Raw genomic sequence first — 127,752 nt, 5'->3', positions numbered from 1 at the left:
AATAACCAGCCATTACAAGTGGGTATTAGCGCTCAGAAAATAAACTAGAGATCAGATTTCTGGTTAAATTTCTAAAAGTACCCCAAATGCCCCCCAAAATAAAGGGTCGTTTAGTTTTTTTTATTTTAAAAAATTAAACTACTGCACGGAGCAGTTTTTATGGGTTAAAAGTGGAGGTGTGGTTGTTAGAAAAAAAACAAATGGCACTGAAAAGTGCCTTTACATAGTGGTCTAAGGGGACTGTGTGTTTTCTGTAAATATATATGTATATGCTTATATACATATATATGTATGTGTTAATATGTGTATGTACACATATTAAAACATAAATATATATTTATATATTCATATACATATATGAAGATACAGAAAAGAGCACTAAGCGCTGCCTTCTTCAGTGAATAGGTGGTTGGAGGAAGATTGACCAATATCACTTATATTCCACTATATGGAGAGATAAATAAATATATATATATATATATATATATATCAGTAGACTAATCACATGTGATAATCAGTATGGTGTTCACAAGTATACCTCAGTACAATACATCAGTATTATAACGTCTACAAACTCAAATAAAATCCATTTGAAAGGGTCCTTAAAGGCTGCCACGCATGACCCCTGCCTTCTCTCAGGTCTTGAGGCTTGTGCTGCCCCTCACAATGAATGTTCTATAGAGCATTCGGAAAAGGCACTAAAATATTAAAATACAAGAAGAGTGCAAATATGCTGCTACTTACAGAAATAAAAAACTTTACAACACATATATATAGTGTAGACAGTCAGTGGCTGTTTGCCTCGTTACCCGTGAGGATTCACCTCCGACCTCCGTGGGAATGTCAGTCCGGATATTCAACTTCGTGGGAGTTTCCTTTCTCCTGTGCTGAATTCCGCCGTGAATTAAAACCAGTGAGGCTTCCGTACCTGATGTGACTACAGATACGATTCTTTTTATACTGCACTTAGATATTTTTCTGTGCTCTTCTTGTATTTTAATATCATATACATGAGCTGGTACACCCCAACAGATTTGCAAGATTAATTGAAGATGTTGGGGGTATCAGTTCAGGGGTGGCAGTGTCAGAGAGGGCTGTGTTGCCTAATATAGTGAACAGTCCTTTAGTCGTGGAAGAGGAGCATACTATGGTGGGCAGTACCTTCAGACATGGTAGAGGGGCATACTATAGTTAACAGTTCTTCAGTCATGGAAGAGGCGCATACAAGTCAGGGCCTGAGGCAGATGTTGGTGGTAGGAGACTCTATTATTAGGAAGGTTGATAGGGTAATTTGTCGTCCAGACCCTTTAAATAGAACAGTTTGCTTTCTTCCAGGGGCTTGTGTTAGGCATATTGTGGAGCGTATTGATAGATTGTTAGAGGGATCAGTCATGGTACATATTGGTACTAAAGAAGGAATCAGCGGGAGATGGAGAGTCCTAAAAAATGACTTCAGGGAGTTAGGTAGCAAGCTTAAAGCAAGGACCTCCAAAGTAATATTTTCAGAGATATTACCAGTGCCGTGTGTTAACTCAGTAAGGCTGAAGGAGCAATGGTCTGTTAATTCATGGTTAAAAATATGGTGTAAAAATGAGGGGTTGGACTTTTTAGAGCACTGGGCTGACTTTTCACTTGACTACAATTTGTACAGTAAGGATGGATTGCACCTGAATGACATGGGTGCAGGTGTGTGTTGGGGAAAAGGATGGTAGCAAGTTTAGAGAACCTTTTAAACTAGGTAAAGGGGGGAAGGGTCAGTTAGAACACAATAGAACAGAGAGATCAGTCTGTGAATATGTCACTCCCTTTATATCTCAAGGAAGGGATGACTTAAGAAATGTCACATTAGAAAGTATGGAGGAAAGCACACCAAGTAGCAGCAGAAAGCACATGAAAATGTGTGACAACAAATGCAAGAAGCATGACGGGTAAAATGGGGGAGCTGGAGCTCTTAGTTGCAGAAGAAGACTATGATGTTATCAGTATAACTGAAACTTGGTGGGATGATTCACATGACTGGGCAGTTAACTTAGAGGGGTATACTTTATTTAGGAGGGACAGGAATAATACAAGGGGTGGAGGAATCTGCATGTATATTAAACCTAACCTTAAACCTACAATAAGGGAAGATATTTCTGATACAGGCGACAATGTAGAGACCCTGTGGGTGGAAATAAAGAGTGGGGGGGGGGGATCCTAAAAAAATATTACTAGGAACTCAACTACTAATGCAAATAGGTAAGGCTGCTAATTATAGTGCTGTAATTTTGGGAGATTTTATCTACCCTGATATAAACTGGGCCAATGAAACTAGTAATTCAGCTATGGGGGATAGATTTTAAAATGTTCTCAGGGATAACTTCTTGTCACAATTAATAGAGGAGCCAACTAGGAGTAAAGCTATATTGGATTAGTGCTAGCAAACTATACAGATATAATATCAAACATAGAAGTCAAAGAACATTTGGGTAACCGTGATCATAACATGGTCACATTTGAAATCTCTTTTCATATGCAGTGTCTTAAAGGTTTAACCAAGACTTATAATTTTAAGAAAGCAAAATACAACGATTTAAGGAAATCATTAAATAACATAAATTGGGACAAAGTATTCTCTAATAAAAATACAGAGGATAAATGGATAACATTTAAAACTTTGTTAAATAAATATACATATCAACAAATAGCATATGGTTATAAAAATACAAAATCCAAGCCAATGTGGCTCAATAATAATGTGTTAGGAAAAAACGTAGGGCATTTAAATTATTCAAAGAAAATAGTACAGACTAAACATTCCATATTTATAAGGAATGTAACAAGGCATGCAAAAAGCAATTAAATTAGCCAAAATTGAAAATGAAAAATTAATTGCAAAGGATTCTAACTCGAACCCTAAAAGGTTCTTTAAGTACATAAATAGCAAAACATCTAAGAAAGACAATATAGGTACATTAAAATGCGTGGAGGGTAGCATGATTAACAGTGACAGGGAGAAGGCTGAGATACTAAACCATTTTTTTTCTTCAGTATACACAAGAGAGGAACCATTGGATGATACTTTGGAACAAAATAGAACATGCCAGCCCATAACATTAACTGGGTTATGTATAGAGGATATCAGGAAAAATTTGGATAATATTAAGGTAAATAAAACTCCAGGCCCAGATGGAATACACCCAAGGGTGTTAAGGGAATTTAGCACTGTTATAGACAAACCTCTACTCTTAATTTTTCAAGACTCATTATCCTCAGGCATGGTACCCCAGGATTGGCGTAAAGCTGATGTGGTGCCACTCTTCAAAAAGGGAAGCAGGGATGATCCAGGAAGCTATAAACCAGTTAGTCTGACATCAATAGTGGGGAAAATATTTGAAGGGATTATATTGATGAGCATATTCGTGTAAACAAGATTATGAGTTCTAATCAGCATGGTTTTATGAGAAATAGATCATGTCAAACTAATCTAAATAGATTCTATGAGGAAGTAAGAAAAAAATATAGATAAAGGGCAAGCAGTTGATGTTATATACTTAGATTTTGCAAAGGCCTTTGATACAGTGCCACATGAGAGATTAATGCACAAAATTAAGGGACTGGGAATAGCTGAAAATGTTAGCTCATGGATAAATAACTGGATAAAAGAGAGGGAGCAACGAGTAGTAGTAAATGGATCATACTCAGATTGGACAAAGGTAATCAGTGGAGTCCCCAGGGATCAGTACTGGGCCCTGTTCTTTTTAATATTTTTATAAATGACTTGGAGCAAGGATTAAATAGCGACATCTCTATTTTTGCAGAGGATACTAAGTTAAGTAAGGTCATTAGGTCAGAGCAGGATGAACTTTCGTTGCAAAAATTAGAAGTATGGGCAGGTAAATGTAAAATGAGATTTAATACGGGAAAATGCAAGGTTCTACATTTTGGAAGTAAAAATAAGCAGGCAACGTATTATTTAAATGGGACAAGACTTAGCCGAACAGAGGAGGAAAGGGATTTAGGAGTAGTAATAGATAACAAGCTAAAGATGGGTGCACAATGCAGGGCAGCGGCTTCAAAGGCTAATAAGATACTATGTATTAAAAGAGGCATTGATTCAAGGTAGGTGTGATATCCCTTTAAGGTATATCCTCCCATTATCTTCTCCACCCTATTTAACCTCGCTTTCAACACACAATCATTGCCTGAGAATTGTTGTTTTCTGTCATAGAGGTATATCAACCTGTGTTACCTTAGACAAATCCTGTTACCTTTCAGGTCAATCTCTGATACGGTGTTTCACTAAAGTTTTTCCAACCTCGTTTGCTTTTTGCACCTTCATTGTGCACCTGTCATCTGTTACTGAGCTTACCGGATCATTCTCACTCTCAGCGTACCAGCGCTCATCCACGCCAAGCCGTATCCGAAAGTGAGTCACACTCGCACACCTCACTGCTGCTACCGCACCAAACAGCTACATCGGACCGCTCCATAGTAAGGCCTAGATTTAGAGTTCGGCGGCAGCCGTCAAAACCAGCGTTAGAGGCTCCTAACGCTGGTTTTGGCCGCCCGCTGGTATTTGGAGTCAGTGATTAAAGGGTCTAACGCTCACTTTACAGCCGCGACTTTTCCATACCGCAGATCCCCCTACGCCATTTGCGTAGCCTATCTTTTCAATGGGATCTTTCTAACGCTGGTATTTAGAGTCGTTTCTGCAGTGAGCGTTAGAGCTCTAACGACAAGATTCCAGCCGCCTGAAAAAAGCAGGAGTTAAGAGCTTTCTGGCTAACGCCGGTTCATAAAGCTCTTAACTACTGTACCCTAAAGTACACTAACACCCATAAACTACCTATGTACCCCTAAACCGAGGTCCCCCCACATCGCCGCCACTCGATTAAAATTTTTAACCCCTAATCTGCCGACCGCCACCTACGTTATACTTATGTACCCCTAATCTGCTGCCCCTAACCCCGCCGACCCCTATATTATATTTATTAACCCCTAACTTGCCCCACACAACGTCGCCGCAAGCTACTTAAAATAATTAACCCCTAATCTTCCGACCGCAAATCGCCGCCACCTACGTTATCCCTATGTACCCCTAATCTTCTGCCCCTAACATCGCCGACCCCTATGTTATATTTATTAACCCCTAATCTGCCCCCCACAACGTCGCCGACACCTACCTACACTTATTAACCCCTAATCTGCCGAGCGGACCTGAGCGCTACTATAATAAAGTTATTAACCCCTAATCCGCCTCACTAACCCTATCATAAATAGTATTAACCCCTAATCTGCCCTCCCTAACATCGCCGACACCTACTTTCAATTATTAACCCCTAATCTGCCGACCGGAGCTCACCGCTATTCTAATAAATGTATTAACCCCTAAAGCTAAGTCTAACCCTAACACTAACACCCCCCTAAGTTAAATATAATTTTTATCTAACGAAATAAATTAACTCTTATTAAATAAATGATTCCTATTTAAAGCTAAATACTTACCTGTAAAATAAATCCTAATATAGCTACAATATAAATTACATTTATATTATAGCTATTTTAGGATTAATATTTATTTTACAGGTAACTTTGTATTTATTTTAACCAGGTACAATAGCTATTAAATAGTTAAGAACTATTTAATAGTTACCTAGTTAAAATAATTACAAATTTACCTGTAAAATAAATCCTAACCTAAGTTATAATTAAACCTAACACTACCCTATCAATAAAATAATTAAATAAACTACCTACAATTACCTACAATTAACCTAACACTACACTATCAATAAATTAATTAAACACAATTGCTACAAATAAATACAATTAAATAAACTATCTAAAGTACAAAAAATAAAAAAGAACTAAGTTACAGAAAATAAAAAAATATTTACAAACATAAGAAAAATATTACAACAATTTTAAACTAATTACACCTACTCTAAGCCCCCTAATAAAATAACAAAGACCCCCAAAATAAAAAATTCCCTACCCTATTCTAAATTTAAAAAGTTAAAAGCTCTTTTACCTTACCAGCCCTGAACAGGGCCCTTTGCGGGGCATGCCCCAAGAAGTTCAGCTCTTTTGCCTGTAAAAGAAAACATACAATACCCCCCCCCCAACATTACAACCCACCACCCACATACCCCTAATCTAACCCAAACCCCCCTTAAATAAACCTAACACTAAGCCCCTGATGATCTTCCTACCTTGTCTTCACCATGCCAGGTTCACCGATCCGTCCTGGCTCCAAGATCTTCATCCAACCCAAGCGGGGGTTGGCGATCCATAATCCGGTGCTCCAAAGTCTTCCTCCTATCCGGCAAGAAGAGGACATCCGGACCGGCAAACATCTTCTCCAAGCGGCATCTTCTATGTTCTTCCATCCGATGACGACCGGCTCCATCTTGAAGACCTCCAGCGCGGATCCATCCTCTTCTTCCGACTACTAGACGACGAATGACGGTTCCTTTAAGGGACGTCATCCAAGATGGCGTCCCTCGAATTCCGATTGGCTGATAGGATTCTATCAGCCAATCGGAATTAAGGTAGGAATTTTCTGATTGGCTGATGGAATCAGCCAATCAGAATCAAGTTCAATCCGATTGGCTGATCCAATCAGCCAATCAGATTGAGCTCGCATTCTATTGGCTGTTCCGATCAGCCAATAGAATGCGAGCTCAATCTGATTGGCTGATTGGATCAGCCAATCGGATTGAACTTGATTCTGATTGGCTGATTCCATCAGCCAATCAGAAAATTCCTACCTTAATTCCGATTGGCTGATAGAATCCTATCAGCCAATCGGAATTCGAGGGACGCCATCTTGGATGACGTCCCTTAAAGGAACCGTCATTCGTCGTCTAGTCGTCGGAAGAAGAGGATGGATCCGCGCTGGAGGTCTTCAAGATGGAGCCGGTCGTCATCGGATGGAAGAACATAGAAGATGCCGCTTGGAGAAGATGTTTGCCGGTCCGGATGTCCTCTTCTTGCCGGATAGGAGGAAGACTTTGGAGCACCGGATTATGGATCGCCAACCCCCGCTTGGGTTGGATGAAGATCTTGGAGCCAGGACGGATCGGTGAACCTGGCATGGTGAAGACAAGGTAGGAAGATCATCAGGGGCTTAGTGTTAGGTTTATTTAAGGGGGGTTTGGGTTAGATTAGGGGTATGTGGGTGGTGGGTTGTAATGTTGGGGGGGGGGTATTGTATGTTTTCTTTTACAGGCAAAAGAGCTGAACTTCTTGGGGCATGCCCCGCAAAGGGCCCTGTTCAGGGCTGGTAAGGTAAAAGAGCTTGTAACTTTTTAAATTTAGAATAGGGTAGGGAATTTTTTATTTTGGGGGTCTTTGTTATTTTATTAGGGGGCTTAGAGTAGGTGTAATTAGTTTAAAATTGTTGTAATATTTTTCTTATGTTTGTAAATATTTTTTTATTTTCTGTAACTTAGTTCTTTTTTATTTTTTGTACTTTAGATAGTTTATTTAATTGTATTTATTTGTAGCAATTGTGTTTAATTAATTTATTGATAGTGTAGTGTTAGGTTAATTGTAGGTAATTGTAGGTAGTTTATTTAATTATTTTATTGATAGGGTAGTGTTAGGTTTAATTATAACTTAGGTTAGGATTTATTTTACAGGTAAATTTGTAATTATTTTAACTAGGTAACTATTAAATAGTTCTTAACTATTTAATAGCTATTGTACCTGGTTAAAATAAATACAAAGTTACCTGTAAAATAAATATTAATCCTAAAATAGCTATAATATAAATGTAATTTATATTGTAGCTATATTAGGATTTATTTTACAGGTAAGTATTTAGCTTTAAATAGGAATCATTTATTTAATAAGAGTTAATTTATTTCGTTAGATAAAAATTATATTTAACTTAGGGGGGTGTTAGTGTTAGGGTTAGACTTAGCTTTAGGGGTTAATACATTTATTAGAATAGCGGTGAGCTCCGGTCGGCAGATTAGGGGTTAATAATTGAAGGTAGGTGTCGGCGATGTTAGGGAGGGCAGATTAGGGGTTAATACTATTTATGATAGGGTTAGTGAGGCGGATTAGGGGTTAATAACTTTATTATAGTAGCGCTCAGGTCCGCTCGGCAGATTAGGGGTTAATAAGTGTAGGTAGGTGTCGGCGACGTTGTGGGGGGCAGATTAGGGGTTAATAAATATAACATAGGGGTCGGCGATGTTAGGGCAGCAGATTAGGGGTACATAGGGATAACGTAGGTGGCGGCGGTTTACGGAGCGGCAGATTAGGGGTTAAAAGTGTAATGCAGGGGTCAGCGATAGCGGGGGCGGCAGATTAGGGGTTAATAAGTGTAAGGCTAGGGGTGTTTAGACTCGGGGTACATGTTAGAGTGTTAGGTGCAGACGTAGGAAGTGTTTCCCCATAGGAAACAATGGGGCTGCGTTAGGAGCTGAACGCTGCTTTTTTGCAGGTGTTAGGTTTTTTTTCAGCTCAAACAGCCCCATTGTTTCCTATGGGAGAATCGTGCACGAGCACGTTTTTGAGGCCGGCCGCGTCCGTAAGCAACTCTGGTATCGAGAGTTGTATTTGCGGTAAAAATGCTCTACGCTCCTTTTTTGGAGCCTAACGCAGCATTTGTTTGAACTCTCGATACCAGAGTTAAATTTATGGTGCGGCCAGAAAAAAACCCGCGGAGCGTTAACAGCCCTTTTACCGCCAAACTCCAAATCTAGCCGTTAGTTACTTAACAGCTAACTTTGCCTGTCTGCGGTAAGAGACTTTCATCTTGTATCATTTCATATCCATTGCATCTATTCCATGTTTACCTGTACTGGATATTTCTATGTATCTGCGACATTGTTGCCATCGATCAGTGAATCTGTTGTGTGAGTGTGTGAAGACGGATGTTTGTTTTGGAACCAGTTTGAACATATATTTTTCTGCCAATAATATTCTCTGAAGCCTAAATCTTGACTTTATTATTGCTTGAGTTTCTGAACTTATATTATACTCAGCGAGTCATTTAAAGGTACAGCTTAGTTACTGCACTTTCACATTTTCCTACCATCTATAATAATTTGCTCACTGATATATTCCTCTATATCAAGTTATATATATTAGAGGGATATTATCAAAAGAGCAACAAATACTATTCACCTCCAACCAAGAAACTTGTTTCAGGTGTAACAGTATTCTCAGGCCTCAAATTGGGCCCTGCTGGAAATCTCCTATTAACATGGATTCAGCTGAGATCCAGAAAGCATTTAATAATGTACATCAAAAACTGGATTATTTAGCCCGTGGCCTAACGGAGGTACAAGCAGAGACCACCACTTTAAAAGCATTAATGAAAGAATGCTTAACTCCAAAAGCAGCTGAGATACCAGAACCACAGGTTCAAACTCCAATGTTATTTTCTGGCAAGAGATCCACCTTTAGAGATTTCAAAAATGCCTGTAATTTGTTGTATACTCTGAAACCCCGCACTTATCATAGTGAAAGAATCAAAGTGTGTACAACCATTTCATATCTCACAGGTGAGCCCCGTACTTGGGCAAATAGATTTTTTGAATCTAACAACCCAATCCTAGACTCTTTACAGGAGTTCTTCTCAGCTATGTCCGAACTATATGAGGATACTCATACTCAAATAATAGCTGAAACCAAACTCCGTTCTTTAAAACAGGGAAAACGCACTGTGGAGGAATACACTACTGACTTCCAGCTCTCGGCAACCGACTCCCAGTGGAATGAGGTAAGCCTCCGAAATCAGTTCCGGTTGGGACTATCAGAATTATTAAAGGATGAATTATCCAGACTGGACATGCCAGAAACATTACCAGGTCTAATAAAGCTCAGTACTACTCTGGATAGAAGAATCAGAGAACGAAAAGCTGAAAAAGGGAATTATGAAAACCTTCCAAGACCTCACTATTCATCAACTCCCCATCAGGAGAAAAATATCTCAAGTACTACTCCAATGGAAATAGGAGCCATAAAAGGACCTTTAACCCTTCTAGAAAAGACAAGAAGGAGACTTTCAAATTTGTGTATGTACTGCGCAAATGAGGATCATTCAGTATCAGTCTGTCCCTTACTGGAAAAACAAAAGAGGGGTAAGAAAATTAATTTAAGACATCTTCATATTGACAATAAAACAAATCAATTAACTACCTCTCTCTCTTTACAGTGGGATCAAAACAACCTTCAGACTAAGGCACTTATCGACTCAGGGGCTTCTGGGGTTTATATAAACACTGATTATGTTATAGCAAATAAAATACCCACGGTGTGCAAACAAAACCCTGTGTTTGTCAAATTAATAGATGGATCTTCTGTACAGAGAGGGCCCATAACACATCACACTATACCTCTTCTGATAACCACTTCTACAGCACATACTGAATATATTTCATTTGATATTATTCCTATTGCTTTTCACACAATAATTTTAGGTTACACTTGGTTAAAAACTCATACTATTATAGGTAACCTACAAACTATTCCAGAGGTTTATCAGGATTTGGAGGATGTCTTTGACTTAAAAGAGGCTGAAAATTTACCCCCTCATAGGTCATTTGACTGCCCAATTGAAATAATTCCAGGTTCTCAGATTCCTCACGGAAGAATTTATCCCATGTCTCAACAAGAACTTAAACAATTACGAACATATTTAGATGACAATTTACACAAGGGGTTCATCACACATTCCACCTCACCTGCAGCTGCGGGTTTATTCTTTGTAAAAAACAAAGATGGCTCATTAAGACCTATCATTGATTACAGAGCTTTGAATAGTATTACAGTGAAAAATTGTTACCCTTTACCTTTAATTCCCGAATTGTTAGAAAGACTTACAGACGCCACAATATTCACAAAACTTGATCTCAAAGGCGCATATAACCTAATTCGTATAAAAGAAGGAGATGAGTGGAAAACAGCTTTTCGCACCAGATATGGGTTATATCAATACAATGTCATGCCTTTCGGGTTATGTAATGCCCCGGCAACTTTCCAACATTTTATCAATGAAATTTTTCATGATTTGATAGACTCATGTGTTATCATTTACTTAGACGACATTTTGATTTACTCCAAAACCCTGTCTGAACATGAGAAACATGTGAGATGGGTACTTACAAGACTCAGACAACACAAATTGTACGCAAAACAGGAAAAATGCATATTCCATTCCAACCACATTAAATTCCTAGGGTACATTATCACACCGAATCAGATTCAAATGGATCCAGAAAAGATTACCACCATCTTAGACTGGCCAGTACCAACTACACGGAGGGCATTACAAAGATTCCTTGGGTTCGCAAACTTTTATAGGAAGTTTATTGATAATTTCTCCTCCATTGTAAAACCACTCACACAATTAACAAGTAGTAAGACTAAGTATGTTTGGTCAGATAAGACTCAAAAGTCTTTTGAGTCTTTAAAGAAATCTTTCACTACTGCACCAGTTTTAACTTTACCAGACTATCAATTACCTTTCATTCTAGAAGTTGATGCATCCAATTCTGGTATAGGAGCAGTATTATCCCAACAGAACAAGATCACTAAACTCCAACATCCCATAGCTTTTTTTTCTAAAACCTACTTACCAGCAGAGAGAAATTACAGCATTGGGGATAAAGAGTTGTTAGCGATTAAAATGTCGTTGGAACATTGGAGACACCTTTTAGAGGGAACTACACAACCTTTTACAATCTATACTGATCACAAAAATTTAGAGTATTTGAAGAAAAACAAAACATTGTCTGCCCGTCAGGTTCGTTGGTCTTTATTTCTAGACCGTTTTAATTTTCAGTTAACTTACAAACCAGGTTCTTCAAACGTTAAAGCAGACGCTCTATCCCGACAGTACGATCACCAACCTAATATGATCGTACCCACACCTATAATACCAGATTACAAATTTATAGGAGCACTCACTACATTTGAGTTAGAAGTACTAAACGCTCTTGCTACTGACAGTAACATACCTCCCTCTTGCACTAAAGATCCTTCAACTGGATTGTTTTATCACAGAGATAAATTATATGTACCTGAATCTATCAGAAGAACTGTCTTATCATATACACATGACAATGTAATGGCTGGACATATGGGAATACAAAAAACACTTGAATTAACAAAAAGGTATTTTTGGTGGCCACAAATGATACTATTTATTAATAACTATGTATCATCCTGCGATGTCTGTGCCCGTAACAAAGTTGAACATAAAAAACCTATTGGTTTGTTAACATCTATACCAATACCTGATAAATAATAAATAATTGTAAATAGACTTACAAGTAAGAATAGGTAACTTAAATCTGTGAGAAATGAAATTTCACCAACTGAGCCCTATCAATGTCAAAGATAGATTTGGAGAGAAATTATGTCTTATCCATACATACACTAAAGTTTATTGAGTAAATATATTTAACCACACATACATTTAGCAAGAGCTAAAAATTAAAAACACTACACCCAGGTTGAGCTGTGATTTTAAATTAATCTGAAATCAGCATTTACAGGCCCATTTATCAAGCTCCGTACGGAGCTTGAAGGGCCGTGTTTCTGGCGAGTCTTCAGACTCGCCAGAAACACAAGTTATGAAGCAGCGGTCTATAGACCGCTGCTTCATAACCCTGTCCGCCTGCTCTGAGCAGGCGGACAGGAATCACCGGAAATCAACCCGATCGAATACGATCGGGTTGATTGACAGCTCCCTGCTGGCGGCCGATTGGCCGCGAGTCAGCAGGGGGCGGCGTTGCACCAGCAGCTCTTGTGAGCTGCTGGTGCAATGTTAAATGTGGAGAGCGTATTGCTCTCCGCATTTAGCGAGGTCTTGCGGACCTGATCCGCAGTGTCGGATCAGGTCCGCAAGCCCTTTGATAAATGGGCCCCATAGAGTATCTTGCAGCATGAATATAAATATAGGCTAAGCCCTTACAATCCGAGGGCTAAATTAAGTTTAATTTTACCAATGATATTTTTAAACTGCAATTACCAGACCAACTAGGGGGAGCAAGTTAAAAAAGGGAAAGACAAAGCTTATCCCAGAGGACCCCTGAGGAAGCGTTTTTTGTGAAACGTACGTTTTTTTTTCCGCCACTTATGGATATCATCCTACTTCCATAACCTTATCACATACAACAGTTAATTCACCTAGTGCCACTGATTACACATCTTCTTTACAGGAGATAATGGACATTCTAAAAAAAATCTCATTGAAGCTAAAGACAGAAATACTACTACGATCAAAAACACAGGGAGTCAGCAAAGTACAAGATTGGAGATCTTGTCTTACTTTCTACTAAACATCTTAACATGCAACTGCCAAGTAAGAAACTGGGTAATCAGTTTATTGGTCCTTATCCCATTGAAAAAAATCATAAATGAAAATGCACTTAAACTCACTCTACCTAATGACTTTAAAATACATAATGTTTTCCATGTTTCGTTACTAAAGCCTTATAGATTGGATCCCTTAAGGCAGGTTGGAATCCCTCCACCTCCTATTCTCCTGGACGATCACGAAGAGTTCGAGGTAGATAGGATTCTTGATTCGCGAATTCGTAGACATCGATTGGAGTATTTAATTAAATGGAAAGGATATGGTCCTGAAGACAATTCTTGGCGACCGCATTCGGAGATCCATGCACCTGTGTTGCTTAGACGTTTTCATCGCAAGTATCCTTTCAAACCTCATCTGGGGTCTCTCGGGGTGGTCCCTTGAGGAAGGGGAAATGTGATATCCCTTTAAGGTATATCCTCCCATTATCCTCTCCACCCTATTTAACCTCGCTTTCAACACACAATCATTGCCTGAGAATTGTTGTTTTCTGTCATAGAGGTATATCAACCTGTGTTACCTTAGACAAATCCTGTTACCTTTCAGGTCAATCTCTGATACGGTGTTTCACTAAAGTTTTTCCAACCTCGTTTGCTTTTTGCACCTTCATTGTGCACCTGTCATCTGTTACTGAGCTTACCGGATCATTCTCACTCTCAGCGTACCAGCGCTCATCCACGCCAAGCCGTATCCGGAAGTGAGTCACACTCGCACACCTCACTGCTGCTACCGCACCAAACAGCTACATCGGACCGCTCTGTAGTAAGTTACTTAACAGCTAACTTTGCCTGTCTGCGGTAAGAGACTTTCATCTTGTATCATTTCATATCCATTGCATCTATTCCACGTTTTCCTGTACCGGATATTTCTATGTATCTGCAACATTGTTGCCATTGATCAGTGAATCTGTTGTGTGAGTGTGTGAAGACGGATGTTTGTTTTGGAACCAGTTTGAACATATATTTTTCTGCCAATAATATTCTCTGAAGCCTAAATCTTGACTTTATTATTGCTTGAGTTTCTGAACTTATATTATACTCAGCGAGTCATTTAAAGGTACAGCTTAGTTACTGCACTTTCACATTTTCCTACCATCTCTAATAATTTGCTCACTGACATATTCCTCTATATCAAGTTATATATATTAGAGGGATATTATCAAAAGAGCAACAAATACTATTCACCTCCAACCAAGAAACTTGTTTCAGGTGTAACAGTAGGAAAGCATAATTCTGTTACTATATAAAGCCCTGGTAAGACCTCATCTTGAGTATGGAGTGCAGTTCTGGGGACCAATCGCAAAAAAAGATATTGCAGAACTAGAAAAAGTTCAGAGAAGGGCCACAAAGCTAATAAGGGGATTGGAGAATTTAAGCTATGAGGAGAGGCTAGCCCAACTGGGTCTGTTTTCTTTAGAAAAGAGGTGCTTGAGAGGTGACATGATTACTTTATATAAATATATTTAAGGCCTATATACAGAGATGGCAGAAGCTCTGTTTATTTCAAGAAAATTGTTTGTGACAAGGGGTCACAATTTAAGGTTGGAGGAAAGGAGATTTAATCTCCTGCAACGGAAACGTTTTTTCACTGTAAGAGCAATAAAATTGTTGAACTCATTACCAAAGGAGATGGTGAATGCCAATACCCTAGATACATTTAAAAATTGTTTGGATACATTTCTGTCTATAAACAAAATTCATAGATATGATTGCTAGTATTAAATGGGTCACCTTTTAGTGGGATTATTTAAGCTTAACTGGAGCTTGTAAGTATTTTAGATTTGTATAGGTTGAACTTGATGGACTTCGGTCTTTTTTCAACCTCATCTACTATGTTACTATGTAACATATATATTTATATTTGATGCCATCACTGTGCGACTTACCCCCTTTTCGTTGTGCTAGGTTCTCTCCCGTGTCTGACGGCATGAGAACGAGGCTCCCATTGGAATGCTTCCATGCAATGCGAAAACGTGAGGTTGCGTTCACATTGCACCGAACTTGTAATACCAGTGCACATTTGCGTGCGCTGGTATTACTAAGTTGAGCGCAAATATCACTTTTGTGGAAGCAAAATTTTGCGCTTAACTTGTAATCTAGCCCACAATGAGGGAACTAAAATTCATGTTTCCATGTTTCTGCATCTAACATGATCACATTCACAGCTCACCTTATTTTATTGTGGCATACTTGGGTATAGAACACTTTACATGTCACACTTCATGGCGTTATGTTTTTCAATGTTTCACTGGGCCTTTATATATGTATCACATAGCTCTATAACATTTTTTCACAATGCTATACTCTTTGCCTAGTTCTTTTTTTGTGACACACTTTATTTCAGATTTTCCTCTTATCACTAACCAACCAGATTCTAAAGATTGCCCTACCTGAGTACATGTGAGCCAATCACAGTGAGTGAGCATCTGATCAAACCAGGCAGGGAATAAGAATCTGGCCTGTTAGGGTTGCTTGAGGTAGAACTGAGAAACACAGATTTCTGTGATATAATAAGGGCTAGATTATGAGTGGAGCATGCGCTCACGAGAGCATGTTTCCATAGGCTCCAACGGGAGCCTAGTTCTGATGCCGTCAGGCACGGCTAAGAACCTAGTGCAGCGAAGGGGGTACGTCGTGCAGCGCTGGGCAGCAAATTTTAAATATATAGGTATATGAATATATACCAATATATTTATGTGTTTATATGCGTATAGGAGGCCGAAACGATCGTCTGGGGTTGTCATGTTCCTTGTTCAGAGGAGAATTGCCTGGTATTTCGGGGCTGGACTGACCTTAATTGGCAGGATCAGACTGATATACTTCAGGAAAGTTTTCTTCTGTGAAAAGCACACTGGTCTAAAAGAGGCTGCTTCCGGGTGGTAAATCGCCATAGAACAAGCCACTGAGCTGTTGTTCGTTCCTGGTAGAGCGCTTCTCTCTTTGTATGCAAATTATTATGACCCTGGGGAAGTCTCCCTATGGGTGATGGGGGAAACCAGACGTGGAATCCTTGCCCAGTGTGCTTAGAGGAATGTGGCTGCACCTCACTGACGAGGCCCATAGGAGGCCGAAACGATCGTCTGGGGTTGTCATGTTCCTTGTTCAGAGGAGAATTGCCTGGTATTTCGGGGCTGGACTGACCTTAATTGGCAGGATCAGACTGATATACTTCAGGAAAGTTTTCTTCTGTGAAAAGCACACTGGTCTAAAAGAGGCTGCTTCTGGTTGGTAAATCGCCATAGAACAAGCCACTGAGCTGTTGTTCGTTCCTGGTAGAGCGCTTCTCTCTTTGTATGCAAATTATTATGACCCTGGGGAAGTCTCCCTATGGGTGATGGGGGAAACCAGACGTGGACTCCTTGCCCAGTGTGCTTAGAGGAATGTGGCTGCACCTCACTGACGAGGCCCATAGGAGGCCGAAACGATCGTCTGGGGTTGTCATGTTCCTTGTTCAGAGGAGAATTGCCTGGTATTTCGGGGCTGGACTGACCTTAATTGGCAGGATCAGACTGATATACTTCAGGAAAGTTTTCTTCTGTGAAAAGCACACTGGTCTAAAAGAGGCTGCTTCCGGGTGGTAAATCGCCATAGAACAAGCCACTGAGCTGTTGTTCGTTCCTGGTAGAGCGCTTCTATCGTTGTATGTAAATTTATATGCATATATACACATATTAACACATAAATATATATATATATATGTATGTATATAAGCATATATATTAACAGTTTAAAACACAGTCCCCAAGAGAGATGCTATCCTAACCATATGATAAACAGAGCACAAAGACAGGTTGAGCAACTTGACCGAGGTACCCTCTTAAAGGGGTCCACTCGGCATAGGAATCATTTGGCAATTTGTGCCGATAAAAAAGGTCACGTTTGTAACGGACTACAGCACAGAATACAAGGAAATTTGCAATATTGTAAATAAACATTTCCGGTTACTGTCAGCTGATGACCAACTTGTAAACTGTATAGAGGGAGGACTACGTTGTTCCTATAGGAAAAGTAGGACACTTGGAAACATCTTGGCTCCGTCCGAGATACCTATTAGGAGCCTGAGAGAATGAAGTTCCTGGCTACGTCATAGGGGGATGTACAGGTGTGGTAGGACAAGATGTAGGCCCTGTGAATCCATCATTGTATCGGATGAATTTAGATCTGAGGTCACTGGAGAGACCTTTAAGATATCTTCCTGCCTCAACTGCACATCCTCTTATGTGATTTACCTCCTTACTTGCATAGAGTGCCACCTTCAATACGTGGGACTCACTACAACTGAGGTCAATACCAGGATTAGAAATAATTTGCCCACCATTAAATTGGGTGAAGCAAGTACACCATTTGTAAAACTTTTTAAAAATATACATAATAAGAGTAATGCTTCATTCAGGTGGCAAGCCATCGAATGGGTAAAACCACCATCAAGAGGATGAGATAGGGACCAGTTACTGGGCAAACGTGAGATGTTTTGGATTTTTAAACTCCAGACTAGAGTACCAGGGGGACTCAATTCGGAATATGATTTGATCAATTACTAGAAATGATCTGTCCCCCATGGTATTATCTAGTCTTGCCCAGTTCTGGTTCCCTCTTCTTCCCCTTCTACTTCTTATTTTTTGCCTTTTACCTTACCCACCTTTGTGCCTAGCTTTCTCTGTATATATATATATATATATATATATATATATATATATATACACAGACTGATATATATATATTCCTATCCTACATATAGGCAACATTTAAACATACCCCCCACCCTATCTCATAAATAATGATATGTATTTAATGGAAACGAATATTATATTCTTTCGCTAATGTGATTTGCACTCACTAGATGTTTAATATAGTCATAGACTAGAGCTTTTACTTAATTATATTGTTTAATGGGTAATGAAATAGCTCTTTGCATTATGTCCCTTTAATAGATGGCACACATTTTAAGCGTCATGCCCCTTTAATAAACGGCATACATTCTATTTATGATAGTATAGGTTTTTTTTTAATAATAAATGTTTGGGAGGTTTTATGTAATGTTGTTCTTTATTGACTTACATTTAAATTGATATTTCGTTTATCCCCTATGTAGAGTATAACATATGGGTTTTCTACTAATTTCTGGTATATGGCAGGGAATATAGCTTACTGTTTTATTGATTGAACATTGTAACTGTATTGATTGGTCTTAATGTTATCCAATGAAAATTGTTCTTGGTTTTTAAATAGCCAGCACATTTGTACTCATTCAGCTATGATTACGGTCTTTACCGAAACATGTTAGCTTGAGTATCAGTTCACTTTGTTAGTGCCGGACCCCCATGTGTTTTCTCTGTTTTATCCCATGTGGAACTGTATTAAAGGACTGTTTTTATATTCTGGCCTGGATACTATTTTCTTTTTTGGATATATATATATATATATATATATATATATATATATATATATATATATATAAAAGCATATATATTAACAGTTTAAAACACAGTCCCCAAGAGAGATGCTATCCTAACCATATGATAAACACGTCACTTAAACCCCTTAAAACTGCTTTGTGCAGTTATTTGAAAAAAGAAAACAAAAAAAAGGTGCAAATAGTTTAGTTTTTTAATAAAAGAACTATTCACTTTATTTTGTCATTATTTCTGCAGTGTTGGAACTCATCCCCTCCGGAGATAATTTCTAAAGTGTAGGTACCTGCCTCACCTTCCCCCCCCCCACCTCCTTCCTTCACTCCCACTGGCTCCACCACAACATTGATACAGACTGCAACACTGTCTGTATTAGTTGGTGATCTGGCTTCATATGGTCAGCACTGATTACCTAAAAAGCAAGTCTGTAAATAGCACTGAGATAAGGGGCAGGCTGCAGAGACTTAGATATAAGGTAATCACAGAGGTAAAAAGTGTATTAATATAACTGTGTTGGTTATGCAAAACCAGGGAATGGGTAATAAAGGGATTATCTATCTTTTTAAACAATAACAATTTTGGAGTAGACAGTCCCTTTTAAAGAGGTAATATGGCATCACTACATGAAGGCAGATGCCTTCTGCCACCAGCTGCAGCCCCCGTTTTCAAAGCTTACAACTAGGACCACAACATGCGCTACAATGTTGAACATAGGTATTATGTCAACACAGTTCACTGGGCAAAGTACCTATATCCAATAGGTGCAAGGGGTTAAAATTATAATCTTCCCGAGATTACTATATTTATTGCAAAACATTCCACTGATGATCAAGAAAAATGATGTGGAATTGCTTCACCACTGCTTTTCAAAATTCTTATGGAGTGATATAAAACCTATATTAAGTATTAAAAAACAGTTTTATTTAAAGAACAAGGTGGCTTCAGGGATGCTGAGCCCATTTTTTTTCTTTCATGATTCAGATAGAGCATGAAATTTGAATCAACTTCCTAATTTACTCCTATTATCAATTTTCTTTGTTCTCTTGCTATCTTTATTTTAAAAACAGGAATGTAAATCTTAGCAGGCATCCTATTTTAGGTTCACCACCATGGAGAGCTCTTACTTATTGGAGGCTTACATTTACCCACCAATAAGCAAGCATAAAAATGGGTCGGCTCCTATGCATCACATTCCTGCTTTTTAACTAAAGATAGCAAGAGAACGAAGAAAAAATGATAATAGGAGAAAATTAGAAAGTTGCTTAAAATTGCATGCTCTATCTGAATCATGAAAGAAAAAAAAAATTTGGGTTTAGTGTCCCTTTAATGTTAACAGATATTGATAAATATTTGATATGTCTCAGTAAAGTAGTCATAGTTTGTTATGTAAACACAGGGTGCTATTCTTTACTAGACATAGAAGAGGATATATTTAGCCCATATTGGATATGCTAAGAGCAATTCTGCATTTACCTGTTGATATACTACCAGTTTATATTAGTCATCTGAATATATACAAAGATGCTATACAAATATAGCATAAATTAGGTAAATTATAGAATATTAATATCAAAGTCGCTAAAAATGTACCAATTATTAGTAACCCAGATTTTTTGGAAGGGATATGATCATGGCCATTTAGAGAATGGAATGAACAAGGACTATCTTATTTTTATAGATTTAAAAAACAACCAGAGAAAATCTTTTTTAAGATTTGAAGCAAGAATTTGGAGTTGTAAATAGACATTTTTTCACTTACTTTCAAACACTGCAATATTGCAATGATCTGTTCAACATATGAAAGAGATAAAGAGATATAAAATAGTCTGTTTCATTGCTGTAAGGGGGTTATAGTTTATAGAAATAATTACAATATGTATTATTCATCATTTTAACAGGATTTTACCTTTTATTTCTTCTTTTTAACTTACTTTCTGTCACAGCTTCACAAGAGGGTTTGCCAGCCCCCCCCATATCATGTGACAGCCATCAGCCAATCACAGACTAGTATACTTATACCCTATGAACTTGTGCATATGCTCAGTAGAAGCTGGTCCCTTAAAAGTGTGTATATAAAAAGTGTGCAAAATTTGTTAATAGAAGTACATTCTCTTAAAACTGCATGCTATATCTGAATCATAAAAGTTTGATTTTGACTTTAGTGTCCCTTTAAAGGACCAATAAATACTGTATATTTGCATAATTAACAAATGCATGATAAGAAGACAATGCAATAGCACTTAGTCTGAACTTCAAATGAGTAGTAGGTTTTTGTTAAATACATTGCAAAGTTATGTTTATTTCAACTCCCCCTGAATCATGTGACAACCATCAGCCAATCACAAATGCATATGCTGTGAATTCTTGCACATGCTCAGTAGGAGCTGTTGACTCAAAAGGTTTAAATATAAAAAGATTGTGCACATTTTGTTAATGGAAGTAAATTAGAAAGTTGTTAAAAATTGCATGCTCTATCTGTATCATGCAAGTTCAATTTTGACTTTAGTGTCCCTTTAAGTTTTATGCTGGTAGCTCCCTTACTCACTTAGGGCCATATTACAAGTGGAGCGCTATTTAACGCTCACGCTTGAGCATTAACTGCGCTAGAAATAGACTTTTTGCGGTTGTCGGGATGTGCCAATAAGCGCAAAAATCCAAACTTATCCTAATATCATGAGCACATTCACATATTTCCCCGTAGAAGTCTATGAAGCAAAAAAAAAGTGGGGAGAAATGTAACACCCTACTCGCGCAAACGCAATCGCATATTGTGTCGCCAATGATCCACTTTAAACACTGTGAACAGACAGCGCCTTTACATTTATTTTGTAATTTCAAACAGCTGCTTTTCGTTTTTTTAAACCGCTACTTAAATTTAAAATTTTAATAATAAATAAACCTCCTAGTGGTGATGGGAGAGAGCTCATATATGCTGGTTTCATAGAGACACTTTTTTTTTTACGCTATTTTGCTTGCATTGGAAGTGCTGTATTATTTTACATATGGCTGCCTGAGGTGTGAATAATTGCAACAATTAACACATGTGGTGTAGTGTTGTGCGTGCTATTTCTGGCATAAACTATGATCATATGATTGTAAATAGTGTTTGCCTGAATTTCATGAATTTTCTTTATAATTATTTGACTATGATTTTCAATAGCACTGTCCCACACAACATCTAATTCATAATCTACTTTCTCTTTAATTAGAATCAAGAATGGTTAAATGGATATTAAACAGCAAAAAAATACCAAATATGTAGTGCATTTAAAGGGGTGGCAGTTACTAGTGGTGTACTTTAAGGATTAAGGGCGCGATCAAATATACGGCGCAGGTTTCGGCGCAAGCGTGGGAATCTGCGCTGCCCGTAATTTTACCTTGCACATCGGGGTATTACATAAACCCTGCCGGCAGTTCATAAAGTGCCGTAAGTCGGATAAACTAGCGATGTCCAGAAATGAGCGTAAATACAAATTTCTGGAGTCGCCAGTGACTTACGGCACTTTAGAAACTGCCGGCGCCTAAGAAAAGAAAATAACAAATCTCCCGTAAAAGTCTAACACGCCTCCCAAAAATAAGCCTGACATGTAAAACCCCTATATCCGCAATCCCCCCCTCTCATCACTAATATTAAATGTATTAACCCCTAGACCGACAACCCCCCACAACGCAATATGCCTATTTAACCCCTATATCCACCATCAAACCCACACCGCAAGTAATAACTCAATTATTAACCCCTAAACAGCCATAGCCCACAACGCAATAAACCTATTCAAGTATTAACCCCTAAACTGCCATAGCCCACATAGCCTATTAAATGTATTAACCCCTAATCTGCCGACGCCACCGTTGCCGCCACTATAATAAAGTTATTAACCCCTAAACCTAAGTCTAACCCTAACACCCCCTAACTTAAATATTATTTAAATAAATCTAAATAAATTTACTATTATTAACTCAATTATTCCTATTTAAAAATAAATACTTACCTATAAAATAAACCCTAAGATAGCTACAATATAATTAATAATTACATTGTAGCTATTTTAGGATTTATTTTTATTTTACAGGCAACTTTGTAGCTATTTTAACTAGGTAGAATAGTTATTAAATAGTTATTAACTATTTAATAGCTACCTAGTTAAAATAAAAACAAATTTACCTGTAAAATAAATCCTAACCTAAGTTACAATTACACCTAACACTACACTATCGTTAAATAAATTAAATTAATTAACTACAATTAGCTAAAATTAAATACAATGAAATAAAATAAACTAAAGTACAAAAAAAACACTAAATTACAGAAAATAAAAAAAATTACAAGAAGTTTAAAGTAATTATACCTAATCTAAGCCCCCTAATGAAATAAAAAAAGCCCACCAAAATAATAAAATTCCCTACCCTATACTAAATTACAAATATACCTTAAAAGGGCTTTTTGCGGGGCATTGCCCCAAAGTAATCAGCTCTTTTACCTGTAAAAAAAATACAATACCCCCCAACATTAAAACTCACCACCCACACACCCAACCCTACTCTAAAACCCACTCAATCCCCCCTTAAAAAAACCTAACACTAACCCCTTGAAGATCACCCTACCTTGAGTCGTCTTCACCCAGCCGGGTAGAAGTCTTCATCCGATCCGGGCAGAAGTCTTCATCGAATCCGGGCAGAAGAGGTCCTCCAGCCGGGCAGAATTCTTCATCCAAGCGGCATCTTCTATCTTCTTCCATCCGACGAGGAGCGGCTCCATCTTGAAGACATCCGACGCGGAGCATCCTCTTCGTTCGACGTCCAACTGAAGAATGAAGGTTCCTTTAAATGACGTCATCCAAGATGGTGTCCCTTCAATTCCGATTGGCTGATAGAATTCTATCAGCCAATTGGAATTAAGGTAGGAAAAATCCTATTGGCTGATGCAATTAGCCAATCGGATTGAGCTCGCATTCTATTGGATGATTGGAACAGCCAATAGAATGCGAGGTCAATCCTATTGGCTGATTGGATTAGCCAATCGGATTGAACTTTAATCCAATTGGCTGATTGCATCAGCCAATAGGATTTTTCCTACCTTAATTCCAATTGGCTGATAGAATTCTATCAGCCAATCAGAATTGAAGGGACACCATCTTGGATGACGTCATTTAAAGGAACCTTCATTCTTCAGTTGGACGTTGAATGAAGAGGATGCTCCGCGTCGGATGACTTCAAGATAGAGCCGATCCTCGTTGGATGGAAGAAGATAGAAGATGCCACTTGGATGAAGACTTCTGCCCGGCTGGAGGACCTCTTATGCCCGGATTCGATGAAGACTTCTGTCCAGATCAGATGAAGACTTCTGCCCAGCTGGGTGAAGACGGCTCAAGGTAGGGTGATCTTCAAGGGGTTAGTGTTAGGTTTTTTTACGGGGGGATTGGGTGGGTTTTAGAGTAGGGTTGGGTGTGTGGGTGGTGAGTTTTAATGTTGGGAGGTATTGTATTTTTTTACAGGTAAAAGAGCTGATTACTTTGGGGCAATGCCTCGCAAAAAGCCCTTTTAAGGGCTATTTGTAATTTAGTATAGGGTACAGAATTTTATTATTTTGGGGGGCTTTTTATTTTATTAGGGGGCTTAGATTAGGTGTAATTAGTTTAAACTTCTTGTAATTTTTTTTATTTTCTGTAATTTAGTGTGTTTTTTTACTTTAGTTTTTTTTATTGTATTTAATTTTAGCTAATTGTAGTTAATTAATTTAATTAATTTAATGATAGTGTAGTGTTAGGTGTAATTGTAACTTAGGTTAGGATTTATTTTACAGGTAAATTTGTTTTTATTTTAACTAGGTAGCTATTAAATAGTTAATAACTATTTAATAACTATTCTACCTAGTTAAAATAAATACAAAGTTGCCTGTAAAATAAAAATAAATCCTAAAATAGCTACAATGTAATTATTAATTATATTGTAGCTATCTTAGGGTTTATTTTATAGGTAAGTATTTATTTTAAATAGGAATAATTGAGTTAATAATAGTAAATTTATTTAGATTTATTTAAATAATATTTAAGTAGGGGGGTGTTAGGGTTAGACTTAGGTTTAGGGGTTAATAACTTTATTATAGTGGCGGCGATGTTGGCGGCGGCAGATTAGGGGTTAATACATTTAATAGGCTATGTGGGCTATGTCGGTTTAGGGGTTAATACTTTAATAGGTTTATTGCGTTGTGGGCTATGGCGGATTAAGGGTTAATAGTTTTAAGAGATAGTTTGCGATGTTGGGGTTGGCGGATTTAAAGGGTTAATAATTTAGTTATTACTTGTGGTGTGGGTTTGATGGTGGATATAGGGGTTAATACACTTTATTAGTTATTGCAGTGGGGGATTGCGGTTGACAGGTAGATAGACATTGCGCATGCTTAAGTGTTAGTTGATTTTTGCATGCATGTTTCGGGAGTTATGGTGCTCCCATACTCAGCGCAAGGCTTGCTACGGCTGCCTTTTATGGCGAGGTAAAAATGGAGTAAGATTTCTCCATTTACGCCACGTAAGTCCTTGCGCTGGATATTGGATACCGATTTGCAACGCGGTTCTATGTTAGCTTATTGGAGTAATAATTGCGGGCGACGGGTGACATATACGTGCGTAACTTGTATGCTACGCCATATATGTAATACCAAAATCGAGTAAAATCTGGCGGCGGGGGATTTTGCGGGTGACGCTGCATATGTAATGGAGGCCCAAATCTTGTTCACCATAATCCTTTTAGTCTCACATAATCATTATTGCTGGATCTGGTATTACAACTCATTGGTAGCCACCAATCAGCAAGCGCTACCCAGGGTGCTGAACAAAAAATGGGCAAGCTCCTAAGCTTACATTCTTGGTTTTTCAAATAAAGATACCAAGAGAGCAAAGAGAAATTGATAATAGGAGTAAATTAGAAAGTTGCTTAAAATTGTCTGCTCTATCTGAATCATGAAAAAAAATTGAGTTTCATATCCCTTTATACTCTAAACTGCCACCCCCCCAACACAATTAACTTCCTAACCACCAATATCTCCCATTGCAATTAACCTCTAAACTGCAAGACCCCGATTTGACCGCTAAACTACCATAATCAGCCATCACGATAACCCCCCACACAGACACTGCTATATTTTTCGATGCGATCAATGCAACTTAGTAAAATATACAGTGATGTGTCACTTAAATGTCTCTTTAAAGGAATACTTCAGAAAATTCCTGTCATCTATTTGAAAGATCATCATATTTTTTTTTTGTATGAAAAAACGTTCCGTAAAAACAGTTCCAATAGAAATAATTTAGAGCATGTGGAAGAGCTGTTTCTGCCACATTCAATCTGATATGTCATTTTTTTTTTTTTTTTTTTTATGGAAATGTAGATTTTTAGTCAGGACTTTAATTACCATAAATTTAGGGGTGTCCTATCTTGATTTTTGTTCTTATTCATTTAGTTATTTATTTTTAACTAGTCCTAAAGCCCGTTCACACGGGCCATTTTTTGCAGTACAGTGGTCCCACCCCTGGCGTTCTCTCCCTCCCACTCTCTTTTGCTTTCTCTCTCTCCCCCCTCTCTTTTGCGCTCTCTCCCCCTCTCTCTCTCCATCTCCCCCTCTCTCTCTCTCTCTCGCTCCCCTCTCTCTCTCCCCCCTCTCTCTCTTTCTCTCTCTCCCCCCTTTCTCTCTCTCTCCCCTCTCTCTCTCTCGCCTCTCTCTATCTCACCCCTCTCTCTCTCTCTCTCTCTCTCCCCTCTCTCTATCTCCCCTCTATCTCTCTCTCTCCCCCCTCTCTCTCTCTCGCCTCTCTCTTTCTCTCTCCCCTCTATCTCTCTCTCTCTCCCCCTCTCTCTCCTCTCTCTCTCTCTCCCCCCTCTCTCTCTCTCCCCCCTCTCTCTCTCTCCCCTCTCTCTCTCACCTCTCTCTCTCTCTCTCTCTCTCTCTCTCTCTCTCTCTCTCCCCTCTCTCTCTCTCCCCCTCTCTCCCTCCCCTCTCTCCCTCTCTCTCTCCCCCTCTCTCTCCCCCCTCTCTCTCTCCCCTCTCTCTCTCTCTCCCCCCTCTCTCTCTCCCCCCTCTCTCTCTCTCTCTCTCTCCCCCCCTCTCTCTCCCCCCTCTCTCTCTCTCTTCTCTCTCTCTTTCTCCCCCCTCTCTCTCTCCCTCCTCTGTCTCTCCTCTCTCTCTCCCCCCCCTCTCTCTCTCTCCCCTCTCTCTCTCTCCCCCCTCTCTCTCTCTCCCCTCTCTCTGTGTCTCTCCTCTCTCTCTCCCCTCTCTCTCTCTCCCTCTCTCCCCCATCTCTCTCTCTCCCCCTCTCTTTCTCATTCTCTCTCTCCTCTCTCTCTCTCTCCCTCTCCCCCCTCTCTCTTTCCCCTCTCTCTCCCCCCTCTCTCTCTCCCCACATCTCCCCCCCTCTCTCCACATCTCCCCCCTCTCCCCACATCTCCCCCCCCTCCCCACATCTCCCCCCTCACTCCACATCTCCCCCCTCTCTCCACATCTCCCCCTCCCTCACTCCACATCTCCCCCCTCTCCCCACATCTCCCCCCTCTCTCCACATCTCCCCCACATCTCCCCCCTCACTCCACATCTCCCCCCTCACTCCACATCTCCCACATCTCCCCACATCCCTCCACCCTCTCTTGAGCTGTTTGAGCTCTCTTCACGGGCCTTCACGCTAGGCTCCGCCCCCTTCGCGGGCCTTCGCGTTAGGCCCCGCCCCCTTCACGATCGACCACGCCCACTTTTGCTCGGCGCAGTCGGCAGAACAGGTAGGGACTTAGGCCAGTGTGTTTGTCCGCGTGCTGTCTCTACTGCGCATGACAGCTTCGGACAAACACACTTGGCCTTTTATAGTATAGGATTCCTCTTCATCCTCTCTCCTTGCTCAATCACGTGGTGGAGCCAGGAAGAATACCGCATTCCCTCTCAGTCCAGGCCAGGCTGCGCAAGTGAGCTCCGCCTCCACTGTCACCACGTCATGCGCACCCACCTACAATCCCATAGGATAGCAATAGCCGGGCCAGCCATTTAAGTAATTAGTAATTGGTTGATTTAGCCACCCAGCCCTGAGTTCAGTAGAGTGGCCCTAGGGGCTCAAAATTCTGCTGCCCCTTAAAAATCTGCTGCCCTAGGCCCCGGCCTTGTTGGCCTATGCCTTAATACGCCCCTGCCCCTCTCAGTTATATATTGGGCACCTTGAAACCCTAAATAAGATAGAGACTAATCATTAAAGGAGCTTCCCACTAAAGTCACATTAAAAAAAAAAGTAGCTTTAATGCAGAACCACATACAACAAACCTATTTTCCAGTGATCTTACGCTTGTTGAATGCATAAATATTTTATAATACGAAGTTTAATTACGTGCAGTAAATAAGGTAGTATTTGTGTTTTATTTTATTAGAATCAGTGGAGGCTTTTTGGTTACTGATGCACGCTTTGAGGGTTCTGTAACGTCCCAGCAACTAAAGGCATTCCTTAAAGAAACCCTTTTCCAGATTTGGGCCACATTGGATCATGATACTTTGAGTTTCAGGGAGATTGCATTCCATTTGCTGGCATCAGGGAGCCGCTATTACAATCAGGGAGACTCCCTGAACTTCAGGGAGAGTTGGGATGTCTGTTATTATAATAAGAGGAGAGTGACATCCAGTGGCTATCAGTGGTATCACACATCATAACTAAACAACATAAGCCAAGCCAAAAATGTACTTTCAAAGATCTAATAGAGCATGCAATTTAAACTGGCTTTCCATTTTACTTCTATTATCAAATTTACTTTGTTTTTTTAGTATCCTTTAGGAGCCTAGGTAGGCTCCTGAACAGCTATTCACTACTGGGATCTAGCAGGTGACTATTGACTACACACATATGCCTCTTGTCATGGGCTCATCAGACATGTCCCGCCAGGTCCCAGTAGTACATTGCTGCTCTTGAGGTGACTTAAACTATGTGTTTAAATTGCAAAACTATGTTTTATTCAGAAATGTTATATGTATGGGACAGCTACCTTTTGTATTGAAATTGCATTGGTCAGCTAATGATAACAATTAATGTTTCCAAATCTGTTATTATTGATTTTTTATTTCTCTTTTCTTTACTATATTATTGTTAAAGGGACAGTCAACACCAAAAATGTTATTGTTTAAAAATGACCAACACTGTTATATTAATATACTTTTCACATCTATGACTACCTTGTATCTAAGCTTCTGCAGGCGGCCTCCTTATCTCAGATCCTTTGACAGACTTGCATATTAGTGCTGACTCTTAAATAACTCCCTGGGAGTGAGCACAATGTTATCTATATGGCACACACGAACAAACAGTACATGTTATTAGCTATTCACAGCCAGACAGTGAGATAAGAGGTGGACTGCAGAGTCTTAGAAATCAGCCTATGAGCCTACCTAGGTTTAGCCTTTAACAATAAATACCAAGAAAAAAAGCTAATTCAGTGATAAAAGTAAATTGGAAAGTTGTTTAAAAATTACATGTACTATCTGAATCATGAAAGTTTAATTTAGACTTTACTGCCCCTTTAAACATCACCTTTGAAAATCGCATTGGCTTCTAATTGGCTTCTAATGTTTGATAAAGGAGCTGGGACTCACATTGTAATTTGCTTAAATTATATTAAATAAAGCTGATTTAAAAAAATTGAACACAAAGTTATTTGAAAACGATTGTAAAGTGCTCTAACATTTTTAGAGCATTTTCTTGTTGCACCATTACATGCCTTTTTTTTTTTTTTTTTTACAGAAAATGATCTTAACGCAGATCTGTTTACAAAGTATATACTGTTAAATTGTGTGTGTGTTTATATATATATATATATATACTGTATATCTATATATATGTATATATATACATACAGAGAGAAATGCACTCACAGGAACGAACATCCAGCTCAATACCATTGTTAGCCTGTTCTATGGCGATTTACCACCTGGTTTACCAACTTCTTTTAGCCCAGCAATGCTTTTCACAGAGTAAAACTTTCCTGTAGTATATCAGTCTGATCCCGCCTATTACGGTCAGTCCAGCACCGAAATATCAGGCAATTCTTCTCTGAACAAGGAACACAGCAACCCCAGACGATCGTTTCGGCCTTCATTGGGCCTCTTCAGTGAGGTGTAGCCACATTCCTCTAAGCACACTGAGCAAGGAGTCCACGTCTGGTTGCCCCTGGAGTCCACGTCTGGTTGCACCTGCACCCAGGTGGTAAATCACCATAGAACAGGCTAACAATGGTATTGAGCCAGTTGTTCGTTCCTGTGAGTGCACTTCTCTCTGTATGTATGTATGTATGTATATATATATATATATATATATAGATATAGATATAGATATATACATATATATATATATATATATATATATGCACATATATACAGTCAAAATGACAGAAAAGGCACTCTCACTTGCAGTAGTAAAGACCAGGGTGTCCAACCTAATGTAAAATATATCCAAGACCTCACAATAGCAAGTAAGTGGGAGGCTGCACTGACCGCATTTAACAAAAGATATTTATTAACGTTATTAAATATCTTTTGTTAAATCCAACGAGTGCCGCCTCCTACTTACTTGCAATTGTGAGGTCTTGGATATATTTATATGTGTATAGATATACACACACACATACATAGTTATGTAGTAGCAAAGTATGACATGCAACATATATATTAACAATCCCAGCCATTTTTACAAATTGAGAAGTATTATTGAGAAGTAGAGAAGATATACAAGTGAATATATCAGTGTACCCTATCCTTGGCTACAAACCTCAACAGGCTGAGCAGCACAATTGCCTGAGGACAGATTGGAGATTTATACATATCAGTGAATGCCAAACAGCTGGGATGATTCAAGCAGTGTGACTATGTGCCACCCATACTCAAAACATCTAATAATATTTGTACATGAGATTTTAAAGTGTGAATTTTCTTCCTATATTTTGTATGTCAATGCAGGTTTCTTACTGTTAAAGGGACTGTAAGCACTTTGAGATTATCAGTTACAATATTTTGTTAGGTATGAAACAACTTTGCAATATATTTTTATTATTTATTTGCCCCATTTTATGTAATTTAGGGTGGTGGAGGTTGAAGGATTGCTATTGTGTTGAGGATATGTGGTTGAGAGATTCCCAATAAAACATGACCTCATGGAAGAAGGCCACATTTCCTGTCCTAAAGTATGAGAAGTCCTCTTTAGCAAGAAGCTCAGCGGTGTGTGAGCTTCCACTCTTGTAACGTATGTATAGCGGGAGATCTCCACTTTCTTGCACTATTAAGGCCCATTTGTAGTAATTTCCACCTGGTGTTAGTGTAAAGGTATTTCTGGTGACTTAAATTTTTATAGGAACTCCCACACCCATAGCTAATAATTAGGACATGGCCCCTTTAAATCTAGGCAGCGTGTGGCCACGCACCTAGAGAGGAGCAGCAGCTGTTGGAACTGAATCTCAGCGTTCCTCCATGTGGAACGCAAAGACCGTTAGCAATAGGGTTGCCCCCTCAGCCATGTTTTCCTGGACACTTATGAGTTACACATGCTGCAGGGTGTGCAGGGAGGAACATATTGTGTTTCTGGACAGCACTATTCATATTCCTCCCTGCACACCCTGCAGCATGTGTAACTTATAAGAGTTCTGTATTTTAAGGGATGGGTGGCAACCCTAGTTAGCGGTGTTCCATAAAGTAAGCGCCTGACACTCCAGGCCACCACCTGCAGTATCTGCCTTTTCCCAGCAGCTTGGACATCACTCTCCCCAACATCTCTAGCATCAACAAAGGCCACAACTCCCCGCTTCTAGAGTGTGGTGGGTACTCCAACCCTAGACATCACCTGGCCCTTTGAACCTGTTTCATGGATTTAGGAGGAGCCAAATCTTAAAAACCACATGCTTACAAAGACTAGGTCAAGTAACCCTGTGGTAATAAAAATATAATAGCAACCCCATGGAAGCTGTAAATACACCGCCATCCTTAACATTTTCGAGGGAGGAAGGGAAGGAGGGTAACTTGCAGATCTTACAGAGTAGAAGAAGATCAGGCCTGGAAGTACGGTTCCTGCTTGTGAAAGGTAAGTCTTTCTATATCCCCTGAACTGCAAAATATTTGCAAACACACACTCCTCCTCCTCTTTCCTTTTTCTACAGGCCATAACCACCAAGCCTATCTGGATCTACATTTACATTTTCTTACTGCAATTTTATGACATTTTACTTATACATATATACAGAATTTATTAGTTAGTTTTATAGATATACAGATTTTATGATTTACTTTTATAGCTATACAGATTTTATGATTTACTTTTATAGATATACAGATTTTATGAGCGTTTGTGAAAGCTATCTTACCACTGCATTTAATTATAGGCTCTGATTCAGACAAATTTGTGTAGCCATCTAAAAATACTGGTGGGCAGATAATTGTGAACAATAAAACTGAAGCTATTGTTTGCCAATATTGGGCTATTTAGCGCTCCCGCTCGAGTGTTAATTGCGCTAGAAGAAAGCTTTTTGCGCTCATCGAATATCAAGCGTGCAAAAACGTATTCCCCCATAGAAGTCAATGGAGCAAAATAAGTGGAAAAAACCTACTTGCGTACAAACCCGATCGCATACTCTCAAGTGCGCTAACCTGACATGAAAATATGAATATTTCACATTCCAATGTTCTAGTTATTCATATATACATATTTCTTTGAATTTCTGATGGCATTTTGGTACAATATATATATCTATACCTACAGAGATATATAATTAATTTTGATTTAACCCTGAAATTTGCTTTACCAATGCAACAATCAGAAATTTATCTCCTACTGACGAGTTCTAAAAAGAACAAAACAAGCTGTCTAGTGAGTGATTTTTGTGTTGTTGCAATAATCCTGTTAAGGGATCGCTGTGTTAAAACATATATATATATATATACAGGTGGCCCTCGTTTTACAACGGTTCAATTTGTACCGTTTCAGAATAACAACCTTTTTTCCAGTCATGTGACTGCTATTGAAAAGCATTGAGAAGCAGTGCATTTATTAAAATAGCCAGTAGGTGGAGCTGTCCGCTTGTGTTGCAGCAAAGCCAAGCAAGCTGAAATTAATCAGTTTAACCAGACCTGAGCTATCGAGCAGATTTCAAAGGAACAAGATCTTCCTTTCTATAAATCAGTCCAGATTGGAATGCATAGAAATAACTGTTTTCAGAAAAATGCAAGTGAAGATCATTTTATTAGGTTTATAATGCTGTTTAGCATTTAAAGTCTTCAATTGAAAGCTTTAAAAATAATGTATTGGGTGTTACTTATGACAATTTTGAGAGGGGCCTGGAACCTATCTTCCTCACTTCCCATTGACTTACATTATAAACTGGGTTTCAATTTACAACGGTTTCGATTTACAACCATTCCTTCTGGAACCTAACCCCAGCGTAAACTGTGGGCTACCTGTATATATATATATATATATATATATATATATATATACATACATATACATATCCAAACATGTATATGCATGTATCTCAATGTTAAAGCCCTTTGCCTCCTTTTTTTCTAACACCTGAGACCTCATATCTTTAAATCTTTATAATTTTTTTGTGCAATATTTTTTTGAATAATTTTATTAGATGGTGTTGTTATAAGTCACTTTGTAATGTATTTTTGATGTGTTTTGTGACACTTTATTGCTCTGAGGTCGTGCTAACCTGACGCACGTTAACTTCAATCGCGTTTATTTTCAACTTGTGATATGAGCGGAATACTCGATGCGTGCAAAGAAACGCGATAAATCCTTTATTGCTCGTACGTAACTGTTAACGCGCCACTCATAATCTGGACCATTATTGTGATATGGTGAGATTTCAGTCTCACTAACGGGGCATTGCTCATATTCTGCTATGATTTGGGTTGGGTTTTGTTGTATGTTTTAAAAAAAGAGGTGGAGATTGAATTGCTTCAATTGTCACAATAATATTTTTAATTTACAATAAAATGATGATTAAGCAAATTTCCAATTTACTCCCATGATCAAATTTCCTTAATTCTCTTGGTATTCTTTCTTGTTTAATTTGCAGTAGTGCCCTACTGGGAGCTAGCTGAAAACAATGAGATAGTCAATAACAAGAAGCATATATGTGGAGCCACCAATCAGCAGTTGCTGAGTCTACCCAGGCATGGTTTTCAGCAAAGGATACCAAGGAAATAAAGCAAACTAGATAACAGAAGTAAATTGGAAAGCTGTTTCAAATTGCATGCTCTATCTGAATTGTGAAAGAAAAATGTTGGATTTCATGTTCCTTTAAGTCCCTGCAACATACCCCCCAACTGTCCCGATTTTCGCGGGACAGTCCCGATTTTAGGGGTCTGTCCCTCTGTCCCGAGTTGCTAGCCATCTGTCCCGATTTGCCCCAGGCATTTAAAAAAAAAAAAAAATGTTTTTTTTTTTTTTTAATTCTATTGGGCCCATACTCAGAAGCAGCTGGCTTTGCTCTCACAGGGTTAGATACCTGTTATATTCCCTGTGGAAAAGGAATGGTGTGTGGGTTAAGCAGGAGTAAGAAGGCTGTATACACTCTGACCACGGGTAATGGTGACCTCTCTAACCTACCTCTGGTAATGATGATATCTAACCCCTGGTGATAATACTAGCATGCCTTCAGTTTTATACAATGAGCAGTGGCAGCCGCAGACTGCCAGCTAATGTGCTTGCCAATCCCGGGACCCCATACAATGAATTACAGATACCCATATATGATGTAGTGTGTGTGTCTATCCGTATCCATAACTGTGTGTGTGTATCTGTATGTATAAGTTTATGCTATGTAGTGTGTGTCTGCATGTATAAATGTAAGCTATGTAGTGTGTGTATGTGTGTCTGCATGTATAAGTGTGTATCTGCATGTATAAGTGTATGCTATGTAGTAAGTATGTATCTGCATGTATAAGTGTATGCTATGTAGTGTGTGTGTATCTGCATGTATAAGTGTATGCTATGTAGTGTGTGTGTGTCTGCATGTATAAGTGTATACTATGTAGTGTCTGTGTATCTGCATGTATAAGTGTATGCTGCATGTATAAGTGTATGCTATGTAATGTGTGTGTGTGTGTGTGTGTGTGTCTGCCTGTATAAGTGTATGCTATGTAGTGTGTGTCTTCATGTGTAAGTGTATGCTATGTAGTGTGTGTGTATCTGCATGTATAAGTGTATGCTATGTAGTGTGTGTGTATCTGCATGTGTAAGTGTATGCTATGTAGTGTGTGTGTATCTGCATGTGTAAGTGTATGCTATGTAGTGTGTGTGTAGCTGCATGTATAAGTGTATGCTATGTAGTGTGTGTGTATCTGCATGTATAAGTGTAAGCTATGTAGTGTGTGTGTATCTGCATGTGTAAGTGTATGCTATGTAGTGTGTGTGTGTATCTGCATGTGCAAGTGTATGCTATGTAGTGTGTATGTATCTGCATGTATAAGTGTATGCTATGTAGTGTGTGTGTATCTGCCTGTATAAGTGTATGCTATGTAGTGTGTGTGTATCTGCATGTGTAAGTGTATGCTATGTAGTGTGTGTGTGTATCTGCATGTGTAAGTGTATGCTATGTAGTGTGTATGTATCTGCATGTATAAGTGTATGCTATGTAGTGTGTGTGTATCTGCCTGTATAAGTGTATGCTATGTAGTGTGTGTGTATCTGCATGTGTAAGTGTATGCTATGTAGTGTGTGTGTGTATCTGCATGTGTAAGTGTATGCTATGTAGTGTGTGTGTATCTGCATGTATAAGTGTATGCTATGTAGTGTGTGTGTATCTGCATGTGTAAGTGTATGCTATGTAGTGTGTGTGTATCTGCATGTGTAAGTGTATGCTATGTAATGTGTGTGTGTATCTGCATGTGTAAGTGTATGCTATGTAGTGTGTGTGCATCTGCATGTGTAAGTGTATGCTATGTAGCGTACTACTGTGCATTTTTGCTGACTTTAAAGGCCAGAATCTAGAATATTAATGGGGAATGCAGAGAGTAGTTTTAAAGAATTTAATTATAAATGTGCAATTAAGATAAAAATATTTAGCACTGTCTTTGCAAAGGCTAATTAAATACAGCGCTCACATAGCCATACCAGTGGTTTGAGCTTGTGTTTGATTTGCTGCCTAAGTGTATTAAAATATATGACTTTATTTAGAATTTTATTTTTATTACTTTGGTCTTATGATTTTTTAAGCCCCGCCCACCACATCTCAATTTTTTGCGGGGGGTGGGGGGTGTCCCTCTTTTTAATTTTGAAATGTTGGGAGGTATGCTGCAACTGTTTTGTCAGCAACAAATCTACATCACACAGAGCCCTGGCCCTGCAGCCCCTGTATGAGGTACCCCTGTCAATTCACTTGGCTTTTTTTTTTTTTTTTTAAATAAATAAATGATTAAATCAGGTATCAGAACTGTAAAGGTTAAACATTTTGTCTTTTTTTTCAGCCTCATCTATTATGTTACTATGTTACATAACCATGTCAACCAAGGGCCTATAGCACATTGTCAGACATATTTGCACACATCAAGCTTCAGTTAATAAGACTTTAGGTTCCTGCAGCTTTTCTGTCAGCCACATACACACATCAGACCAGAGCCTGGCCTGCAAGCCCCTATAAGTAATTTACCCCCAAAAAAAACTTCAGGTCAGAACCCAAGCCTCTAAAAGCCACATATCAGATAAGACTCCAAAGCCCAGTAGCCCTCTGACGTCCGCATATCCATATTATATCAAACCCCTGTCTCAGTCTGAAGTCCAACTGTCAGCCACATAAGCACGCTGGATCACCCACAAACCAATCTCAGATCAGATCGCTGGTCTAACAACCTAGCTAAAAGCAGCATGCTCACATCAAATTAAAAAACCCTGGCCCTGCAGTCCCCCTGTCAGCAACATGCTCAGTCACACCAGACCTCTGATTAGACCTTGACCCTGCAGCAGTACTGTCAGTCACAGCCACATCAGACCTTGACCCTGCAGCAGTACTGTCAGCCACATACCCACATCAGACCTTGACCCTGCAGCAGTACTGTAAGCCACATACCCACATCAGACCTCAGATCATACCTTTAACCTGCAGCAGTACTGTCAGCCACATACCCACATCAGACCTCAGATCAGACCTTGAACCTGCAGCAGTAGAGTCAGCCACATACCCACATCAGACCTCAGATTAGACCTTGAACCTGCAGCAGTACTGTCAGCCACATACCCACATCAGACCTCAGATCAGACCTTGAACCTTCAGCAGTAGAGTCAGCCACATACCCACATCAGACCTTAAATCAGACCTTGACCCTGCAGCAGTACTGTCAGCCACACACATACCCACATCAGACCTCAGATCAGACCTTGAACCTGCAGCAGTAGTGTCAGCCATACACATACCCACATCAGACCTCAGATCAGACCTTGAACCTGCAGCAGTACTGTCAGCCAAACACATACTCACATCAGACCTCAGATCAGGATATGGATTGTATGTTTTCTATGTAATTAATGTGCGGGTTTTTCTTTTTTGCCTACATATAAACCCCACAGAGCATTGTTTTGGCTAAATGTATGTATTTCCTATGCTTATTATCCTGACAACCAAAATAAAGATATAAAAAAAAGACCTCAGATCAGACCTTGAACCTGCAGCAGTACTGTCAGCCATTCATATACCCACATCAGACCTCAGATCAGACCTTGACCCTGCAGCAGTAGAGTCAGCCACACACCCACATCAGACCTCAGATCAGACCTTGACCCTGCAGCAGTACTGTCAGCCACATACCCACATCAGACCTCAGATCAGACCTTGACCCTGCAGCAGTACTGTCAGCCACATACCCACATCAGACCTCAGATCAGACCTTGACCCTGCAGCAGTAGAGTCAGCCACACACATACTCACATCAGACCTCAGATCAGACCTTGACCCTGCAGCAGTACCTTCAGCCATATACCCACATCAGACCTCAGATCAGACCTTGACCCTGCAGCAGTACCTTCAGCCACATACCCACTTCAGACCTCAGATCAGACCTTGACCCTGCAGCAGTACTGTCAGCCACATACCCACATCAGACCTCAGATCAGACCTTTAACCTGCAGCTGTACTGTCAGTCACATACTCACATCAGACCTCAGATCATACACTAGTCGGAGCTGCTGCTAATTGATGCCTGCACACATTTATCTCTTGTGATTGGCTAAATATATATTTTCAGCTTCCTGTCAGTAGTGCAATGCTGTCCGGTTCAGCAATGGATAACAAGAGAATAAAGAAAATTTGATAGTATAATTAAATGGGGAAAGTTGTTTAAAATTGTATGTTCTATCTGAATCATAAAAGAAAATGTTGGGGTTTACTATCCCTTTAATCATTTGTAAAGAGTCTTCTATCAGCTTATCATAAAGGCATAAATTACTCAAGCTTAAAGGGACACTAAATCCAATTTTTTTCTTTTGTGATTCAGATAGAGCAGGCAATTTTAAGCAACTTTCTAATTTACTCCTATTATCAATTTTCCTTCGTTCTCTTGCTATCTTTATTTGAAAAGAAGGCATCTAAGCTTTTTTATTAGTTCAGAACTCTGGACAGCACTTTTTTATTGGTGGATAAATTTATTCACCAATCAGCAAGAACAACCCAGGTTGTTCACCAAAAATGGGCCGGCATCTAAACTTACATTCTTGCATTTCAAATAAAGATACCAAGAGAATGAAGAAAATTTGATAATAGGAGTAAATTAGAAAATTGCTGAAAATGTCATGCTGTATCTGAATCACGAAAGAAAAAATTTGGGTTCAGTGTGCCTTTAATTTATGGTGCAAAAAAGCTGCAACACAACATTTACTTAAATGGACAGCCTACTCCAAAAATGTTTTGTTTAAAAAGATAGACAACGCCTTTATTACCCATTCCCCAGTTTTGCACAGAAAACACGGTTATCTATATATATAAAAGAAGAAGTCCTGACTGACAACGCCCAGCTCAAACCGTTTAACCTAGGAACGTGAAGTTTGGAAGTTACTTTTGGCTAGATTTAGAGTTCTGCGTTAGCCTTAAAAAGCAGCTTTAAGGGGTCCTAACGCTGCTTTTTAACGCCCGCTGGTATTTAGAGTCAGGCAGAAAAGGGTCTACCGCTCACTTTTTTTAAGCGACTCGAGGCTACCGCAAATCCCCTTACATCAATTGCGTATCCTATCTTTTCTATGGGATTTGCCTAACGCCGGTATTACAAGTCTTGGAAGAAGTGAGCGGTACAGCCTCTACCGCCAAGACTCCAACCGCAAAAAAAAGTCAGTAGTTAAGAGTTTTATTGGCTAACGCCGGAACATAAAGCTCTTAACTACAGTGCTATAAAGTACACTAACACCCATAAACTACCTATGAACCCTTAAACCGAGGCCCCCCCCACATCGCAAACACTATATTAAAAATTATTTAACCCCTAATCTGCCGACCGGACATCGCCGCCACCTACATTATAGCTATGAACCCTTAATCTGCTGTCCCTAACATCGCCGACACCTATATTATATTTATTAACACCTAATCTGCCCCCCCAATGTCGCCGCCACCTACCTACACTTATTAACCCCTAATCTGACGTCAGGACATCGCTGCCACTATAATAAATGTATTAACCCCTAAACCGTCGCACTCCCGCCTCGCAAACGCTATAATAAATTGTATTAACCCCTAATCTGCCGTCCCTAACATCGCCGCCACCTACCTACAATTATTAACCCCTAATGTCCCGCCCCCAACTTCGCAGCTACTATAATAAAGTTATTAACCCCTAAACCTAAGTCTAACCCTAACCGGTTGATTGAAGATAGAAGATGCCGCTTGGATGAAGACATCTGCCGCTTGGAGGACCTCTTCTGCCCCAATCGGATGAAGACTTCTGCCGGTCCGGATGTCCTCTTCTGTCCCATCGATGGCCGGCTGGCTGAAGACGGCTCAAGGTAGGGTTATCTTCAGGGGGGTAGTGTTAGGTTTTGTTTTTTTAAGGGGGGATCGGGTGGGTTTTAGAGTAGGGGTGTGTGGGTGGTGGGTTGTAATGTTGGGGGGGATTGTATTTTTTTATACAGGTAAAAGAGCTGATTACTTTGGGGCAATGCCCCGCAAAAAGTCTGTCACGCTCGGCCGCTGGGAAGCTCCGGCGGTCCTCTCTGTGTGCTTGATTGGCAGGTAGTCTGAGCCGCCCCTTCCTGATGATGTCACTACCAGGCTTTTTATTACGGACTTCCTGTTTCTTCAGTGCCCGTTTGTTTGTTACTCTTTGTGGCTCCTGTGAGGACTTTGCTGTGGAAACTCTCTAACTGCTGATTTTCTGTTGCCAAACTCTGCAAAGACTGACTATGCTGGGTTAACCCTCAAACTTCCTGATAACCTATTTCCTAATACTGCAAGTACTGTTTATTCTGTAAAACTCTCAAACTGCATGTTAACCTGTTGCCAAACTCTGGAAATACTGTTTATTCAGTGTAAACCTTCAAACTGCTTGATATCCTGTTGCCAAATACTGTAAGTACTGTTTATTCTGTGAAACTCTCAAACTGCATGTTAACCTGTTGCCAAACTCTGCAAATACTGTTTATTCAGTGTAAACTCTCAAACTGCATGATAACCTGTTGCCAATCTCTGCAAGTACTGATTAATCTGTGTTAACCTTCCAACTACCTGATATCCTGTTGTCTAACTCTGCAAGTATGACTATTCAGTATTAACCCTCAAACTGTCTGATAACCTGTTGCCAAACTCTGCAAGGACTGACTACACAGTGTTAACCCTCAAACTACCTGATATCCTGTTGTCTAACTCTGCAAGTACTGACTATTCAGTATTAACCTTCAAACTGCCTGATAACCTGTTGCCAAACTCTGCAAGGACTGACTACACAGTGTTAACCCTCAAACTGCCTGATAACAAGTTACCTACTCCTGCATTATTAACTGTTTCTTGTTTTTTCCTTCCTCTGTTTGAGTATAAGTGGACTATCCCTGCTCTTCTGAATCTGTGGAAGACATTTCCTGAAACCAGCTCCTTACTCAGAAGTCTATTTGGCTGATATCTTGTATTACTTTGGACTCAGGCTAACTCTGCTCCATATCGTGAGTACATTGTTTTTTAGAGGTTGTCGTGGGGTCACGTCCTGGATTAAACTCAGAGTGCAAGGGTGTTGTTTAAGTTCGCCATAGCATTTGGGTCTTCTTCTGGACATTTCCTAACCTGACAAAGCCCTTTTAAGGGCCGGTAAAAGAGCTGATTACTTTGTAATTTAGTTTAGGGTAGGGCATTTTATTATTTTGGGGGGCTTTTTTATTTTATTAGGGGGCTTAGATTAGGTGTAATTAGATTAAAATTCTTGTAATATTTTTTATTTTTTGTAATTTAGTGCTTGTTTTTTTGTATTATAGTTTAGTTTATTTAATTGTATTTTAGTTTAGATAATTGTAGTTAATTTATTTAATTAATTTATTGATAGTGTAGTGTTAGGTGTATTTGTAATTTAGGTTAGGATTTATTTTACAGGTAATTTTGTACTTATTTTAACTAGGTAGCTATTAAATAGTTATTAACTATTTAATAGCTATTCTACCTAGTTAAAATAAATACAAAGTTGCCTGTAAAATAAATATAAATCCTAAAATAGTTACAATGTAATTATTAATTATATTGTAGCTATTTTAGGGTTTATTTTATAGGTAAGTATTTAGTTTTAAATAGGATTAATTTATTTAATTATAGTAATTTTAGTTCATTTTATTTAAATTATATTTAACTTAGGGGGGTGTTAGGGTTAGATTTAGGTTTAGGGGTTAATAACTTTATTATAGTAGCGGCGACGTTGGGGGCAGGAGATTAGGGGTTAATAATTGTAGGTAGGTGGCGGTGATGTTAGGGATGGCAGATTAGGGGTTAATACAATTTGTTATAGTGTTTGCGAGGCGGGAGTGCGGTGGTTTAGGGGTTAATATATTTATTATAGTGGCAGCGATGTCCGGTCGGCAGATTAGGGGTTAATAAGTGTAGGTAGGTGGCGGCGACGTTGGGGGGGCAGATTAGGGGTTAATAAATATAATATAGGTGTTGGCGATGTTAGGGACAGCAGATTAGGGGTTCATTGCTATAATGTAGGTTGCGGCGGTGTCCGGAGCGGCAGATTAGGGGTTAATAATGTAATGCAGGTGTCAGCGATAGCGGGGGCGGCAGATTAGGGGTTAATAAGTGTTAGGGGTGTTTAGACTCGGGGTCTAAAGATTAGGGGTGTTTAGACTCGGGGTTCATTTTAGGGTGTTAGGTGTAGACTTAGAAAGTGTTTCCCCATAGGAAACAATGGGGCTGAGTTACGGCGAGCAAGTTCTTGTGAGAACTTGCAGCCGTAGGGCTTTGATAAATCGAGGCCTAAGTGCTATTGCATTGTCTTTTTATTATGCTTTGGTTGATTATGCAAATCTGCTATATGAACTGGTCCTTTAAAGGAATACTAAACACAAAAAAATTATTTCATGCTTCAGGTAGAGAATACAATTTTAAACAACGTTCTAATTTATTTCATTCTCTTGGTATCATTTGTTGAAGAAGCAGCAATGCACTACTTGTTTCTTGCTGAACACATGGGGTAAGCCAATGACAATCTGTATATTTATGCAGTCACCAATCAGCAGCTAGACCCTAGGTTCTTTGCTGCTCCTGAGCTTTTATAGATACATTTTTCAGCAAAGAATAACAAGAGAAGGAAGCAAATTAAATAATAGAAGTAAATTGGAAAGTTGTTTAAAATTATATTCTCTATCTGAATCATGAAAGATATTTTTTGAGTTTCATGTCCCTTTAAGGTACATCAAAAATCGTAACAAAATTGTTCACCAAAAATCATATTTTATCAAAAATGTAAAATTTGTATGTAAATTATACAGGAATAAATCGTATTAAATATGCACAGCACTGCATAAATCGTAATTTAAGTACACTGAATGTGCAAAAAAACTCTTCGAAATTCATACTTAAAAGTTCAAAATACAAAGCGTAACTGTTGTTTTATCATAAAATGGGCTATGTGCATATATGAAATTGTCTCTCAAATACCAGAGTCATTCTGTAAACATTTCCACCCTAAAGATCTCAATGTTTTTTCTCGCAAATGAAAAGTTGGCGAGGTTGTGACAAAATACTCAGAATACTTATAACCCTACTAGAAAAACACATTCATACAAAAATGTAGGCAATTGTAAGATGCTATACGCAGAAAGCAGCATAATATGATTTATATAGACAGCAGTATTTATTTTTTTAAGTGGGCACCCTGCTCACTGCAAATCGCCTTTCTGTTTCCAGCAAGCTCCATTACATTCAATAGGAGACATCTCGCCACCCCCTGCGAGGTGTGAAAAACCAAGTCTGACCTGGCGAGGTTTAGATAATCAGACCCTAAATCCAGTCTGTTGAAATTATTATAAGCAGGCCTTTTGTGCAGAAGAGTAAATGTAAAGCTAATTACTAAAGGGTTAAAGGGACAGTTTACTCCAGATTTTTATTGTTTAAAAAGATAGGCAATCCCTTTATTACCCATTCCCCAGTTTTGCATATCCAACGGTTATATTAATAAACGTTTTACCTCTGGGATTACCTTGTATAAAAGCCTCTGCAGACTGCCAACTTATTTCAGTTCTTTTGACAGACATGCATTTTAGAAAATAAGAGCTGACTCTTACATAACTCCACTGGAGTGTGCACAATGTTATCTATATGACACACATGAACAAGCGCTGCCTAACTGTGATGAACTGTCAAAATGCACTGAGACAAGAGGCAGTTCAACAGCTTAGAATGTAGCTTTCCACAAAGAATACCAGAGAGCAAAGCAAATTTGATGATAAAAGTAAATTGGAAAATTGCAAGACCTATTTGGAATCATGAAAGTTTAATTTTGACTAGACTGAGTGTCCCTTTAACGTGCAGAATGGGGCGCTGAACACTCATTTCTATTATTTATGTTTGAATCACAGTAAATCTGCACTACTGTAAATTACATTTTATTTAAATATTTAATCAATTAAAGGGGCATTTACGTTTTAATGAATGATCTGGCTTTTAATGAATGTCACTTTACAATTTAGGAACAAAAATCTACATAAAACAAACTATGTTAAAAAATAAATAAATCTTTCTGCAGTATCATTTTTATTCTGCAACGATGTAGTGTGCACTGTTCTAGAGAAATAACTAGTATTAAAATAAACATAATTATGACACATTTATAAACTCTAGCTGCTTTTTTGTTGTTGTTGCAGCTGCCACAGTCCTCAAGGTACACTAATATTACAACATTTTGACAAGTAAAAACTGAGGGTTGCATATAGGGTTAACACTAAGTTCCGTAATCATCATCATCAGCATGCAAGGAGGTGTGGTATTTTCACTTTCCCGACTGAGATCTTTAAATGTAAACAGCTATGCAAGCAGCAATGTCGTACTCCGGAAGAGTCGGTTTACCACCGATAACAAACAAGGTTTTTATGGGGGTTTTTTATTTTGTGTCTTTACATGTAAAGTGGAATATTTTGTATGAACATTCTGTCTGAATAAGCCTCTTTCTAAGCTGTCACGCTGCGGTAGCCATTTTTAATAAAAACTCAAGAGTGCCTGCTGTGTATTATGGAAAACCGTAGCGACCATTTCTTTATTATTCTTGCAGATGGACAGACGTTTCGTTTCACAGAAGGAAGTCGTACATCCTACATCTGATAGAGTAAGTTGGGTATGAACAGACAGTGGAAAAAACCGAATTATTGTCAAATGCATATAAGCTGACGGAGATGTCGTTTCCCAGGTGCTTTCAGCATTTTGCTAGGCAACAAAAGTGTGTGTGTATGTTATGTTGTACTCATGGAAAATAAGGCTCATGTATCTCCTGCAATTGTGGCATACTGGCAGCTCCTATGCTCATGAAAATGTGTGTATGCATTGTGATATATAATATATATTTATATACAGTGTATACACAAAATGCCTTGCAAGTTGCAAAAGATCTGTCTTAAAATAAACCCTTGTCTGCCTCTTTTATATAAGTGTGTTTTGGCAGACACTGCTAGTTCATATGTGTTATATAGATAACAATGTGCTCACTCCCCAGGAGTTATTTAAGACTCAGCACTGATTGGCTGAAATGCATGTCTGTAAAAAAAAAAAAAAAAACTGAGATAAGGGGGCAATCTGCCGAGGCTTAGATACAAGGTAATCACAAAGGACCGCTGATGGTAAATCCTAGCGTTAATAAAACCACATTTACACCCACACAAATACATATTTGCACATATTTACACACACAACCACATATACATTTTATGAACACATATTACACACATTTACACGCACACACACACATGCATACATATATACATTCTATGAAAGTAACCTAAGGTAGCAGTAACTGTTCTTTTAGCCTTGGCAATTTTAGGAGTGTATGTGTGTAGTTGGAGGCGCATATACATTTCTGCATCAGTTTGGGAGAAAACTGCGGGGCGGCTGCGGTCACAGCTCCAGAAGGGAGTACCTTTTAATTAAAGGGCCATGATACCCAAATGTTGAAACACTTGAAAGTGATGCAGCATAGCTGTAAAAAGCTGATTAGAAAATATCACCTGAACATCTCTATGTAAAAAAAAGATATTTTACCTCAATGTCCTAAGTATTTAAACCCCATTGCAAAGGACTTTAAACAGCAAATCAGTATGCATGTCCCTGGGACAGCTAAGGGAGTGAGCTGTTGTGCACACTCAGCTTCTTTCCCTATTCAGTTTAAGGAAGCTTACTATGAAATCTCTTGAGAGTTAAAGGGACACTGAACCCACATTTTTTCTTTCGTGATTCAGATAGAGCATGCAACTTTATAATTTACTCCTATTCTCAAATTTTCTTCATTCTCTTGGTATCTTTATTTGAAATGCAAGAATGTAAATTTAGATGCTGGCCCATTTTTGGTGAACACACTGTGTTGTTCTTGCTGATTGGTGGATAAATTCACCCACCAATAAACAAGTGCTTTCCATGGTACTGAACCAAAAAATAGCTTAGATGCCTTCTTTTTCAAATAAAGAAAGCTAGAGAACAAAGAAATTGATAATAGGAGTAAATTAGAAAGTTGCTTAAAGTGAAGGTAAAGTTTTGCGTTTTTGTAAGCTTTATTCTATTAAACATCTACTATATAGTAAGATCGCAAAGTTTTTTTTTAACTATTTGTATATATAAAATAGTATAATAAACTGTTTGTAATTACGTTCTCGGCCGGTCTTAGCGCCTCCCTCCATGTATTTCCGGCTTTTTCACTCTATTACGTACAGAGCGGTCCCACCCGCTCTATACGTACTTCCAAAGCGCGTTCCCGATTGACGGACAACATGCGCACACTGGGCCGTACACACATACTTACTTTTGGTCAAAACAGAAGAAATTGCAGCGCTCGAGTGAAATGTATCAAAACAGGTTGCAGCCACAGATACTGTTTCCAATTTCTTTTAAATAGACTGCGTTCTCAAGATTTCGTTTTACCTGTTTGAATTGCACATGCGCTCATCTGGAGCGAGCCCGGCTTGGAAAGGGGAGGAAGTAAAGCCGACGCATGCGCAGAACGTCAAGCAATGTTATGACGTCAAATGACGGCCGCCTATCGGCCAGACTTATTATTGGCTAAGTGAAAAATGTGACCGGACTGCCAAAAAAAACCCCCCAAAAAAACGGGCTGTTTGTCTAACGCTTAGAATTGGAGATAAAAAAGCTGATAAGTCGGTAAATATATAAAAATAAAAAAACTCATGACTTAAACTACCCTTAATTTTATATGTATTTACATTTGAATCAATCGAACCTTGCTAACTTTACCTTCACTTTAAAATTGCATGCTCTATCTGAATTACAAATTTAAAAAAATGGGTTCAGTGTCCCTTTAAGTGAAATGTCATGAGATCACAGTAAGAATTCATGACCTCAGCACTGTTGATGCTGATTGGCCTTTTTTTTAACCTGCAGCAGCTGAAGTATAACTTTTTACACAGAACTTACTCTGCTGAGCTAAGGAAGTTGTGAGGTAAAATATCTTCCTTTTTTACATAGAGCTGCTTAGGTGATATTTTCCTGTCAGATTTTTACAGTTATACTGCATTAGTTTCAAGTGATTTAGCATATGAGTATTATGTCCCTTTAACCTCTACCATATAGTTATACATTTTGTTTTTTCTGTTCAATTTTAGGAGTGTCTGTAAGGAGTAGAGCAGACTAATTTTTTTCCCAATTAGAACGTTGCATTGGTGCGGAATTGTAGAGTGACAAAACAAGCCGTCCCATGCAGAATGCATTACTGCCCAATGTGGATAATGCAGCCCACCATAGAGGGATTTTGCTTAGCTATACCATATTTTTTTGGAAGCCCTGGATTTGGGACTATATTACTAAACATTTTAGTGGTTTCAGTGATTGCCATTAGGCAGTCAATAGCTGTGAACTCCTCACAAGGTGATGCAAGAAAATAACACAAATTCATAAATGATCTATCACAAATAACATAATCCCTCTTTGATAAGGGAAAAAGAGCTGAAAACCAAAAACTCTAATGCTCAGCGCTGCTTTAAACAGTTTACAGCTCAAGGTGTAGAGAGTGGAAGCGGTGTCAGTACCTGGAGCGCAACACATCGCATTGCCCGGTGCAGAAAGCGCAAGTTGTGCCTATTACAGTGTGTAGTGACATGTACAGCACAAATCTATCATCTATTACATATACACTGGGTGTTTTTGCTCAGCGGCAGCTTCAAAAACACTGGTGTAACAGGAACCCAAATACAGAGCAAGACCCAGGTTACAAGTAGAGATGGGAGCGCATCCTACAAAGCACAGCCCCATTGTAGTGTGCACAGAGCGTTCCGCTAATGCAGAGTACAGTCCCCAATTGTATTACTCACAGATGTCGTCCTCGCACACCTGTATTTTCCCCATCCTGGAGCCCGCTCAGGGCAAGCTCATCACCTCAAGTATTCCCTGCTGGGCTAGGTTAGGGCAGTGTCGCCCTATGGAGGGATGGGGCGAGTGTCAGTGTGCAGGACACAGTTTGTGACATCACGGGAGGGCTGGGATCAATACCTACTAGTATGTCTATTTTACTGGAACTGCTTTGACACGCAAAAAGTTAATACCTCATATCAGTTTACCCCTAAAGAAATAAAAGTCAATATGTATGATTCCGGTCACCTGTTTTCTTACAATGAGTTGTGGTCTTTATGATTATGATTCCGCCATTCTCACCATTGTTATTCTAGTTGTCTCATAATTATGTAATTGGCTAAAATTGGCTGTGTCTATTACATATTGCACTGAATAATTTGGACACGAGCACATAACTGCAAATGATTGTTTAGTACTCAGGAGATTATTACTACTACAGAGTGTAAAAAAATGTTTCTTGTCGGCATTATGCAAGCACCGGCAATGGCTGCACTGTGTAACCCCTCTGCTAGCCCTAATGGCGCAGAAGAAGGAAAAAAAAAAAAGCTTTAGCCCTGCTGCTGTATGCTTGTGGAAAGAAAAAAAACGCATGTCCCGGGTGTCGGGCGATAGGAATTGCGCATACCTGCAGTGGATAGCAGGCTTCAATATCCAAGTTTATGTTAAAAATTAGAACACAACTAACCTAATGTGGACATTAAACATAACTTCGCAACCCATATTGTTCAAATAGAAACTTCAAAATAGTGAAGAGATCTCCTTTATGCTTCAATAATGATCAATGTTCATTTATTCATCTCAGTAGAAACCAGTATAGTCCAACATGGTATTCAGACACCAAAGAGTTACTGTTTCCAAATAATATATCCAATGTAATTCCATCTTCGTTTCTTTGCTCAGTCCCCTCCATGTTTCAAAAACAGATTGACAGCATCCTTTTGATGGCCTATGAAGCAGGGATAATTTCTGATGAAATGTGTTTTTGACAGTTGAAAATCCTATATGTCCAATTTTATATATCTTACCAAAAATGCACAAGTCTCTAGAGAACCTCCAGGTTGATCCATTGCCTCAGCAAGGGTTTTTTTTTTTTTTTTTTTCGTTTTTTTTCAACCTTTTGCTGATTATTGGGTTATTTTTTTTTTTTTTACATCCTATTGTTCAATCTACACAATCGTGTATATAATAGACTCATCATAACTGTAATCCCTACTTATGACTATTGAAGATCTCTGTGCTTCAGATTTATTAGTTACCATAAATTTCATTTGTGTGCGATTATAGATGATTTGGACATAGCCTCAGTCAAAGATGCCTTCTCTAACTACTTGAACTATATTGTCCCCCAATTGTAAATTTTACCCATTAAATGTTATCGTCCTTACATTGATGATGTGTTTTTAGTATTGGGTGAACTAGTGACCTAATCAAATAGAACCTTTTTTTTTTTTTTGAAAATAATTTTTTTATTGAAGTTAAAGCATATATCATCACAACAAGGACTCGCCCTAAGGCCAAAGTTACAACAAAGCGAGTAATACATTGTCTATACAAAGGCATTATTGAGAAAGCAATATGCACATACAGCAAGAGAAAATACATTTCAAATCTGGTTATGAAGATAGACAGTATCTTAGGCGAGATAGAATAAAACTTCATTTTATATTATATTGTCAGCGTATGAACTCCACAATCTAACAGTATTTTACCTAAGACCAAAATAACAGCCTGTGGAGGGTTAGCATAAATATCAGCCACTCTTGGGCCGAGATATATAGGGGGAAGGGGGATATTCAGCGGGTAAGCACCGCTATACGCATAGGGAAAGGGGTGGGGGGACGGAGCCATATATAAAAGTAAGTAGCATATGGTACCTGGTGTGGACTCATAGGTACCCAATCGTAGAGACCGTAGGTCTGGTAGCTGGGTTGCTAAAAAGCCAAATGAGATAGGCCTTGGGAAGTTAGTCTACTTAGGAGTAGTTAGTGGGGTAGAATAACATCTTAACATAAAATGGAGTAACTAGATAGTGGCCAAAGGCTGCTCTGCTAAATCATTCATGGAGACCCAAACATTACATGCATAAACTATAAAGAAATGTATACATGTCACGATAATAGCAATCTACATAGGTGTTCAGGACTGATCTAAAGAGTAACGAAACAGACAATATATGAACTTATCCAAACATTGCTTATCAAACTTGCCTACTAGCTGAAGTGGAGTATGATAGAAAATATACATTTCCATATAACATTTGAGAAGATAGTAAACAGTTTAGTAACGATCAGTAACATTTGAACATATAATAAACACATTATATATGTAGTACACAACATAACCTGCAAGGAGGTAAGGCAATTTATAGAATCCCTTTGACAGTAGTATATAGTAGTACTAATTGGGACGGGATAGTACCATGTACAAACTTCTCTGAGTTAGACCTTATATTGTTGGTAATATGTTAGACCAGTTATTATGTATCTGGTGGCGTTCATTCAGGAAAATCGACTAGTTGAGAGAAAGGACTAGACAAACAAACAACAATGCTCTGCTACACTAATTTCTTAACAGTTCAAGGCTTCAGGCATAAAAGCAATATACTACCCACACAAAGTAACAAGGGCACTATTCTGGCAAACTTCCCACCAATTCAAATTTGTCTTTGGATACTCTTTATATCAGCATCTCTATTCAGTTTCTCCTGTGAGAAGTGGTGCTAGCATTAATTTACACACACATTGGCAAACAAATGGGATTGAGGATCCCTGAAAGAATAATGCACTAATAGCACTCTGTGCCCAGACTATTGGTAGGGGCAAAAAAAAGGATTTTAAAATTTAACTTTTATTATTTATTTAAAATATGGGTAAACACACACATTTAAAATTGTAGTTTAACCTTGGTAGCTGTATCTCAAGAGCACTATTATCAATTAATCTGGCCTTTAAACCATTATTATTTTCTAGTCTCTTCAGTGTAAATGGTACTATTGATCTCGGTTGCTCTATACCTTGGTAAGTGTGATTTTGCTGAATTCACACCTTACCCGGACAGTAAATTAATGTGTTATCTGGTCTCTAGGGTGTCAATATAGTAGAGTGGATATATGTGCTTTTATTTGAATACTTCTGGCTGACGTCACTTGTTACCAAACATAATATAATATGCTTCCCGGATTATTGGACTGTAGAATATGATTTAAGATATAATTCTGATTGTGATTCAATATTAAAAAAGCCTATCTCCAACCTAGGTTGTGGTTGCTTTAAGGGATATGCGCTATTATAATCAGTGTTCTGGGGTAATCATGCAGTTCTGCACAACTGTCCTTATTTTGTCATAGACTCCTGTGATTTTAAATCACTCGTAACATCAGTTGCTAGGTTTACTATACCCTCATTCGTATGCACATCATCCTGTATTTTATGTTACTTGAACCACTTCATTTATTATTTGTTCTACACTCAGTAGTTGCAGTTCTCTTATTGGCTGTATATATCGTTCTTTTATGTAATCGTGTGTTTTGCATATACGTTCTTTATTTGTTATCTTAACTTTGTTTTTGAGCCCCCTCAAGCATTTGCCTTTAAATGTGTTTTGCGTTCATTAGATATGCGCACCATTCATTTTCTTGTTTTGTGATAACTATCGATCTGAATCTATGATATCTCTTATGTGATCGATATAATTCTATCTCTTTATTTGGCAAGTATGTTCTATTTGGGTTGACTCTTAATCAATTTCAATGTTAAGATAAAATGGAACATTGAAATGTGATTTGAATAGTATTACTAAGTAATCTGTTTTGGTATCCACAGAAAAACCGATACTGTTCTTAGTCTTGTAACTGTGATTCTATATTAAGTTACAACGTATCATGCACTCAATTCATACACACCTCATTCGTTTTTCTTACATACTGAATTATAAAATATATATACAGCTGTCTATATTTCCATAAGCATATATATTTAAGTATTGTTGAGCTTTTTTATTTTTTATTTTTTATTTTTCCTGTTTGGTTTATATCAAGTGGTTTCAGTCGAGTTTGTCACTCTTTATATCCACAGTTTGTCTATCTCTGTATGGAATTGAAGCTGTGAGGTTTATATCAAGTGGTTTCAGTCGAGTTTGTCACTCTTTATATTCACAGTTTGTCTATCTCTGTATATAATTGAAGCTACGAGCTATATATTTATACTTTCTTTCTATAATTAAATCTTTAGCTCGCTTCAATTAGTTGTGACAAACTGTGCTGTTTGTTATCGTAATCGTCCGCACATTGTTTATCAGGCTGAGTCTTTATGCTTGGCTCCTATATCCCATCACAGTTCTCCACTATTTACCGCTATTGCCGTCAAACATTATTCAGTATTATTATCTTAGTACACTTAGCTAGGTTAAACTTTTTTTAAAAAAAACATAACAATTGAGGGACCCCATTGTCCCACACAACCCCCCTGACGCGTTTCGCCTGTTTAGGCTTTATCAAAGGCGGCGGGCCGCCGTGGTTTAACCTATTTATACGCATTTGAGCCGGATATCCCGCCCCTACTGCTTTCTGATTGGTTGTATTGTCATGGTTACAGCCAATCGGGACTCGATTAGTTCCGTGAATCTTTCTGAAGTTTTTAAGGAGGACTGCATCATTTCTCCTCCGTATTGTTAAGGTGGATTATTATGTCCAGTTACCTGATATTTCACTCTATTACTGATATATTCTCATAATGTACATTAAGCGGAGAGTGAGATTTTCTGCATCATTTTTCCTCCGTACTGTTGAGGTGGATTATTATATTCAATTACCTGAAATTTTTATGTTTTTGATGTATATTACAGTATTGGTATTGAACAGAAAGTAAGATTTTCCTACATATATGAGGTTGAGGTTTGCATTTAGGGAAAATAGGAATCAAATGCTCTTGCTTATGGTTGATATGTTTTGCCACTTGTAGTTTGTGATATACTTTTTTAAATACTGTTGCTTGGTTCTAAAACCATATGTGTACAATCCTGTGATATGATTATGTGTCAATGTGATATGATTTTATATCAATATTTGGTGTTTATATAAAAATGTGGTGGTGCTCATTTTGCCTAAAGATATTCTTTTGTGCTTATATACAAATGCGCTTTAATCTAAGGGTGTGTGAAGGAGTGTTTCATTCAAAGGGAAGTGTTGAGTGATGAAAAATGAAAACTTTAATTCTAAATTATATTGTGCTTTAATCTAAGTCCTATTAAAGTTCTATAGTCAATGAAGAAATAAAAACTCTATAAATTCGTGATAATTTTGGAATATATTTGAGAAACTTCATAATTTATTGCGTAGTTCTGAAGAGGTTCGAATTGCTTTTATTTGTTTTGTAATTCCTTAAGAAAAACTCACTATTGTCAAATATTTACTCTTATAATTTCTCATATATTTGTACCTATTTGCATAGTTCATTTGTTTGTCTACTTAAATTTGCAATTTTAGGATTATCTGTTCTTTTTCTTGATCTTCTTAGGGATCCTTGCTTCAAATGACCCCCATTTTTAATCCTAACTCCAGAACTATTGTATTATCATATATATCTTGATTTTGTATGTCCATATACATTGGTGTTAGTAGTTTTCTCAATTCATATCTAATTCTCTACTATTATGTTAATAGCACTTACTTGACATTTTAAAAGAAGGGGGGGTGTTGCAAACTATAAGTGCTTGTGAAATTGAAACCATTTCCCTATTTCTACAATGTGAATGTGTCATTTAATTTTAGTGCTCCTGATATGTGTTCGAATGGTCCTTATTGTGTGAATAATTACTGGTGCTAATCAACTCTTATTTAACCTATTCTTAAATTCCCACTACAAGTTCCTATTTCGACTTCCCTATCATTGTAGTCATTTTTTGTTGTCAATCTCATGTCTCCTTTATTTACATCTTTCTTGTTATTCTAATGTTTATAAAAACACATAATAGTTGTTATTTTCATTTATACCATTGGGGTGTACTGTGTTTAGTAAATATATCCATTTACTCTCTGCTTTTAATAGGGATTTCTCAAGGTCTCCCCCTCTGATTCCTAGTTTTATCTGTTCTATTCCCCAACATTGTAAATTTCTGGTATCTGAATTGTGTTTGTGTAGAAAATGGAACGCCACACTTGTTATGGTTTTACCATCCTCCACATCTTTCTTGGCATTTCTGATATTTCTTAAATGTTCCATTAATCTCACTCTCAACATACGTGTGGTCATGCCCACATAGTACAAGTGGCACGAGCATTGTAGTACATAGATCACCCCTTGTGTATTGCAACTGATATAGTTGTTTATACGGTGAGTGAAACCAAATCTGTCGGTGATCGTACTTGTCTTCTTGATGTAATGACATGTAGAACAAGTGCCACACTTGAAGGACCCAGGGGTAAATGATGTCATAGTTTTTTTCTTTGTATAATGACTCCTAGTTAACAAGTCTTTCATATTTCTTGATCGTCTATATCCTATCTCTGGTTTTTCTCCTAGATGGGCTTTTAATATTGGATCAGAAGTTAAAACGTGCCAGTGTTTATTAATGACATTTTTGATTTGAGTCATTTGTGAAGAGTATGTTAAAATCAATCTGGTTTTGTTGTCCTGTTTTTTACACTTTTTTGTTAGTAGTTCTTTTCGATTAGTTCTCATAGCTTTATTTTTTGCCTTTTTTATGCTTGTCTTACTGTATCCTCTCTTGATTAACCTTTCCTCCAGTTCTTTTGCTCTGATTTTAAATGTGCTCAGGTCTGTGCAGTTTCTTCTAGTTCTCAAAAATTCACCAGTTGGCAATCCCCGTATTGTTCCTGGTGCGTGGGCACTTGCTTTATGCAACAAGCTATTGGTTGCCGTTTTCTTCCTGAAGAGGTCAGTTGTTACTCTTCCATCTTCCTCTTTTTTGATTTTTAAATCAAGGAATGCAATTTCTGTTTGACTTGCTTCAGTGGTTAGCTTAATATTTAAGTCATTCGAATTCAGTATATTTAAGAATTCGAGTAAGATGTCATATGGCCCTTCCCATATAAACAGAATATCATCTATAAATCTGAGCCATAGAGGTATATACTCTGTGTACTTCGAATTGTTCTCCGTGAATACGTATTCAGCCTCCCACCATCCCATAAACAGATTTGCATATGTGGGGGCACATGCTGTCCCCATCGCAGTCCCCCGAGTTTGTAAGTAAAAATTATTATCAAAGGTGAAAAAGTTGTATTGTAAGACAAATTTTAACAGGTTTATAACAAATTGATTGTGATTCTCATTCTCTTCAGATTTTTGGTTTAGAAAATATCTTACTGCATGAATTCCTTTGTCATGGTCAATAGAGGTGTATAACGCCTCCACGTCTGAAGTCACAAGCCATGTGTTTTTCTCAATGTGTACACTGTCTAGTTTTTGCAGAACCTCCATCGTATCCTGTACGTATGAAGGTAACTCATGCACAAAGGATCGTAATCTATAATCGATATACTGGCTCGCTTTTTCTGTAAGGCATCCTATGCCAGACAAGATAGGTCTTCCAGGAGGGCTTACTAAGTTCTTGTGAACTTTTGGGATAAGATATAGCGTGGCAACTTTTGGATTTTGTACATTTAGGAATGTTCTTTCTTTAGGTGTGATGATAGCGTTCTGATATGCTTTATGGATCATAGAATTGTATATCTGATGGTATCCATTAATTGGGTTAAATAATAATTTTGAATAGCATCTTTTGTCATTCAGTTGCTTGTTTACTTCACGTAGATACATGTTCAATGGCCATATCACGATGTTGCCTCCTTTATCGGAGTTGCGAATCACCACATCTTCCCAGCTTTGAATTTCCCTTAGTGCCATTCTTTCCTTATATGATAAATTTTGCATTTTAGGGTCAAGTTTTAATTCAGTGATTTCCTGACATACCAGGTTATTAAAGACCTGTATTTGAGCTACATGAATGCTTTTGGGTACATATGTAGATTTATTTTTCATTTTTGTTCTCCATCTGTGTTCAGATGGATTAGTATTTTCTTCCAATAGGTCTTCTAGATCTTTCAGACTGTCTAATTCTTCTCTGCTCCATCCTTCTGTGGGGGGTTCATTATTGAAATGCTTTTTTAATGCTATTTTCCTCAAAAATAGCTGAATATCCTTAATTATTTCAAATTTATTGGCATCCTGGGATGGGCAAAAGGATAAGCCCTTAGATAAAATGGAGATATGCTCTTTATTTAACGATTTTTGTGATAAATTAATTACTCTCATTGCTTCGTCCCCATGTTGGAGAAGGGGCTCGGCGCTCTCTGGGGTCTCCTGGGTTCTCTCCAGTTCTTGTGTCCTGCTCCTTTGTGGTTGTAATCTCTGGTTCTTCTTTTGTTTGAACCTCCCTCCCCTTCTGATTGGCCTCCCCCTTCTCCCTGTTCTAAAAAAGTCTGTTTCCTTTTATTTCTGGTATTAATTCTTGTATTTGGGGTGATAGTAGACGTACTTGGTGTTTCTTCATTTGCTGATTCAGCTTCATCTCCATCTGTATCCGAAATGTCACTTTGGACTATGTTGACTTTTGGATTTTTATTTGGATTTTTATAGAATCCCCTCTGTCTCCATCTGTATACTTTCTGGTTAGAGAAATCCTGGATGTCCCTATTGAGTTTTCCAATTTTCGTGTTTTTAAGTTCTTCTTCATAATTATCCAGCTCTTTCTGATATAATTTGTACAATTTCTCAAAATTTGAGTTACTTTCAAATTTCTTTAAAACATCATTTTGTTCTTGTATAATTGTCTCAAATCTATCATATTCCAGTTGGTCATGTTTTATTAGGATCTTCATCAATTTTGTTGAGCATTCACTTAGTGCTTCCTCCCATTCAGTAGTTAATGATGGTTCTTTAAATTGGAATGCAGGAAACAGCTGAATTCTTAAACCTCTTGGAATTAAGTTTTTTTCTATGTACTTCTCAAAAAAATGTTTGTTCCACCAAGATTTATCTTGTTTGAACATGGTCTTATGAATTTCTTTAAGTGCACCTTCCAATGTGTTACTCCCTGTATTTCCACTAGGGGTAACATTGTTAATATCAAAGACTTCATTGAAGTCTGCTGTTCTTTTCAGTTGTCTTGCTTTCCTATCTTGGTCCCAATTGTAACTCATTTTGTGTTTTTTGTATTATTTAATATATTTTTTAGTCTGTGTGCTCCTTGTTTGGAAAACCTGTTTTAACAGGTGTTGAGACTGTATACTACCCACACAAAGTAACAAGGGCACTATTCTGGCAAACTTCCCACCAATTCAAATTTGTCTTTGGATACTCTTTATATCAGCATCTCTATTCAGTTTCTCCTGTGAGAAGTGGTGCTAGCATTAATTTACACACACATTGGCAAACAAATGGGATTGAGGATCCCTGAAAGAATAATGCACTAATAGCACTCTGTGCCCAGACTATTGGTAGGGGCAAAAAAAAGGATTTTAAAATTTAACTTTTATTATTTATTTAAAATATGGGTAAACACACACATTTAAAATTGTAGTTTAACCTTGGTAGCTGTATCTCAAGAGCACTATTATCAATTAATCTGGCCTTTAAACCATTATTATTTTCTAGTCTCTTCAGTGTAAATGGTACTATTGATCTCGGTTGCTCTATACCTTGGTAAGTGTGATTTTGCTGAATTCACACCTTACCCGGACAGTAAATTAATGTGTTATCTGGTCTCTAGGGTGTCAATATAGTAGAGTGGATATATGTGCTTTTATTTGAATACTTCTGGCTGACGTCACTTGTTACCAAACATAATATAATATGCTTCCCGGATTATTGGACTGTAGAATATGATTTAAGATATAATTCTGATTGTGATTCAATATTAAAAAAGCCTATCTCCAACCTAGGTTGTGGTTGCTTTAAGGGATATGCGCTATTATAATCAGTGTTCTGGGGTAATCATGCAGTTCTGCACAACTGTCCTTATTTTGTCATAGACTCCTGTGATTTTAAATCACTCGTAACATCAGTTGCTAGGTTTACTATACCCTCATTCGTATGCACATCATCCTGTATTTTATGTTACTTGAACCACTTCATTTATTATTTGTTCTACACTCAGTAGTTGCAGTTCTCTTATTGGCTGTATATATCGTTCTTTTATGTAATCGTGTGTTTTGCATATACGTTCTTTATTTGTTATCTTAACTTTGTTTTTGAGCCCCCTCAAGCATTTGCCTTTAAATGTGTTTTGCGTTCATTAGATATGCGCACCATTCATTTTCTTGTTTTGTGATAACTATCGATCTGAATCTATGATATCTCTTATGTGATCAATATAATTCTATCTCTTTATTTGGCAAGTATGTTCTATTTGGGTTGACTCTTAATCAATTTCAATGTTAAGATAAAATGGAACATTGAAATGTGATTTGAATAGTATTACTAAGTAATCTGTTTTGGTATCCACAGAAAAACCGATACTGTTCTTAGTCTTGTAACTGTGATTCTATATTAAGTTACAACGTATCATGCACTCAATTCATACACACCTCATTCGTTTTTCTTACATACTGAATTATAAAATATATATACAGCTGTCTATATTTCCATAAGCATATATATTTAAGTATTGTTGAGCTTTTTTATTTTTTATTTTTTATTTTTCCTGTTTGGTTTATATCAAGTGGTTTCAGTCGAGTTTGTCACTCTTTATATCCACAGTTTGTCTATCTCTGTATGGAATTGAAGCTGTGAGGTTTATATCAAGTGGTTTCAGTCGAGTTTGTCACTCTTTATATTCACAGTTTGTCTATCTCTGTATATAATTGAAGCTACGAGCTATATATTTATACTTTCTTTCTATAATTAAATCTTTAGCTCGCTTCAATTAGTTGTGACAAACTGTGCTGTTTGTTATCGTAATCGTCCGCACATTGTTTATCAGGCTGAGTCTTTATGCTTGGCTCCTATATCCCATCACAGTTCTCCACTATTTACCGCTATTGCCGTCAAACATTATTCAGTATTATTATCTTAGTACACTTAGCTAGGTTAAACTTTTTTTAAAAAACATAACAATTGAGGGACCCCATTGTCCCACACAACCCCCCTGACGCGTTTCGCCTGTTTAGGCTTTATCAAAGGCGGCGGGCCGCCGTGGTTTAACCTATTTATACGCATTTGAGCCGGATATCCCGCCCCTACTGCTTTCTGATTGGTTGTATTGTCATGGTTACAGCCAATCGGGACTCGATTAGTTCCGTGAATCTTTCTGAAGTTTTTAAGGAGGACTGCATCATTTCTCCTCCGTATTGTTAAGGTGGATTATTATGTCCAGTTACCTGATATTTCACTCTATTACTGATATATTCTCATAATGTACATTAAGCGGAGAGTGAGATTTTCTGCATCATTTTTCCTCCGTACTGTTGAGGTGGATTATTATATTCAATTACCTGAAATTTTTATGTTTTTGATGTATATTACAGTATTGGTATTGAACAGAAAGTAAGATTTTCCTACATATATGAGGTTGAGGTTTGCATTTAGGGAAAATAGGAATCAAATGCTCTTGCTTATGGTTGATATGTTTTGCCACTTGTAGTTTGTGATATACTTTTTTAAATACTGTTGCTGAAGTAAACAAGCAACTGAATGACAAAAGATGCTATTCAAAATTATTATTTAACCCAATTAATGGATACCATCAGATATACAATTCTATGATCCATAAAGCATATCAGAACGCTATCATCACACCTAAAGAAAGAACATTCCTAAATGTACAAAATCCAAAAGTTGCCACGCTATATCTTATCCCAAAAGTTCACAAGAACTTAGTAAGCCCTCCTGGAAGACCTATCTTGTCTGGCATAGGATGCCTTACAGAAAAAGCGAGCCAGTATATCGATTATAGATTACGATCCTTTGTGCATGAGTTACCTTCATACGTACAGGATACGATGGAGGTTCTGCAAAAACTAGACAGTGTACACATTGAGAAAAACACATGGCTTGTGACTTCAGACGTGGAGGCGTTATACACCTCTATTGACCATGACAAAGGAATTCATGCAGTAAGATATTTTCTAAACCAAAAATCTGAAGAGAATGAGAATCACAATCAATTTGTTATAAACCTGTTAAAATTTGTCTTACAATACAACTTTTTCACCTTTGATAATAATTTTTACTTACAAACTCGGGGGACTGCGATGGGGACAGCATGTGCCCCCACATATGCAAATCTGTTTATGGGATGGTGGGAGGCTGAATACGTATTCACGGAGAACAATTCGAAGTACACAGAGTATATACCTCTATGGCTCAGATTTATAGATGATATTCTGTTTATATGGGAAGGGCCATATGACATCTTACTCGAATTCTTAAATATACTGAATTCGAATGACTTAAATATTAAGCTAACCACTGAAGCAAGTCAAACAGAAATTGCATTCCTTGATTTAAAAATCAAAAAAGAGGAAGATGGAAGAGTAACAACTGACCTCTTCAGGAAGAAAACGGCAACCAATAGCTTGTTGCATAAAGCAAGTGCCCACGCACCAGGAACAATACGGGGATTGCCAACTGGTGAATTTTTGAGAACTAGAAGAAACTGCACAGACCTGAGCACATTTAAAATCAGAGCAAAAGAACTGGAGGAAAGGTTAATCAAGAGAGGATACAGTAAGACAAGCATAAAAAAGGCAAAAAATAAAGCTATGAGAACTAATCGAAAAGAACTACTAACAAAAAAGTGTAAAAAACAGGACAACAAAACCAGATTGATTTTAACATACTCTTCACAAATGACTCAAATCAAAAATGTCATTAATAAACACTGGCACGTTTTAACTTCTGATCCAATATTAAAAGCCCATCTAGGAGAAAAACCAGAGATAGGATATAGACGATCAAGAAATATGAAAGACTTGTTAACTAGGAGTCATTATACAAAGAAAAAAACTATGACATCATTTACCCCTGGGTCCTTCAAGTGTGGCACTTGTTCTACATGTCATTACATCAAGAAGACAAGTACGATCACCGACAGATTTGGTTTCACTCACCGTATAAACAACTATATCAGTTGCAATACACAAGGGGTGATCTATGTACTACAATGCTCGTGCCACTTGTACTATGTGGGCATGACCACACGTATGTTGAGAGTGAGATTAATGGAACATTTAAGAAATATCAGAAATGCCAAGAAAGATGTGGAGGATGGTAAAACCATAACAAGTGTGGCGTTCCATTTTCTACACAAACACAATTCAGATACCAGAAATTTACAATGTTGGGGAATAGAACAGATAAAACTAGGAATCAGAGGGGGAGACCTTGAGAAATCCCTATTAAAAGCAGAGAGTAAATGGATATATTTACTAAACACAGTACACCCCAATGGTATAAATGAAAATAACAACTATTATGTGTTTTTATAAACATTAGAATAACAAGAAAGATGTAAATAAAGGAGACATGAGATTGACAACAAAAAATGACTACAATGATAGGGAAGTCGAAATAGGAACTTGTAGTGGGAATTTAAGAATAGGTTAAATAAGAGTTGATTAGCACCAGTAATTATTCACACAATAAGGACCATTCGAACACATATCAGGAGCACTAAAATTAAATGACACATTCACATTGTAGAAATAGGGAAATGGTTTCAATTTCACAAGCACTTATAGTTTGCAACACCCCCCCTTCTTTTAAAATGTCAAGTAAGTGCTATTAACATAATAGTAGAGAATTAGATATGAATTGAGAAAACTACTAACACCAATGTATATGGACATACAAAATCAAGATATATATGATAATACAATAGTTCTGGAGTTAGGATTAAAAATGGGGGTCATTTGAAGCAAGGATCCCTAAGAAGATCAAGAAAAAGAACAGATAATCCTAAAATTGCAAATTTAAGTAGACAAACAAATGAACTATGCAAATAGGTACAAATATATGAGAAATTATAAGAGTAAATATTTGACAATAGTGAGTTTTTCTTAAGGAATTACAAAACAAATAAAAGCAATTCGAACCTCTTCAGAACTACGCAATAAATTATGAAGTTTCTCAAATATATTCCAAAATTATCACGAATTTATAGAGTTTTTATTTCTTCATTGACTATAGAACTTTAATAGGACTTAGATTAAAGCACAATATAATTTAGAATTAAAGTTTTCATTTTTCATCACTCAACACTTCCCTTTGAATGAAACACTCCTTCACACACCCTTAGATTAAAGCGCATTTGTATATAAGCACAAAAGAATATCTTTAGGCAAAATGAGCACCACCACATTTTTATATAAACACCAAATATTGATATAAAATCATATCACATTGACACATAATCATATCACAGGATTGTACACATATGGTTTTAGAACCAAGCAACAGTATTTAAAAAAGTATATCACAAACTACAAGTGGCAAAACATATCAACCATAAGCAAGAGCATTTGATTCCTATTTTCCCTAAATGCAAACCTCAACCTCATATATGTAGGAAAATCTTACTTTCTGTTCAATACCAATACTGTAATATACATCAAAAACATAAAAATTTCAGGTAATTGAATATAATAATCCACCTCAACAGTACGGAGGAAAAATGATGCAGAAAATCTCACTCTCCGCTTAATGTACATTATGAGAATATATCAGTAATAGAGTGAAATATCAGGTAACTGGACATAATAATCCACCTTAACAATACGGAGGAGAAATGATGCAGTCCTCCTTAAAAACTTCAGAAAGATTCACGGAACTAATCGAGTCCCGATTGGCTGTAACCATGACAATACAACCAATCAGAAAGCAGTAGGGGCGGGATATCCGGCTCAAATGCGTATAAATAGGTTAAACCACGGCGGCCCGCCGCCTTTGATAAAGCCTAAACAGGCGAAACGCGTCAGGGGGGTTGTGTGGGACAATGGGGTCCCTCAATTGTTATGTTTTTTAAAAAAAGTTTAACCTAGCTAAGTGTACTAAGATAATAATACTGAATAATGTTTGACGGCAATAGCGGTAAATAGTGGAGAACTGTGATGGGATATAGGAGCCAAGCATAAAGACTCAGCCTGATAAACAATGTGCGGACGATTACGATAACAAACAGCACAGTTTGTCACAACTAATTGAAGCGAGCTAAAGATTTAATTATAGAAAGAAAGTATAAATATATAGCTCGTAGCTTCAATTATATACAGAGATAGACAAACTGTGAATATAAAGAGTGACAAACTCGACTGAAACCACTTGATATAAACCTCACAGCTTCAATTCCATACAGAGATAGACAAACTGTGGATATAAAGAGTGACAAACTCGACTGAAACCACTTGATATAAACCAAACAGGAAAAATAAAAAATAAAAAATAAAAAAGCTCAACAATACTTAAATATATATGCTTATGGAAATATAGACAGCTGTATATATATTTTATAATTCAGTATGTAAGAAAAACGAATGAGGTGTGTATGAATTGAGTGCATGATACGTTGTAACTTAATATAGAATCACAGTTACAAGACTAAGAACAGTATCGGTTTTTCTGTGGATACCAAAACAGATTACTTAGTAATACTATTCAAATCACATTTCAATGTTCCATTTTATCTTAACATTGAAATTGATTAAGAGTCAACCCAAATAGAACATACTTGCCAAATAAAGAGATAGAATTATATCGATCACATAAGAGATATCATAGATTCAGATCGATAGTTATCACAAAACAAGAAAATGAATGGTGCGCATATCTAATGAACGCAAAACACATTTAAAGGCAAATGCTTGAGGGGGCTCAAAAACAAAGTTAAGATAACAAATAAAGAACGTATATGCAAAACACACGATTACATAAAAGAACGATATATACAGCCAATAAGAGAACTGCAACTACTGAGTGTAGAACAAATAATAAATGAAGTGGTTCAAGTAACATAAAATACAGGATGATGTGCATACGAATGAGGGTATAGTAAACCTAGCAACTGATGTTACGAGTGATTTAAAATCACAGGAGTCTATGACAAAATAAGGACAGTTGTGCAGAACTGCATGATTACCCCAGAACACTGATTATAATAGCGCATATCCCTTAAAGCAACCACAACCTAGGTTGGAGATAGGCTTTTTTAATATTGAATCACAATCAGAATTATATCTTAAATCATATTCTACAGTCCAATAATCCGGGAAGCATATTATATTATGTTTGGTAACAAGTGACGTCAGCCAGAAGTATTCAAATAAAAGCACATATATCCACTCTACTATATTGACACCCTAGAGACCAGATAACACATTAATTTACTGTCCGGGTAAGGTGTGAATTCAGCAAAATCACACTTACCAAGGTATAGAGCAACCGAGATCAATAGTACCATTTACACTGAAGAGACTAGAAAATAATAATGGTTTAAAGGCCAGATTAATTGATAATAGTGCTCTTGAGATACAGCTACCAAGGTTAAACTACAATTTTAAATGTGTGTGTTTACCCATATTTTAAATAAATAATAAAAGTTAAATTTTAAAATCCTTTTTTTTGCCCCTACCAATAGTCTGGGCACAGAGTGCTATTAGTGCATTATTCTTTCAGGGATCCTCAATCCCATTTGTTTGCCAATAAAAGCAATATAACCTGGACAGACAGAACTAACCTCTCCTATCAAGATATGCAGAAAGGTATATTGTACCTCTAGTGTGGGCTTATTAATAAGATTGGATATTGCAGGAAATATAGGAAGGGAGTGCATGGATATACCCTCTGTGTGCTTCTAGTTAGGTGTTAGCTAGAAATGCTGTATCTGCATAGTTATCCCTTCCAAGCTAGTAAGCCTGTGGCAGGAGAGGGGTGCGGAACTATCCGATATTAACTGTTAGTATTTAGGCTTAGGGTGTTACCTGATGAAATCCATAGTAAATATGTAATCATAGATAGTGCAGCAGGTGACGTGTCCTATATGAAGAATAGCCTAAGCTAGTGGATATCCAAAATGGGGGCAGTTTTTATACTTAAGATTAAATACATGCAGTAAATACACTTGTTCAGGATAAATGTCACGGACATTGGGAGGGATTCGTATAAAATCACATACCCTGTAGAGGAGTCCCGGTTAAGTATATAGAGATTTAGAGGCAACTGCACGCATATGCAGAACACATTATGTCCAACATACCAGACGAGTTTGTGTTTAGGACGGTAATAAGATGATTAACTCACAACTATGCGCTGCATGGGGAGTAGCAAGAGGTGTGATTAGAGGGATGGAAACGCCACCTTACAGGGCAGTATAATATATGGGAGAGACTATGTAAGAAGCTAGAATATATGTATACATATCCCCTCACATCATAGCAGATACAAGAGTATTATCAAACGCCTTCTGGGGATGTGACAAGGCACAGGTTCCTGCTGAACATATGAAAGCTGCCCTGAATTTTTACAGAAGCTAAGTCTGGCATATAGCTATTAAGACCTACACTCTTGTGAGAGAAAGGAGAAGGGTCAGAAATTGAGGTATCATGATCCCCCCCTTCTACATTAACACAATGAGGCAACTCAAGTGTCACTTGTGACATAGGGATAAATGTAGAAACTTGGGAATAAAATAAGAACAATCTAAGAGTCTCATTTAATGCTGTGTGATCTAGCTACACCATAGTAATAAAAATAGTTTCATTTGCATACCTAACTAGTATAATGACCAACGATAATCTGTTCAGATAACAGGCATAGAATAAACAGTCGTACTACCCTCTAATATGAGAAACATATAGGTATGAATATACGAAGTAAGAGACAGGAATCTCAACATTAGATATATAACAGAAATTATTTAACTTTTATATTTATAGCTAAAAGCTCTCTTTAATTAGTAGATCATAGGATTTCAGTGCCAGTTTTGTCAGGACCTGCTACAGATAGAAAAGTCATCCTATACCCCTTTTCTCCAAATAACTGCTATGATACTTATGTGACTTAGTGTTGTCACAAACATGTCTCCACAAGCGGAGGGCTTCAGTAAAGTTCAAGTCCTGCAGCCAGACCTCACCGTGCGAAGGCAATAACAGTCCAGGCCCCGCAGGAGCAGCAGGTAAGAAATACTGTATGGGCTCTAGAGATCCGTAGCACTTAGCGGCATATTCTGAGGTCCAATCTCCGCTTCCATTGCCAGTTATGCCGGGGCAAAAAGGTTGCGTAGGCGCCTTCAAGCACTTCTCATACTCTGTAACAGTACCTGAGTGCTGGATTGGATGAGGAGGGTCGCGCAGTGTACTGGGGACAACCTGCATAGAAGAAATGTCAGCGCTCAGTATATCCTCCGCTTCTATATTTTCCGGTAATAGAAGGCCTGTGTCAGGTGTCCCTCTAGGCCTGCAACATGGAGGATGCAGCTCAAGCCTGTCCGGGGGAGTGTCCAACCTCTCCGTGGCTATGTGTACCGAGATGGTGTAAGTAACATCATCCTGTTCTGAGACGGTATGGTCTTCCACATGCTTCAGCGAGGATGTTAGCAAAGACAGTATGGCTGTGAAGTCCTCTTTTAGGCTCTGGTAGTTACTGTCTATAAGTTGTAGGATACGCTGTTCCCAAACCTCCATAGCCTCCATAATGGCGGCGTCGCTAGGGGATTGAGTGTTTTCCAGTCGCCCTGTTTGAGGAAAGCAGTTGTAGTCCTAATTCTTCTTCTGGAAACGTTGTAGAGGCGACTACCTCTGGAATTAAGATTCTTAGGGAAAGAATCCCATAGTCCAGGACTGCAGGAAGGATGTTAGGTCTTACCGCATGGCCTTATTATAAAACATTTGTCGGCTTCTTCTTCTCAAAGTAAAACAGCACTGAATCTCTAGAAATAATGAGGATGTCTCTAAGATAATATTTTGTGGTATAATTTTAGGAGAATAAAGTTACTATTAATAGAAATAGCCAGGTTTATAGTGGGAGCTCAACAGATAGACGTCTGGTTGCTTCGGCAGTTGGCCCCGCCCCCAGAACCTTTTTTTTTAAATAATTTGAATTTCACGAATATAATTTTTTTTTATTTTTGGATATATATTGTGAAGTTGATGAGACTTGAGAACCATGTTATGTTTTTGCAATAAAGACTTTCTATCAGAAGTTTGTTAAACTGTTTTCATCCAGAACACCAAAAAAGAGTTCCTTAGTCTTTCGCAACAACAGTAAGGAATCTATCAAATCATCTAGAACATAAGAAACAAACATTATTGGAAAGGGGTTCTTCAAATGCTTTATTGGATACACAGTGCACTATAGTTAAGAGCTTTATGAAAATGGAGTAAAAAGGCAGTGAAACTTAATTTTTTTCCCCCCCAAGATTCAGATAGTTTGTCCCAATTTACTTATTTAATTTGCTTTGTTCTCGTGGTATCTATTGTTGAAAAGCATAACCAGGTATGCTCAGTAACAGCAATCCACTACTGGAAGCAAGCTGTTGATTGGTGGTTGTACATAAATACCTGTTCTTATTGACTCACCCAATGTGTTCAGCTACCTCCCAGTAGTGCATTGCTGTTCCTTCAACAAAGAATTTCAAGAGAATGAAACTAATTGGATAAAATAAGTACATTGGAAAGTTATTTCAATTTGTATGCTCTATCTGAATCATGAAAGTAACATTTTTGGGTTTTGTGTCCCTTTAACCCCTTAACAACGGCACTGAGTGGCGAGATTGCGTTATTTCTGCATGCCCCACGAGTGGGGCAGTGCAGAGTGACCACTCCAGAGAGAGAGACACTCTCGCAGAACGGTGGTGCTGATCGTTGGTGGTGTGGGAGGTTCAGGAGGGAGGTGGGTGGGCGGCCCATCGCTGGAGGGAGGGGTGGGAATGCTACACTGCAGAAAAAAATCAATACTGGGGAAGGGAGACGGGGTGCTAGAGTTAAGAGGGGGAATAAAGGGTATGGAAAAAGATCGCTTGGATGGTGAGGTAAATGAGGGGGGGCAGATTTTTTTTTTTTATTTTTTATTATAAATCGAGATACATGGATAGAAAACTGGGTACTGCCCAGATGGCAGAAACTAGTTAAAGGGGGGAGGGTTAGAGAGCTTTTTGGGAGGGAACAGGGAGGTGGGAAGGTAAGAAGGTAACCTACACTGTAGCTAATAATAATTAATAATAATGAAACTTCACATTGGCAGACTGTCTGCAAGTACCTAAGATGGTGATGACCAGTGGGGGGTCAAGGAGAGAATTGAGCTGTTTTGAGAGGGATCAGGTGGGAGAGTAATCTTTACACTAAAGCTAAAATTAGCCTTACAAGCTACCCGATTAACCCCTTAACTGACAATTTCAGAAGTGTGGTGTGCAGCTGCAATTAGCGGCATTCTAATTACAAAAATGCAATGGCAAAGCCATGCATGTCTATTTCTGAACAAAGGGGATCCCAGAGAATCTTTTACAATAATTTGTCATGATTGCACAAGCGGTATGTAAATATGTTTGTGAAAAAGTCTAACAATTTATCAAAATAGGCCTAGATCAATACCTGTGGGCTGTCTGCTTAAAACATGTATAGTTTTTATAGGTAAATAGAATTTTAGCAAAAATGCTAAAACTGCTCTGTTCTTTTGAGGAAGTTATAGCCTGAGATTCCGGTCCTTAAAGGGACACTGAAACCAATTTTTTTTTTTTTCTTTTGTGATTCAGATAGAGCATGTAATTTTAAGCAACTTTCTAATTTACTCCTATTATCAATTTTTCTTCGTTCTCTTGCTATCTTTTTATTTAAAAAAGGCATCTAAGCTTCTTCCTTTTTTTTTTTTTTTTTTGTTTTGTTCAGAACTCTGGACAGCACTTATTGATTGGTGGATGAATTTATCCACCAATCCGCAAGAACAACCCAGGTTATTAACCAAAAATAGGCCGGCATCTAAACTTACGTTCTTTCTTTTCAAATAAAGATACCAAGAGAATGAAGAAAATGCTAATATGAGTAAATTAGAAATTTGCTTAAAATCTCATGCTCTGTCTGAATCACAAAAGAAAAAAATTGGGTTCAGTGTCCCTTTAAGGGGTTAATTGATAAGTCAGTGAACGATAGGGACACATCCTTGAAATTTATGACTACATATACCCTGGCATCATGCCACTATAAAGAGGCGATTTAAGCAGAACTGGCAAATATCAACTGACCAGTCTTTACCATCTAAGGAGTTAAATCAACCCGTAAGGTTTATTGAAGAGCAAGGAATTTGAGGGACCTTTTGGTTTTTACCAACAAACAAGCTGGTAACCTCAAATTAAGCCAGGGTGTTTAAAGTGTTTCAACTATGTGACTTGTCATAGTCTGATAGTGGGTTTAAAGTCTCATCACCCACTCACTAACGGATCATATCAAATTAGATGCATACTTACATGTACTTTGGAATGTGTCATTTTATTTGATCATCTGTCCTTGTTCCATGTACTATGTATGCAAAACGTATACGTCTTTCAGAGAATGGTTAGTCTGTCGTATAGCTGAGTTATGATTGGCTTACAAGAACGGTTACTTGGAACAACCATTGGTGTAGCATTTTTTTTTTTTTTGAGAAGCGAACATCAGATTGCCACACTACGAGCTGTGATTTTTTGACCACGTTCCTCCATTGAGACGTGTAGAGGATAAAGGCATGGAAACACTCGAAGATAGATAGAGATGTATGTATATATGTGTACACAATTAACCTTGTTTAATTATGTGTTACTCCTATGACCTCTTGGAAGTTAAAGGGACAGTCTACACCAGAATTTTTATTATTTACAAAGATAGGTAATTCCTTTTTATTACCTATTCCCCAATTTTGCATAAGCAACAGTTATATTAACACTTTAACATTAAATTTTTTTTTTTTTTTTTTTTTTTTTTTTTTTTTTTTTAACCTCTGTGATTACCTTGTATCTAAGCCTCTGCAGACTGCCCCCTTATCTCAGGTCTTTTGTCAGACATACATTTTAGCCAATCAGTGCTGACTCTGGCACACATGAAAGTTGTTTAAAATTACATGCCCTATCTGAATAATGAAAGTTTATTTTTGACTAGATTGTCCCTTTAAGTAAGCTTTCTTAATGTAAAAAATAAAATTATTGTAGTGGCTTATTGAGTTGCTCTTACAACTGTAGACCAAGTAATGTCAAAGGTCACCACACTGACCCTGTGCTTCTCTGCAGATCAGTTATATCCGTGACGACCTCTTTAAATGTCCAGTTACAGACTCCATGGCTCACTGCATCAGTGCTGACTGTCGTATGGGAGCTGGGATTGCTGTGGCATTCAAAAAAAGATTCCAAAGAGTAGAGGAGATAAAAAGACAAAGTAAGTCTAGTCAAATAGATGTATTTTGTTAAAGTTCTGAACTGTATACTTTTGGGGGGTTCTACGTATGTCGAAACATAGTTTTTGATGGCAGATAAGAACCCTAGACCCATCATGTCTGTCCACAAATTACTTTTTAGTTGTTGCTTTTTGCACTAACTTTTTTTTTTTTTATATATATATATATTATAAACCAGAACATGTATCTGGAGATTTTGACGCAGTTTTTTTCCCCTCCTCTTAGATAAACCGAGAGGAGATGTTGCTGTTTTGGAGAATAATAAAAGATACATATACTATTTGGTAAGAACAAGTTAAGAATAATTCAATTTTATTTTTTATTAAAATAAAAAAACCACTCCCATTCATGCATGATTCCTAAGGTAGGACACACAATTCAGTAGCAGCTCAGGCATAATATTCAAATGCTTGTTGTGTGGATAAACATGCTGTATTTCCAAGTATGGGATGCATAGTTATGTATGAAACTAGACGCATGCATACACAATTTCCACCTGAAAATAAATGTTAATTTTGGATGATTTTAAGCTTGAGTATGGATTTTAGAATAACATTGCATTATCATTAGTTGAGGGAGACTATGATGGATTTAAATGTATATTATATACTACTTCCTAGGAATGCTTGTGTGTTTGTCATTTGGGTGAGGCTGCTATTAACCCTTTTTAGTACGAAATAATAGTGTTCACACCGATGTAAAAATGAAATCACACGATCGTTCATGCAATTGCGTGATTTCAAGGCCGGGATCTGATCATGGGGGACTGCCTAAGCTTCTAGGCACACACCCCAGGCCTATCCTTGCCTACGTCAAAGGGGGAAGCTGCAAGACACCGTATATGGTAGAACATTCTATGACGTTAAAGCCCAGTTCTGTTAGGACGTCATAGAATTTGCTAACGGCGTAAAAAGGTTAATACAATTGCTGAGTAGCATAGTTATTGTGTCATTTTTATAAAACATTCACTTTTTGTAAAAAAAAAAAAAGTCTTCAATGTTACAGCAAAATTGGTATCAATTTCTTTCTAATGGCAGTGAGAGGCCACAAATTCATTCATTACACCTATGGGAAATACTTCACCTCGCCACCAGGAGGAGGCAAAGATGCCCCAAACTAAGGATTAAATATCCCTCCCACTTCCCCCTACCCTCCCAGTAATTATTTGCTTCCTCTACTAGGAGGATGGCAGAGAGAAGCTCTGCTGAAGATTCATTTCTTTGTTCCTTAATAAATTGTTTCCTGTAGTAGAGTATTGATGAAAGTTAGCCACTGGATTTCGCAAGAAGCTTCTCATGCCTCCTTCCAGTGTACTTATGCTATCCTTTCTTTCATGCAAACAGTGTTAGTTACAATGATTTTCCTTGTGTGTCAGGTCCCTGTCAGGATGAAAATAGGTACTGCCAGACCTGGCCATACAGCAAACACAGTCTAGGACAGCAGATGAAATCCATGCTGGATGAGGGCATCTGACTGGATTATTCAGAGACCTGAAGCTGAGACCCAGGCTGAAGAGCAGGGTAAGTCCAGTAACCCATTTTCCCACGAATGTCTTGTTGTCTATATGTGGGGAACTGAGGACATTTCCCTGAGAGCTAATGCTGTTTTAGTCCTGGTAATTAGTGCCTATTCCTACTAGGAGTTAGTGGGTAAGGGGAGATAGTTTGTCTGTATAAATACCTCTGGTGGAGGTTTCGCTAGACATATATGATGTGTGGAACATGTTTAAAGGGATAGTAAACACCCAAAATGTTATTGTTTAAAAAGATAGATAATCCCTTTATTTACCATACCCCAGTTTTGCACAACCAACACTTATAGAAATATATTTTTTACTTCTATAATTACCTTGTATCTAAGCTTCTGCTGACTGCCTCCTTATCTCGGATCTTTTGACACACTTGCCCTTCTTCATGCAATTGGTGCTGACTCTTAAATAACTTCACATGTGTGAGCACATTGTTATCTATATGAAATACATGAACTAATGCCCTCTAGATTTGATAAACTGTCAAATGTAGAGGCGGCCTTCAAGGGCTTAGAAATTAGCATACGAGCCTACCTAGGTTTAGCTTTCAACTAAGAATAATAAGAGAACAAAACAAATTTTATGATAAAATTAGAAAGTTGTTTAAATCTACATGCTGTATCTCAATCATAAAAGTTTTTAATTTGGACTTTACTATCCCTTTAAGAAAACCTGGTACACACAACACTCAATGGACCTCCAGTGGGGTTTCATGTACCGAACCGTCTCTCACTACCCAGTTCAGGGGCTTGTAGCCTATTTTGGGAGGGAATTCAATGGAACTGTATTCCTGGTGGAGACCGAAGGGTGTTAAATGAGCTGGTATGGCCGTGATCGCTCAGGCACCTTAGTACTCTGTTTTCTTTTGGCACCAGGGTGGCCTTTTATCCCTCTAAGGGCTGGTTGCCTCATAGGGCTGCTGTAACTAGTGCCATGCTTATCACCTCTAAAGCCTGGTTGCAAACAAGGTAGTAATAGAGAGGACACTGAACTGCCTATACCGCAGTGCTGGTTAGTTACTCTTTTATTGGGGCACTCTTGTGGAAGTAGTTTTCCGAGCAAGGTAAATTATCACATTTTTGTTAAGTGGACATTCTCAACCCGTAATGATACAGGCTAGTGAGCTTGTTTTATGGAATCATGTAGTGTATTGCTCCCTCATAAGGGTAACAAGTTTAGTTGCTGGAATTTGAGACTGGCGGCGGTGGGGTTAATGTTCCCGCCGCAGGTCTAGTTTTGGTGCGAATGTAGTCTGCTCCCTTATGAAGCCTTGTAGTAAACTATTTCACCATGCAACAGCGGGCAGCTTGTCTTTCTGATATGGGCGGTTGCGTAGTTACTGTCTGGACAGCAGCATGGAACTCTCTCTCTTACCTGGGGGTTCTTCCAGTTGTGCGGCCACTCTGAAAACATTCTAAATGGTTTTCACTCGACCGGAGCAGCTTTCTAAGATTATGGTATAATTATTAACCGTCTCTATGAGGCTGAAATGGATGTTCTATTGCTAGCCATTTAAGCTCTCATAAAGGGGGGAGTTTTGCGCTATAGTGTGTGTATGATGCTGCATAAGTAATTATCCTCACATGCACACTTTGTTACTCCAAACCCTGGAGGTATCATGTAAGACACTGATAAAAGGGTTGTAGCAAGATACCCTTGGCAACACTAAAGTGTAAGTAATTTTGCAGATATTTTTGAAATTTTACACTGTTTTATGCACATAACGCAAAATGTTTTATGGCACTTGAATCCTATTTATTTTTCATGTAGAATAGCATTATCAACACTTTCACGTATTATTTCCTAGGTGGAAACTTTCTGTGTTTAAATTCCCTTATTTTTATTTAGAATATGAGCACTTTTCTGGTGGTTTAGTATCATAATCTGTGGTTTTCAATATACTTATATGTAAAATAAGGCTCTCATACAGTGACTAAATGTACAAAAAAAAAATTGACAAATAATCATGTCTAATGTTTTTGAAGTTTGTCAGTACATATGTTAAATATGCTTATTGATTATTTAAAAAAATAAATAAAATATTTCTCTTATATAGATACTATACATGCCTGGTGGTACTTAATCCCAATATATCTTATATAGCTGATAACTCATAGGATGACTGTTCGCTTTAGCAGTGTTTAGCATGCTTGATTCTTTTATAGAAAATAAATATGCTGGGTATTTTTAGCATTGCCAGTTCTTCATCTGGCTATATAGATGATACATTTATCTGGTGGTTTATCACCATTTCCACTGTTTTTAAAGCACTTGGTTGGAGATCAGTTTTGTTTACTTCTCCTGTGTTAAACATCTGATTTCTTATATAGAAAGATTCCGGATGTTTTTTTAGATATGTCTATTTCTCATGTACGAAATAAGCATATCCGATGGCCTTTTGCATTACTGGTGTCTAAACATATTTTCTTTTGTTACAGATAATGTTTTCGACTGGTTTATCAGTGATTGAACTCCTTTTTTCTATGGAATATGATCTGGTCTGCTGGTTTCTTAGCACTCTTAAATGCTTGCACATAAATATATTCTTATCTGGCTGCTATCTATAATACTAGTTCTTTATCTAGCTCTTGTATAAGCATCTAAGTGATTTGATTCCCTTTTTGCCTGCTTTTGCTGATTCCCATATCTATCTGATGGTCCCTAGATATAGCATAGATAGTGTTTAGACATTCTTTGCTTTCAGAGTTTGTTCGGTTCTTTTAGGGCCGTGGCTCTGGGCCTGATATCATGGAGAAGAGATTAGTTTTCATATTGCTCTCCAATAGAACTGGTTGTTACATCTAAGATTTTGGGAAGCGAGATAGGTGCACCTTTTTTTTTTTTTTTTTTTTTTTTTTTTTTTTTTGTAAGCTGTATATACAATTGGTATTCATGGGAGTTTTTGTCTCCATTCCTCTGGGCGTTTGATCTGTTTCATATGGAGGATCATGTCAGACCTTAGTCAGGAGGTTGTTTGCCCTTCTACCCTAATTGAGGAAAATTCTTGTAATGTTGTTACTTTTGCTCGTTTTCTTCCGAGTCCTATACAGTTGTATGCTCAGCCAATATAGCTGGAATTTCTCTGAGCTGTCTCCGTAAATATCTGTGGATCAGTGATAAGAGTCACTTTCCTGGTGACTCTCTCAGAAACCTGTTCTCCAGGGCTTGTGCTTCTTATGCCGCCTGGGAGATCTTGATTTCAGATGCAAGTTTGACAAGCTGGGACACTGTGTGGAGGTCTATGAGAGCCCAGCGGACCTGGTGCCCAGAGGAAGCAATCCTTCCATTAACATTCTGGAACTGAGGGCCGGCTTCAATGCTCTTCATTAGTGGTTCCAGTTTTGCGTTTAATCAGTTTTATTCAATTCTTTCGGACGACTTATTTTTGGTGGATTATGTCAATCACCAGGCGGAAATCTCTTGTATCCTCAGTAGGCAGAGTCTTTTCAATGTCAAATATCAGCTTTTCTCATTCCAGACGTGGACTATTGGGGAGCAGGTTTTCCAAGCAGATAGACTGTTCTCTCCAGGGAATGGTCGCTAAACCAGGAGGTGTTTTGCAGATCTCCAGCGAGTGGAGGTTCCCGGAGATGGGTTTGATGGCTTCCCACATAAATGCTAGTCTGCGAAGAACAATTCCATGGCACTTCAACCTAGTAAATATATTTTTCCTTCAATTGTTCTTTTTCCTCAAGTCATAGCTTAAATCTATTGGAAGGTATTCCAGCGATCCTGCTAGCTCCAGCTATTGGTGAAAATGTCATCTGCTCCTCCTTGGGGGTTATATCAGAGGCTGGACCTTGGTGCGAGGTCCCATCTTCTATCAAAATCTAGTTTCTCTTAAACTGATGGCATGGAGCTTGCATGCATATTTTTGTCTCGGGATTCTTTGAGACCATTATTGATTCTTGGTTAGGCCAGAAGACCTTTTACCAGGCGTGTGTTTTGATTAAAATTGAAGACTTTTCTGTCTTAGTGTGTAGAACGGGGGTTCCCCTGGCACAAGGTGAAGATTCTCCAGTGGCTCTTGGGAATTGAAGGCTGCTAGGCTATTGCTTTTCCCAACATGTGACATGCTGTACATGCGTGTTCAGAGATTTTTTTTTTCCTTATCTCTTTAATCTCCAAATATTATTCTTCAATTTTTTCAGGATGGTGTAGCATAGGGTCTGTCGGCTAGTTCTCTTATGGGTCAGATTTCTGTCCTTTTCTTTGTTTCTTAAAGGGACATTATACACGTTTTTTCTTTGCATAAATGTTTTGTAGATGATCTATTTATGAAGCTCATAAAGTTTGTTTTTTTTAAAAATTTGTAATTTTGCTTATTTTTAAAGAACATTGCTCTGATTTTCAGACTCCTAACCAAGCCCCAAAGTTTTATTTGAATACCGTCAGCTACCTTCTCCAGCTTGCTCCTGTTTGTGTAAAGGGTCTTTTCATATGCAGAGGAAGGGGGAGTGTCTTATTTCCCACTTGCAGTGGGCTTTTCAACTAAGCTAAACTGAAAGCTTCTAAGTACGTTTTTAAACCATTTTATATTGGATTTTTATATCAGTATCTGTGCATCTTATTCTTTATAGTAGTGTCTATTACATGCAGTTATATGAAAATGAGTGTATACTGTCCCTTTAAGAAGTTGGCTAGGTTGCCAGTTTAAGTCCTTTGTTCAGGCTGTTGTTGGAATTAGATCTGGTTTTTCTATCCTGATGCTCCTCCATGTAGCCTTACTCTTGTTCTTAGAGTTATTCATCGGGTTAAGTTTGAGCCTATGCTTCTTGATATTAATCTTATCTTGAAGATTTTTTTATTTTTTTGTTAGCTATTTTTTTCTGCTAGTAGAGTTTCTGCATTATCTAATTTTTTTTTTTTTTTTTTTATCCAGTGGGGACTGTTTTGCAAACAAAGATGGGGTGTTTCCCTAGGGTTGTTTCAACTCACAATATTAATCAGAGGATTGTGGTTTCATTGTTGTCCTAATTTTCCTTCTAGAGAGAGGCTGTCTTCAATCTAGATGTTCTTAGAGCTTTAAGTTTCTAGTTTAATGTGACCATGGAATTTCGTCTTCCTTATTTGTCCTGCAGTCGGTGAGCACAAGGGTTACCCTACCTTCTGACTCAGAAGTTTGCTTTGCATGATATACATAGAAGCGAACCAACAGTCTCCATCACGGATTACTGCATATTCTACCCTGTGGTTTCTTCCTGGGTCTTCAACATGAGGCTTCAGTTGATCTGTTATGTGAGGCTGCTACTTGGCCATGGTCTTCTTTCTCAGATGTCTTCTGAATGTTGTCTTTGCCTCAGAGACATTCTTGGATAGAAGGGTCATTCAGGGTGGTGGTGCCTAGTTTTTAGGTCTGTCTTCCCTACCTTTCCCTCCCTATTTATTTGTGTACTTCACAGCTTGGATATTAGTTTCCCCATAGGAAATCAATAAATTTGTGGACTCTCACTGCCATTAGAAAGAAAACAACATAATTTATGCTTACCTGATAAATCATTTTCCTTTCTTGGCAGTCCATGAACTCGCCCTTAAATAATGTAGTGGCGGCAGTCTTTTGATACCTCTATACCCCCTTTGTGTCTCTACTTTTCCTTATCCTCTACTTGAATTACTGAGAGGGTAGGTGAAGTGGGAGGGATATTTAATGCTTTGTTGGCGTGTCTCCTGGTGGCCAGGTGAAGTATTTCCAACAGGTAATGAATGAATTTGTGGACTCACATTATTTTCTTTTGTGGCAGTATCGGGTAAGCATACATTTTTATGTTTTTTGTGTGAATATCTATTGATTAAAAAAAATATATATATATATATATATATTTATTATTATTATTATTATTATTATTATTATTATTATTATTAATCTCCTCTATCTCCTCCGGTGGCCTAGCACCCCAACCATAAGAGGTTATTTGTAATCATCATATAAATATTCTAAACAGAATATATCAATAATATATTAGGGCTGCAACAACCAATCTGTAAGATTGATCATAAAAATAGTTGCCAACGAATCTCATCATCGATTAGTTGGCCAGTTGCACGTCACCAGCTGCTTCACTCCGATGAACTCCTTCACATGGTATTGTGCAAAAAATGGTATTTATATCTTATATTTTTTTATAAATACCATGTGCAGGAGTTTATTGGAGTGAAGCAGCTGGTGCCATACAAATGACCAACTAATCGCAGACCACCTTATCAATAATAATTCGTTGGCAACTATTTTTATTATTAATCATACCCATTTATATAAGAAGTCCTGACAGACTGACTCGTCAAGGGGGGGGGGGGGATGATATGAGGATACCTATATCTCAAAAACCGAAGATGTTAGACGTGAAAATTGGTATTTAGATACTCCTTTTAGAAATAAAGAAACACATATTTTACCATTTCCCGAAAATCCACAAAAAGGGGGTGAATTTATGAGGATACCTATATCTCAAAAACCGAAGACGTTACAGGCGTGAAAATTGGTATTTACATTTTCCTTTCAAAATAATCGTGTTTTTTTTACTATTTCCCAAAAATCCACTTAAGGGGGATGAAAAGGGGAGTGAAATATGAGACTACCTATATCTCAAAAACCGAAAAAGATGTTTAAAAAAAAATAAAATAAAAATAAAAATTATAATTTCAAATCTTCAATATAAAGTACGTTTACATGCCAAATTTCTTGCTCTAACGTCGGTAGTTCTCAAGATATGGAAATCACTAAATTAGAAAAAAAAAAAAAATTCTTCACATCTGACAGTAGAGTCCTAATAATATAATTACAATTTAATATTAAAGTAATTGTAAACAGAATAATAACACATTTTTGATGTGCCAGACGGACGCCCCGTCCGCAACTTATCTGATTGGTGCCCATGTACAAGAAACACTGAGAACTAACGAATACTCACAAAGTTCATGTCAGCGAGTGTGCAACCCGAAAGGGCACATGTTTTATTTATTTTTTTTTGCCTCCAAATCACAAAATCCATGTGAGCGAAGCCGCGGGCAACAACTTGTGTGTGTACGCTCACCGGCCACTTTATAAGGTACACCTTGCTAGTACCGGGTTGGACCCTCTCTTGCCTTCAGAACTGCCTTAATTCTTCGTGGCATAGATTCAACAAGGTGTTGGAAACATTTCTCAGATTTTGGTCCATATTGACATGATAGCATCACGCAGTTGCTGCAGATTTGTTGGCTGCACATCCATGATGTGAATCTCCCGTTCCACCACATCCCAAAGGTGCTCTATTAGATTGAGATCTGGAGGCCATTGGAGTACAGTGAACTCATTGTCTTGTTGAAGAAACCAGTTTGAGATTATTTGAGCTTTGTGACATGGTGCATTATCCTGCTGGAAGTAGCCATCAGAGGATGGATACACTGTAGTCATAAAGGGATGGACATGGTCAGCATCAGGTAGACTGTGGCGTTTAAACAATGCTCAATTAGTACTAAGGGGCTCAGAGTGTGCCACAAAACATTACACCACCAGCCTGATCCGTTAATACAAGGCAGGATGGATCCATGCTTTCATGTTGTTTACGCCAAATTCTGACCCTACCATCTGAATGTTGCAGCTGAAATAAAGACTCATCAGACCAGGCAACGTTTTTCAAATACTTTTTTTTGTCCAAGTTTGGTGAGCCTGTGCGAATTGTAGCCTCAGTTTCCTGTTCTTAGCTGACAGGATTGGCACCCGGTGTGGTCTTCTGCTGCTGTAGCCCATCTGCTTCAAGGTTTGACGTCTTGTGCGTTCAGAGATGGTATTCTGCATACCTTGGTTGTAAGGAGTGGTTATTTGAGTTACTGTTGCGTTTCTATCATCTCGAACCAGTCTGCCCATTCTCCTCTGACATCAACAAGGCATTTTTGTCCACACAACAGCCATTCACTGGATATTTTCTCTTTTTCGGACCATTCTCTGTAAACCCTAGAGATGGTTGTGCGTGAAAATCCCAGTAGATCCGCAGTTTTTTAATTACTCAGACCAGCCCGTCTGGCACCAACAACCATGTCATGTTCAAAATCACTTAAATACCCTTTCTTACCCATTCTGATGCTCGGTTTGTACTTCAGCAAGTCACTTCAGTTTTAACCACGTACTAGATGCCTATATGCATTGAGTTGCTGCCATGTGATTGGCTGACTAGCAATTTGTGTTACCAAGCAATTGAACAGGTGTACCTAATAAAGTTGCCGGTATGTATACATTTCTAGTTGTTCTGTATTGCTTCACTGTGCCAGCAGTATATAAAACTACACTATTTCTTTAGTTTAGCTTTTTTTTTAACTTAGATCAATGGAGGTTGGTGCCTGCGTGTGAAACATTGATGCTACAGTTAATACTTTTTTGATATTTGTGCTCAGCTGGTTCCTTGGTCTAGAATTGGTACACCATTTTGTTGTGTGAGTGAGAGATCCCCTGCTTCTATGATAGCCTGTTAGCTACCGAGGACTGCTCATGTGCCTAGTACTTTTTTATACTTTTCCATGCTGTAACATTATACCACATATGAACATACTTGTTTGTACAGCCCATCATATCTTGTGTTTTTATTATCAGGGGATTGTTCTATATTTGCATTAATTTCTGTTAATGCTTGGCATGCTGTGCAACAACTGCGCATATATTTTTTTTTAATTTTTTTTTTTTTTTTTAAATGTTATTGTACTATTTTATGCGGCTGTCTGTAGAAGAAGTGTAGTGTGACAGAGGGGGGATCTTTTTATTTTATTGGCATGTTTACATAGCTCTTAAACACTTCTTGTGCGTATACTGCCTAGCCATAGCTGGAAGGTTTTCCTGATTTGCCATTCACTGCAGGGAGAAAGACAGGTGTTTCTAGCTAAATTTAGCTCTAGAGCAGCAATATACAACTGGGAGCTAGCGGAACATATCAGGTGAGCTAATGAGAAGAGGCATATATATATGCAGCTAGCTCCCCAAAGTACATTGCTGCTTCTGAGCCTACCTAGGTATGCTTTTCAACAAAGGATACCAAGAGGTCAAAGTGATAATAGAAGTACATTGAAAAGTTTTTAATTTTATGTCTCTTAAGTTGGCTTGCTAATCAGTGGAGCTTAAAATGTATCAGTGTGCAACTATCGTGTCAGCAGCAGGTTACATACATGTCAATATATTATTCTAGCAGTGATGACTTTTAACCAGAGTATATTGCAAACCAGATTTGGTGCAAGAGTGCTGCTGTACATTTTTTTTTTTTAATTTATTTTTTTAAAATGATTTTTATTTTGTACACCAAAAATATATTGATTCAGGATTTGACCGTTCATCTGGTCACAGGTTAAAGGGGCATACAAGTCAGTATATTAACCCTTTTGCTACTGGGAATTTCATGGGGAAGAAAATAGATAAATAAAATATATATGTATGTTTAAAGTAGACAACCTGAGGTATGGATTTAGGCCCATTTTGGTATATTTGATGCCACTATTTAGCCACCAGATACGATCATATACAAAAAATCATTGGCTTTTTCATAACTTTGGGTTTCTCTTTGAAAGACAAATGGTTATAAAAGATTCTCTGGGATCACCTTTGTTCAGAAATAGCAGTACCTAGCTGTTGGTGACTAATGGAGGTGAGGGAAGAAAGAGAGCTATTTGGGATGGATCTTTCTACTTGGCATTGGTCTTCAATGATACATATCTCCGTTAGTATACTGAAGTCGGCTCAGGAAGTACGCATTATGCACAAGATATTCTTCTAATAGTACTTGCAGAATAGCTAATTTTATTTTGGGGTCTTTTTAAGAGTGTTGCATAAAATGTCAGTGATAGAGTTGGCCTCTATATGTGAGTAATTTCTGTTGGCTCATAAGAGTTTATAATTCAGTACTCAAATGCATTTTGATAGCTTGAAAGTAAAATATTTTAATTGCGTACTGAGGCATAAAGGGATCAAAAATCAGATGCATCTTTCCACAGATAGATGGAATATTTACAAATCTATGGAACTAGAAACTAGCTCCTAGTATTTTACTTCTTACTTTCTGGTTTACTCTTAACATACATGTATATAAATACCCTTGTCTGACTCCTTAATATTACTGTTGGCTTCTAAAGATCTACAATTTGTCACACCTGTAAATTTGGATATCATTTTGTGTAGACCTATAATGAAAACCTGTTGATCAGTATCACAACATTTTCCCCCAAATATGTGGCTGTTTAGTGATAATCGTGTTAGAATTTGCTTACAAATTATAGCAGTTTTGTTGTCTAAGAATTCTCTTCTGTAGTATGTCTGTCTTATGTGACGTTGCATGGTCAGTTTGAATTGCTGTGGAAATTGCAATCTTTTGTGCAATAAGGAATTTCTTCTTTCCAGTTAGTTGCACTGTAGAACTTTCATAGTATGGAGACTGGTAATTTCTGTTTATGGTTTTAGACAACATCCCTCGCCTTAATAATAAAAAAAGAAAAAAAAAAAGAGCGTAAATGTACTATATAGCCAACAGAATGTGGACACCTGACCATCCATACCTATACTAACTTGTTGGGCATTGTTATGGAGTTGGCTTCCCCCATTTACAGATATAACCGTTTTCTCTTCTGGGAAGGCTTTCCACAAGATTTCGAAATGTGTCTGAGAATTTGTGCCCATTCAGCCAAAAGTCACTTAAATTCCTCAACTTGTCAAACCATGTCTTCATGGACCTTGCTTTGAGCATGGGGCAAAGTCATCCTGGTACAGGAAAGGTTCTTCCCCCAAACTGTTCTCACAAAGTTGGAAGCACCCAATTGTCTAAAATGTCTGTGTATCCTGTAGCATTAAGATGATCCTTTACTGACTAAATTGCCTAGCCCAAACCCTGAAAAACAGCCCAGGCTGTTAGCTCTCCTCTACCAAACTTTTACAGTTTTTCATAGTGATGTGCTGGCTTTTATGCACCTGTTGATGTGGCTGAAACATTGGAACTTAATAATTAGTAGGGGTGTCTACATATTTTTGGCCAACAAAAATCACCTATTGCACTCAAGCCTCTATATTTTTTTTTTTTTTATTTTTTTTTAGGAGAAGAACCAGTTAAGGCAAAGTTACAAAAGGCAACCTCCAAGAAAAAAAATGTTTTAGCTTCACAATATTTTTTGTGTTGTATGCAGGAATGTAAACCCACAAGATAAAAAATAATTTCCAGAATATGTTCCATTAGGCAAGCACACAATATGATTGTGCGGGGAAATCTTGGGTGGGCGGGCGAGTTAGTCATTATTTAATAAAAATGTATGTATAGCTTTTGATGATAAAGGTTTTAGGTTGTGTTCAAGAAGTTATAGAGCTTATGCTTTAATAAAAGTACATCTCAATGTATGTATTTGCACATGGCCATTTTCAGAGGTTTTTCATAATCAAATCATCAAATTGTTTGTTTTTATAGCCATGTTCAGGTAACATGGTTATAAACTACCCCGGATTGTCATAACCTCACATTCAGATTAATTTTTAATGGCTATGATGATCTTCGCAGACAAAGTCTGTTATTTTTTACTTTTAGATAAAAAAAAATGTCATTGTTTGTTTTTCTTTTAGATATTCCTGATAACCACAGACAAGACCGACCTGACTGACCACACGAGTAAATCCCTGTCTACTTGACTTATATGCTCTTAATGTAGCTTTATTTATGCTACAGACAGCCTATATATTTTTATACTTCCATAAAAGGTTTGTTCTTATGTTTTGTTACAATAAGGACTATTTGAGATTTAGAAGAGCAAACTTATTTAACAGCTCATTTTGTTTTTGACTGGGAACGTTTGTGATGGAATTCTGTGTATGACTTTTTATATAAAGAATTATCGAGAGGCAAGATAGCTAAGTACATAAAGTTCCTTGCTATTTTTAGAGCTGAGGTTCAGATCTCGCTCATGCCGCTTAAAGGGACATTGTACACTAGATTTTTCTTTGCATAAATGTTTTGTAGATGATATCTCTCTCTATCTCTCTCTATCTCCTCTATCTTCATCTTCTCTATCTTCATCTTCTCTATCTTCATCTTCTCTATCTCATCTGGGCATATTTTTGTAACCTTTGATAGTAGGGTTTCACAATGCCTTTTTTTTTTTTTATAGACAGAGTACAAGTACCGATACTTTTTTTTTTTTTTCTTCTTCAAATACTCGCCAATACCAATTACCAATACTTTTTTTTATGTCGTGACAGTTTACCAAGCACAATACAGATTAATTATTTAAGATACCTTCTTTATAATTATGAGGAACTGTAACTCAAAAGACATTATGAAATAATAAAACTTTTATTTGATTGTTACAAAGTTCACAGAAAATGTTTATAAATAAAAATATTACAATAAAATATATTAATAACAACAATAAATAACAAATGTAAAATCACAACCAACCAAAAGTGCAATACAGTAAAAAACAGAACAGTGCACCATTTAATCATGGGGAACAACACTAATGGCTAGATTACATTAAAGTCTATGGAGTTGGAAATGTGAACAGAGCATTGGTAAAGCTTACCAATCAAATGTAATCTAAATCTAGTCCTATAATTGTAGGATAAGTGTTCATAGGAATTAACTTAATTTTTCCTATGATCACTCTTCCTGCAATTATATAAGCTAACTAAGGATGTTCCTCAGAGTACAGTATGTTTGGAACATAATTGTGCAAGATGAGAACCAGCAGTATAACAGGCAATCTAGCAATTGGAATAATTTTTTGAAAATTTGTGGCAAGTTCTTTTTAAAGGGACACTGAACCCAATTTTTTTTCTTTCGTGATTCAAATAGAGCATGCAATTTTAAGCAACTTTCTAATTTACTCCTATTATCAAATTTTCTTAATTCTCTTGGTATCTTTATTTGAAATGCAAGAATGTAAGTTTAGATGCCGGCCCATTTTTGGTGAACAACCTGGGTTGTTGCTGATTGGTGGATAAATTCATCCACCAATGAACAAGTGCTTTCCAGGGTCTAAACTAAACAAATAGCTTAGATGCCTTCTATTTCAAATAAAGATAGCAAGAGAAGGAAGAAAAATTGATAATAGGAGTAAATTAGAAAGCTGCTTAAAATTGCATGCTCTATCTGAATCATGAAAGAAAAAAATTGGGTTCAGTGTCCCTTTAAGGAACAGAAGCATCTCTGCATGTTCAGCTAGAAGTCTGTTTCTGCTATCAGTAAGGACATTTGACTCTAAGCTGAACAGTCTTTCACTTTCCACACTACTGCATGGGACAGAAAGATATATTTTTGGGCCATTTTAGCCAGAGCTGGAAATCTCAGTTTATTAACTCTCTTACAATAATACAAATAACAGCAATTTGTATCTGTGCATTTGCATGAGTACAAGTAGTCATGCATATACTTGGAATCGGTGCAACTCTAGTGTATAGTTTTTTGTTTATTTTCTAAGAACATTGTGATGATTTTCAGACTCCTAACCAAGCCCCACAGTGTCAGATGTATACACCCTCTTGTTTATCTGTCTGTTCATATGTAAGGATTTTGGGGGACGGGGGAGTTTCTGCTTTTCTTGTTTTTCCAGCCCCTTTCACTGGATGTCCCAGTCAACCTCATCAACATAAACTAGGAGCTTCTAAGCAAGTTTTTAAAAGGTTTTATACTGAATTTTTATATAATCTGTGCATAGTTTTCTTTATAGTAGTGTCTATTGTATGTAGTTATATGAAAATTGGTGTGCACTGTCCCTTTTTTAAAGGGACAATCTACACCCTTTGCAGCCTTATCTTAGATAAGACTTTAAGATGACTAAATAGCATCCTGCACCTTTTCTATATCATGCAGCAGGAATGGTAAAGTTACTTTAAAATTAATATTGTTTCTGGCTACTTTGAAATGGCTGCCAAGCTCCATCCACTGATAACATCACAATCTGGGCTGCATATGGCGTCCTATCACAAAAGGCTCACTAGTTTGAATTCAACAGATTGCCAATGTTATTCAGCAGAGTGCCTAGATGTAGCCCAGATCGTGACTACTTTTTTCTTTTAACTTTCCTGCTGCATGATATAGAAAAGGTGCAGGAGGCTATTTGCAGCTTAATCAAATGCAAGACTTTTTTTTTTTTTAAGATGACTAAGGTGTAGACTGTCCCTTTTTTAATATGTGCAAAAAATGAAAATAAGTTGCATCTACAAATTGTGTTTTTTAGACAAATTTGTTGGCTAGCGTAACCTTTAACACCTTGGCGACAATGCTTAATTGTATTAAAAAGATGTTTGACCATTTCAGTTTAAGTGGTAGGTTGTGTGGTTTATATAAAGCAAAGTTTTTTTTTTTTGGCTTGAGCAGCTAAAAAAAAAAAAAAAAAAAAAAAGTTAATCACTACCACAATACATAACTACATTTTTTTTTATTTTTTTTAAATGCTGTTCCAAACACGAAAAAGCAATGGCATTTCAAACTATCCCCTGTCAATATTATATTTATATTATTTGTGGGGGTTTTTGTGACATTAGTACCACTGAGATTAGATGAACATGTGATTGTTTGCTATTTTTGGGGTATGTGCTTGTGTTATTTTAGTTTATGAATTCTCTTCTGTTTATGTATTTAATTCCTGCTAATAGTATATAGTTATTTTTAATTGCTTTATATAAAACATTTTGTTTGTGTAACCAAGCAATGTTAAAGGGATATGAAACCCGAAAATTGATGATAAAAATAAATTCAGAAGTTGTTTACAAATTTCATGTTCTATCTGAATCATGAAACAGAAAAAATTGAGGTTTCATATTTTTTTTTAACTTATTACAGAAAACCAGTAATTGTAAATACAAACCTTACAGTTTGCGTTTTAAAGAAACGGGTGGGGGGGGGGTGGAATGTAGTCGATGTATCCATCTAGTTTCAAATATAATGGCATTTCTGATTTACTTGCAGGTGAAACTTTTTTTTTTTTTTTTTTTTGACAACCAGTGCCATCAAATCATTTTATATCTGGTATTACACATTCAACAATGTTCCCTTTTTTTATTTTTTTTATTGAGGTTTCAAAAAGCAAATCACAAAATAAGAACAAAATACAGTATGCACAATTAGTCAATGCAACGAGTGTCAAGTACATTACAATGCTGAGTGTGTACAAACAATCTAGAAAGGAGAATAAACAATAATGAACAACTTTAGTTTGCAGTTGTGATTTGCCAATTTAAATGTGAACCTTCTAATGAACTCTAGAGGCCTCTCCAGAACCTCAAACATAGGCAAAATAGAACAGCTAGCGAAGGTTAATATGGGAAAAGAGAGACCACTTTAGGGCCTCAAAACAAACTTCTTTTTTTTATATCAGCTATAGGTAGAGTTGGGTATATTATAGATAATTGTTGCAGTATAATATGTGAGTATGTTGCGTTTAGTAGGATATATTAATAGAGAGAGTATAATAATAAACCATAAGTTAGGGTCAAAGATCTGCAACCCAATTTGTAGAAATTATGGAAGTGTGGCATAGGTTAGATAAGCCGCATAGTTAGCGCTCCTAAACTAGGAGGTACATTATAGTGGGGGGGGGGGGAGGAGGTTATATGTAAATATGATAAATAGTATAAACAACAAAGGTGCAGGTCCAGCCAACAATAGACATATATCTCAGACTTTGAGGTAAGGCTGCGCAAGCCACTGAAGCTGCGACCATAGCAACAAATTATAAGTTTTGCATATAGCAGCACATGTAGGAAGCGAATAGCTTAACGGGCATATACACTCTAGCCGCTTTGCCACCATATCTTAAGATATCGGTTACATCACAGACATGCATGCCAAACTAGAGATAAACTTCCCATTTGCTGTTTTTTTTTCTTTTTTTTTTTCTTTAAGTGTAGGAGCAGTAACTCATAATAGAAGGCGCAAAAGATTGCACATTTTACATAAAATATTAACATTAAGGATTCAAGCATATAGTAATAGGCCAGGTGGCCCAGATACAAAGAGTAATGAAAAATGTTTAGCCTCCCAATAAAAATGGCTATATTGATAACTATAAATGGTAAATATCATGTTTACACATTGAGCCAAAAAATTACTAGAGAGTGTGAACTGCCCAACCTTCCTATGTAAATATATTATTTTTAAGCTCTTAAGGAGCTTGTTAGACTCTAGAAATGGGGTAGCTTACCTCTTGGGGTGAGTTGGGAGCTTCAAGCTTAATTGTAAGACCTTCCTCACCTAGAGATATAGTTATATATATGTGTGTATATATGTCAACAGCAATTAAATCTTCCGCTATCAGGTCAAAATGCCTACCCAGTTAGAGAGAAATAGAAGTAACTCCAAAATTTTAAGCGTGGCGATTGATTAGGCATTATAATATAAATAGGGAATATGGTTTTTCCACATACCTGGAATTCTGAAACCTCACTGTCTGGACATGGGCCCTATGCCCAAACAACAAGCAAAACAGTTACATGTATAAGTGTGTAATTCAAATAGTCGTTCACTTAACATTCCCTAAGTTAGTTGAATGGTGTTTTTAATGCCTAATGTGTTGGAGAGAAGACCTGAGTTAAAAGATTTGATCTAGATGACAATCCAAGAAAGCATACCAATGAGCTGTATATGTATAAACATCAATACATGTGAAGGATATAATAAGCATTAATGACAGGAAACAGGCTTAACATAATACCTATAAACAAATGTGAGATGAGGGAAACAAAAATTGGCAGTACTATTAACATTCAACTAGCGCATAGCAGTCTAAACTTGTGCTCCAATGTATAACCAGCTAGGTAAAGAACACTCGTTATGAGCAGCGTAGTCAATATCAAACTTGTCTCTAGCTTGCCCTAGAATCAATATAAGCCTATGGCGCTGGATACCGTTGGGCTAGTTATTCTATGAAACAGAGCTAATTCCCAATCTAAATCTCACATAAAAGCAATAATATCCTTATACATTTCTTTTAAACTAAGCTATCCCCCATAGTCTCGTAAACTTTAGTATCTCACTTTATGTGGGGGTATTGTATAACTTAAAGGCCTCAGCAAGCATTAGCCCTAAACGCAGTAAGGAAAGATGTGGGCAGTTAATATGTGAGCTTACATAGTTGGGTATAGTAGCTAACAGGTAGGCTTGCAGAAATATGCATCAATATGCTTTAATTGTCCTACAAGAAAAAAAGAGGGCATTCGGTTATAAAGATTACATTTCTCAACATGCCAAATACTATGTTCAAAGTGAGAAGATCGTTTAAAACATATATGAACCAATAACGTTTTCGTCAAATTATACTGGGTCTCTCCAAGGTAAGCAGCAAATAAAGTGAAGCTCATGCAGACATTAGGAACTTCCTTAGTATTAATGCAGAAGAACTCTGCTAACCAGCACAAGCATAGTCAAACATAATTTGGAATGTAGGTTCTTTGAGTCCAAGTCTAAATGCAGGCTTCTAAGTAACTGTGGACGATATCAATAACTGGGCAGCCAGCCGCCACATAGAAAGTCAGAAAATTTACCCCATTCCTGCTCTCTCAAACAGGGAAGCTGGATAGTCTGAGTACATGTTGCTGAATGCGGATCTAGCGGGAAAAAAAATGCCTACACACACGATTAGTAAGGAATGCTGTATAGATCTAAAGCAGCTGTAGCCCTGGCGCCAAGTAACCAAAGTATTGCGGGGGTCTAAGCTTCATTCTCACAGATTTTTCCTTGGCTGCCTTGAGGTCATCCCTCTTGTTTGGCTCTTTAGCAGCTATTGTAGCACCTTGCCCAGTAGGATGTGATGCTGTACTTTCTCCTGCATAGGTTGTCACCTGGGTCATCAAGACGACCCGCTGACACTCTCCTTCTGTTGTGCTCTGTGAAGTGCCCTCAAGTTCCTGGGGGTAGATGGGAGATATAAGATTTATAGAGATGGCCCCATTATCAGCCACATGATCCACGAGGGCCCCCAAATTGGGATGTGGGCTTGAGCTGAATGCCGCCACCATATGCGCCTCTAGTTTGTGAAAGTGATTGCCCACCAGCGCCTCAATGGCACCAAGGATATCCATACCTGATACCTCCATTTCAGCCAAAGCTATGCGCCTGGGTTAGATTGTCGTTGGGTACCCGCAGTCACAAAACAATATTCCAAGCGTTACTGGGAAAGCAAGATGGCCGCTCCCCGATGATCTTCACAGCTGCCGTCTCTGCCACAACAGATCGCAAACTGCTCCAGTCAAATAATTTCACAAGGGACAAGATGGTTTAGTTAGCGTCCCCACGGTAAAAGCTTCAGTTAGGACATGGTTAAGCAACCCTGGGCAATTAGAAGTACAAAATTTGTCAATTTAAAGCCGGAGCTTCAATGATACACGTCTGCCCGGGTGCATAGCTGGCTCCGCCCCCCTGTTCCCTTTTTTTTAAACCCTATCTTAACTTGAAGACGTGAGTCAAAATTTAAACTTTCTTTCATGAGATGGTGAGAGTCTATAAGCCATCACATTAAAGTCCAGTCCTACAGGAGGAGGCAAAACACCCCACACAAGAGATCTTTAATCCCTCCCACTTTCTCATGATTCCTTAGTCCAGGTTTCACCATCACTCCTTTCAGGAGGCAAAAACTTAAGTACTGATCTAATGTTGATTGAAAGCGGTTCTCAGACCGATGTGAGACACATTATCCTCCTCAGAGAACCAGGAATAGGACAGAGGTGTAAAGGAGTACATTGTCAGTGAGAGTAATTCTCCTGCGGAGTTTGCAACTTGCCTGCCATAGAGGTTGCTGGGACTTGTCCTGCAACCTCCTCCTGTTGATGTGTCGGAGCACTCCTTCCTTAGATACTGTGTCAGTGCTTATTACGCAAAATGGGCTCTTCTACTGGAAGCATGTCTTTTGCAGCTTGGTAAGCACGGTAGAGTGAGTGCTGACAGGTAAGTAGGTACTTGCACTCACATAGCCCAAAGCTATTAGCATCAACATAATCATCATTTAGAGGAAAAATGTATGCATCTCCTAGATGCAGTTAAAAAGTATTTTATTTATTGTAGTCAAAGTATCCATGTCATACCAGCAAGAATGATCTGACGCATTTCCTGTGGCACCAGGCACACTTCCTCAGAGATCCCAACTACTAACTCATAAAGGAAAGAGCTTGGACATTCAACCAATGATTATCATTTAGTTCAATAGCATGTTAAATTCACCTGTTTAACTCCTTAAGGGTGAATTATCACAGTGATGTCACTGATTAATCTCTCACATAATACACCTTAAGAACATATATGTAAGCATGAACATGTACACATGATAGTCTGGGGACAAAGTTTATGCTCCGATAACACTATATACAGTTTTGGGCACTTAACACAGTAAAACAGGTACTTTCTCTATTTCCTTCTTAATATGAGGAGAGTCCATGGCATCATTCCTTACTGTTGGGAAATACTGAACCTGGCCACCAGGAGGAGGCAAAGACACCCCAGCCAAAGGCTTAAATTCTCCCCCTACTTCCCTCATTTCCCAGTCATTCTTTGCCTTTCATCACAGGAGGTTGGCAGAGAAGTGTCAGAAGATACGGAGTAGTTCCTTATGGAAGGTATCTACCCTTTGAAATGGGAAAGTTGTTTTAAGTAGTCTTGTCAGCCTCTCAGTGAGAGCATTGACGAATGTTAGAGTCTGGAGATGCAGGGAGAGTCTTTCTGCGAATCCATCCAGACTCGTATTAACAGCTCCTAGGCAATCAGTGTTGACGTGTTTCACTGCTTGCTTCCATCACTCAAGTCCATGTCAGGAGCGATGCTACAAGGCTGTCAAACTTGAGAGGCTTTGTTTCTGTTCCACGGCATAGATTCCGGTAAGATCACTTAATTTTTTTTATACACATATAACGCAAGAAGACAGGGTCACATTGTGTCTCCTTTTATCTGTATGGAACCAAGGGTTAATATCTCCGGAGGGGGATTATTGAACAGGGGGGTTAATCACATAATTTTATTTTATTATGTTTATGCTGCGACATGTGAGATAAGGCTCAGGCAGATGTTGGAACGTACAGATTTTGCTTTAGTTTTTGGAAGCTGCGCAGCCTGAAAGGCTTGGCACGCTTTTTCCATAGCAGGGGCGGTCCTGCATTGCGCACCACGTGACCGGGTGTGGTCACACTGGTTTCCTGTTCTCTGACCGTGCGGTTTACCAGAGAAGCGTTTTTTCTGTTTGGCCTGGGTCATAGGAGGTGGTGAGTGCTCCAGCCATTGGGGGTATAAAGGTGCCGTTTTATCTGATTATTCAATAGTCTGCTTTATAAGCGCAAGCTATGGAGGGTTCTGATGCGTTAGAGGGTACTCCCTCTTTACCTAAATCTTATACCTGTTTATCTTGTGAGGAGGCTGCGGTGTACTCGCCTGCTCAATTATGTTCCACATGCCTTGATAAAGTAATCATGTCAAAGAAAGTTAATGTTTGATACCACTGTGCCGTCCACTTCTGATGAGTCTCCGTCCCGTGAGGTGCGCACCCTACAGTCATCTCTCTCAATACACATGCAGCTCCCCTTAGCACTCCTAATCCTCGATCTGGAGGGGCCCTTTTACTGCCAGACTTTACTGAGCAGTTACAAACTGCAGTTTGTGCAGCCTTTAGTGCTTTAACTGCTAAGCAAAAGGTGAAATATTGCTATCCTTCCCAGGGGTCATCTACTAGCTTATTGGATTTATCTGATACAAGATTATTCGATGATGAAGACGCCTCTGATACTTCAGAGGGTACTCTTTCTGGGTCGGAATCTACTTCCTCTAATCCTCCAGCTGCGGAGGAACCAGACTTTTTAGATTTAGGATTGAAAATTTACATTTTCTGTTAAAGGAAGTTTTGGCTACTTTAGAGGTTCCAGAGCCTAAATGGCCTGAGGAACCTTTTATTCCTAAATTAGATAAGGTCTATGAGGACAGGGTTGTACCACAGACTTTCCCGGTTCCCGTAAAGATGGCAAACATTATTAAGAATGAATGGGAAAGAATTGGGTCTTCATTTTCCCCTTCTTCCTTTAAAAAATTGTTCCAGACTCTCAATTGGAGTTGTGGGGTTCCATCCCCAAGGTGGATGGCACTATCTCCACGCTTGCTTAACGCACTACTATTCTGCTTGAGGATAGTTAATCATTTAAAGAGCCCATGGATAAGAAAATAGAAACTCTGTTAAGAAAGATGTTTCAACATATGGGATATTTGTTTCAACCGGCTGCTGCGGTTGCTGGAGTGGCTACCTACTGGTGCGACTCCTTATCTGAGTTGATCAAAGTGGAGGGTCCCCTCGACGTGATCCAAGAAAGAATTAAGGCCTTAAGGGTGGCTAATTCTTTTATTTGGGATGAAAATATGCAAATTATTTGCCTGAATACTTAAGGCTTCAGGTTTTTCTGTTCAAGCCCGTAGGGCACTCTGGCTGAAGTCCTGGTCTGTGGACATGACTTCGAAGTCAAGATTTCTTTCCCTTCCATTAAAGGTAAAGATTCTATTTGGTCCAGGCCTGTACACAATTATCTCCATGGTTACTGGATGCAAAGGTGCCTTTTTACCGCAGGATAAGAACAACAAACCTAAGGGACAAGGTCCTAATTTTCGTTCGGATAAATCCCAACGTCAGCAGCCCTCCGCAAAGCCCGAGCAATCCAAAGAGACTTGGGAGCCGGCTCAGTCCTGGAATAAATGCAAGCAAAACAAGAAGCCCACCGAGACAGTCGTCATGAAGGGGCAGCCCCCGATCCGGCTCTGGATCTTGTAGGGGGCAGACTGTCTCTCTTTTTGGACGCTTGGTTTGGGGACATGCAAGACCCGTGGGTCCTGGAGGTCATCGCTCAGGGATACAGGATAGGTTTCAAGTCTCATCCACCCAGGGGCAGATTCCTCTTGTCAAACCTGTCTTCAAGGCCAGAAAAGAGACTAGCCTTTCTGGGGTGCGTGAGGGATCTCTCCTCACTGGGAGTCATTGTACCGGTACCTCTTGCAGAAAGAGGTCTGGGGTACTACTCAAACCTTTTTGTGCTCCCAAAGGAGGGAACTTTCTGCTCGATTCTGGACCTAAAGTGCTTAAACAAGTTTTTAGCTGTCCCCTCGTTCAAGATGGAGACATTAAGGTCCATCCTTCCCTTAGTTCAGGAAGGACAGTTCATGACCACGATAGATCTGAAGGATGCTTACCTTCACATTCCAATACACAAGGAACACTTCAAGCTCCTAAGGTTTGCGTTCCTGGACCAGCACTTCCAGTTTATTGCACTTCCGTTTGGTGTAGCTACGGCTCCAAGAGTTTTTACGAAGGTTCTAGGGTCTCTGCTTGCAGTGGCCAGAACCAGAGGGATAGCAGTAGTGCCATACTTGGACGATATTCTGGTTCAAGCACCATCCTGTCATCTGGCAGAAGACCATTCAAAAGCTCTTCTATTTCTTCTTCGATCTCATGGATGGGAAAATAAACTTAGAAAATAATTTTCTTATTCCCAGTACCAGGGTAGAATTCCTGTGTTAGGGATTTGTTACCCACCAGGGCTATCCCCTGGAAAGTTCTACGGACCAGCCTCCTGAGTACTCTGCAACAAATATAATGCTGCATTGCCCTGTCTACCAATAGACACAGACTCAGCAAATGGGTTACAAAGCTGAGTAGGACGACACACCAAATACATATGAAAAGTATTTAAATATTCAGTGACATCACCTTTATAAAGGGATCAGCTAAATGTCCTATGACTTAAGCTGCACCAGTTTGCTCCATGTTGATTTAGAATAGTAAGGACAGGCAAGTATCTAAACAGTTAATACAGAGAGAAAAGCGCACTCAGAAACAACCGGCTCAATAACATTGTTAGACTATTATATGGCGATTTACCACCTGAGTGCAGCTAAAGTTAGTAGCACAAAAAGGGTGAACCCACAAATATTGGTACAATATTTGTGTGTTCAAACGCCTGGGAATCCAAAAAAAATTAGAAACTGTCTCTAAGAGGAAAAAAAAGTATTTTAAATAAAATAATTTTAGTAAAGTGACAGTTTGAGTCAATAAAGGGTTAAACAAATATAAATTTATACAAAGCTATTGTTATTCATGGTGCTTACCACTCTAACGCTCTGAGGAGAAACTGCAATGTCTCATCAAAGATGGCCATCTGTGAGGGGAAAAGAGAAACGGAGCATAGTTTTGGCAGAAAAAAAGTTATCCCCCTCAAGTTCAGAAAATTTAATAAATGAGCTTGCCACCTTCAGAAACGTTCGTGATCATCTGAGAGCCTGCTGAGAATGGGGACAAGAGATCTGGTATGTGCTAAAACTTGCACAGAAAAACAAACACAACCTGATAATTTAAATTTCTTTCTGTATGAGGAGAGTCCACGGCATCATTCCTTACTGTTGGGAAATACTGAACCTGGCCACCAGGAGTAGGCAAAGACCCCAGCCAAAGGCTTAAATACTCCCCCTACTTCCCTCATATCCCAGTCATTCTGCCAAGGGAACAAGGAACAGTAGGATATCGGGGTATAAATGGTGCCGGAAGAGAAAAACTAAAATTTTGGTCCATCCATCGGAGTATACGGGCAGGAGGTAATGAAATTATCAGTTAAGTATAATTTATGTTTCCCTTCTTAATATAAGGAGAGTCCATGGCATCATTCCTTACTGTTGGGAAAACTATACCCAAGCTCTAGAGGACACTGAATGATAACGGGAGGGGTAAAAGAAAAAGGCGAACCCTAATCTGAGGGCACCACAGCCTGCAAAACCTCTCCCAAAAGCTGCTTCAGCCGTAGCAAAAACGTAAAATTTGTAGAATTTTGAAAAAGTATGTAAGAAGGACCAGGTCCGCCTTACAAATCTGATCCATAGATGCCTCGTTCTTAAAGGCCCAAGAGGTAGCCACCGCTCTAGTGGATTGAGCCGTAATCCTTTGAGGAGGTCCAAGTCCTGCTGACTCGTAACCTAAGCAAATAATACTCAACCAAAAAGATAAGGAAGATGAAGAGGCCTTCAGACCCTTACTCTTCCCAGAGAAGATAAACAAGGAAGAAGTTAGTCTAAAATCCTTAGAAGCCTGAAGATAAAACTTCAAAGCTTGAACATCCAGATTATGAAGTAAACGTTCCTTCGAAGGAGGAGGATTAGGACACAAGGAAGGAACCACAATCTCCCGATTAATGTTACAATCACACACCACCTTGGGGAAAAAAACAAGCTGGTACGTAGAACAGCCTTATCAGTGTGGAACATCAGATAAGGAGGCTCACATTGCAAGGCAGCTATTTCAGAAACTCTGCATGCAGATGCAAAACCCAATAGAAAAAGAACCTTCCAGGACAATAATTTAATGTCGACTGAATGCAAAGGCTCACATGGAGCCCGTTGCAAAAACTTAAGAACAAGATTAAAACTCCAAGGTGGAGCGTTAGATCTAAACACAGGTCTGATCCTGATCAGAGCCTTAATGAAGGATTGCACGTCAGGGAGTTCTGCAAGCCTCTTGTGCAGTAATACAGAAAGGGACGAAATCTGTCCCCCCAGGAAACTGGCAGAAAGGCCCTTCTCCAGACCCTCCTGGAGAAAGGAAAGAATCCTGGCAGCCTTGACCTTATGCCAGGCAAAACCACTCTCTTCACACCAGAAAAAGTAAACTCTCCACACCTTATGATAGATGCGACGAGCAACAGGCTTACGAGCCTGAATGAGAGAGTCAAATAACCCTCTTAAAGAAACCTCTCTTGGCTAAGACTAAGCGTTCATTTTCCACTCAGTCAGCCTCAGAGAATCTAGATTTTGATGAACAAAAGGACCCTGTTCCAGCAGATCCCTGCGACAAGGTAACTTCCATGGAGGAGATGATGACATCCCCACCAGGTCCGCGAACCACATCCTTCGTGGCCACGATGGAGCAATCGGTATCACTGATGCCTGCTTGATGCGGGCCACTACACACGGGAGAAGTGGTAATGGCGGAAAAATTTAAATTAGATTGAACCTCCAAGGCATTGCTAATGCATCTATTAGCTCCGCCTGATGATCCCTGGACCACGACCAACATCTAGGTAGCTTGAAATTGAGCCGGGACGCCATGAGATCTATCTCCGGCGTCCTCCATCTGTTGCAAATCTCTGCAAACACCTCGGGATGGAGAGACCATTTCCCCAGATGAAAGGACTGCTGAGGAAATCTGCTTCCCAGGTGTCCACACCCAGAATGTGGATCGCTGACAGCGAGCAGATGTGGGCCTCCGCTCAAGCTAGATTCAGAAATACTTCCCTGATTGCTAGGGATCTCCACGCCCCCCCCCCCCCCGATGGTTGATGTAAGCCACAGAGGTTATGTTGTTTGATTGGAATCTGATAAACTTGGACGAACCCAGAAAAGGCCAAGCTTTCTAATCTCCCAGGATGGTCTCAAGAAGGATGTCCCTAATCTCCCAGGATGGTCTCAAGAAGGATTGAGCGATTCTCTCGACCGGTTGTCCAGAGAAATCGGTTGAGACAGATCCGAATGATCGCCGTTCCACTAACTCAGCATGCACAGCTGAAGTGGTCTGAGATGGAATCTGGCAAAAGGAATGATGACCATGCTGGACACAATGAGACCAATAACCTATATACACCGAGCCACAGAGGGCCTTGAGGAGGTCTGGAGACAAGCGGAAGTTAGCTTGTAACGTCTCTGGTCTGTAAGGAATATCCTCCTATTGTAGGAAGGTTTTACTTGCCTTGCAGATTGAGGACCCTCCACTGCAGACAATCTGTGAAAGAGTGATAAGTTCTTTAAGGCAGCCCCAAAATAGTTATCTACCTTCTAGTTTCTAATGCGGTTTCTGAGTAAATTATCCAGGAATAAAACAAACTAGACATTCCCTGCATGCTTCCTTTAACCTTTGAAATATTGGAGGTATGGGAGATTATTCCAAAGATGGACAGAGCTATTTCTATCTTCTTAAAGAAAACTAAATTTAAAGGGACAGGAAATCATTATTTTTCTTTCATGATTCAGATAGCATACAACTTTCCAATTTACTTCTATTCTCTAAATTGCTAAATTATTTAGGTCTCCTTTGTTGAAAAGCATCTGGGTGCTATTTGCTGATTGGTGGCTGCACATTTTATGTTAATTTGTATGCTCTTTCGGGAACATGAAAGACATATATTTTTTTGTTTTGTGTTTCCTGTCCCTTTTAAGTTTGCCTGATAAATTCTTTCATGATGGTGAGAGTCCATGAGACTTAACTTTTTATTTTTGTTTTTTCACAACAGTAGGCGGCAGTACCAGTTTGCACTTCTTTTACCCTGCTTTTTCTTTAATTCTTTCTTCTTTTTTTCTGCTTTCTCTTGGTTATATGTATGACTAAGTATTAATGGGGAAGTAGGAGTGTTTAAAGCTCTGTTGTGTGGGGTGTTTTGCCTCCTCCTATAGGACTGGGATTTAATCCCTCATGTGATGGCTTGTGGACTCACTATCATGAAAGAAATTAATTTATCAGGTAAGCATACATTTTATTTTTAAAAGGTTCTCTTTCTCTTGGCTATTTCCTCGTCCCAAAGAGTATCTGATCTTTCGCCCCTCTTGTAATTCTCTTTACTTGATTCCCCCCCCAATCAGGATAAAGCAGTTTTAAGAACAAACTACTCTTTCTTCCCTAAGGTGGTTGTTTCTTCTGAAATCCTCAATCAGGAAATTGCAGTCCTAACTCTGCCCGGTGCCATAAAAATCTAAAGAAAGATCATTCCATAAATAACTTGGATGTAGTAAGAGCCTTGACATTTTATCTTCGAGCCACTAAATAATTCTGAAGTTCTTCTTCCATGTTTATCCTTCTTTTTTTTTTTTCTGGTCTCAGCAAGGCACAGAATGCTACTGCAATCATATTGGCTTGATTTGCATAGCTTACCTATTAGCGGGGAAGTTTCTACCTAAATGACTTACTGCACATTTTATTAGAGCAGTCACCACCTCTTGGGCTTTTAAAAATTAAGGCTTCCTTTGAACAGATTTGTAAGGCAGCTACTTTGTCATCTTTATATACTTTACCAAATTCTACTATTTTTATACGTTTGCCTCTTTTGGTAGGGAAGTTCTGCTGTCTGCAGTGCCTGTTTAGTACTTCTACCTGCTATTGGATAAGAGGTGGAAAAGTCACCTCGTGAAAAACAATCAGCATTTCAGTGAATGGCCAGAAGGGGTTATGTTAGAAAGAGCAAGAAAAAAAAGTAAGCTTTAGTAAGTTTAATTAAAAATCATGAATGAAGATACCTTTATTTTACTCCTTTCAGTTATTTAAATAGACATTAAAGTATTTTTTTTTTTTTTTTTAAAGTTAAAAAAAAATTATACATTGGAACAGATCTGCATACAAAGTAAATGATTTAAAAGCATTAAATAACTTTTTTTGTTTGTTTGTTTGGGGGGTGGGGGTATGCTGCTTTGTATTCCCAAGACACATCCTTTGAAAAATCTCTTATATGCGGTTTGTTACATGGCTAGTTACTGATATAAACAAGCTCCTGTATATATCAATCAATTACTCTACACTCTAACCGCTTTGGCAGTGTGAAAACTCCTTCAGTGTTGAATTAACAGGAAAACGGGCAATTCAATTTTGAGTTTAATGTCCCCTTAAAGGGATACTGAACCCAACTTTTTTTCTTTCATGATTCAGCTAGAGCATGCAATTTTAAGCAACTTTCTAATTTACACCTTTTATCACTTTTTCTTTGTTCTCTTGCTATCTTTGTTTGAAAAAGAAGGCATCTAAGCTAAGGAGCCAGACAATTTTTGGTTTAGCACCCTGGACGACACTTGTTTATTGGTGGGTGCATTTAGCCACCAATCAGCAAGCACAAACCAAGTTGTAAACAAAAAATGGGCCGGCTTCTAAACTTTCTTGCTTTTCAAATAACGATAGCAAGGGAATGAAGACAAATTGATAATAGGAGCAAATTAGAAAGTTGCTTAAAATGGCATGCTCTATCTGAATCATGAAAGAGGAAAAAAATTGGGTTCAGTTTCCCTTTTAACTACTATCGAATTTTAAAGTAAAGCAACAATAAGATAAGCTTTTTTTCATTCTTAAAGTACAATGTAGAGACGATACATAAAATCTTCTATTTTTATTGTGTCAATGCTTTACATACACTTCACACTATTGTTGTACTTGTAGGCACCTGTGTGATCATATGAAGTTGTAAGGACAGTAAACACCTTGTAGTTACAAGACAGTTTTTGTTGTATTGCTATAGAATAACATATCCGCCAAGTCTTAACACTTTCATGACCGGGTTAAAGTCTACATCGGAAGAGCGTTCCGATGTAGACAAATTGAAATCATGCAAAAGTTTGCGATATTTCAATTATGGGATCGGGTCTGGGGGGCGTCCCTAAGACGCTAGGAACGCCCTCCAGACCTCGATCAAATCCTGCAAGCCTAGTAGGCTTCAGGACAGCCGTTTGCGATGACGTCGTATAACGGCTTTAAAGCCCAGTGCCGTTGTGACGGAATACAACGGCATAACGGAATTAAAAGGTTAATGTTTTTTAAAACAAACATCCTTTTTACTACAATTATTTATCAATAGCCATTACTCCACCCACAATTTGCCTCATTTGGAGGAGCCAATCTGGGCTTTAAGCAAAATAAAGAATGAAAATATATTGCAATGGTTTATTACGCATTACTAAACATTCTACATACAAATCTCAAGGTTTTTACTGTCCCTTTAAAGTAAAGTCAAAATTTCATGATTCAGATGCAGCGTGCTATTTTAAACGACTTTCCTCTGTATTTCTATTATCTAATTTGCTTAGTTCTCTTTGCATCCTTTATGGAATAGCATGCCATTATTATTATTATTATTATTATTATTTATTTAAAAAAAAAGTTATTTATTTAAAAAGCTCCAAAATGCAAAGGTACATTACAATCATAAGGGTACAATACAATAAAAAAAACGTACAACTTATGTAAGACTATACAATGTACACTACTACACTTACATTGACAAACATAAGTAAAAGGAGAGGAGCGCACCCTGCCCTTGAGCACAATCGGTTATAGATACACTTTTTACAATGTGAGCTAGTGTTAGAGAGGCTCTCAAGCTTACAGTCCTCAGGCTCATTGGTTTACCCGATGTGTTCAGCTAGCTCCCAGTAGTGCACTGCTGCTCCATCAACATAGGATACTAAAAGAATGAAGCAAATTTGCTAATAAAAGTAAATTGTAAAGTTCCAAATTGGATGCTCTATCTGAATCATGAAAGAAAACATTTGGGTTTCATGTCCCTTTTTAAGCAGTATGGTTCAGGATCTGCCTGAATTAAAGGGACACTGTAACCAAAAATTTTCTTTCGTGATTCAGATTGAGCATGAAATTTTAAGCAACTTTCTAATTTACTCCTATTATAAAATTTTCTTCATTCTCTTGGTATATTTATTTGAAATGCAAGAATGTAAGTTTAGATGCCGGCCCATTTTTGGTGAACAACCTGGGTTGTCCTTGCTGATTGGTGGATAAATTCATCCACCAATAAAAAAGTGCTGCCCAGCGTACTGAACCCAAAAAAGCTTAGATGCCTTCTTTTTCAAATAAAGATAGCAAGAGAACAAAGAAATTGATAATAGGAGTAAATTAGAAAGATGCTTAAAATTGCATGCTCTTTCTGAATTACAAAAGAAAAATTTTGGGTTCAGTGTCCCTTTTAAGGGTAAACCTTTAATGATAGCACAGAGTGAGAAAATGGTGTAAAAAAAAATGAATATGTTTTTGGTAATGTGAGAGGAATGTTCTATACTAGAGAATGAAGTACTATTCTCTCTGTTCTTAGGTTACAAAGAATCGTGCATCAGAAAAGCCAACTGAAAAAGATCTACAAAGAAGCCTGGAAGCCATGAAGGACCATGCACTGCTTCACTTAGTAACTTCAATATCTATGCCTAAGTACGATGACTTGCTAAGCCACACGCATTTTTTTTTTTTTAATCCTTTTATATCAACTGCCTCTTAATTATTTTATTTTTTTCTTCTTCGGTAAGGATTGGCTGCGGATTGGACCGTTTGAAATGGGAAAGAGTATCTTGTATCCTGGAAGACGTTTTCAAAAATACGAATGTCAAGATCACAGTCTATTACCTGTGATCACAAAGTGTGGCCTCTTTAGCACTTGCTGCATTCAGCCCAGCATCCTGATGATAAAGGAGGAGCTGTGTTTGATACCAAGCTTGTATATTTCAGTTTGGTAACCAGTCCAATCATTTCAGTCTTGTGAGCCGTATCTCTGTTCTCTTTTATGTTTGTTTTTTACTTGAGTTTAAATGCGGCATTCTTACAAGGGTTTGGTGACTGTTACTTTCAAATATGCAAAGTTATAACTGACTTCTTTAAATTTAGCTATAAACAAAATTAAAGGATTTATTTAAATTTGCAGATCAAACACAAAATGTATATTTTCATACACAGAATGACGTCAATATATGACACTAGTGTTTATTTAGTATGACACGGTTTGTTTAGTATGTATATTTCCCATGGAAATAAAACAATTGCAAAACAGTCTCTGTATTCTTCATTGAATAATATCCTTTAAAAAGAAGGGAGGCGCTTGCATTTTCATAGGAGTTGTTCCTTGCCTTAGAGATCAGACAATGTTCTATTTGTTCATTTATCCTTACAATAAAAAAAGTAAAGATATAAATCCCCCAAATCTGAAATTCCAAAATACAAACTTATTCTGAAATGCATCCTTTTCAATTAGTAATTTTTCAAAAAGTATTTAAAAAAAAAAAAAAGTTATTATCCCCACCTGTAAGTCACAATTTTATCTGCCTGTCTTTCTTTTTTTAAGACACGATGAGTCCACGGATCATCTTAATTACTAATGGGATATTCACCTCATGGTCAGCAGGAGGAGGCAAAGAGCACCACAGTAGAGCTGTTAAATAGCTCCTCCCACTCCAGTCATTCTCTTTGCCTATGTTAGTGATAGGAAGAGGTAAAGTGAGGTGTTAGAAAAGATTCTTCAATCAAGAGTTTATTATTTTTAAAGTAGTACAAGATTGTGTTGCTTTTGTTTTAGGGTGTAGCCGTAGTCCATATCAGTCTCTTCAGTAGAGCTTTGGTGGCTTTAGAGCAATGGGAACTTGTGGGACATAATTCTCACTGCGCCTCCCATACATTTATGCTGCCCTAATCCTGATAGCCTAAGCAAGATTACTCAGGCTTTATCCTTTTACCACAGGGCTATGTGAGGTAGAGGACCTCGCAAACCTGCTGAGCTGCCTGCTGTCGGGCAGATTTTAAAGGTAAGTGCTAACTTTTTATTCTGGGTCTGGGAAGATCTCAGAGGAAGTGGAGCACTTTGAGACATATCTCCGTTATTAGGACATTCCTCCTATTCATATAAGGGGAGGGGATCCTGTGACAGCACATTTCTCCAACATTGGTGTGTCCGGTCCACGGCGTCATCCATAACTTGTGGGAATATTCTCTTCCCCAACAGGAAATGGCAAAGAGCACAGCAAAAGCTGTCCTTATAGCCCCTCCCAGGCTCCGCCCCCCCCAGTCATTCTCTTTGCCGCTCTGAACAAGTAGCATCTCCACGGAGATGGTGAAGAGTATGTGGTGTTTAGTTGTAGTTTTTTATTCTTCTATCAAGAGTTTGTTATTTTAAAATAGTGCTGGTATGTACTATTTACTCTGAAACAGAAAGAGATGAAGAGTTCTGTTTAAAAGAGGAGTATGATTTTAGCAGCAGTAACTAAAATCAATTGCTGTTCCCACGCAGGACTGTTGAGCTGAGAGAACTTCAGTTGGGGGGAACAGTTTGCAGACTTTTCTGCTCAAGGTATGACTAGCCATTTTTCTAACAAGACTGTGTAATGCTGGAAGGCTGTCATTTTTCCGTCATGGGGATCAGTAAGCCATTTTCTTAGACTTAGAAAGAATAAAGGGCTTATTATGGGCTATTAACTGGTGGACACTCTTAAGGGCTAAATCGATTGTTTATTTAAGTTATATTTTGCAAGTTTGAAGTAATTTTCACACTTTTATTGTTTGGGGAACGTTTTTATCGCCAGGCACTAGTTTAGACACCTTCCCAGTCAGGAAGGGCCTTTCACTATAGTAGGCAGAGCCTCATTTTCGCGCCATTATTGCGCAGTTACTTTTGAGTACAGTGCATGCAGCTGCATGTGTGAGGGTCTGGTATCCACTGAAAACGTTTCTAAAAGGCTTGAATTGGTATCGTATACCCCCCTGGGATTTGTGAAGTCGCAACAAAGGCTGTGGCTGGGACTGTAGTGGGGTTAAAATTGCAAACGGCTCCGGTTTCCACATTTTAAGGGTTAACAGCTTGAAAATTGGGGTGCAATACTTTGAATGCATTAAGACACTGTGGTGAAAATTTGGTATAGTTTGGATAATTCCTTCATAGTTTTTCACATATTCAGTAATAAAGTGTGCCCTGTTTAACATTTAAAGAGACAGTAACGGTTTTGTTTTAAAACAGTTTTTGTGCTTTATTAACCAGTTTAAGCCTGTTTAACATGTCTGTACCTTCAGATAGATCATGTTCTGTATGTATGGAAGCCAATGTGGTTCCCCCTTCAAATATATGTGATAATTGTGCCATAGCGTCCAAACATAGTAAGGACAGTACTGTCACAAATAGTAAGGTTGCCCAGGATGATTCCTCAGATGAAGGAAGTAGAGAGAGTTCTACATCATCTCCTTCTGTGTCTATACCAGTTATGCCCGCGCAGGCGACCCCTAGTACTTCTAGTGCGCCAATGCTTGTTACTATGCAACAATTGACGGCAGTAATGGATAACTCCATAGCTAATATTTTATCCAAAATGCCAACATTTCAGAGAGCGCGATTTCTCTGTTTTAAACACTGTAGAGCAGGAGGGCGCTGATAATAATTTTTCTGTCATACCCTCACACCAGTCTGAAGTGGCAGTGAGGGAGGGTTTGTCAGATGGAGAAATTTCTGATTCAGGAAGAATTTCTCAGCAGGCAGAACCTGATGTTGTGACATTTAAATTAGAGCATCTCCGCGCATTACTTAAGGAGGTGCTATCTACTCTGGATGATTGTGACAATCTGGTCATCCCAGAAAAATTGTGCAAGATGGACAAATTCCTAGAGGTCCCGGTGCACCCTGATGCCTTTCCGATACCTAAACGGGTGGCGGACATAGTGAATAAGGAGTGGGAGAAGCCAGGCATACCTTTTGTCCCTCCTCCTATATTTAAGAAATTGTTCCCTATGGTCGACCCCAGGAAGGACTTATGGCAAACAGTCCCTAAGGTCGAGGGGGCGGTTTCTACACTAGCCAAGCGCACGACCATTCCCATTGAGGACAATTGTGCTTTCAAAGATCCTATGGATAAAAAATTTGGAGGGTTTGCTTAAAAAGATTTTTGTACAGCAAGGTTACCTCCTTCAACCTATTTCGTGCATTATTCCTGTCACTACAGCGGTGTGGTTCTGGTTCGAGGAACTGGAAAAGTCGCTCAGTAGGGAGACTCCGTATGAGGAAGTCATGGACAGAATTCACGCACTTAAGTTAGCTAATTCCTTTATTTTAGACGCCGCTTTGCAGTTAGCGAGGTTAGCGGCGAAAAATTCAGGGTTTGCAATTGTGGCGCGCAGAGCGCTCTGGCTAAAGTCTCGGTCGGCGGATGTATCTTCCAAGACAAAATTGCTTAATATCCCTTTCAAAGGTAAGACCCTTTTTGGGCCAGAATTGAAAGAGATTATTTCAGACATCACTGGGGGAAAGGGCCATGCCCTCCCACAAGATAGACCTTTCAAGGCTAAGAATAAGTCCAATTTTCGTTCCTTTCGCAATTTCAGGAACGGACCGGCTTCCAACTCTGCAGCCTCTAGACAAGAGAGTAACGCTTCCCAGACTAAACCAGCTTGGAAACCAATGCAAGGCTGGAACAAGGGTAAACAGGCCAAGAAGCTTGCTGCTGCTACCAAGACAGCATGAAGGGGTAGCCCCCGATCCGGGACCGGATCTAGTAGGGGGCAGACTCTCTCTCTTTGCTCAGGCTTGGGCAAGAGATGTTCAGGATCCCTGGGCACTAGAAATAGTCTCTCAGGGTTATCTTCTAGAATTCAAGGAACTACCCCCAAGGGGAAGGTTCCACATGTCTCACTTATCTTCAAACCAAATAAAGAGACAGGCATTCTTACATTGTGTAGAAGACCTGTTAAAGATGGGAGTGATACACCCAGTTCCAACTGTGGAACAAGGTCAGGGGTTTTACTCAAATCTGTTTGTAGTTCCCAAAAAAGAGGGAACTTTCAGACCAATTCTGGATTTAAAAATTCTAAACAAATTTCTCAGAGTTCCATCGTTCAAAATGGAAACCATTCGAACAATTTTACCTACAATCCAGGAGGGTCAATTTATGACTACCGTGGATTTAAAGGATGCGTATCTACATATTCCTATCCACAAAGATCATCATCAGTTCCTAAGGTTCGCCTTTCTGGACAAACATTATCAGTTCGTGGCTCTCCCATTCGGGCTAGCCACTGCTCCAAGAATTTTCACAAAGGTGCTCGGGTCCCTTCTAGCGGTTCTAAGACCAAGGGGTATTGCAGTGGCACCTTATCTGGACGACATTCTAATCCAAGCGTCGTCTCTTTCCAAAGCAAAGGCTCATACAGACATTGTTCTAGCCTTTCTCAGATCTCACGGGTGGAAGGTGAACGTAGAAAAGAGTTCACTGTCTCCGTCGACAAGAGTTCCCTTTTTGGGAACAATAATAGATTCTTTAGAAATGAAAATCTTCCTGACAGAAGTCAGAAAGTCATAGCTTCTAAACGCTTGTCAAGTTCTTCACTCTATTCTGCAGCCTTCCATAGCTCAGTGCATGGAAGTAGTAGGGTTGATGGTTGCAGCAATGGACATAGTTCCTTTTGCTCGAATTCATCTAAGACCATTACAACTGTGCATGCTCAAGCAGTGGAATGGGGACTATACAGACTTGTCTCCAAAGATTCAAGTAGACCAGCTGACCAGAGACTCACTGGTGGTTGTCCCAGGATCACCTGTCTCAGGGAATGAGTTTCCGCAGACCAGAGTGGGTCATTGTCATGACCGACGCCAGTCTATTAGGCTGGGGCGCGGTCTGGGATTCCCTGAAAGCTCAGGGTTTATGGTCTCGGGAAGAGTCTCTTCTCCCGATCAACATCCTGGAACTGAGAGCGATATTCAATGCTCTCCGGGCTTGGCCTCAACTAGCGAATGCCGGATTCATAAGATTCCAGTCAGACAACATGACGACTGTAGCTTACATCAACCATCAGGGGGGAACAAGGAGTTCCTTGGCGATGAGAGAGGTATCCAAAATCATCAAATGGGCGGAGGATCACTCCTGCCACCTATCTGAAATCCACATCCCAGGAGTAGACAACTGGGAGGCAGATTATCTGAGGAGTCAAACTTTTCATCCGGGGGAGTGGGAACTCCACCCGGAGGTGTTTGCCCAGTTGACTCAATTATGGGGCATTCCAGACATGGATCTGATGGCGTCTCGTCAGAACTTCAAGGTTCCTTGCTACGGGTCCAGATCCAGGGATCCCAAGGCGACTAGTGGATGCATTAGTGGCGCCTTGGTCGTTCAACCTAGCTTATGCGTTTCCACCGTTCCCTCTCCTTCCCAGGCTTGTAGCCAGGATCAAACAGGAGAAGGCCTCGGTAATTCTGATGGCTCCTGCGTGGCCGCGCAGTACTTGGTATGCAGACCTGGTGAATATGTCATCGGCTCCACCATGGAAGCTACCTTTGAGACAGGATCTTCTAGTACAAGGTCCATTCGAACATCCAAATCTAGTTTCTCTGCAGCTGACTGCTTGGAAATTGAACGTTTGATTTTATCCAAGCGTGGGTTTTCAGATTCAGTGATAGATACTCTGGTCCAAGCCAGAAAACCTGTGACTAGAAAGATTTACCATAAAATATGGAAAAGATATATCTGTTGGTGTGAATCCAAGGGATTCTCCTAGAGTAAGATTAAAATTCCTAAAATCCTCTCCTTTCTCCAAGAAGGTTTGGATAAGGGATTGTCAGCGAGTTCTCTAAAAGGACAGATTTCTGCTTTATCTGTCTTGTTACACAAACGACTGGCAGCTGTGCCAGATGTACAAGCTTTTGTACAGGCTTTGGTCAGAATCAAGCCTGTTTACAGACCCTTGACTCCTCCCTGGAGTCTAAATTTAGTTCTTTCAGTTCTTCAAGGGGTTCCGTTTGAACCCTTACATTCCATAGATATCAAGTTACTATCTTGGAAAGTTCTGTTTTTGGTTGCTATTTCTTCTGCTAGAAGAGTTTCTGAATTATCTGCTTTGCAGTGTGATCCACCCTATCTGGTGTTCCATTCAGATAAGGTTGTTTTGCGTACCAAGCCTGGTTTTCTTCCAAAAGTTGTTTCCAACAAGAATAAATCCAGTTTCAAAGAAGGAACGTTTGTTACACAATTTAGATGTAGTCCGTGCTTTAAAGTTCTATTTAGAAGCAACAAAGGATTTCAGACAAACTTCTTCTTTGTTTGTCGTTTATTCTGGTAAGAGGAGAGGACAAAAAGCTACTGCTACCTCTTTCTGGCTGAAAAGCATCATCCGATTGGCTTATGAGACTGCCGGACGACAGCCTCCTGAACGAATCACAGCTCACTCTACTAGGGCTGTGGCTTCCACATGGGCCTTCAAGAACGAGGTTTCTGTTGATCAGATATATAAGGCAGCGACTTGGTCTTCTCTGCACACTTTTGCCAAATTCTACAAATTTGATACTTATGCTTCTTCGGAGGCTATTTTTTGGAGAGGTTTTGCAAGCCGTGGTGCCTTCTGTTTAGGTAACCTGATTTGCTCCCTCCGTTCATCCGTGTCCTAAAGCTTTGGTATTGGTTCCCACAAGTTATGGATGACGCCGTGGACCGGACACACCAATGTTGGAGAAAACAGAATTTATGCTTACCTGATAAATTACTTTCTCCAACGGTGTGTCCGGTCCACGGCCCGCCCTGGTTTTTTAATCAGGTTTGAAAATTTTCTTTCTCTATACCCTATAGTTTCTCCTTTTTTTCTCCTAACCGTCGGTCGAATGACTGGGGGGGCGGAGTCTGGGAGGGGCTATATGGACAGCTTTTGCTGTGCTCTTTGCCATTTCCTGTTGGGGAAGAGAATATTCCCACAAGTTATGGATGACGCCGTGGACCGGACACACCGTTGGAGAAAGTAATTTATCAGGTAAGCATAAATTCTGTTTTTTTAGCAGGCACTGGGGCTAAGGAGATTAAATGTGGCTGTACTCTGGGGGGCCTCGATCACTTGGGACAAAGTAATAAGGACTCGGAAGATGGTTGTGTGGGTCACTCTTTTGGGCTATAGAGCTACCTAACATGCGGTTGCACAATCATTCCCAATTTCTATCAGAGTGTACAAATTTAACTAGCTCCCGGTGGCTTATCTATGCATATTAATGGCGACCGGGAGATTGTTTATTGATACGCCCACGATGGGCGGTGTTACTTTTGGCGCCGTTTTTTGGCCTGCAATTCTTCTATCAAGGCACAGTCATAATGGTGCCGGGAAATGGAGTGTTATCACGCCCACGAGGGGCGGAGCTAGGTGGAGGCTGTGTTAGGTTGCGCTCTCCACCTCCATTATGATATCGGAAGGCAGCGCATCTAACACAGCCTTTAGTGGTTTTCCTTCTCAATGCGGGTCCAGTCAGCACTTTGAAGTACAGCGTTTTGGACTTGCTTGTGTATATTAACATATAGTTTATCCATGACAATAAACAGTTTAAAATTTCAAAGGAAATAAACTGTTTAAAATGCATTCTTTTGTCTTTAAACTTAGGTGTTAAATGAGTCTTATGGCATTTAAGTTTTGGGCAGATGGGCACTTCAGCACAATATCTGAGGTGTAAGTAGGTGCTACAATATTTGCTTACTAATCTAAATCATTCCTGCACACAAAAAGAAAAAGTTAGTTTGAAATTTAAAGAGACAGTAACGTTTTTTATCTGTTAATTTTATTAAAAGAATTTCAGTTGTTTCTTTGTTTAATTCATCCTTTGTGATTTAGGATGGTACAACAGCACACAAAAAATAAGGTTACTTCATTTATATTTAAATGAACAGTAACATATATATTTTTTTTTTTTTTTTGTCAATTTTTAGTATAAACTTTTACACTTTTTTTTTTTACCTACTCCTAAGGCTTTTGCTGTTTAAGAGTCTGACAATGGTCAATCTATGCCACAAATTTCTCCTATAGTCCCACAAAATTGTATGGCCCACATGCAGTGCCCTGCGCTTCCTCTCACACTCAATTTGGAGTTACTCTGCATTTCAATCATTATATGTTTTTCCCACGTGGTAGAAAACATTACTAGAGGAATTATTTTCAATCATTTAGGGTGATTGATTTGGTAGTTGCTATTCTGAGTGGTTCTTCCCTGTTACCTGAAAGAGGAAGATACTTCGGGATTATCTGATAGATTTCTCGGACTCAGATGAATAATATCTTATTTGATCCTGAGGTTTTTCTAGCTTGAACATCTCCATTTGTTACTTTAGGAGGTTTTGGCTACCTTGGGAGACTTCAGCACTGCTGGGGTACTCTATCCTAGTGCGTCCAGTAAAGTTATAAGGAATGGGAGAGACCGCATTCCCTATATTTGAAAAGATGTTTTCCCATATCCGACTCGGCTAAGGAGGCTGGGCAAAAAAGTCCCTAGGGTGGAAGGAGTAGTTTCCAAAAGAACTACTATATCCCTGGAGGATAGTTGGGTTTTTTCACAGGTCCTATGGACGAAAATTAGAAAAGGGATGTACACCAGGGCTTACAATGGCAACCAGCTGTGTACTTTGCTATCGTCTCTAGTGCGACGGCATATTGATTTGTTGCGTTGTCTGATACTACTAGATCAGAATCTCCCCTGGATAAAATCCAGGATAGGATAAAAGCTTTCAGATTGGCTAATTCCTTTTATTTCAGTTTTTTATCTTAAACTTTTCAAACTGGGAGCATAGGTTTCAGGGTTCTCTGTTCCAGCTCACAGAGCCTTACTCTACGGATGTATGCTCTAAGTCTAAGCTTTTAGTGATTCCTTACAAAGAGAAGACCTTGTTGGGACCTGGCTTGACAGAAATGATCTCTTTTGAAATAAAAAAATAAATAAAATCCAATTAGCCTGCTGTTGAATCAAAGACAGCATGAAGGACATGCCCCCGATCCGGGATCAGATATTGTAGGGGGCAGACTTTCCGTCTTCGCTCAGGCTTGGGTTCGAGATGTTCAGGATTCCTAGGAAAATAGTGTCCCAGGGATACAAATTAGAGTTAAAAAGTTTTCCTCCCAGAGGCAGGTTTCTGCTTTCAGGATTATCTGCAGATCAGACAAAAGGAGAGGCGTTCTTACACCGTGTAGGAGACCTCTCAGACCTGGGAGTGATTGTTCCAGTTCCAAGTACAGGTTCTGGGTTTTTTATCTCAATTGGTTTGTGGTTCCCAAAATGAGGGAACCTTCAGGCCTCTCTTTTAGATCTCAAGAGTCTAAACAAACTTCTTAGTGTACCGTTCTTCAAGATGGAATCTATTAATTCCATTCTTCCCTTGATCCAAGAGGGTCAATTTTTGACAACTGTGGATTTAAAGGACGCGTACCTTCATGTTGCATTCATAAGTTCTAAGGTTTTCCTTTTTGGACAAACGCTTCCAGTTCGTGGCTCTTCCTTTCGGTCTTGCCACAGCTCTGAGTTTTCACAAGATTTCACCCAGACATGGTGTTATCCTTCCCGCGATCTCACGGGTGGATGGTTAATTTGGATGGAGTTCCTTAGTACCAAGCACATGGGTAACTTTCTTGAGAACCATAGTAGTTTCCATGTCAATGAAGATTTTTCTGATAGAATGTACGGACATCAGAGATTGTTACTTGTCTAATCATTCAGTCCACTCCTCGGCCTTCAGTGGCTCAATACATGGAGGTAATTGGGCTGATGGTGGCGGCAATGGACATTATCCCCTTTGCTTGGTTCCATTTTAGACCTCTGCAGTTAAGCATACTCGGGCAATGGATCGGAGATCATTCAGCTTCGTCTCCTCAAATACTGCTGGAGCAGGAGACGAGGGGTTTTCCTCAATGGTGGTTGTCTGGTGGGTGTAGATCATCTCTCCCAGGGAACCTGCTTTCGCAGTCCATCTTGGGTGGTTGTGACAACAGACGCCAGCCTTCTAGGGCAGGGAGCAATCTGAGGCTCCCTGAAGGCTCAGAGGGTTTGGACTCAGTCAGTCTGTTCTTCCTATAGACATTCGGGAGCTGAGAGCGATCTACAAGGTTTTTCTGGCCTGGCCTCAGTTAGCCTCGGTCCAATTTATCAGGTTCCAGTCGAACAAAATAACGTCAGTGGCTTACATCAATCATCGGGAGGAACGAGGAGTTTCTTGGCGATAATAGAGGTATCCAAAATAATTCAGTGGGCAGAGGCCCATTCTTGCAGTCTGTCGGAAATCCACAACCCAGGGGGGTCTACTGGGAGGTGGATTTCCTGAAGCAGGCAGACTTTTCATCCGGGGGAGTGGGAACTCCATCCGGAAGTGTTCTCCAGTTTTTTCATCAGTTTGTTTTTCCTTCTTGGGTCATTGCTCGAATCAAGCAAGAGAGGGCTTCGGTGATCCTCATAGCACCGGCTTCGCCTCGCTGGATTTGGTATGCAGACCTGGTGGACATGTCATCTCTGCCATCTTGGGGACTTCCGTTGAGGAAGGACCTTCTATTTCAAGGGCCCCTCCTTTGCCCAACTCTGGTTTCTCTGAAACTGACTGCTTGGAGATTGTACGCTTAATATTATCAAAGCGGGGTTTTCTGACTCGGTCATTGAGTCCATGATTCTCTAGAAAAATTTATCTTAAGATATGACGTAAATATCTCTATTGGTGTGAATCCATAGGCTACTCATGGAGTAGAGTTAAAATTCCTAGAATTTTGCCTTCTCTCCAAGAGGTTTTGGAGAAAGGTTCATCGTCAAGTTCCCTAAAGAGTTTACATCTCTGTCTTTCTTTATTTTGTTACACAGACATCTGGCAGATGTCCCAGATGTACAATCATTTTGTCAGACCTTGGTTGGGTTCAGGCCTGTGTCCAAACCAGTTACTCCTCCATGGAGTCTGAATTTAGTTCTCAGAGTTCTTCAAGAGGCTCTGTTTGAGCCTATGCATTCCTTAGATATTAAGTTATCTGGGAAAGTTTTATTTCTTGTTACTCTCTGGCGTAGCTTAGTGGCTAGCACACCTGGTGAAGAAGCAGAAGGTTGAGAGTTCAAATTTGCCCATGGGTACTGTTCATTTAATGGAGAGTGTCAGAGCTCTCGGCATTACAGTATGAGTCTCCTTATCTTATTTTCCATCAGATAAGGTAGTTTTTACGTACTAAGTTAGGATTTCTTCCTAAGTTTGTTTCTGATCTGAACAATAATCAGGTGATTGTTGTTCTTTTCTTGTGTCCTAATCCTCCTCCTCAGAAGGAAAGACTTCTGCACAATTTGGACGTTGTCAGTCCTCAGTCAAACGCAAGGGACAGAAAGCTACGGTTACTTCTCTTTCTTTTTGACTGAAGAGTGTCATACATTTTGCATATGAGACTGCTGGACAGCAGCCTCCCGGGGGAGTTACGGCTTATTCCACGAGGGCTGTTGCTTCCTCATGGGCGTTCAAAAATGAAGCTTCTGTGGAACAGATTTGCAAGGCTGCAACTTGGTCCTCTTCTCTCTTTTTCAGAGTTTTACAAATTTGACACTTTTGCCTCGTCTGAGGCCGCTTTTGGGAGAAAGGTTCTTCAAGCAGTGGTGCCTTCCGTTTAGATTCCCTGTCTTGTCCCTCCCGTATCATCTGTGTACTCTAGCTTGGGTATTGAATCCCGTTAGTAATTAAGATGATCCGTGGACTCATCGTGTCTTAAAAAAGAAAATTTATGCTTACTACCTGATAAATTTATTTCTTTTTGACACGATGAGTCCACGGCCCGCCCTGTTCTTGTAAGCCAGGTTGTGGGTTATTGTAAACTTCAGACACCTCTGCACCTTGGCGTTTTCCTTTCTCTTCCTAACTTCGGTCGAATGACGGGAGTGGCAGGGAAGGGAGGAGCTATTTAACAGCTCTGCTGTGGTGCTCTTTGCCGCCTCCTGCTGACCAGGAGGTGAATATACCATTAGTAATTAAGATGATCCGTGGACTCAGTGTCAAAAAAGAAATAAATTTATCAGGCAAGCATAATTTTTTTTTGTGTTCTAAAATGAAAATAGTCTATTTAAAACAACAAATATTACCAGTCCTATTACAGTATTGTACTATCTTTCTGAGAATACTATGCATAGAAAAGTATTAAAAATTATATAAAACTAGCTTTAGGTTACATGTATAAGCTGTATAACATGTAAATATTGCCTAAATGATGCAACATATTGTTTAACTTGATGGCATCCCCTCGCCACACTTTCCCATTTTACAGATACAAATATTCCAAAATCCAAGCTATTTTTTTTACCTGTAATAATTAATTTTTAAGTGTTAATTTTGACAGCATATTTTGATTTAGTTTTAGTCATAGGGGCCGATTTATCAAGCTCCGTATGGAGCTCGATGCCCCTGTTCACGTGAGCCTTCAGACTCGCCCGAAACAGAAGGTATGAAGCAGCGGTCTAAAGACCGTTGCTCCATAACTTGTCTGCCTGCTCTGAGGCCATGGACAGAAATCAACCCGATCGAATACGATTGGGTTAACTGACACCCCCTGCTAGCGGCTGATTGGCCGCGAATCTGCAGAGGGCGGCATTGCACCATCAGTTCACAAGAAATGCTGGTGCAATGATAAATGCCGACCGCGTATGCATTTATCGATGTGCGGCGGACATGATCACTACAGTGAATCATGCCTGTCCGCACATTAATAATTCGGCCCCATAGTCTTGACTAAAATGCTGTTTTAGTTGTATTTTAGTTATCATAATTGTTTTAGTCGACTAAATTAACACTGATTTTCATTGATTTGTCCTCAGTTTAGGGTCAATGTATGCTTTCTCTTTCCTAAAGACTAGAGCCTGACATACAATATTCTCAGTCTTTTGACTTTTATTTTTATGCCCATACAGGGCAACCTCGCTAGGCCCTAGGACAAAAGCTGCAATCTGACCCCCCTAATTCAACCACACCTTTCTGGAGGTAATCAGGCAGATTCGGAGCCAGCAGTCACACCAGGCAAGAGATGTTTCTTCTCTGTAATTATTAGTCGTTCAGCCTTCTGTACAGCTATAGTGGCATTTTTTTTATGTATGGCCATCTTGGAAACCCTGCCACCATATTTGTAAAGGTAAATCCATACTTTACTGTTTCTTGGGGGGCACAAAAAGAAGATATAATGCAGGTAGAGCCCAGGCCTCCCTATAGTGAAGTGAAAAGAAAGCACAGCATCTCTGTAAATAAGGCAAAACTATTGCTCTTTATTAGGGTGACATTCCCAAAAACAGCAGCAACGTTTTAAAGAATGTCACCCTAATAAAGAGCAATTGGTTTTTGCCTTTTTTACAGAAGGGCTGTGGTCTTTCTTTTTACTTGGATTTTTTAAAGGGGTTCGCAGAGACCCTATTTGCACCGCGGGCACACTGGTGAACTTTATAAACTTCTAAAAAAACACTGATTGCACGGCCAGATGGGCCTCCAAGAAATGCGGGCTCAATCTTGATTGAGACACCTGAAGACCCCATGTAGTCACACCCCTTCCAATTGGTGTTCCATGTATAAAAGCTGTTGTATTATAAAAAAAAATAAATACAAAAATCCAGGTGAGGCATGTTTAAAAAAAATAAAAATAAAAAATACAAAAATCCAGGTGAGGCATGTTTAAAAAAAAATACAAAAATCCAGGTGAGGCATGTTTAAAAAAAAAAAATCTGTTTTGACCAAGGAACATATTAAAGGGACATTATACACCAATTTTTATATTACTGCATGTAATAGACACTACTATAAAGAATATCCACAGATACTGATATAAAAATCCAGTATAAAATCATTTAAAAACATACTTAGAAGCTTCCAGCTCTGTTTAAAAGGTTACTGGAGCACCCACTGCAAGTGGGAAATAACGGACACTCCCCCTTCCTTTGCATATGGAAAGACCCTTTACACAAACGGGATGTTCGCTGGAGTAGGTATACGTCTGTATTCTCCTAAAACTTTGGGGCTTGGTTTGGAATCTGAAAAAAAAAAAAAAAAAAAACGTTATGGGCTATATAAATAGATCTACAAAACATTTATGCAACCTTTTGAGGTTGAATTTGAAATCCATTGTTGAGCATTTTAAAGGGACACTGAACCCAATTTTTTTTTATTTCGTAATTCAGATAGAGCATGAAATTTTAAGCAACTTTCTAATTTACTCCTATTATCAATTTTTCTTCGTTCACTTGCTATCTTTATTTGAAAAAGAAGGCATCTAAGCTTCTTTTTTGTTTTAGGACTCTGGACAGCACTTTATTGGTAGATGAATTTATCCACCAATCAGCAAGAATAACCCAGGTTATTCACCAAAAATGGGCCAGCATCTAAACATCTTGCATTTCAAATAAAGATACCAAGAGAATGAAGAAAATTTGATAATAGGAGTAAATTAGAAAGTTGCTTAAAATTGCATGCTCTATCTGAATCATAAAAGAAAAAAATTTGGGTTCAGTGTCGCTTTAATTAGAAACATTTTGACAATCTTTTAAATTTTTATCAAAATGCTTTATTTTTAAAAAGTTTTTTCAGCAAAGCAGGGATATCTCTTAACCCTTTGAGTGCTAATGACGGCTCTGAGCCGTCACAGAGTTTCCCACTCTGGTGCTAATGACGGCTCAGAGCCGTCACTTAGAACTTTCCCACCTTGAGGGAGATCTGGGGGCTCCCACCCGCTCCTACCCTGGCGATTGTGCCTGTAGAGTGACAGGCATTGCCGGGGCTTCCCGTTTTGCGTGGTGACGTCACGCGCAATAGCGTGATGACGTCACTGCACAACTTTATTTATACTTAACAATGTTAAATATAGGAGCAGGGGGCATGCTGCTTAGAAGCCTGTATCTCAGGCATCTGAGCAGCTACAGACCCCCAAGACCCACCATTGGAAAGGTAATCGCCTAAGCTTTCCAACAGTGTAAGTCTGGGGAAAAAAAAAATCTTAGCACCCAGGTGGGAAAGTGCGTATCACTCAAAGGGTTGAGGTACATTTAAAAAAAAAAAAAAAGTTTTTATTGAGGTGTTTAGTAAACAGGTACAGACAATCGATGCACTAAACTCTTCTGACTTCTCATTCAACAAAATCAAAGAGATATCTCAAAATACAATGTTCCGCACAAGTAACATAAATGTTGCAAAATACAATGTTCTGCTCGAAAAAGAAAATAATTGTTTCAACAGTGATATGCCAAAAATATGAATCTTTCAAAATATAATGGTCTGTATGAAAAATATATACCTGTGTGTATATGTATATGCAGTGGCGGCTGGTGAATTTTTAGGATGGGGGTGCACAAGACCCTCCCCCTATTAGAAAGTCACGCCCCTTTGAAAAACACACCCCTTTTTTAAAACCACGCCCCTTTAACAAGCCACACCCTTTGTGAAAGCCACGCCCCTCAAATGGCCCCACCCATTTGAACCAGCAGTGTTTTTGGTCATCGTCTTCTTGAAATATCTAGCCCCGGCCTGGGGGTAACTTCAACTGAAGTTTGTGACTGATTCCTCAACATTATTCTCAAGTATCTGCTGATATTGAGTGGAATCCATGAGACCCTCAACAATATTCCCAGTAGTACAGGTCTTTTGGAGGTGGTCTGTGGGCTGTTTTTGACCGTTCTCACCATCCTTTGCCTTTGCCTCTGGCCCTCTCTGATATTTTACTTGCCCTGCCACTTCTGGCCTTAACAAGAACTGTGCCTGTGGTCTTCCATATCCTCACCATGCATTGCTCACTGTGTTCCTCATAGTGGACACAGACATCTTAAATCTATGAATGCATACTCTTCAGTACAGCCATGTTCACGTGCGACAGTGCACAAATGGAGGAGCCTACACTACCTGCCCATGTCTAGTCTTAAAATATACATGATGGTGCTCAGTTAAATTATATAATAACATATATATATATTAACCAAATAATTAATTAAAGCTGCAAAATAATAAGAATGTTGAATGTACATTTATGAAAACATATATATTCCTGGATTTAAAGAACCTTCCACTTTATAGAGAAATACAACCACATTTCAATTACTGTTGCCTCAGCCCCCAGTGTTCGATATTAGGCAATGCAGCCAAAGGCCTTGGCAACATGAAGATAAATACACCCACATTTTACTTTCTACAAAAGAAGATTATTTCTATTACACTAGTGCTTAATAATTAACTTCAACGGTAAAGATTAAAACAGGGGGGGCGTGTCCGGGCCATGGCCTAGAATGGCTGCTTAACTGGGAGCTCTGCATAGGAAAATTACAAACCGCCTTGTAATTGCAATTTTTCACATCCATCCAGAGAGAAATAGACTAACACGAATCTGATAATACTTTACTGGATTGGAGTATAAGTTTATTGAGAGAAGAAAGACCTCCCAGGCTGGACCGCAGAGATCTCTTGGCGGCTTACAGGGACAGAGAACTCAGCACCCCCCCCCGGGGAACCGGGGTAAGCAGAGTAAGTATAGTACCTCTGCATCTATCTATCTATCTGAACCCGCTTAAAGTGCTGCAATATGGGGGATATCTCTATCATCATAGGGGACCTGCTCCTTGAATTCGAGCGCAGGCTTTGCAGCAGATTGGACCGCCTTGCGTCCCGCATGGAACAGGTGCATAGGGAGACGGCACTGTCTAAACTAGAGGTGGAGATGGCGGCAAACACTAATAGCAAAGGAGAAACTTCCCAACCATCTACGACCCAGCTTGCTGCAGAGAAAACTCTGGTGTACCTAGAGTCGAGAGCCAGTGGGGAATCCTTAACCTATACAGCGGTCCCGGTCCCGGGGAGTGCGGCCGGCCCCCTGGGGTGGGACCCTGTTCACTTCAATGGCCGCAAGGAACTGTGCACGGAGGTAAATTTGTGGCAAATGGCCATAGAATCCGGAGAATGGATAAGGGAGACCGCTTGGTATGTGGCTGATTCACGGCGAGAGTGGTGCTTACCGGCAGCTTGCGATTTTCAGCCCGGAGCAGTGGGGGAAGCTGGACTCTTCCTAGATGGCATATACGGGCGGGGGGGGGGGACCCGGATAACCCCTGCTCAAGGTGGCGGTTCCCCCTGGCTTCTGGTGAGACTTTGTGGTCGTCAGGACTGGCTGCTCCCTGGTCTGTGCATTAGGCAAGGTGTGGGTTAAGGTACTGGAATGCCTCGAGGCAGACTCTGGATTTACTGCTGAGTGCCAAGTAAAGGCTTTATTACTAGGATAACCTGTGCATATAAGTCCCCTATAGGGAATCATTTGACTTAAAGGACTAAGCTATTATGTTACCCCCACTGGGGATATAGCCTTTATCTATGGTTTCAAATGTACCTCCAGAGAGGCTTTTTTTCAGCATAAATATTCAATTAGGCCCCTGCAAGAAATAGTGTATGCTCCCCATGGAAGCTTAATCTGATATCCTAAAAGTGGAATGCTAGCTTATACAGGGTTTATTTTATTTATATACAGCCTGGTTGTTCATTTGCTTTTATTATATGTATGTTCCTGGAATATGAACGCAATGTTATTATTTCCATATACCTTTTTAACAATGTTTGATGTTCTCTACGTTATACTACATAGGAGGTTATTAATTTACATATAAGTATTAATGGAGGTCTCTATCTAAGACGCAACCAGAACTAAAATAGTGTTCCTGAGATTCTCTGAGGCCTAAGAATGATCCTCCAGCAATGTGAATGTTACATAGGCTACTAATTTATCCATCTTTGTATAAAGCACCTAAGGCTAGGAGGGGTCCGGTTTCTCTTGAAACTGGGTTTACTCATTACTATAGAACTATTGTATTTCTGCTACCTAAATATGCACTGCACTAAGTAGCTCTAGAGTATTATATCCCTAAGTTGTTCCCTATGTTATGGACAAAAGATGACCTAAGGCTTTTCTTTTAGAGCTTGGATACGAAAACTGGGTCTTATGACTAGCATTTGTTTATGTTATGCTTTGTCCATGTTAGCATATCTAAATATAAAATGAGGTACTGCTCATGGCCTTCCGCATTTCCTACTGCTAGGAATTTTTGTTGCTGTGTATTGTTCCAAGACATGCCTATGTACCAACAGTAAAAGAATTAATGTATGCTAATAGGTATGTTGCCATGAATATATATATTACTATCTATGTATGTCATTGTTACCTCAATAAAAAAATTATTAAAAAAAAAAAAAGATTAAAACAGAATGTTGATAACCTAAGTACAATTTTTGTAAATTAAGTCAATCCGCCTGTCTTTTTTTGAGGCAAATAAATCAATAACATTTTCGGTGAATGTAGGCATGTCATTGATCAATTGTTTTTCAATTGTGAGCATGGCTAGAGCAGTCAGTCTTTCCTCAGTCATGGTGCTCCTTAGAAATGTCTTAACTCGTTTTAAAGTTGAGAAACATCTCTCAGCCTCAGCAGTTGTCACGGGAATAGTCGAAATAATTTGCAACAGTTTGTAGGTCTCCGAGAAAGTGCTGTCCAAGTTATTTTCTATTACAAACTGTAGAAGACTGATGGCACCATTCATATTTCGGAAATCTGGCCTTCTGTAAATTACTCCTAGTTCAGTTTTCAGGCGATCTTTCTGTAATGTGTGATAAACCGCTGATGTTTGTTCAAGAAGCTGATTTGGAAAATTTTTCTCGTAATCCGCAAATTTTTCCGCTTGGAGGAGAGAAACAGCCGAGTAGTGAGTTATAAAAGAAAATCTATCTTTTACTTGATTTGTGATAACATCGCATATCTCTTTAGCTGCCACAGTCTGAGCAATGTGAATATTTTCTCTCTTACTTTTCCTAGATGTTTCCTCTGTTTCTGATATCGTCATGGTCACTGTGTCCATTCTATTCCTTTCGTTTTCCATTGTCTGCTGGAAAGTGTTAATATGTTTTCGAATAAGTGCCGCATCTGTTTGTGTTTTCTGAAGTTGGTTGTATAACACATCTACATGTGGCATAATATTGTGAAAAACTGTAAGCCAAAACACGAATACCGAGTCTTGTAACATACGCTGAATAGCCCCTGCTTGATTTATAGCTATTTCTTTTTTCGATGTTGACTCTATTTTTTCCATGCATTCAATTAACTGTTCCCTGTTTTCAAAAACTGTATTGACGGTTCGACTCTTGAAATTCCACCTTGTGGCTGAACCATGAGGTATCCTTCTTCTAACAGTTTCATCTAGAATAGCTATCCTTTGTGGCGAGTTACTAAAAAAGTTAGTAATGTCACTTAGATTTGAAAAAAATACTCGAACTTGTTGATTTTGACTGCTTGCTTGGCTGACAATTAAATTGAGCTGATGTGCATAGCAATGCACAAAATGTGCATTCTTGTAGGTACGTTTAATTATAGCCTGAACACCTGCATGCTGACCACTCATCACGCTTGCACCGTCGTAACTCTGCGATATCAGTTTCTCTGGGTTGTCTATAACTTTTTCCAAAGTAGCTTGAATACACGTAGCTAAAGATTCTGCATCATGTCCAGCTGGATTAGTGAATTCCCAGAATCTCTCAACCGGTTGTCCATTACCTATAATGTATCTAAAAACAACAACCAATTGGAAGGCAGATGAAACATCAGTAGTTTCATCTGCTATCACTGCTACAAAACTTGCATTTGAGATTTCCTTCTTTATTTGGTTCTGGCAAACAGTAAGCATACAGTCTAATAAATCGTTTTGAATTTCTTTTGACGTTCCTTTAAAAACAGTGGCACTAGCGAGATGTTCTTTTAGAGATGCATCAAGCTCTGCTGAGAAGTTTATAAGACCTCTGAAAATGCCTGGATTTAATGAATCATCGCGTTCATCATGTCCTCGAAGGGCAAGCTCAAATGCGCCGCAAAATAAAATACAGTTAATTATTTTGGAAAGAACATAGCGATTTTTGGTTACTTGCTCATTATGTCTTTTAATATTCAAACGATATGCACTGTCAAGTTGTTGCCGAATATCAACCCTTCCTAGCAAATTAAACTCTAATGTGGAGTTTAAATGTGATTGGGAGCAATTATGTTTATTGGTTTTTTGACTTAAATGTGATAAATCGGCAACCCCATAACTTACCCAGCTTGATTCCCCACTTTGTTTTGCAAACAGGAGACAATAAAAACAAAAGAGCCTGTTAGATAATTCACAACCACAAATCCATGGATATTTATCATATACCTCGGGTTTGAATTCTCTTTTGTAATCTCTAGTTTTACATTTTGTCACCTGGGTAAGGCTAAGCATAGGTGTTGGCCTGAGCATTTTAATTTCCATTTTTCTTTCAATGGGCAACGTTGAAAAATGTAATTGCTTTAGCTCAGACACACTAATTTTACTAAGTGCCATCTTAACTGATAGCTTACACACAAAGAACAGTCCTTTGCTCTTATCTAATATATAACTTGTAGGTAGGTAGCTCTGCAGCTGTTAGAAAATATACAACTCAACTTGAAGTAATAGTTTAATATTTTTGCGTTTGTTATGTAATATATAACTTGTAGGTAGCAGGTAGGTAGCTCTGCAGCTGTTAGAAAATATACAACTCAACTTGAAGTAATAGTTTAAAAGTTTGGCGGTTGTTATCTAATATATAACTTGTAGGTAGGTAGCTCTGCAGCTGTTAGAAAATATACAACTCAACTTGAAGTAATAGTTTAATATTTTGGCGGTTGTTATGTAATATATAACTTGTAGGTAGCAGGTAGGTAGCTCTGCAGCTGTTAGAAAATATACAACTCAACTTGAAGTAATAGTGTAATAGTTTGCCGGTTGTTATCTAATATATAACTTGTAGGTAGGTAGCTCTGCAGCTGTTAGAAAATATACAACTCAACTAGAAGTAATAGTTTAATATTTTGGCGGTTGTTATGTAATATATAACTTGTAGGTAGCAGGTAGGTAGCTCTGCAGCTGTTAGAAAATATACAACTCAACTTGAAGTAATAGTTTAATATTTTGGCGGTTGTTATGTAATATATAACTTGTAGGTAGCAGGTAGGTAGCTCTGCAGCTGCTAGAAAATATACAACTCAACTTGAAGTAATAGTTTAATATTTTGGCAGTTGTTATGTAATAAATAACTTGTAGGTAGCAGGTAGTTAGCTCTGCAGCTGTTAGAAAATATACAACTCAACTTGAAGTAATAGTTTAATATTTTGGCGGTTGTTATGTAATATATAACTTGTAGGTAGCAGGTAGTTAGCTCTGCAGCTGTTAGAAAATATACAACTCAACTTGAAGTTATAGTTTAATATTTTGGCGGTTGTTATAATATATACCTTGTAGGTAGCAGGTAGGTAGCTCTGCAGCTGTTAGAAAATATACAACTCAACTTGAAGTAATAGTTTAAAAGTTTGGCGGATGTTATCTAATATATAACTTGTAGGTAGGTAGCTCTGCAGCTGTTAGAAAATATACAACTCAACTTGAAGTAATAGTTTAATAGTTTGGCGGTTGTTATCTAATATATAACTTATAGGTAGGTAGCTCTGCAGCTGTTAGAAAATATACAACTCAACTTGAAGTAATAGTTTAATAGTTTGGCGGTTGTTATGTAATATATAACTTGTAGGTAGCAGGTAGGTAGCTCTGCAGCTGTTAGAAAATATACAACTCAACTTGAAGTAATAGTTTAATATTTTGGCAGTTGTTATGTAATATATAACTTGTAGGTAGTAAGTAGTTAGCTCTGCAGCTGTTAGAAAATATACAACTCAACTTGAAGTAATAGTTTAATAGTTTGGCGGTTGTTATCTAATATATAACTTATAGGTAGGTAGCTCTGCAGCTGTTAGAAAATATACAACTCAACTTGAAGTAATAGTTTAATAGTTTGGCGGTTGTTATGTAATATATAACTTGTAGGTAGCAGGTAGGTAGCTCTGCAGCTGTTAGAAAATATACAACTCAACTTGAAGTAATAGTTTAATATTTTGGCAGTTGTTATGTAATATATAACTTGTAGGTAGCAAGTAGTTAGCTCTGCAGCTGTTAGAAAATATACAACTCAACTTGAAATAATAGTTTAATAGTTTGGCGGTTGTTATGTAATATATAACTTGTAGGTAGCAGGTAGGTAGCTCTGCAGCTGTTAGAAAATATACAACTCAACTTGAAGTAATAGTTTAATATTTTGGAGGTTTTTATCTAATATATAACTTGTAGGTAGGTAGCTCTGCAGCTGTTAGAAAATATACAACTCAACTTGAAGTAATAGTTTAATAGTTTGGCGGTTGTTATCTAATATATAACTTGTAGGTAGGTAGCTCTGCTGCTCTGCAGCTATTAGAAAATATCAACTAGAAGTTGAACTAAATTGTTACAGAACTCCCTAAAAGTCCAGTATACTCCTAAACTTGCTAAACTCAGGCTCAGACTGTGTCTGTTGTTTAAATTACAAGTAGAAAAATATATTTATTTATTTTTTTAACACTAGTTCAAGTTCAAGACTCAACTCAAGTTACTCTATATAAAAAGCAATCTCAGACTCAGACTGTATCTGTTGTTTAAATTACAAGTAGAAAAATAAAAATGATTTTTTTTAAACACTAGTTCAAGTTCAAGACTCAACTCAAGTTACTCTATATAAAAAGCAATCTTAGACTCTGACTGTATCTGTTGTTTAAATTACAAGTAGAAAAATAAAAATGTTTTTTTTTTAACACTAGTTCAAGTTCAAGACTCAACTCAATCTCAAGTTACTCTATATAAAAAGCAATCTCAGACTCAGACTGTATCTGTTGTTTAAATTACAAGTAGAAAAATAAAAATGTTTTTTTTTTTAACACTAGTTCAAGTTCAAGACTCAACTCAGTCTCAAGTTACTCTATATAAAAAGCAATCTCAGACTCAGACTGTATCTGTTGTTTAAATTACAAGTAGAAAAATAAAAATGTTTTTTTTTTTAACACTAGTTCAAGTTCAAGACTCAACTCAGTCTCAAGTTACTCTATATAAAAAGCAATCTCAGACTCAGACTGTATCTGTTGTTTAAATTACAAGTAGAAAAATAAATATGTTTTTTTTTAAACACTAGTTCAAGTTCAAGACTCAACTCAAGTTACTCTATTTAAAAAGCAATCTCAGACTCAGACTGTATCTGTTGTTTAAATTAATTTACAAGTAGAAAAATAAATATGTTTTTTTTTTAACACTAATTCAAGTTCAACTTAGACTCAACTCAAGTTACTCTATCTAAAAAGCAATCTCAGACTCAGACTGTATCTGTTGTTTAAATTACAAGTTGAAAAAAAAACTTAAACACTAGTAGTTCAAGACACAACTCACTGTTACTCTATATAAAAAACTGCAGGCCTGCAGCAAAAATCATTAAAATATCTGCCCACAAACTTACTGAACTAATATAATATATTACTAGTATAAATTAACTATCTTCAAGTTCTATATAGAATAGAATACTAGAAATTCAGAATACTACTAGACTAGTGACTGACTGTGAATCTAGTAGCAGTTCTAAACTAATTTGCTAAGCTAAGCTAGCCTAAGCCTAATGTAATGAATAATTATAATGGCTAACTTTAAGTTCTAACTATAGTCTATCTGTCTATTAGCCTCCTGGCTATTTGCACACTGACAGCAGCAGCAAAAGCAAATATTGACTGTTGTCGATGTTGATGGCTGCCAGCAGGCAGCAAAAAATAAATCGTTTTGTTAATTTTAAACAATTTTTGCACAGTGAGACAGAGCTCTATGCAAAACACTCCTCTCAGCTCAACGGCTATCTCCACAAAGATTTTCGCGCCGTTGAGCCGGGAGGAGCCTCGTGGGGGCCATCACGTGTGAGCCAGAGCCTATCACAGAGAGTCAAAGTCCGGATCAGTAGGCTGGGGGAGGAGACAGAGCACAGGCTGAAACGACCGCACAGTTCAGCCTGTGCGATTATGCCTCTATAGGCATGACGGCTGGGGAGGAGCTACGCCTGCACAGTGAATACATTGCGATCACTGTGCAAGGCATATAGAGCTCCTTACCGCACGTGCGAGTGGGGGGTGGGGACTGGAGCCTCAGCCTGCCCTTACTGTCTGTCAATCAGCATCAGTCAGCCTCAGGGCTCAGGCAGTGCGACGAGCGCCGTGGTGTGGTGTGTGGTGTGACGTCACGGACGTCAGCACACACTGAGTAGTCCACCCGGTCCTAGCTCCTGCCTCCTGCCTGAGCCTGATGATAATAAAAGTTGTGTCTGTCTGTTCTGTTTACTGAACTGACTCTGAGTGGGTCTGAGTGATGATTTAGATAGGGTAGGGCAGGCTATACTATAGCTAAGTGCCAGTAAAGCAGCAGCAGTAATAAATATAATATTAAATAATATAAATAAAAAATTAAATTAAAATTTTTCATAATTTTTTTTTTCTCATTTTTTTTTTCCCTGCTCATTTTTTCCCCCCCTCCTCTGCCCCCTGGGGGTTCACGTGCGACAGTGCACATATGGAGGAGCCTCCACTGTGTATATGTATGTGTGTATGTATGTGTGTATATATGTATATATGTATGTATATATGTATGTGTGTATATATGTATGTGTGTGTATATATGTATATGTGTGTATATATATGGATACATGGATAGGATTGCACAGTCATACCACAAGTAATGCCACGGTGCACTGCTAGTACAATATCCAATTCCTCCAAGAAGCAGGCAACTCACTGGTCTTTTTCATAAAAGATACAAATTTATTTCATTAGATTAAAAAACAAACGTTTCGGCACTGCATTGTGCCTTTGTCAATGTCACACAAAAAGAATATGCAAAAGCAGAGTGCAACTAAGCACCCGAAATCAGATTTCGGGTGCTTAGTTGCACTCTGCTTTTGCATATTCTTTTTGTGTGACATTGACAAAGGCACAATGCAGTGCCGAAACGTTTGTTTTTTAATCTAATGAAATAAATTTGTATCTTTTATGAAAAAGACCAGTGAGTTGCCTGCTTCTTGGAGAAATTATATATATATATATATATATATATATATATATCTATATCCCTATCAAATATGATTAGATAACAAGTGGGATATGTTCCCCAAAAAGGGCCTTTCATGGACCCCTAAAATATTCCCTTTAACTGAAAGGGGGACTTTAGGGGAAATTGAAAAATAGGGTCACTCTTGGACCCATAAAGGCTATATGGGCTGCCGTAGCAGCTAAGAACGGCAAACGGTTGAAATGAAAAAGGCTCTTTCTGCATGAAGTATCTTATACTTCATGAATGAAAGTGCCCTTTATTTGTTTCAACAGTAAACCCTAGCGTTTTAAAAAACGCTATGGTTGACTTTCACTCTAACAGATAGCAAATAACAACATAATTTATTTAAGAACTTACCTGATAAACTAATTTCTTTCATGTTGGCAAGAGTCCATGAGCTAGTGACATATGGGATATACAATCCTACCATGAGGGGCAAAGGTTCCCAAACCTCAACATGCCTATAAATAAACTCCTCGCCACACCCACAATTCAGTTTAACGAATAGCCAAGTAGTGGGGTGATAAGGAATAAAAAAGCATACAAAAAGAGGAACTGGAAATAAAATAGTGCTTTCTCTTGTTAAGTGTATCCAGTCCACGGATCATCCATTACTTATGGGATATACTCCTTCCCAACAGGAAGTTGCAAGAGGATCGCCCACAGCAGAGCTGCTATATAGCTCCTCCCCTAACTGCCATATCCAGTCATTCTCTTGCAACCCTCAACAAAGATGGAGGTCGTAAGAGGAGAGTGGTGTTTTATACTTAGTTTATTTCTTCAATCAAAAGTTTGTTATTTTTAAATGGTACCGGAGTGTGCTGTTTATCTCAGGCAGTATTTAGAAGAAGAATCTGCCTGCATTTTCTATGATCTTAGCAGAAGTAACTAAGA

At 38.5% G+C, this 127,752-nt stretch overlaps 1 protein-coding gene across 1 annotated transcript; it reads left to right on the top strand.

The window, feature by feature from the left end:
- The first annotated feature begins 44,160 nt into the window (after window positions 1-44,160).
- On the top strand, window positions 44,161-102,155 carry OARD1 (O-acyl-ADP-ribose deacylase 1). Its single transcript, XM_053706864.1, has 6 exons — window positions 44,161-44,272; window positions 44,458-44,511; window positions 69,957-70,101; window positions 70,346-70,404; window positions 101,431-101,543; window positions 101,639-102,155. Exons 1-6 carry the CDS (start codon window positions 44,216-44,218, stop codon window positions 101,739-101,741), a joined length of 531 nt encoding a protein of 176 aa, XP_053562839.1. The 5' UTR covers window positions 44,161-44,215; the 3' UTR covers window positions 101,742-102,155.
- Window positions 102,156-127,752: the final 25,597 nt, after the last annotated feature.

The sequence above is a fragment of the Bombina bombina genome, chromosome 3 (genome assembly GCF_027579735.1).
Source record: "Bombina bombina isolate aBomBom1 chromosome 3, aBomBom1.pri, whole genome shotgun sequence".
NCBI lineage: Eukaryota > Metazoa > Chordata > Amphibia > Anura > Bombinatoridae > Bombina > Bombina bombina.
This window is presented reverse-complemented; position numbering and strand designations above follow the sequence as displayed.

Bases quoted from the DNA above. Each gene is read 5' to 3' on its own strand.
- OARD1 (XM_053706864.1), top strand. From the start codon at position 44,216: ATGCAAGCAGCAATGTCGTACTCCGGAAGAGTCGGTTTACCACCGATA. The intron at 44,512-69,956 runs GTAAGTTGGGTA...GCTTCTCTGCAG, and splicing joins TACATCCTACATCTGATAGA to ATCAGTTATATCCGTGACGA. The intron at 70,405-101,430 runs GTAAGAACAAGT...CTCTGTTCTTAG, and splicing joins AAAGATACATATACTATTTG to GTTACAAAGAATCGTGCATC.